Genomic DNA, 144,179 nt, shown 5'->3' with positions numbered 1-144,179 from the left:
CTCTTTCGAGTTTTGGGCCATGAACCAGCTTCCCGGTCTCTAGGTCCAGTCTTCCCCCATGAGCGAAAAACCAATTCTTCGCGCGTTTGGGCCAATTGAGTCGATTCTGGTGTGATACCCTTGGCCAGAATGTCCGCTTCCATTTTTTCCCACTTGGGAATGGCAGTCGCGTAGCCATTAGATCCCATGCCATGGTGGTATACCTTCTATTGGGCATTCTCTTGGTTCCTTCTGACCCGTTCCTCACCCTCTTTCGATGTCTTGTACTGTACAAAATCATTCCAGTAGGGCCTCAACTTCGCGAGCGGGCCACTAGTATTGAAATTGGGCGTTAGATTCTTCTTGACGTATTTCGTGTATAGGGATTTCTTCCAAGTCTGGAATTGTGTGGCCATCTTCTTCATAGCCCACTTTTGAACTAGCTCCTTCAATTCACGATCGTTGATATCATCATAATCATCCGCTTGCAACATGAAATGTTGAAGGATATCATCCCAAATTAAATTTTTATCAAGATCAGAGACAAAACTAACATGAGGCTCGTTGATCTTTTGCTTCCATTTACGGGCACTGATCGAAACTCTGTCCCTTATAAGGTACCCACAGTGTTGCACGAATTTCCTTGCATGTGGACCAAGTGGTTCGCCTATCTCGATATTGAATTCCGATATTATGTAGCGCCCCTCCAATGGCTTTTTCGGGCCTCGAATATTTTTGCTTTTCACCGTTGTGGTCATCGATCCAGAGGGCTACGTATAAAAAAGAATAAATAAATATCATATGTACACATAATAGATGATAGATATTCAAATATATATATACAATATTCAAATATATATATACCTCGCCAGTATTTTCTTGCACAATATTTTCTTGGTTTTCTTCAAGAGCCAGGTATTGACTCCCGTCATCTAGATCCTGCTGGTCACCATCGACAAATTGAGTGCCGGTGTTGATAATATTCATCATTTCTTCATCCATGTTGTCTCTCGGGGCAGCCATCTAGCTTTTATTTCACTAGATATATCTATAAAAAATAAAACATGTTTCAATAAATAACCATCCATACTAGTTGACCTTGCTTACGTGATCATCTCAGCGAGTATTTCTCCATCGGACGGCGCCGTACATGGCCAAGGAAGAGCTCCGATTCTGCGAGGAAGGGAACACAGGTCTTCCACGACCGTTGCCGCTCTCCCTCGTAGAATCAAAGCTCCTCTTGACGTCCGTTACCGCTCGGCAGAGAACATGCTCGCCGAGATGAACACGGTCCGTAAATTCAACTAGTACGGATTTTCTATAATTTTCTAACTATTTTCTAAGTTTTTCATTTCATGGAAAATTTAATTCTAAAAGATAAAAGGCATTATTTCTAAGTATTTCATTTCATGAAAAAAATAATTCTAAGTGACCTGCTCGATATCGGCGAGCTCATGGGCGTTTAGGTTGCCGAGGATAGTAACATTTGCAGATGACATTTATAGGTCAAAAGTTATCAAATATCCATCAAATTATAACTCAAAAACATGTTTCAATAAATAACCATCCGTACTAGTTGACCTTGCGGACGTGATCATCTCGGCGAGCATTTCTCCACCTGGACGGCACCTGTACTTGGCCAAGGAAGAGCTCCGATTCTACGAGGAAGGGAACACGGTCTTCCTACGACCGTTGCCGCTATCCCTCGTAGAATCAAAGCTCCTCCTTGACTGTCCATTATCGCTCGGTAGAGAACATGCTCGCCGAGATGAACACGGTCCGCAAATTCAACTAATACGAATTTTCTACTATTTTCTAACTATTTTCTAAGTTTTTCATTTCATGGAAAAATTAATTCTAAAAAATAAAAGGCATGATTTCTAAGTATTTCATTTCATGGAAAAATAAATTCTAAGTGACCTGCTCGATATCGGCGAGCTCGCGGGCGTTTAGGTTGCCGAGGATAGTAACATTTGTGACATTTGTAGGTCTAAAGTTATCAAATATCCATCAAATTATAGCTCAAAAACACATTTCAATAAATAACCATCCGTACTAGTTGACCTTGCTTATATGATCATCTCGGCGAGCATTTCTCCACCGGACGGCACCATACGTGGCCAAGGAAGAGCTCCGATTCTACGAGGAAGGGAGTACGGTCTTCCATGACCGTTGCCGCTCTCCCTCGTAGAATCAAAGCTCCTCCTTAATGTCTATTACCGCTCGGCAGAGAACATGCTCGCCGAGCTGATCACGGTCCGCAAGTTCAACTAGTACAGATTTTCTACAATTTTCTAACTATTTCCTAAGTTTTTCATTTCATAAAAAGTTAAAATAAAATGTTTAGTCGCGGAGTCCATAGAAACGACCATATTTTGACCTAGCAACGCATTGTCAATTGTCATTGCATTGCATTGCACCCTGGACCGCAGCAACGAAACGAAAACTGTCAGGCCGACTGTTCGGGCTCCGATTCTACGAACGAAGTGCATAAGACTAGCAACGCAACCGCAGTGGAGTCGAAAACCATGACCGGCAGCATGACGTGGAGTCGATAGAAACAAAAACCATGACCGGCAGAGCTTGAACGACGACGACTGACGCCTGCCTGGCGCTACCTGATGGAAACGAGCCACACCTGCTGGGCACCACAGCCGCGTGGAGTCGATTGGCAGCACGAGTTCTCCACTGTCCCTCACGTCGCGTTTTACAGAAACTCAAACACGCTCAAACATACAATGCTACAGGCAGACACATATAAGAGATCGAAACTAATTACATGGCTCGGACGGTGAGGCAGCGCGCTCGGAGAAGGCTCGGGCGAGCTTCGGTGTGGCAGCGCGGGGAAGACTCAGCCGCCCTCCGGTGAGGTAGCCGCGCGGGGAAGGCTCGGGCGAGCTCCGGTGAGGCAGCGCGGTGAAGGCTCGGCACGCTCTGGTGAGCACGAGTGAGGTTGGGGCCAAGGACAAGGACGGCGCGCGCTCCAGCGAGGATGAGCGAGGCACGCTGGCTGGCCAGAGAAGAAGCACGCTGGTCGGCCGGAGAAGAGGCGCGCTGACGAGGCGAGGGTAGGGTGGTCGCCTGGGAGCGGCGGCACTGCTGGATCGATCTGGTGGAGAAGATGAGGCGATGGCATGGCAGAGACAGAGAGGAAGAGAACTAGGGCGTGGGTTATAAAGGGATACCTTTAGTCCCAATTGGAGCTACCAACTGTGACTAAAGAATCTTTAGTCCCGGGCTATTATTACAACCGAGACTAAAGGTCTGAGCTTAGTCCCGGGTGTACCCACGATCCAGGAGTAAAGGGCATTTGGGCGGGCTGCGAAAACTGCAGCTCTACCTTTAGTCCTAGGGTGGTTGATCCACCCGGGAGTAAAGTAAGTTTTTCCCTTTTTATATATTTCTTTTATATAAATATGCATAGAGTTATTAATTGCCTAATAAATAAAATATTATCCAAAAAAATTATAAAAAATTCTTTGACTTGGTTTTGCATTATTATACGCAACAAAAATTTGTAAACTAAACTCTTTTGTTTTACTGTATAAATATTTGACATAGTGTAAATAATAATTACAATTTACACCATGCAAAAATATACTACTTAATTAAAATCATTAAAACTATTGTTTTTTGACAGGAAATTAGTTTTCACATCTTATTGTTGATGCAAAAGTGGATCTGCAAACATAAAGGGCTAATACCCGAATCGATATCCAAAGCGTGCCAGTCGATTTGACCTGTTAATCGACAAGGATGAAGATACGAGCACTTTGGTCCTGACAATAGCGATACGCCCGAAAGTCACGGCCAAGAGGTACTCACGCGGAACTCGAGAATCGCCGAAGGTTGCACTACGATGCAACTCGCCGAATCAATGAGAACTCATAAAAAGAAAAAATGTGCAAATTGACGAAGTCGCCGAAAAGTAAGTAGATGCAAATAGGAGTAAAAATTGGTTTTGATATTGATTGATATATATTTTACATTGCCCTTCAATCTATATTTATACCCTGATCTAAAGAGACATAACCAAACATAACTAGGACACCAAATCCATACCTAAGGAAATACGTGACTCTTACATGAATCATACTCTAATAAATACAGAAAAGGAAATCAACTCCTATCTATTTCCCTGTCCGCCTCAATTACGATGGAAATCTCACCGACCTCCTTTCCATTGGCATACTTCCTATTTCATTGGCAGTAGTCTTCAAGCCTTCCTTCATCGGCATCGACAATAACACCTCCAACCTCATCGGCAACGCCCGAGTCTAAATCAACCTTTCCATCGACCATCACTAGTCATCGGCAACCATCTTTACAAGCTGACTTTCATCGGCTGTTAGCGTATACAGTAACTTTCCTCCTGCCGATTAGTCCACTCCGATCATTTTAACACGTGCAAAAAACGGTGTCAACACATGCCCCCCAATTTCGGAGTATAAAACCATTAATGCTCCGAAATTTACTCTAGATAACGTTTGCCTTCGCCCGATTACCGTAACTCATCCTCCAAGCCAAAACCTGATCTGTTATCAAATCTAATCAAATCTAATCCTGATTCACGCACCTCAGTAAATATTGCACAATCGCCAACCACTCTTGCCTTGATTATGGTTAAGATACCGAAACAATAATCCATCGGCAAGATCCTAACATAATAATGCTGTCATTTTCAGAATTTAAATATCCTATACCGATATCTCTTCCAAGTCATGATTACTTGCCATCAACTCATCTGTACAATCCCCTAATTATTGTGCGAACAGTTACCATATCCATCTGAACCACCTCGACCTACATGTGTGCGGTACAGAGATAAGTCCAAAATACCCCTACTCCAAGCGGCTTATAAATAGATTCCTCCAGAACGCTCGTCTTCTACCCTCAGACTCCAATCTTTGACATTTTCTCTTTCCGGCGGCGACTCCGACGAACAACTGCGTGACCTCAACCAACAAGAACTCTTCTCCAGCGTTAACCTCAAGTCTCCGGCTCGTGCCCCCATCTTCCTCAAGATAATGGCAATCAACTTCGACGTCCCTGCGGTTCGTTCCACTTCCATTACCTTTTACCTCGATTCCCCTAGTTTTTGCAAGTTCATACAGTTGGTGATTTTTCTTTTCTTTTGTTCTCCGGACCCTTTAAACTTAGGAACTACGCAACAAATTAGTTATTCCAACCGATCAGCCGCATGTCCAATGCCTAGGACCAATGGGCAACCTAGATCCAACTGATCTGATTAATGCAGAGGTTAACATAATCCCCTTTAGAGCCCAAAATTTCTCTCTGAATTTATGGAAAGACACATTCCGATCTTGGCCCAAAACCACCAAAGGGTGGAAAGATTGGTACTTGAGGGTTAATAGATTGATGCAAGTATACTGGGCAGAACGGAAGCTAGACCAATGCATTAGGCTATCTATTGCCGATATGCAGAAGAATGAGTCAATGATGATTGCAGCTGCTTACTTCTGGTCAGACACAACAAACACTTTTATGTTTGGACATGGCCCAGCTACTCCCACACTTGCCGATGTATACATGCTCACTGGTTTGGATATTTCAACTGCCGATGAAGGCTCTATCTACGACAGAAAATCTAAATATAGGGTGAATACTCGCAACATCGGCGGTTGGACAGGATACATCCAAGAATGCCAGAAGACTGGGACAGTTAATCAGAGGGAACATGCCACATTCTTGAATATGTGGTTAGAAAAATTTATCTTCTGTGGTCGATCAGTAGGACCAACCAACGCTTTCCTCCCCGCTGCTGAACTCCTGGCCAATGGTGTAAGATTCCCTCTTGGCCGATACCTTCTGAGCTCCACTTATCATCTTCTTCATCAAGTGTCTCAGAAACTTCTGCTTGGCGAACCCATCGGCAACTTAGGAGGCCCGTGGTGGTTCATCAACATGTGGCTGAATACCCATATGCACAAACGGTTGCAATGGGACTTCTTTGCCCAACAATTCCCACAAGAAATTGCTGAAGACCATGTGCTTGGGGACGAGGAATCGGCAACACGCTCACCTCTCAATTTTGGTGAAGCCATAATTGTCCTCCCTGGAACAGAAGCCAATGAAGACTAGATCGGTAGATTCTTTCAAAGCTTCTACAATGGTCTTTCTCGTGATCATAGGGCCTGGGTGCCTTATATTGACGAAGAAAACATATTCCCCCTTCTTTTCAACTTTGCCGATGACACTCTGAATCAAGATAATGAGCTCATGATGGCTATCATTACTCCCAGGGCAATTCCAGTAAACACATTCGGTAGCGGGAAAAACACCAATATCACATATGAGTTTTACAACCCATCAGCAGTATCCCGTCAATTGGCTTTTGGGCAACTGCCAATCAAACTTTGTTTTGCCGATGTGATCAAACCCAGAGAAACAATCACCTGCGGAACAGATTGGAACAGGGTAGTGCAACTCTCCCCCGATGCCGATACTACAAATGTCGATATATCTGTCTGGACGCCAGTATCTTTCATCACCGAATCATATAAGCAATGGTGGCGAGAGTGGAGGGAACAACTATTTGCAACATCTGCTCACACATATCGGCACATGATCGACCCTGAATACGCCATTCCCGATGACGCAGTAAGTTCCTTTTAGCTCCCTTCTGCTTTTTCCTTTCATATATCGGTAACTAACTTTCTCGTGACAGGTTAACAACCCAGCACCAACTATGAGCAAAAGTGGGAAACCCTTCGATCTTCGGCCTGTTTCCCCGATATCACCGATCGGCTACAACACCCCCACCTTAGCTGCTTTGACTCACCAGAAGATCCGTACCAAGACCATCACCTCCAAGTCCAAATTGGCTACAGCTAGGGCCACTCCATCGGCTGCTGCTACAACCTTGGTCAAGGCATTCAAGGTAACAACCTTGTTTATTTCTACTTATGCCGATCACAGACTGTATTAACATTAATCATCAGAGGGTAAGAGCTGCTGCTGGATCGTCATCGGCAATTCCTCCGATATCAAGCACCACTTCTTCTAACAAACCTTCAGAGGTATCCCTTTGATTTCACATTTTATCTCTTAAATATCATACCTTACACTTGTTTTGCAGCAACAAATGGGTACATCGGCAAGCGTACCAGATGTCCAAGCTTCACAACCAACAAGTGCCGATGCCCCTAGCCAACCGTTGTCGATGCCCAAGCAAAGCGCAAAGCCTTAATAGATGTCAAGGCACAGCCAAAACGACAGAAGTCCGTGCCGATACCCACATCTGCCCTAATGTCATCGGTCATCATACCCCAAGAGCCAACCACCGATGAGATCGTAGAGGATATCCCATCGGCAAGCTCAGCCGATCCCCCACACGGCATACTCCAGGCTGCTTCCTCTAGTCAAGCACAGGAAATTGCCTTGAAACAGGTAAACCAATTGACCTAGTTGATTTACAATACTCATACTTATCCTTAACTGACCTCCTTTTCTTTTCCTCAGGAACAAGACTCCCCAAATAGCCTATTCTCCTTTGCCATTGATGTCTCTGACGATGATGGAGAGGAAACAAGTTCTTCCCTTGCACTGGGAACAATATCGGTAGAAACTAAGTCCAAGTTGGAAGCTCTCCTGAGCTTGTTACAGCAGGATACCGCCCAACTGGTAGATGACTCAGACCCTGCAAAGGCAATTTTCAAAACAATCCATGGCCAGGTCCCTGCCAACGTTGAAGAAGTACTCTTCCCAGCAGCCCATTTAGAAAGCCACCAACTGCAATATCAACGGGCTGCTCAACGTATTGCCGATAGAGCAGCTCAGGCTCAACTCAAAGAGGAGATGCTACAACTGAAACAAATTGCCGATGAGAAGCACAAGGGCATCGGCAACTTGCAGACTTCGGGCGCTGAACTTAAGCAGAAAATCTTAGATTTATCGGCAAAGAAGATGGCTCTATTGGCTGAATTGAAAGAAGTCGAGGCAGCCTTAACTCATGCTCAACAAGAAGAAAGCCAGCTACCCAATGCCATCAAGGCCCTTCAGCAAGAAAGAGACACCCAGGCTCGCAAAGCCTTGGCCATGAAGAAAAAACTCAAGCCTGTGGAAGGTGCTGCCGATGAAGACATCAAAGAAATGAAGGAAGCCGACCAAATTCGCCTGCGTGCGATATTAGCTATCCAATCCTTGTTAAATTTGTAAATCTTGTCTATTGCATCGGCACTTTACGAGACGTTGACATCCTTGTATAATTCTAGCCGATAGGACTGTTATCGGCACTTATACTTTTATGCATCCATCCAGATACTAGGGTAATATTTCTTTAAATATTTTCCATTTAACGCTCTGGGAAACACGACCCCTTCGAGGGTTTCTAGAATATATGCGTTACCAGGAACAGACCGATTTATCCGATATGGACCTTCCCAATTAGGAGACCACTTTCCAAACTTTGAACTTTTAGTCCCAATCGGTAAAATCAATTTCCAGACCAGATCTCCATCGGCAAACTCTTTTACCTTTACCTTCTTGTCATACCATCTGGCTACTCTTTTCTTATTTTCTTCAATGCTAACTAAAGCCCTTAACCGATGACCCGCCACATCTTCCAACTCATCCTTCATAAGAGTATCATAATCATCGGCTGTCAGCTGATTTTGAGAACGTATTCGTCTAGAGCCAATTTTAATTTCCCAAGGCAATACTGCGTCATGTCCATATACTAACTGATAAGGCGTTACTTTGGTTGCACCATGACATGACATCCGATATGACCACAAAGCTTCATTTAATACTGTATGCCACCTCCTAGGATTTTCTTCAATTTTACGCTTAATGAGTTTGATGATCCCTTTGTTAGAAGCCTCAGCCTGACCATTAGCTTGAGCATAATATGGAGAAGAATTTAAAACTTTAATTCCCATACCCACAGCAAACTCATCAAATTCCCCCGATGTAAACATAGTATCCTGATCGGTAGTGATAGTTTGAGGAATACCAAATCGGTAAACAATATGCTCTTTCACAAAATCGATCATGTTAGCCGATGTCACCTTTTTTAAAGGAATTGCCTCAACCCATTTTGTGAAATAATCGGTAGCAACCAGAATAAATTTATGTCTTTTGCTTGATGGTAGATAAATCTGACCGATGAGATCAATAGCCCACCCCCGGAACGGCCAAGGTTTAATTATAGGGTTCATAGCCGATGCAGGCGCTCTTTGAATATTACCAAACGTTTGACACCCCTGACATCCTTTAAAATATTTAAAACAATCTTCAAGAATAGTGGGCCAATAGTATCCATTCCTTCTGATCATCCACTTCATCTTGAAAGCCGATTGATGCGCTCCACACACTCCTTCATGAATTTCACCCATCAAACTTTTCGATTCATCACTGCTAACACATCTGAGTAAAACTCCATCTATAGTTCAATAATATAATTCATCATCGAGGAGCACATACTTGGTAGCTTGGAACCTTATACGCCTTTCAACCTTTTTACATGGGTCCTTTAAATAATCGACAATCTCCCTTCTCCTATCATCGGTATTGACTACCAATGTTAGCACTTCCTAAATAGGCTGATACCCTGAAGCATGCTGAGCTAGTCGATTAGCCTCCTCATTATGCAGTCGAGGAATGTGTTCAAGACGAAAATCTCTAAACCCTTTCAACAATTGCAAACATCTTTCATAATATGAAATTAAAACTTCACTTCGGCATTCATAAATCCCAGCCAATTGATTTATAACTAGCATAGAATCACCAAAGATTTCAACAGCATCGGCATGTATTTCCTTCAGCAATTCTAACCCTTTTATCAAGGCTTGGTATTCAGCCTGATTGTTTGTCGATGTAGCAACAATCGGCGATGAAAACTCATACTTCCTTCCTTGAGGTGAAATCAACACAATGTCGATACCTGCTCCTTCACCACATGTGGACCCATCGAAGAAAAGTGTCCAAGGAGCAACCTCCAGAGAGTCCACTGCATTACAATGCTGAGTGACAAAATCAGCCATAACCTGCCCTTTAACTGCCTTAGTCGATTCGTAACGTAGTTCAAATTCTGATAATGCTAAAATCCACTTGCCGATTCTACCACTTAATATCGGCATCGACAGCATATACTTGACCACGTCGTCTTTGCATATGACCGTACATTCGGCAGATAACAAATAATGTCTTAATTTGACACAAGAAAAGTATAAGCACAGACATAATTTTTCGATGGCCGAATACCTTGTTTCAGCATCCACTAATCTTCTGCTCAAATAATAAATAACACATTCTTTCCCTTCAAATTCTTGAATAAGAGCTGAACCGATAACGGTATCATCAGTTGACAAATACAACCTGAAAGGTTTCCCGTGTTGAGGTGGAACTAGCACCGGAGGATTTGTTAAATATTTCTTAATTTCATCTAGGGCTAACTGCTGCTCAGCTCCCCATACAAATTCCTGATCGGCTTTCAATTTAAGTAATGGACTGAAAGCCTTGATCTTACCCGACAGATTAGATATGAATCTTCTGATGAAATTAATCTTACCAATCAAAGATTGCAATTCAGTTTTATTGGCAGGAGCAACCACCTTGTTAATTGCATCAATAGACCTCCTACTGATTTCGATGCCCCGCTGATGCACCATAAAACTCAAGAATTGTCCTGCCGATACACCAAATGCACATTTATTAGGATTCATCTTCAATCCATGCTTCCTTGTGCACTCCAATATCTTTCGTAGATCGGCTAGATGTTTTGTGATATCTCTAGACTTAATCACTACGTCATTAATGTAGATCTCCACTAATGTGCCGATGTATTCATGAAAAATAAAGTTCATAGCTCTTTGATAAGTAGCACCGGCATTTTTCAAACCAAACGTCATGACTATCCACTCAAACAGCCCTACATGACCTGGACATCTAAAAGCAGTCTTAGGAATATCTTCTTCAGCCATGAATATTTGATTGTAGCCTGCATTACCATCCATGAAGCTGATAATTTAATGTCCGGCTGCAGCATCAATCAACAAATCAGCAATCGGCATTGGATAGCCATCCATCGGTGTGGCTTTGTTGAGATTCCTAAAATCAATACAAACACGAAGTTTTCCATTTTTCTTATAAACAGGAACCACATTAGAGATCCACTCTGCATATCGACACTGTCGAATAAACTTTGCCTCAATTAATTTAGTTATTTCGGCCTTAATGTCAGGAAGTATATTAGGATTGTATCGGCGCGCTGGCTGTTGATGTGGTCGAAATCCAGATTTGATAGGTAACCGATGTTCAACTATCGATCGGTCTAATCCAGGCATCTCAGTATAATCCCAAGCAAAACAATCTTTATACTCTTTTAACAAATCAGTCATTTGCTGCTTACACTTGGAATCTAACTTAGCACTAATAAAAGTAGGTCTTGGCCTATCGCCATCACCAATATCTACTTCTACTAAATCATCTGCCGATGTGAACCCTTGACCTAATTTTCCATCATCGGCAAACCTATCCATTAAAATTCTTCTTCAGAACCGACTGCTTAGATTGGTGGAATTTCATAGTCAGCAACTCTAAGGAACTCTCTTTCCCAAACTTCTCCTGATATACATCTGGTTCGCTCATAAGTATCTGATTCTGCCGATACGATGATATAAGAAGAATCACCAGGAACAACCTCAATCTTACCCCCAATCCACTGTACGAGGCATTGATGCATTGTAGAAGGAACACAACAATTATCATGAATCCAATCCCTCCCAAGAAGCAGATTATATGCACCCTTGCCATTAATAACAAAGAATGTCGTCGGCAAGGTTTTGCTGCCAATGGTCAATTCAACGCATACTGCCCCTTTAGCCGGTGACACATTGCCTTCAAAATCCTTCAGCATCATATCAGTTTTGGTCAAGTCTTGATCTCCCTTGCCAAGTTTCCGATACATCACATAAGGCATAATATTAATCGCAGCCCCTCCGTCAATGAGTATCTTAGATACAGGCTGCCCATCAACTCTGCCTTTCACAAACAAAGCTTTAAGATGCTGTCTCTCATCATTGGTAGGTTTCTCAAAAACAACCATCATTGGATCTAGTGTCAACTGAGCTATTTGATCAGAGAGAACAATTTCTTCCTCATTATCAGATAGTGCCAAACACTCCATTGGCAACATGAATACCATATTAACATCTGCCGATGGACCCTTATTTTTGTGTTTTACCTGCCACTGCTGATGACCAGACCTCTCATTGGAGGAATTTTCCTCTCGGTATAAATCCTCCTGATGCTCACGTTGTATCCTCCTTCTCTGTGTCTTTGTCAGACCCTCTGGGCACCATCGAGGAAACTTGGTTTTCCAAACCGGCTGATAACAAGTCCTAGTTGATTCTACACGGCGTATATTAGGGTCCCTGTAGAATATTTCCTCATCGGGAACTCTTGCGTTTGCCATCTCCTCAAGCTCCTCTTGATTCCTTGGAAAATATCCAGCGCGTTTACCAAGCCTCTCATGTACACTTAGTCTGCCCCCTAGCCAATCATGCACTGATGCTCTGCCTCTGATCGGCTCATTGATAGATAAACCCTGATTACCAGGTTGAAACCTCCTTTCTGACCGATTGACCCCATAATAACCATTGCACTCAGGGCAATTTTCAACAGTTGGCAATTTAATACCTTCTTCCCAGCAATGGATGAAAAACGGGCACCTCCAATGATCTTTATGCCGATGCCATTCTTCCGGACGTCTCTCTTCTTGTTGTTGTCGATATCGGTCATTTCGCTGACGCCAACTCTCCTGCTGCCTTCGATGAGTAATCACAATGCCAGGTCGAGGAGGATTTTTGGAACTACTGCTTTCCCCCAGCAAGCCCTTACTTTTTGCATCATCGGTAGTTATCCGATGTTGGGGATCCACTGACGCGTTTTTCTCAGCAGCCTCTGACGTCAATACCTTAGTCTTCCCTTTGGCCTCCAACATATTTGCTGGAAAAGGGTGTTGATCAATTTTCATCGGCTTCTGGGCCTTGGAAGTACCAAACTTAATCCTCCCAGATTCAATAGCCGATTGTAACTGTTGCCTAAACTCCTTGCACTCATTTGTACTGTGTGAAGTTGCATTGTGCCATTTGCAGTACAAGATCTTCTTTAACTCTTCTGCCGATGGGATCACATGATTAGGTGACAGCTTAATTTGGCCCTCTTGAAGTAGAAGATCAAATATTTTGTCGGCCTTGGTGATATCAAAGGTAAACTTTTCTGGCTCTTTTTAACCAAAGGGACAAGATATCGGCTTTTTATTCTTAACCCACTCAGCTAAGTCGATAACTGGTTCTTCATCAGAATCAGAATCTCCTACTTCTTCAACAAATGATACCTTTTTACTCCAATTCTTCTTAGGTTCAAAAACTCTAGTATCTTGATCAGATATCCTTTGCACAAGATGACTGAGGCTTTCAAACTCCTGAGAAGCATATCTGTCTTTAAGATGTGGCAATAACCCTTGGAAAGCTAGATCGGCAAGCTGCCGATCATCCAGCACCAGACTGTAGCACTTATTTTTTACATCTTGTAGCCTTTGCACAAAACTTGCTACCGATTCATCATTACGCTGTCTCAGTTTTACTAAATCGGTAAGCTTCTTTTCATGGATTCCAGCAAAGAAATACTTATGAAATTGTTTTTCTAGATCAACCCAAGTAATAATAGAATTCGGTGGTAATGAAATGAACCATGTAAATGCTGATCCAGACAAAGATGATGAAAATAATCGAACTCTTAATTCATCTCTGCTAGCTGCCTCTCCACATTAAATAATGAAGCGATTGACATGTTCCATTGTTGATGTGTCATCTTGCTCGGAGAATTTAGTGAAATCTGGTACCTTGTACCGATTTGGGAGAGGAATTAAATCATATGCAGGAGGATATGGAGTCTGATAAGAATAAGTATTGACCTTGGGCTTTATCCCAAACTGATCCTTCATAATTTCTGCTATCCTATCGGCCCAAAAAGCATCAGTCTCCTGATGACGAACTGGCTGAATTTCTACAGGAGGTGCCTGCTGATATCCCTCCACATATCTTTGTGGCCCACGATCTCCAGCAATCGGCATATTTGCCGTTACTTGTGGTCCATTAACCTGTTGGAAAGGATTCATCGGCTATGCTGCCGATGCTTGATTCTGGACACCAGCTTACATATGACCTTGTTGAATCCCTGCAACCTATTGATTTTGCTAAACTGTATGTTGAACAGGTAACTGTCCTGACCAACCATTACTAGAACTCATCGGTATAAAACTTACCGATGGCTGGTAATTTGCTAACATTGTTGGATAACTATAACCAACTTGAGGCATGAACTGAACCCCAGTTTGACTCATAACAGGGGCTTTCTGCTACATCGGCAGTAAGCTTGCCGATGCATTTGAACTGGGTGTTTGAACCAAAGGCATCTGGAAACCTCCTGGAGTTGGTTGCACAGTAGTTGCTGTGGCATATTGAGGCACTTGGGCCATCGGTGAAACAGCCGATGGTATAGGAGCTTTTCCTACTGCGTCAAATACTTGAGGTAACCCAGGATTGAAAGCAGATGACTCCGGAGGCATACCATATCCCCACCAATTAGCAGGAATCTGGCTATTCTGAGACACAGGGCCTGACATAGCTGATGCCGCTAGATCTGTATTAAGCTGAACTCGTCCTACCAGATCTGATCGTATCGGTGTAGATTGAATATTAGGTAAGCCTGTCGATACTGGAGGAGAAGTAACTTCTATACCCACAACGGCCGAGGGAGCCGATGGAGTATTAACAGATGCCGGCTCTGGTTGGTGATAGGCAGGCCCAATGTAATGCGGTGACGCTTGTCCTTCTTTGAAAGTTCGAACCACAGCATTATGAACAGTATTGGACAGTACATTGGAATGATTAATCAAAGCATGATTTATTGCAGAATTAACCATCTCTTGAAGTTTACCAGGATTGGAGTCAAAGGTAACCTGCCGAGGCAACGGCAAATCTTGCTTCTGGATGACTTGTCCACTCTTGTTCAGGCTAAATGATTTCAGACAAAGCTGCCTGTATTCTTCTACAGCTTTTTCCATAGCCTGCCTCTGCTCTTCCTTAAGATCTTCTTCTGATACCACGATAATGTTCTCTGAATTGATCTCAGAATTAAACATATTGACCGGATTGATTGGTCCCACCGGGCGTGCCAAAAGATGTGTTGATGCAAAAGTGGATCTGCAAACACAAAGGGCTAATACCCGAATCGATATCCAAAGCGTGCTAGTCGATTTGACCTATTAATCGACAAGGATGAAGATACGAGCACTTTGGTCCTGACAACAGCGATACGCCTGGAAGTCACGGCTAAGAGGTACTCACGTAGAACTCGAGAATCACCGAAGGTTGCACTGCGATGCAACTCGCCGAATCAATGAGAACTCATAAAAAGAAAAAATGTGCAAATTGACGAAGTCACCGAAAAGTAAGTAGATGCAAATAGGAGTAAAAATTGGTTTTGATATTGATTGATATATATTTTACATTGCCCTTCAATCTATATTTATACCCTGATCTAAAGAGACATAACCAAACATAACTAGGACACCAAATCCATACCTAATGAAATACGTGACTCTTACATGAATCATACTCTAATAAATACAGAAAAGGAAATCAACTCCTATCTATTTCCCTGTCCGCCTCAATTACGATGGAAATCTCACCGACCTCCTTTCCATCGGCATACTTCCTGTTTCATCGGCAGTAGTCTTCAAGCCTTCCTTCATCGGCATCGACAATAACACCTCCAACCTCATCGGCAACGCCCGAGTCTAAATCAACCTTTCCATTGACCATCACCAGTCATCGGCAACCATCTTTACAAGCTGACTTTCATCGGCTGTCAGCGTATACAGTAACTTTCCTCCTGCCGATTAGTCCACTCCGATCATTTTGACACGTGCAAAAAACGGTGTCAGCACTTATTAATGTTCATCATTTGTTTTTTCATCACACATTCTCCACGAGAAATCCATCGTCTAGCAGAAAATTCATTTGAACCGTAAAAAATATGAAAACACGACAATAAAATCTGAAGTCACAATTATTACATAATAGGTCTAATACATCACTATATATATCAAGCGGGAACAGTAGTGAACTTTTTCTTAACATATATCCCTTGGTTATGATTGCGCCGTAACCATGGAGTGTCCTCATCATTTAGCTGGATGCTTGGGTCTTTAGTCACTATGAAGGGTGGAATTCAATCATCATTTTCATAATCTTCTGATATGTCTGACTTGTCTTCAATTCCGACGATGTTTCTTCTCCCTAAAAGAATTATGTGGCGCTTTGGCTCATTGATTGGGTCATTGTTGTTTTTCCCTCTCTTCGGTTTTGTAGCCATGTCCTTGACATAGAACACCTGATTCACATCCTTGGCAAGGACGAACGGTTCGTCTTTGTACCCAATATTGTTGAGGTCCACGGTTGTCATTCCATACTAGTTGTCGACTGCTACCCCGCCTCCAGTCGCCTTTACCCATTGGCACTTGAACAAAGGTACCTTAAAAGTAGGTGCATAGTTTAGTTTCCATATCTCCTCTATGCGGCCATAATATGTTTGCTTATTTCCATTAGGGTCGGTGGCATCTATGTGGACACCACTATTTTGGTTGGTGCTTCTTTTATCTTGGGCTACTATGTAAAATGTATTCCCATTTATCTCGTACCCTTTGTATGTGAGGATATGCCACGATGGCTGCCTAGCCAACAAATAAAGTTGCTCATCAATACTCTCATCACCCTGACATTCTTTTTGCAACTAGTCACTGAAAGTTTCTATGTGCTGACGCGTAATCCAAGATTCAGACTTCCCTTGAAACTCGGATCGGAGCAACTCTTTATGTGTCTCGATATACGGATCCACCAAAGAGGAGTTTTGTAGAACTCTATAGTGTGCTTTATTAAAATAATTTTCCTGCATACCAATATATGGTTTCTTCCCTAGTGTCTCCTTTCCACTTAGTCTCCCCTCGTGTCACGATTCAGGAACACCAATCGGGTCAAGGTCGGGAATAAAGTCAACACAAAACTTAATGACCTCCTCTGTTCCATAGCCCTTGGCGATGCTTCCTTCTAGCCGAGCACGGTTGTGAACATATTTCTTTAGGACTCCTATGAACCTCTCAAAGGGGAACATGTTGTGCAGGAACACAGGATCAAGAATGCTAATCTCCTTGACCAGGTGAACTAGGAGGTGTGTCATGATATTAAAGAAGGAAGGAGGGAACACCAACTCAAAGCTGACAAGACATTGAACCACATCATTATGTAGTTTAGCTAGATCCATTGGATCGATTGCCTTCTGAGAAATTGCATTTAGGAATGCACATAGCTTCACGGTGGCTAGACGTACATTTGGAGGTAGAATTCCTCTTAATGCAACGGGAAGCAATTGTATCATGAGCACGTGGCAGTCATGGGACTTTAAGTTTAGGAATTTCTTCTCTGGCACATTTATTATACCCTTTATATTCGAGGAGAATCCATATGGTACCTTGATGCTTGCTAGGCATTCAAACATGCTTTCCTTCTCTTCTTTGCTAAGAGTGTAGCTGGTAGGACTTAAGTAATGGCGTCCATCATCTATCTTCTCTGTATGTAGGTTGTCTCATTCTTTCAAACACCGCAGGTCCTGTCGTGCTTCAAGTGTGTCCTTAGGCTTCCCATACACACCCATGAAGCCTAATAGGTTCACACAAAGATTCTTCGTCGGGTGCATTACGTCGATCGCGCTACGGACCTCTAGGACTTGCCAATAGGGTAGCTCCCAAAATATGGACTTCTTCTTCCACATGGGTGCGTGACCGTCGGCGTCATTCGAAACAGGTTCACTGCCATGTGCCTTTCCAAATACTACTTTCATATCCTTGACCATATTGAGTACATCCTCACCAGTTCGGTTGCCCGGCTTGGTCTGGTGGTCTGCCTTACCTTTAAAATGCTTGCCTTTCTTTCTTAGGGGGTGATTCATAGGAAGAAATCGACGATGGCCAATGTACATGACCTTTCGACATTTTTTCAAGAATATACCTTTAATGTCATCGAAACAGTGCATGCACGCATTATATCCCTTGTTTGATTGTCCTGAAAGATTACTTAGAGCAGGCCAATCATTGATTGTTACAAACAACAATGCTCGTAGGTCAAAGTGCTCCTGTTTGTGCTCAGCCCACACACATACACCTGGTCTGTTCTACAAAAGTAGAAGTTCTTTAACTAGTGGCCTCAGGTACACATCGATGTCGTTGTTAGGTTGCCTTGGGCCTTGGATGAGCACTAGTATCATATTAAACTTATGCTTCATGCATAACTAGGGAGAAAGGTTGTAGATACATAGAGTAACAGACCAAGTGCTATGACTACTGCTCTGCTCCCCGAAAGGATTCATAATATCCGTACTTAAAGCAAACCTTAAGTTTCTTGCGTCATTTGCAAACTCCGGGAATTCTCTATTGATTGCTCTCCACTGGGACCCATCAACAGGGTGTCTCAACATATTGTCTACCTTACGGTCTTCTTTGTGCCATCGTAACAACTTTGCATGGTCTTTGTTTCTAAACAGACGTTTCAAGCATGGTATTATAGGAGCATACCACATAATCTTGGCAGGGATTTTCTTCGTGGGATGTTCGCCCTCAACATCACTAGGGTCATCTCGCCTGATCTTATACCGCGATGCATGACATACCGGGCATGCATCTAACTTCTCATACTCCTCGCCATGGTAGAGGATGCAGTCATTAGGACATGCATGTATCTTCTGGATTTCTAATCCCAAAGGGCAGACTACCTGTTTTGCTTCGTACGTATTGGCAAGCAATTCGTTATCCTTCGGAAGCATCTTCTTTTGGATTTTCAGTAACTCCCCAAATCCCTTGTCAGATACACCATTCTTTGCATTCCATTGTAGCAATTCCAGTGTGGTACCCAACTTTTTCTGCCCCACATGACAAGTTGGGTATAGCAATTTCTTGTGATCCTCTAGCATGCACTCGAACTTGATCTTCTCCTTTTCACTTTCGCATTCTCTTTGTGCGTCACGAATGGCCTGACCAAGATTATCAGCGGGCTCATCTTCTGCCCCTACCTCTTCTTCAGCTTCCCCCATTGCAGTATCATTGAAGGCCCCATATTCAGCAATAATGTCATCATCGTCCCATTGTTCTTCTTCACCTTCTTCCATTACAACCCCGGTTTCTCCGTGCTTCGTCCAACAAATATAGTTTGGCATAAAACCAGACTTCAACAAGTGTGAATGAAGACTCCTTGAGCTAGCACATTCCTTTAAATTCTTACATATGACACATGGGCAGCACATGAAACCATCGTGTTTATTTGCCTCGGCCACACGTAAGAAAGAATGCACGCCCTCAATGAACTCTTGGGAGCGGTGATCAGCATTGTACATCCAATACCGTCTCATCTGCATTACATGACATACATACCATATTAAAACCTAGAACATAATTAGTTAATTATACGACATGCATGCCACCACACAAGGTATTAATTTATAAAAGTCTCGCTACAATGTAGACAATCCCAACTATCACTAAAAAAACTAAAGCTAAAATGCACTTCAGCAGCATAAGGATTTCGCGACCAATCCCAACTAAAACAGACAGATCATGCGTTTGTTCAACATCTATGGGCTTCTTTCGCAGGATCACTGCCTCATCAGCCGCCGTAACCGCCTATGCAAGAGAGTTTTGCACGTGTTCAACATACTCTTCCTCCCAGTACCAGTCTGAACATCCAGTGCCATCCCACTGAAATTAAAACAAAAAATTAGAACTTTAATCACAATCATCATAAAAATAAGTATAAATTAACCATAATCATCAAATGCGACAAAATAACTCACATTGCGATCCGGACACTTGTAGAAGATACGGCCCTTGTTGGGACACTCCTTCCTCACCTGGTACTCCATCACAATCTTCTCCTCACACTTGCCGCATGCAATGAGAGGGAGGTCCGGCCTCAGTCGCTTTGTAACCCGATGAGAGGCCGAGGACCCAGAAGCAGTTGCCATCTACTCTCTATACTCATTTTTAATATAATATAAATTTCTCATTTTATAAACAAATAAAATTAAAAAAAACTCTAAAATTCTCTATATCTCTAAAGCATGAAGTGGGCTATGCATGCTAAAAATGAAAGCTCAATACTAGTTTTGAATAACTACTTTAACCTTACTTCATCCAAATATGTAAACTTTAAAGTGATTTTGAGCTTAAATGGCTTACAAATAAAAAAAATCTACCATAAAAAAACCACATATATCTAGTCCACAAAATGAAATAAGCTACTGATAAAACATGAGAGTATAAAGTTGGTAACTTTAGAACCGAAAAATCGATGAAGGAATGGAAGAAATCTTGTGATCACCAGTGATGAGGAAGAAGAGAGGCCGGCGATGAAGCAAGAACTGTAGTCCCGGTTGTATACAGAAACCGGGACTAAATGTCCCTTTCTAGTTTCGGACGGAGCCTCCAGTCGGGAGTAGACTTTTACTCCCGGTTGGAAATACAAACCGGGAGTAAAAGTGAACCTTTAGTCCCAGTTGGTAGCTCCAACCGGGACTAAAGGTCCCCTGCAGCAAAAGCCTGCCGCAGTAGCCGTTGGGCAGGGACCTTTAGTCCCAGTTGGAGCTACAAACCGGGACTAAAGCCAAATTTTAAGGTGGGATCAAAGTCGTTTCTCTACTAGTGATACTAGGTCTCAAAATGCTGCTAACCATCAATTTATTTCAACCACGACCAAGGTGAAGAACATGTTCATGTTAATTAATATTGTAAAACAATGATACATTTTGATTCACATTAAGATAGACAATAAGGTGGGATGAATGATGCTCAAATTTTAACAGGCGCCCAAAAACAAGAAACAAGATTAAGCTAAGTTAATTTTCTAGAAATACTATTCTTTTTGTCAGTGAAAGTGACGTGGATTAAAATCCACGACTTTGATTGAGCTCAATATCTGATAGAGTAAGGGTGCGTTTGGGATGGTTCCTCCCCGTCCGTTCTATTGCCGGAGCCGGAGCCCTCGCGGCTTCGCGTCCGTACGAGGAAATGGCTCTCTCATCATGATTTGGCGGCTAGGAGCGCTCCTCCGCGTGAGGACGTCTGGTGCGGTTTCGTCCACCCAGCGTCGAAGCCTGTGCGAGAGTCGTGCCAAATAGATTAGATTTATGGAACTAGACATACATTCATGTAACTAAGTGGCGGAGGACAAATAGAAAGCAAGGTGTGGCACAGTAGAATCATCTGAGCTCCCTGCCTTGATTAATTGCATATATAGCCATTGAGAGATGACATGTAAACCAGTCAGGATAATGAAGAGCATGGCAGATTTCAGGTAGGGCAGCTGCCACACCTAGCCCTACCGAGAGCTCCGCCACTGTAACTAACCTAACAACAATCAACTAGTTAGATTTATGGATCAAATAAGTGGTTTTAGCTTGATCAAACCAAATGTAAACTTTTTTTTTGAGAATTACACGGTAAACGTAGACGCTCACCTCAACCCTTCCTTGTCGCTGGTCTCACGGTTAACCATGGGTGGAACCGTCCGGCTAGAGGGAGGATGGCCCTAGGTGGAGAACCAACCAGGGAGGCACGAGGACTATGCTATCGTGTCGATCGCTCCAATGCCACCTCATGCAAATCAGCTACGCCCGACGCTCAACCTCGTCTGCAACCATCTGGAACATGAATAGAGGGTTAGTATTGATGCTGCTCATCTCTCCCCTCTGGGACTCGGTTTGATCAAGCTCCGTAGTGCTGTTCAGCGTGATAAGTTAGTCCGAGAGTCTCTTTTCCAATTGGGACAGAATCATATTGTCACAGTAGTTAAGCATGATGAAGGAATTAATCATAGATCTTGTGCATACATTCGGGTCTGCTGGTTGATGTTTCTTGCATTCCCCCTGGATTTCCAAGAGGATCTATATATCAGAGCTGCTGTTGCACCATACGGCCGTCTGCTAGAGTGGTATAGAGATGACAATAAATCCAGAATTCTTGTGCAAGCACTCATACTAAGCCCTGACAGAGTGCCTAGAAGTTTGATTGTCTCCCGTGGTACGATGTTAGGAGGAACGGGCCGTTCGTGGTCAGTGCCTGTTTACATTCTTAACGGCAACTTTCCAGATGCTTTCCCAGCAGATGAGGATCCTTTTGATGGTGAACCTCATCCTGAGCATGCTCCTGTGGTTTTGGGGCACAATCCACAAGAGCCAAACTAGCAACATGAACACCAAGCTGCAGCAGCCAACCTGGGTTTCTTCGGTGCAAATCCTCATCCTAACCCTCAACAGCAGGCACAGCAAAATCATCATCAACAGGGTCAAGCAGGAAATGCAGGCAATGATGACATGGAGATTGATGATGCTGAAGATGACATGGAAGCAGATGCAGAACCTGAGGGTGAGGAACCATGGCCACAGTGGAACCCTGCGATATTTGTGGGGGGCAATGCTCAAGGCAATCAACAGGCCAACCAGATCCCTCAGCATCCAACTATCCCCCAAGACCTGCTCGATCTTGACTTATCAGGTTCCTCAATGAAATTTCTTTGGGGTGATGGGCCTGACATTGCCATCAATGATGTCATTCAGCCTGGGCAATCTGATGACAGCTCCTCATCCAGTGATGCCTCATCCATCCCCAATGAAGATAGAGCACTTTTCATAGTTGTCCAGAATCACTGTGCCACCATCAGCATATTTCATCGGAGGAATTTGCTAGGAAGCAGCCAAGCTGGACCATCCACCATTGCCATTCAGCCCATTCTCATTGACAGAGATCTGGTGATCCAACAGAATACAGACACTCAGACTGCACCCTCAACAGGCCTTGAAATTGTGCCATGGCGCCCAGTACTTGATGCTCTAGCTCTCCAACTCTGGCCTGATGTTATTACAGCTAGGCGTAGTGTTCCAGTGCAGACTTCATCGCCACCTTTGATTCTTGGGGAGGATGGTGTTGTGTGCAGCACACAATCTAGCCCAACAGAATTTGAAATTCAAGTTGACAAGTTTAGGGACAGCCCACCTATGACTAGGGGCCAGAATGACAGCCCAAAAAGATAGAAGAGAAAGAACATGTCACTGCCTGCAGTGGTATCAAATAGCGATGCTCGTACACCACTGGCTCAGAGAAGCGTGCGTCACAGTTCAAGACTCAGTGCTGGTAAGGAAGGATACTGCCGGTCATGATTGAAAAGGAGCCATCAAAGAGATGCAAGAACTGGCTAGTCCAAATTGATGAAGAAACGGGACAAACTGGCCCAATCTCCATCCCTGTTCTACAAGGCTGGGGAATCAAGTGCGGTGTTGATCCTAGCAATCTCACTAAAGACGCGCTGCTGCAAGCGCCAACTCCACATGTGCCCAATGACAGCCACACAGAGTAGACCCAACCAAGCAGCACCGAAGAGGCTACTCATCTTTTGCTTCGCTCCCACCAGTTATCCTGTCATCAGTTTACTATCTCCCTTTGTGTCATGTCATGTGAACTTTGTTTTGTATCTGAACCTTGTCATGTGTGGGCACCCTATCTTTCTGGTGTTACGTTTAAACTCTATGTCATCAAGTGCTTTATCCTCTAATACCCATCTGATGAATGCCACTACCTGTATTGCCAATCTGGTTGGTTCGTGTAACTTTCATCTGGTGATCCTAGTGACATCAGCTATCGCATCCTCTTATTTGCTCATCGATGAATTCACGTAATTGGCATATACTCTGTTGGACTATTCGTGGGATCAATGCCTCAGAGAAATAGGATGCAGTTCGAGATAAAATTGAAGAAAGTTCTTGTTCTGTAGTATGCCTATAGGAAACAAAGCGTGAACATTTTGATATCTCATATATTTGAAAGTTTGCACCAAGGAGTTTTGATAAGTTTGATTTTATCCCCTCTATTGGTGCGTCGGGCGGTATTCTTGTTATCTGGAACAGTGATATCTTCATGGGAGTTGTTCTGGATAAGCGACAGTTTGGCATCACGTTGAGTTTTTGCTCAGTGCATAACAATGAAACCTAGAAATTAACTACGGTCTATGGTCCTTGTGATGAACCGGCTCGCTCTGATTTCATCAGTTGGTTTAGAGGTCATGATGTTGAGGATGATGAGAATTGGATTTTCTTGGAAGATTTTAATTTCTATCGGTCACTAAGCAACCACAATAGGGCTGGAGGGAATCTAGGTGACACTTTCATTTTCAATGATGCAATTGTCCACCTAGGACTTGTTGAGTTACCTCTGAAGGGGAGAGCTTATACGTGGAGAAACATGCAGTCAGAGGCCATTACTTGAACAGTTAGATTGGTTTTTTACATCGCCCAACTGGATAATTGAGTACCCAAACACAGATGTGCTGCCAGTAGCAAAGATCACCTCAGACCATCTTCCTTGCCAGATAGTGATTAGTACCAGAATTCCAAAGGCAAACATCTTTCGTTTTGAGAATTTCTGGGCAGAAAGAAGTGATTTCAAGGATACAGTTCAGGACTGCTGGAGTTCTACACCTTCTTGACAGATGCAGCTTGTACCATCTCTGTCAAATTCAAAATGTTAAGATCGAGGCTCAAGAACTAGAGTAAGCACCTGTCCAATCTTCGCCTCCTCATTAACAATTGCAACAGTGTCATCAGTTTCCTAGATTCTTTAGAAGATCAGCGAGGGCTCTACAACCCAGAAGCCAATCTCAGGATAGCTGTCAAAAGGCAACTTCAGCTATGGCTCCACTACAAGAACATTTATTGGCGAAATAGATACACTATTAACAGAATCAAATTTGGGGATGAATGCACTAAGTTTTTCCATGGGATGGCTACAATTTCATACAGAAGGAATGCTATTTCACAATTGAAAAATGATCAAGGGGTATGGATCCAAGACCATGATGGCAAAGCTGGCCTTTTATGATCAGCCTTCAGACACCGAATGGGTATGTCTTCATCGCCCACCATGTTTTTTGACCTGTCAAGTTTGATCTCCCCAGTGGATGGCCGGGATAGTCTTGCTGCTCCTTTTCAAACAGATGAGATTGACTCTATTATCAAACGCATGCGGTCAGACAAGGCCCCTGGCCAGGATGGTTTCAACGGGCTGTTCATAAAGAAATGTTGGCAGTTTCTGAAAGGGGATTTCTATGCACTTTGCTCGGCTTTCTATCAGGGCCAAGCTAACTTGGAGTGTATCAATACCTCCTTCATCACCTTGGTGCCCAAGAAAGACAGTCCTGAGATAGTGAATGATTTTCGTCCGATTTCTCTGATGAACATCTCTTTCAAAAACATGGCACTTGACATGCTTTTTTCTTGAACACACGGCACCTGACAAGTTATAACATGCACAAAAATGGAACAGTTACGCTCCCGCGCTCCTCCGCCCCTGCCCCCGTACGCCGCCGCCCAGCCCAGATCCACCGCCGCCGGCCGCGGCCCCCTGTCGCCGTGCGCTTCAGCGGCGCTCTCCACCCCGCGGTCCTCCTCCTCATCCCACTCGCAAGGATTGCGGTGGCCCACAGCCACAGATCGAACCCGTCTCCCACCGCTTCTCACCCCGTGCCTCGCCTCCCCGCCGCCTAGTCCCCGAATCGGTCGCCGTGGGGCCGAGTTTCCGGCTCAGCGCGCCCGCTGCTGCTCACGGCGCGTCCCCAGTCCCCATCTCGGTCGCCATGGGACCAGAGCTCCGCCTCGGCGCAACCGCTGCTACTCCCGCTGCTGCTGCCGGTGGATCGGACAAGACATGAAGCTCATCGGCCAAGTGCGTCAAGTTCGCCTCCCCCCTCTACAACCAGCCGGTGAGATGTTACTACTCCAACGGCGCTACGCCAACCAAATCTTGCCTCAGATCCGCTGCAGTGAGGCATGGCGCTCGATCCACCGGGCATTCAACTCCCCCCTCCAGTCAGCGACGCCCTGCTTTGAAGGGGTTTTCCCTTCCCGAGGGGGGTGGCTCAGGGCTGTCACCGGGGCGTGGCAGCAGGCCGATGGGGCGCATTCACGCGCGCGCCTCGCGTCAGATGATGAAGACGGATGGTCAATGGTGCGCCCGAGACGCTGGTGGCGTCTCCCTGAGTTCAAAAGCACGGCGCATTCAACTCCCTCAACCACCTAGGTCAAATCGGCGCGCCACTACCACAGCGATGAACTGCAGCGGCGCATGAGAGGTAAATGCTTTCGATGTCTCTCCCCTGGCCACACCACGGCGGACTGCAGGGACCCGGTGCGGTGCTTCTCCTGTGGACGCTGGGGGCATAAAAGCAATGTGTGCAAAGGCGGACCTTCATCCTCCAGGCAGCTAACTCCCCCGCCCAAAACTGCTCCTCCACCACTCGACGACGCCAACTTCCCACCTCTGCGAACGGGCGCGATGGCCAGGCCCGAGGACCCCTCTGTCCGTCCTCTGGACACCTATGCCGTGGCCTTCTCCGTCGACAACATGGACCAAGAGCTCGACCGCCTCTCCATGCATGGCATGGTGGCCTGGCTGGGGGGAACCGGCCGGTGGTGGAGCCTGAGGTCATCAAGAGGGCCATCTGCCACCATTTTCCGGTTCGTCCGGAGGATGTCACCATCGTCAGGCACGCCCCCGAAGACTTCTTCATCGACTTCAAGCACCGGCACCACCACGACGAGGCTGTGGCACAGGGGACCTTCCCCTATAGCAACCTCGACATCCACACAAGGCTGTGGTAGCTGGTCACACATGGCGACATCTGCGACCTCAAGTACCGCATTCGCCTATGCCTGGAGGGCATCCCCCTTCATGCCTGGAACGAGAGCATCGCCAAGAGGGTAGTCGCCAGAGCTTGTGACCTTGACTACGTCGAGAAGTCTTCGCTGGAACATGCCGACACCAGGGCACTCTGTGTCTGGGCCTAGACGCACAACCCGTCTGACATTCCAAAGGTAACCTGGCTGACCTTGTCGTGTAGGAAGGTAGAGTTCCATAGTTCGCAGCCTGCTTGCGGCCGTCGAGGACTCACCTTCAAGGTGCTGGTGCACCTTGTCCTGGTGGAGGACCCACCAGGTAGAGACGGACGTGCTACTGCTCCCCGTGTATAATCGTGGGACTACGGGGTCGTTGATGGAGAAAGGACACCGCGCGACCGCCACGACCCTCCGCCTGCTGACATCCACAGCAGCCATCGCGATGACGACGATGACCGTCGCGGACGCCGTGAACGCCAGGGCGACAACTGGTACTTGCGGCTCACCCGCAGCCTTTCGCGGGGGCCCAAGGACCACGAGCGGGAGCGTTTGGAGTCGAGGCACGATGGTCGTCGACACCAGAGCCCCGAACACGGAGGTCGTCGATGCCATCTGCACGACGTCGCTGCTGGCCATGGCGCCCACCATCCTGCCCCTGGCAATGCTGCAGGTGCAAACATGAGGGCTCGGCAGCAGCTCGCCAAGCCCACTGACCCCGGTTGCCCGGTGGACGTCCATCATAGAACTAGGGGTCAGAGCAGGGAACGGACGCCCCACCGGAGGCCGCACAGGCACACGCGTTCGGAGCCGAGGACCACAACGGCACGCTCAAAGTCCCCGTCACCACGCCTGCGCTGCAAGTCACCTGATTTCAGCGGTGGCAATGGCAACAACCATCACCCATCACCAAGTCCTCCCAAGGTGCGTGCTAACCAAAATCAGTTCGATGATCTACCGCTCATCCCTTCGCTCTCGGTTTCTCCAACTGGAAGCTGAACGTCCCACCTGATGCCGCAGCGCTAAGCAAGGCCGCAGCAACGAGCAACTCTTCTTCAGAGCCGCTGACGGACACTGTATCTCTGTCTTGCCTGAATGATCTGCAGGTTCTCCCTGTCAATGACCACGACATCGCGACACGGCAGTGCTCACACCTCGCTGCAGAACGTCGCTTCCACACGGGCCGAGTCTACTCCAGGCGGCCATGTATTCCCCCCACACACCGGAAGCACGCCCAACCAGCAGGAAGCGCCCAGGTGGTGTGGTTCTGCCCTGGCCTCGTCTACTATAGACGCTGCGCCCGTGGAACGGCCAGCAACTGCTCTCGCCGTCAATGCATGCCAAATGGTCTCCAGCAGCAACAGCCGGAGCTAAACTGCGCCGCTCTAGAGGTAAACAACGCTGGACAAAGCACGCCTGTCACTGCAGCGGCGGTGGCAGAATTCCTTGAGGGGATCTCACAACCTCTGTCTCAACCCATCTTGCAGGTTCCTATGCGCTAGCCTAGCCCACCACAGTGACGCAAGAGACCCCTGGTCCCGGCATGCAGGAGCGTGCGCGTAGCAACCATGAACTAGCCAAGGGGTGATACTCAGGCGAAGGCTAGGCAAGTGCTTATGAAAAGGCTTGGCATCCTCGACATGGAAGGACTCAGCCATGATGACGCGTTGCTGTGCTACTTCAGCCTGTTCAAGGGACCACTCACCGACGACGCCGTGAAGGCTCTAATGGCATTGTGTGGCCTTGACGCTACGGCAGCACTGCCCACTACGCACGCCTAGATAGCTGCTGACGCACATGGGTAGATCAATGTACTAATGTTAGTAATCGATCACTGCTCTAGGAGCTCCAGGAGCTCCACATCTTTTGGGAGCGTCCAGTCATGGTGCTTGGGTGGGGCGATAGCCAGAGGCCTACAGTCGCCTCCCCACCACTCTGCAAGGAACCTTCATCTGGTAGTTTGCTGTAGCAAAAACTCTGTGAGCAAGAAACTCTTGCTTTGTATTGCTGCGCCGACAGTCGTTGGCTTTCAGATGCATCGGCGACTCCAATTTGCTGCTTTCATGATCATGTGCCTCTGTGTGTTTATCTTCGTGCTTATTGCCAGTACCACAGCCCCAGATGGCTTCCTGCTTGCCTCCCTCCACATATTAATCTTAAATAGGGGCCCATTGGTTTCCTTATGGCACAGCTGAATTGTCAATTACTTAACTGGAACGTTAGGGTTTTGAATGATGGCGCCCGACAAGACTTGGTGAGCAAATTAGTGAGAACCACTGGTGCCACCATCGTATGTCTACAAGAAACAAAGATGCAAGTTATGGATCATAATGTGGTGCGCCGAACAGTCGAAGCGAAATTTGTAAACTCCTATATTATGCTCCCGGCGGAACAGACTCGAGGAGGCGTCTTCCTTGCGGTGAATGAAGACTTCTTTGACCTCTCTGACATTGTACTTACCTCAAACGCTATAACCGCGTAGATCAACATGAGGACGGATGGAACAAGGTGGCAAATTACTATGGTATACGACCTGCAGGGAGAGGCAGCCAAACTTCAATTCCTCCAAGAATTGAAGAACATTCCACCACCGGAGCACAATAGATGGCTCATCCTGGGAGATTTCAATCTCATCTACCAGGCTGAAGACAAGAACAACTCCAATCTAAATCAGCGCCTCATGGGGGCATTTAGAGCGACGATCGATCATTTGAGGCTCAAAGAAATCAAGCTAAATGGACGCCGATTCACTTGGAGCAATCAACAGGACAACCCCATGCTCACTAGAATTGACAGACTACTATGTACCCCCGAGTGGGAGCTGTTCTTCCCTGCGTGTTTCTTACACTCCCTTCCATCGCTCATGTTGGACCATACCCCACTGCTCCTCTAGGGAGAGCTTGACCACCATCACAGCACGTCCTTCCGCTTCAAAAATTACTGGACTAAGATGGAAGGCTTTCAAGATCTTGTCCAAAACACTTGGAATAGCCTGGTCGCCTCCGCTCTTCCTATGAAACGCTTGCATATCAAAATGGCGCGTGTGGCAAAAGGAATCAAGCATTGGAAGAAAGACAAGATAGGGGATACGAGGATGTAGCTCGCCATAGTGAAAGAAGTATTGTTACAATTAGAAGCAGCCCAAGAGCATAGGTTGCTCGCTGACATGGAGCTTCACCTATGTCGCCGCCTCAAAGCCCGTAGCACGGGGCTCGCAGCCATTGAAAAGTCAATAACCAGACAAAGATCGAGGCTAACTTACATCCAGTGTGGAGATGCTAACACTAAATTTTTCCACAGTAGAGCCAATGCACGCCGAAGAAAGAATTACATTCATTGTCTACATACGGATGGAGGGATCGCGGTGGCTCATCAAGACAAAGAAAAGGTGATACGAGATTATTTTAAAAATCACATTGGCTCCACGGTTCCAAGACCTTCCACAGTCAATTGGCAATCCCTTGGCTACAACCAACATGATCTCTCCGATCTGGAGGTGCCTTTCTCCTAGGAAGAGATAAAAACACTATATATTCCATGCCTTCCGACAAAGCGCCAGGCCCGGATGGCTTCACGGGCGCCTTCTTCAAAGCTTGTTGGGAAATCATTAAAGATGATGTTATGGCAGCCATGAACAGCACATTCACATTGAATGCCCAGGGCTTCGAATGGCTGAACTCGGCTTGCATCATCCTTCTACCAAAAAACGGATGCAACAAGAGTTACGGATTTTAGACCCATCAGCCTCGTCCATAGCATTGCAAAGATCTTCTCCAAAGTGTTAGCTAACAGACTTGCCCCTCGACTGAACTCCCTCGTCTCCAACTGCTAGAGCATGTTTATAAAAAAGAGAAGCATCCATGATAATTTTCTTTATGTCCAGGGTGCGGTACAAAGGCTACACAAGCAGAAGATACCGGCTTTGTTCATGAAACTAGACATCCACAAAGCTTTTGATATGGTACATTGGGGGTACTTGCTTGAGATTTTGCAGGCTCTGGGCTTCGGACAGTGATGGCGTGAATGGATCTCTATCCTCTAACGTACATCCACTTCGACACCCTTGCTTAATGGCCGGCAGGGTGCCACTTTTACCCATGCTAGAGGCGTCTGGCAGGGAGATCCGCTTTCACCCATGCTATTCATCCTAGCTATGGACCCGCTTCAATGTTTGCTTGACCAAGCAACCCAACACGGGATACTCACCCCCTTACCAATCATGGCGGCAAAAATGGAGAACCTCTATGTATGCAGACGATGCGGCCATTTTCATCAGCCCGACAAGAGACGATGTAGAAGCCATCAAAATCATCTTGTAGGCTTTTGGCACATTCTCGGGACTCCATATTAATCTACAAAAGAGCTCAGTGCATCCAATCAGCTGTGCAAACGTCGACCTAGACCAAGTTCTGTCACCTTTCACTGGTACTAGAGGGGGCTTCCCATGCAAATATTTGGGGCTGCAACTCCACATCAGATCACTACAAAAGATCCATGTGCAACCTCTCATAGACCGTATTGGGCAAAGGTTACCCAAATGGAAAGGAAGATGGCTTAACAGAGCGGGACGCCTCACTCTAGTAACCTCTGTCCTCTCCTCCATGCCAACCTACCACCTGACAGTGTTTCCTCTAGCTGCATGGGCTAAGAAAAAGATCGACAAAATCAAGAGATCGTTCTTGTGGAAGGGGGAGGAGAATGCCAATGGCAGACACTGCCTAGTTAACTGGCAAATAGTTACCAGACCAAAAGACCTCGGTGGTTTAGGCATCCCTGACATCGATAGGTTTGGGAGAGCCCTCCGGTTGCGATGGCTTTAGCAAGAATGGGTGGACGATTCCAAGTCTTGGAGTGGCTCGGAGCTTCCATGTTCTGATGATGATTGTCTCCTCTTCAACTCCTCAATCATTATAACTTTGGGGAACGGTGCAAAGACTAAGTTTTGGCACCACAATTGGCTTGATGGACAAGCTCCTAAGTACCTAGCCCCGAACTTGTTTCGCCTAGTTTCAAGGAGAAACCGAACGGTGCAACAAGAGCTCTAGAACAACAATTGGATGCACAAGCTAGGAAGGAAAATCACCTCGGACTGTCCACATAGAGGAGTTTGTGTCCCTTTGGATACGAATACAGGATGTGCACCTACAACACGGCGTCTAGGACAACATCATCTGGCGATGGACCAAGGATGGGAATTACTCCACCCGCTCGGCCTACAGAATTCAATTCAAAGGCTCGCTCGTCCACTTCCTGTACGAATTTGATTTGGAAAGCGCACATGGAGAATAGATGCAAGATCTTCGCCTGGATCTTAGTGCAAGATAAAATTCTAACGGCGCAAAACCTACAAAGGAGAGGGTGGCCACACCAACAACAACGCGTGTTGTGCAACGGTCCATTAGAGACCGCCCTCCACCTATGCCTATATTGCCCTTTTGCAAAGGCGGTTTGGGATCAAATCCTCTCGTGAGAAAACTTCACTCAACTTCAGCAGCAACCACAGGTAGACCCCACCCATATCAGGTCATGGTGGGAAGAGGCGGACGAGGAAAGTGCCAAGATCTAAGCGTAGGCGGCTTAACGGGGTAGTAATCTACACCTTTTGGAATATTTGGAAAGAGAGAAATAGGATAATTTTCGACAACAAGATAGAAACGGTGCCGCAGGTAGCCGCAAGGATAAAGGAAGACATAGAGTAAAGGAAGAGAGCACTCGCTTATGTTTAGCTGTTGCCCCCCCCCCCTTTGGGCCGCGCGTGTCCCTTCTTTACATGCTTGTGGCGGTTTGAAACCATAATCTCGAGTGTCCTTGCTTGTACATAAACTCTATTTCCCTATCTTAATTGAAAGGCAGAGCTCCTGCCATTGCGTTAAAAAAAACATCTCTTTTAAGCTCCTAACCAAGATTTTGGCAGACCGGCTCCAGACTGTCATACTTAGTTTAGTGCACCAGAACCAATACGGCTATAAGATCTCGGACGATACAAGATTGTCTTGCATGGAGCTACGAATATATCCACCAATGCCATCAGTCAAAGAAGGAAGTAATTATACTCAAGCTTGATTTCGAGAAGGCGTTCGATGCTGTTGAGCATTCCACTATTATTCAGGTTATGACACATCTGGGTTTTCCAGATCGTTGGATACTATGGGTACATCTCATCTTGTCTTTAGGATCCTCAAAGATACTTCTAAATGGCGTGCATGGAAAATTCTTCAAATGCAGGAGAGGCAGTACGTCAAGGGGATCCTCTGTCCCCACTCCTCTTCGTTCCGGCAGCTGAACTCTTGCAAGTGCTTGTTAACAAGGCTGCGGCCATGAATATGCTGACACAGCCTCTTCCATAACCCACAGAAGATTTCCCTATTGTTCAGTACGCGGATGACACGTTCATGTTTCTTCAGGCAGATGCCAGACAGCTGGTCTTCACTACTACCAGAAACGTTTTTTGTGGCGGACGAATTTGCTTTCCCGCAGCGGGCAAACGCGTCCGCCACCGCGTAAAGGTCACGGTAAATCGTGGCCTTCCTACGGTGGGCCGCTTTGCCCGCTGCGGTTAATCGATTTACCGCGGCGGGCACATTAGGACGCCCGCCGCGGTAAATCATTAAAAAAAACAAAAAAAAAACCTAGGAGCCCGCCGGCGAGCCCATTCTCAAGCCCGCCAGCGAGCCCGTACGTTCCCAGCCCAACCCACCGACGCACCGGCTGGATCCGCCCACCACCGCGGCCAGGGAGCTCTTCCGCACCGGATCCGCCCACCACCGCGGCCAGGGAGATGAAGGAAGAGGGAGAGGGAGGGAAGTGTTGTACCTACCTCCACGCGCCACGCCGCCGTGGATCCCCGCCGGAGCAGGTGCCGCCGCCATGGATCTGGCCCCAGCCGTCGTGGATCTGGCCCCAGTCACCGTCGTCGTCGTGGACGCCCCAGCCGCCGCCGCCGCGAGGAGGGATCCGCGCCGTGTCGATCCACGCCATGGAGAGGGAGGGAGGAAGGCCGCCGCCGTGGTGAGGCCAGATCCGTCGGGGACGCCATGGTAGACGCCGCCGCCACCTTGCTGTGGCGGTCCTTGCCGCCGGGAGATGCAGGTCGCGCCTCCTCTAGAAGCAGCTCACCGGCTCGAGGGGAGGGGGCATCCCGCGGCCGCGCGTGGAGGTGCAGCTCGCCGTCAGCCTTCGTGGAGAGCTCATCGGTGCGGCCGGTGGGGGCCGTCGCGCCGGGGGTAGGGCCGGCCACCACGCTGGTGCTGGCCTTTGCGTCAGAGGCAGAGCCACAACGCCTAAGTATACCTATATATACGTGTAGACGAATATTGGGCCAGCTTGGGCCTGATGGGCCTAGTCCTTTTCCGCGGCGGGCTTTTAACGTTGTCCGCCACGGTAAATTTATTTACCGTGGCGGACACCTTACGATGTCCGCCACGGTAAATAGGGTATTTACCGTGGCGGACATCTTAATATGTCCGCCACGGTAAATACCCTATTTACCGTGGACCGTGGCGGACATATTAAGATGCCCGCCACGGTAAATCGATTTACCGTGGCGGGCAAAAGTGCCCGCTACGATAAATAAAAAATGCCCGCCGCGGTAAATCGTGGGATTTACCACAGCGGGCAAAAAAAGATGCCCGCCACGGAGTGCAAAAGTGCAACGCTGCGCATATTTGTTTGTGTAGTAGTGCTTCTTGAAAGCAATGCTACACAGCTTTGCGGGGTCAACAGGCTTACGTGTCAACTATAGAAAACTCACAGATGTACTCAGTCAATGTTCCGCAGAATAAAATGATCAGGCTAGCAAATACCTTTGGATGTGATATTGGATCCATGCCTTTCACATACCTGGGTTTGCCCATGGGCACCACTAAGCTGAAAACAGAGGACCTCTCGCCCATGATGGATAGAGTTGAACGTCGGCTGTCTGCCTGCTCCACCTGGTTGTCTTACACTGGTCGACTGCAAATGATCAACTCAGCAATCACGACATATGCAATGTGTACCATCAAGCTACCAAAAGGAGTTATTGAGAATATTGACTAGGGCAAGAAAACAATGTCTTTGGCGTGGAAATTCTGAGAAGAAGAAAGGTGGTAACCTTGTTGCTTGGCTAACTGTCATGATGTCCAAGGACAAAGGAGGACTAGGGATTATAAATCTTTGCCTGCAAAATGATGCTATGCTTATGAAACACTTGAGTAAGTTCTATAACAGGGCTGATGTCCCATGGGTACCACTGGTGCAGCAAGGCTTTTTGCTCCCGGTTGGGAAACCCTTTAGTCCCGGTTTCCCAACCGGGAGCACCAATCCGGGACTAAAGGTACCCTCCTTTAGTCCTGGCTTGACGCCCGAGACTAAAGGGGGACCTTTAGTCCCGGTTGGAAACACCAACCGGGAGTAAAGGGGGCCTCCAGGCCTGGCCAGGGACCGCCACGGGGCAGGACATTGAGTCCCGGTTGGTGTTACCAACCGGGACTAAATGTCTCTCTTTTTTTTTCCTTTTTCTGGTTTCTATTTTTGGTTTCTTTTTTCATTTAATGATTAGTTTTGATATTAAAATACATTTTCGAATACGTTGCTAATAGTAATATATATGTGTACTTCGCACGCGTAAGTTTTCGTTCGAACTTTGTACATAAATAACAAACGAATATACGCGTACATGCATATATATATGATGATCATATATGTACACACGTTATTTTATGTACATATAATATGTGCATATATATATATATATATATATATATATATATATATATATTACAAAGGTTTGATATATAAATTGTTTATGTCCTTAGCAATTCACTCCTCCAGATTTGGCATCCACGTTTCGTTCGGGTCATTGTAGAACTCGCCGTTGGGGTTGATGACCTGGTCATTTAGAAATCCTGCTATAGTCTCTCGAATTGCTTTAAGTTGGTCAAGTCGTATGACTCTTTCCCTCAACCATTCAGTCTTTAATAAAAGTTAAAGGAAAAAGTATTAATATATATATATATGTATGTGTATTGCTCATGTAATTACTTATACAAATGAGAGCAATAAAGAAATTGTAAATATACGATCGAAATAATATAAAGGAAAAAGTATTTATATACGTACTTTGAGTTGCTCTTCAGGAGTTCTCTTTGAGTACGCCATGATGAACTCGCAAACATAGTATCCGCAGTAGTTGTTACCCTGCTCCTGCCTTAGAACCCACTTTTACGACAAAAAAATCAATTAGGGTGAATTGAAATCATCATATGGTGTTAATTGAATATAAATGTGTAGTTATAGTACTTACTTTGTGTGCGATTACACCCAGTGGCGCTTTGCAATGTTTCATTTTTTGTTCCTCAATGAACCTTTTCCAAACCCTGCTCCCAATAAAATAAAAAAATAATTTAACCTTTAATAATTGTTGAGAGATCGGCGCCATTATATATATATATGTTGTTATAGAGAAACTAAATTAATTACCCTTGTATAATATCTATCATGTCTTGATACTCCGTTTGCGGTTTTCTCAACGAGTCTAAGATTTTCAATCTACTATTGGCCATATCGATGACCATCAATATCCAGTGATTGCTGCATAAACATATATATATATATATATATATATATATATATATATATATGTGTGTGTGTGTGAGAGAGAGAGAGGTAACTAGCTAGTAAGGAAATATTGATGTCCCATATATATGATCGACATTAATTACTTATAATAACACTAACTTGAAGTTGTAGGGGAAGAGTATCTCCTTCTTGTCGTGTTGGTTCACTAAGAAATTCATGAGATTTCTCTCAGGTTGAGGCTTATAATCCTTCGGGGGGTTAGGGTGTTTGTATACGACATACGGATCAACGAACCCAACATCATTATCCTTTCTCTTTCTAAGTTCTGTCATCTCATATCTGCATACATGAAAATTGTGAATATATATATTGTGAATATATAATAAAGAAATTGTGAATATAGTAGAAAATAATCACACTTACAGACAATAGCAGCTAATGAGACTTTTGTCGAGAAAGTCCAGGTGGCATAGTTGGTGTAATTCTGGAAGCTAGACATAGATAATGTCATTGCCACGGAAGTAATGGTGGTTTCTAATTCTGACAGAAAGATAGATTTGTCCCGCATCAGACGCCGACATGTACCACCCGTTTAGCAGGTACATTTGCATACCCAGTTCACCTAATTTCTCTGGGTTGTATAGACTCTGGCCTGGTACAAATTTCTTGTAAGGATCCACTTCCGGAGCAGATGGTCCTTCAACGAGCACTTCGGCAAGGTTCAAACCAGTGTCCTCATAAAACCGAAGAAACGACTCATAGCCGCCTACCTCCTCCACTAAGTTTAAGTTTGAATCATATTCGTTAGGAACGACAAGGGGGGGATTGATTGTTGCGATTGTTGTCCGAGTTGTGCAACACCTTTCCCTACTCTCTTCTTTTTTTGCGCCGCCTCATATGACTTGGTGAGAGAGCGGTCATAGTCCGATATCGGTTGTTTTCGCGGCGCTCTTAAGAGAATCCTGTTTTTTTTGTTCCAACTTCTTTCTTAGCTGATCTGGAGGTAGGAAGAAGTATGATGGCTTCGGGTTCTCCCTCGCTCGTCAGTGCCTGTTTTGCACCTTCAAAGAAATTTGTCACTTCTTTTTGTACTGCATCCTTTAATTCCTGTTCACTTTTCTCATAAGATAGTTTTTGGGGAATAACTAGATGAGTATTTGCTTTCTGCTTCTTTGCCGGCGGGCAGGGCAACGGCTTCATTTGTGGGGCGGACCTCTTAGGGGCTGGCTTCCTTGGAGGCGGGGGAGGCGTTGGAGACCGCCTTGGAGATAGTGCAGACTTTGGAGGCGGCGGAGGCGTTGGAGACCTCGGCGGAGGAGTTGTGGACTTCCTTGGAGGCGGCGGAGGAGTTGGAGATGGTAGGGGATGCAGCAGTGCCTTCGAAGGCGTCATCATTGCCCTGAGCACTATGATGGTCGGGAGAAGCAACAACTGGACTTTGGTTGGCGGAGGCCCTGCTTTGTGAGTACAAAAAATAATGAGATATAAGTAAATGCTTATTATTAGTCATGCCCATAGAAAATTATCAAAAAATTGTTTTGTTAACTTTTGTCCGCACCTAATGTCTGCTGGCGGTGGAGCAGATGCCCCAGGGATAATGATGTAGCGCTTGCGTCATAGTATATATGCCTTCTTTGCTTCTCCTAGAGTCTTCTCTCCATCACCTCCAGGAATGTCAAGAGCTAGATCCTCATAACCTTTGCTCACTTTATCCACCGTGACCCTAGCATATCCAGGTTGTATTGGTGCCCCATGGATTCTTGGTGTCTTGGTAGGGTCTGGAGGAGTAAAAACACCGACAACGACCTTGATTGTGTCATTCCCCCTTGGAACATGTAGCTCAATTGATGTCATTGGAGTAGTGACATCATCCACGGGGAAGCGCAGCGCTGCGTCATCTTGCTTTGGCAGCTCAGTGGAAGCGCAGCTGCTTTTCAACTGACCAGGGGGGCTAATATTAACATTCATTCCTGGCTCTGATGCCTGCCTCTGGGCACTCATTGCTATCTGTACTTGATTTCTGATTTCTTCCTGCATTCTTGCTTCCATTGCTTTTTCTCGCTCCTTTGCTTCAAGCACCATTTCCTCCAACATTGTCACCCGCGCTGCTTGCTCCTCCTTGCTTCTCTGGCGGCTTCGGTAGGTTTCCCGTCATTAGGGAAACCATGAACCCATGGAGTGTTGCATCCTAAGCCTCTGGTTCGGCCAGTGTGTTCAGCAGTCCCGATGGCATACGTCAGCTCATCCTTCTCTCTATTGGGCTTGAACACACCAATCTCTTTAGCTTCTATAGAAAAAGCCAATCGGCGTGCTGCTGTTTCGAGTTTTTGCCCATACACTGCCAGACTGGTCTGTGGGTCGAGTCTTCCCCCATGACCGAAAAACCAATTCTTCGAGCGTGGGGGCCACTTGGCTGATTCTAGTTCGATCCCCTTGGCAATAATAGTCCGCTTCCATTTTTTGCCACTTCGGAATGGCAGTATCGTAGCCACCTGATCCCATGTCATGGTGGTATACCTTTTTTCGGGCATTCTCTTGGTTCCTTCTCACCCGTGCCTCACCCTCTGCTGATGTCTTGTACTCTACGAAATCATTCCAATAGGGCCTCTGTTTCGAGATCGGGCCCGTAGCAGTATTGAAATTTGGCGTTTCGTTCTTCTTGATGTATGTGTTGTATAGGTGTTTCTTCCAAGTCTAGAATTGTGTGGCCATCTTCTTCATAGCCCACGATCGAACTAGCTCCTTCAATTCATCATCGTTGATATCATCATAATCATCCGCTTGCAACGTGAAATGGGCAAGGATATCATTCCAGAGCAAATTCTTGTCAACATCAGAGACAAAACTAACATCAGGCTCGTTGATCTTTTTCTTCCATTCACGGATACTGATCGGAATTATGTCCCTTACAAGGTACCCACAGTGTTCCACGAATTTCCTTTTATGTGGACCAAGTGGTTCGCCTGTCTCGATGTTGAATTCCGATATTATGTACCGGCCCTCCAGTGGTTTCTTCGGTCCTCGAACATTTTTGCTCTTCGCCGTTGTGGTCGCCGATCCAGAGGGCTACATATAAAAATAATAATAAATAAATATCTTTTGTACATAGAAATATATACAATATTCACATATAATATATATTTAGTATATATACCTCGCCTGTATTTTCTTGTAAAACATTTTCTTGCTCATTTTCAAGAGCTAGGTATTGACTTCGTCATCAACATCCTGCTCACCAGCATTGGCAATAATATTCATCATTTCTTCCTCCATGTTGTCTCCCAGGGCAGCCATATCTAACAAATTTAACAAAATTTAAGTCACATATATAAACAAGTCATATATATACAATAAGTCATATACAAATTTATCTAAGTCACATATATATAAACAAGTCATATATGTAAACAAGTCATATATGTACAATAAGTCATAAACAAAATAAATCTAAGTCACATATATAAACAAGTCATATATATAAACAATTCATATATGTAAACAAGTCATATATGTACAATAAGTCATATACAAAATAAATCTAAGTCACATATATAAACAAGTCATATAAACAAGTCATATACATAAACAATTCATATATGTAAACAATCATATATGTCAACAAGTCATATATGTAAACAAGTCATATATGTAAACAAGTCATATAAACAAGTCATATATATAAACAAGTCATATATGTAAACAAGTCATATAAACGACGAATTCGCCCTAGCGAGAACGACGATTCACCCTAGCGAGAACGACTAATTCGCTCTAGCGAGAACGACAGGGTGAATTCGTCGTTCTCGCTAGGGCGAATTCGTCGTTCTCGCTAGGCGAATTGTCGTTCTCGCTAGGGCGAATCGTCGTTCTCGCTAGGGTATACAACAACGGGGCGGCGTTGCTCCGCATATACAACAACGGGGCGGCGTTGCTCCTGCATATACAACAACGGGGCGATGTTGCTCCGCATACAACACAACGAGGCGGCGTTGCTCCACATACAACACAACGAGGCGGCATTGCTCCGCATACAACACAACGAGGCGGCGTTTCTCCGCATACAACACAACGAAGCGGCGTTGCTCCGCATACAACACAACGATGGCATTGCTCCGCATACAACACAATGAGGCGTTTCTCTGCATATATCACATACAAACACATATCGACGTACGTAGGGGTTGGCGGTGACGATCGACGTACGTAGGGGTTGGCGGTGATGGGCGTCCGGAGGCGGTGATGACGAGGGCGGTGTCGGTGGCTGGGCCAGGTGGCGTCGGTGGCGGCACGAGCGTCGTGGCCAGCCGGGCCAGGGTGGAGTCGTCAGGGCCGCGCGTGTGGCGTTAGTGGCGGCGTGGTGTCGGGCGCCAGTGGCGGCGTGGCGTCAGGCGTCAGGGGCGGCGTGCGTCAGGGGCGGCGTTAGGGGTGTGGCACGGCGTGGCGTCGGGCCGGGCCATAGTGTGGTGTCGGGGCCGAGTGTCGGGGCGGTGGGGCGTCGGGGCGCCGGGCCGGGGTGGTCGGGGGGCGGCGCGTTCGGCGAGCGCGCTTAGTCGGGGCGTGCGACGTCGGGGCGGTGGGGCGCCGGTGTGCGTGCAGGGCGCTCGCGAGGTGCGGCGTCGATCGGCGGATCGGACGAGCGACGTCGGGTCTGTTAGGGCTTGGCTCGGCAGTGGGGAGGAGGAAGAAGAGGGGCCGGGGCGGGCGCAGAGGCTATATAAGGGAGAGGACCTTTAGTCCTCGGGCGTCACCACTAGCCGGGACTAAAGGCCCTTTAGTCCCGGGCCCTGTTAACGCCCGGGACTAAAGGTCGCACCTTTAGTCCCGGCTGGTGGTGGCGCCCGAGGACTAAAGGTAACCTTTAGTCCCGGCTGGTGGTGGCGCCCGGGACTAAAGGTTTTTGGCGGGCAGCCAAACTGCAGTTTCGCTGCCCGCCAATTCATTAGGATTTTAATATATTTCTTTTTACACAAATGATAAAAGGATAGTTAATTGCACAGAAAATTAAATAAAAGACATAAAAATATTTAAAAAAAATATAGATTCTATTTTGCTTTATTGCACACAGGAAAATTATGTGACCTAAAGTTTTAATTTTTTTAACAAGTTTTAAAACACAATATAGTGTTTAAATTACTATTTCGATAATGCAAAAATATAGTGTTTAATTAAATTCAGAAAAACTCTTGTGTTTCGACTGGAAATTTGTTTTCACATCATTTGAACGTGACATAATCCCACCATCAAACATAAATTTGTTTTCACATCATTTCAACGTGACATAATCCCAACATCAAACATAAATTTGTTTTCACATCATTTCAACGTGACATAATTCAACATCAAACATAAATTCACAATTATTACATAATATCTCTAATACACACTATTGAACATCAATATATATATCAAGCGGGCACAGTAGTGAACTTCTTCTTGACGTATGTCCCTTGGTTATGATTGCGCCGTAACCATGGAGTGTCCTCATCGTTTAGCTGGATGCTAGGGTCTTTGTTCACTGTGAAGGGTGAAATTCGGTCATCCTTTTCATAATCTTCTGACATGTCTGACTTGTCTTCGATTCCGACGATGTTTCTTTTTCCTGAAAGAACTATGTGGCGCTTTGGCTCATCATTGATTGGGTGGTTGTCGTTTTTCCCTCTCTTCGGTTTTGTAGACATGTCCTTGACATAGAACACCTGAGTCACATCCTTCGCAAGGACAAACGGTTCGCCTTTGTACCCAATATTGTTGAGGTCCACTAGTTGTCATTCCATACTGGTTGTCGACTGCTACGCCGCCTCTAGTCGTCTTTACCCACTGGCACTTGAACAAAGGTACCTTAAAATGAGATGCATAGTCTAGTTCCCATATCTCCTCTATGCGGCCATAGTATGTTTGCTTGTTCCCACTAGGGTCGGTGGCATCTATGCGGACACCACTGTTCTGGTTGGTGCTCCTTTTATCTTGTGCTACTATGTAAAATGTATTCCCATTTATCTCGTACCCTTTGTATGTGAGGATATGCCACGATGGCTGCCTAGCCAACAAATACAGCTCCTCATCAATACTCTCATCACCCTGACATTCTTTTCGCAACCAGTCGCTGAAAGTTTCCATGTGCTGACGCGTAATCCATGCTTCAGACTTCCCTGAGAACTCAGATCGGAGGAGGTTCTTGTGTGTCTCGATATACGGATCTACCAAGGAGGAGTTCTGTAGAACTGTGTAGTGTGCTTTATTGAAATAATCATCACCCTTACCAATATATGTTTTCTTCCCTAGTGTCCCCTTTCCACTTAGTCTCCCCTCGTGTCGCGATTCAGGAACACCAATCGGGTTAATATCGGGAATGAAGTCAACACAGAACTCAATGACCTCCTCTGTTCCAGTAGCCCTTGGCGATGCTTCCTTCTGGCCAAGCACGGTTGTGAACATATTTCTTCAGGATTCCCATAAACCTCTCAAAGGGGAACATGTTGTGTAGGAACACAGGACCGAGAATAGTAATCTCCTTGACCAGATGAACTAGGAGGTGTGTCATGATATCAAAGAAGGAAGGAGGGAACACCAACTCAAAGCTGACAAGACATTGAACCACATCATTCTGTAGTTTCGCTAGATCCGTTGGATCGATTGCCTTCTGAGAAATTGCATTGAGGAATGCACATAGCTTCACGGTGGCTAGACGTACATTTGGCGGTAGAATTCCTCTTAATGCAACTGGAAGCAATTGAGTCATGAGCACGTGGCAGTCATGGGACTTTAAGTGTCCAAATTTCTTCTCTAGGCACATTTATTATACCCTTTATATTCGAGGAGAATCCAGACGGTACCTTAATGCTATCTAGGCATTCAAACAAGCTGTCCTTCTCTTCTTTGCTAAGAGTGTAGCTGGCAGGACTTAAGTACTGGCGTCCATCATCTGTCTTCTCTGGATGCAGGTTGTCTCGTTCTTTCAAACACCGCAGGTCCTGTCGTGCTTCAATTGTGTCCTTAGGCTTCCCATACACGCCCATGAAGCCTAGCAGGTTCACACAAAGATTCTTCGTCAGGTGCATCACGTTGATCGCGTTGCGGACCTCTAGGACTTGCCAATAGGGTAGCTCCCAAAATATGGACTTCTTCTTCCACATGGGTGCATGACCGTTGGCGTCCTTCGAAACAGGTTGGCTGCCAGGTCCCTTTCCAAATATTACTTTCACATCATTGACCATATCGAGGATGTCCTCACCAGTTCGGTTGCGAGGCTTGGTCTGGTGGTCTGCCTTACCTTTAAAATGCTTGCCTTTCTTTCTTACGGGGTGATTTGCAGGAAGAAATCGTCGATGCCCAAGGTACACGACCTTGCGACACTTTTTCAAGAATATACCTTTCATGTCACCGAAACAGTGCGTGCATGTATTATATCCCTTGTTTGATTGTCCTGAAAGATTACTTAGAGCTGGCCAATCATTGATTGTTACGAACAACAATGCTCGTAGGTCAAAGTGCTCCTGCTTGTGCTCATCCCACACGTGTACACTTGGCTTGTTCCACAAAAGTAGAAGTTCTTCAACTAGTGGCCTCAGGTACACATCGATGTCGTTGCCAGGTTGCTTTGGGCCTTGGATGAGCACCGGCATCATAATAAACTTACGCTTCATGCATAACCAGGGAGGAAGGTTGTAGATACATAGAGTAACAGGCCAAGTGCTGTGACTACTGCTCTGCTCCCCGAAAGGATTCATACCATCCGTACTTAAAGCAAACCTTAAGTTTCTTGCGTCACTTGCAAACTCGGGGAATTCTCTATCGATTGCTCTCCACTAGGACCCATCAGCAGGGTGTCTCAACATATTGTCTACCTTACGGTCTTCTTTGTGCCATCGCAACAACTTTGCATGGTCTCTGTTTCTAAAAAGACGTTTCAAGCGTGGTATTATAGGAGCATACCACATAACCTTGGTAGGGATTTTCTTCTTGGGACGTTCGCCCTCAACATCACCAGGGTCATCTCGCCTGATCTTATACCACGACGCGTGACATACAGGGCATGCATCCAACTTCTCATACTCCGTGCCACGGTAGAGGATGCAGTCATTAGGACATGCATGTATCTTCTGATTTCTAATCCTAAAGGGCAGACTACCTGTTTTGCTTCGTACGTAGTGCTAGGCAATTCGTTATCCTTCGGAAGCATTTTCTTTTGGATTTTTAGTAACTCCGCGAACCCCTTGTCAGATACACCATTCTTTGCCTTCTATTGCAGCAATTCCAATGTGGTACCTAACTTTTTCTGCCCCAGCATCACAAGTTGGGTATAGCAATTTCTTGTGATCCTCTAGCATGCGGTCGAACTTGATCTTCTCCTTTTCACTTTCGCATTCTCTTTGTGCGTCACGAATGGCCTGACCAAGATCGTCAGCGGGCTCCTCCTCTGCCCCTACCTCTTCTTCAGCGGGCTTCTCCTCTGCTCCCACCTCTTCTTCAATGGGCTTCTCCTTTGCCCCCACCTCTTCTTCAGCTTCCCCCATTGCAGTATCATTGAAGGCACCATATTCAGCAAAAATGTCATCATCGCCCCATTGTTCTTCTTCACCTTCTTCCATTACAACTCCGGTTTCTCCGTGCTTCGTCCAACAAATATAGTTTGGCATGAAACCCGACTTGAACAAGTGTGAATGAAGAGTCTTTGAGTTAGCATATTCCATCGTATTCTTACATACGGCACATGGGCAGCACATGAAACCATCGCGTTTGTTTGCCTCGGCCGCACGTAACAAAGAATGCACGCCGTCCATGAACTCTTGGGAGCGACGATCAGCATTGTACATCCAATGCCGACTCATCTGCATTACATGACATAAATACCGTATTAAAACCTAGAACATAATTAGTTAATTATACAACATGCATACCACCACAAAAGCTATAAATTTAAGAAAGCATCGCTACAATGTAGACAATCTCAACTACCACTAAAAACACTAAAGCTAAAATGCACTTCAGCAGCACAAGGATTTCGCGACCAATCCCAACTAAAACAGATAGATCCCCCGTTTGTTCAACATCTTTGGGCTTCTTTCGGCTGGATCACTGCCTCATTAGCCGCCATATCTGCCTGTTGTGCAAGATATTTTTGCACGAGTTCAACATACTCTTCCTCCCAGTAGAAGCCTGAACATCCAGTGCCATCCCACTGAAATTAAAACAGAAAATTAGAACTTTAATCACAACCATCATGAAAATAGGTATAAACTAACCATAGTCATTAAATACGATAAAATAACTCACATTGCGATCCGGACACTTGTAGAAAATGCGACCCTTGTTGGGACCCTCCTTCTTCACTCGGTACTCCATCACAATCTTCGTCTCATCACAACACTTGCCGCATGCAATGAGTGGGAGGCCCGGCCTAAGTCGCTTTGGAAACCCATGAGAGGCCAAGGACCCGGAAGCAGTTGCCAGCTACTCTCTATACTCATTTTTTAATACACTATAAATTTCTCATTTTATAAACAAATAAAATTAAAAAAACTCTAAAATTCTCTATATCTCTAAACAATGAAGTGTGCTATGCATGCTACAAATGAACGGTGAATACTAGTTTTTAATAGCTACTTTAACCTTCCTTCATGTAAATATGCAAGCTTGAAGTGATTTTGAGCTCAAATTGCTTACAAATGAAAAAAACCACAATAAAGAACCATATATATATAGTGAACAAAATGAGATAAGACAATGGTGAAACATGAGAGTATGAAGTTGGTAACCTTTAGAACCGAAGAATCGACGGAGGAATCGAAGAAATCGACGGAGGAATCGAAGAATGGATGGAGAAAGAGCAAGAACACTACTTAAATTTGAACTGAAGCTCTTGGGCGGGCTCGGGGAGGAAGAAGACGGCCAGCAGGATTTATAGGGGGGACCTTTAGTCCCGGTTGGTGAATCCAACCGAGGACTAAAGGTCACTTTCTAGTCCCGGGCCACGCCACTAGCCGGGACAAGAGCTTTACTCCCGGTTGGAGCCACCAACCGGGAGTAAAGGTCGACTTTTAGTCCTGGTTGGTGGCTCCAACCGGGACTAAAGGTCCCCTGCCACAACGGTCTAGCGCAGGAGCCGTTGGGCAGGGACCTTTAGTCCTGATTGGAGCCACCAACCCGGACTAAAGGTCTCTCTAGTCCCGAGCGCAATATTTCTCGGGACTAGAGCCTGGTTTGGCCCTTGGATCAAAGGTCTGTTCTCTGCTAGTGTTGTGCAACCACTACTGGAATCTCGATTTTTTCTGACGGTGCGAAAACCCACAGAAAAATTCGAATACTGTCAGAAAAATATTTTTCTAACGGTGTACTGTTAGAAAAATACCCACAGAAATATAATGACAGAAAAATCAACTTTTCTGTGGGTTCACCGTCAGAAACAATTTTTCTGTGGGTCTCACACGCTCAGAAAAATGGTTTTCGCCCAGATTAAAACTAATTTTTCTGTGTGTTAATCCACACAGAAAAAAGAAATAAACGCACAGAAAAAACATTTTTCTGTCGGTCTAGGTGAACTCACAGAAAAAATTCATTCCGTCTAGATTAAAAAAAATATTTCTGTGTAGCCAGCCTCACAGAAAAAAAGAGTTAAACGCACAAAAAAATTTATTTTAAAACAGTAGCAATAGCATATTAAAATATATATTTTCCATACAGTAATTTCTGTGCATGACAACAATGTTTCATTCAAATAATACACAAATACAGTACTCGAAGGGACCTTGATGGGTGACCAGACAACCGATCAGTATCAAGAGTACCAAAACAAGTATCACGCCTGATGTGGCTGGGCGACAAGCAAACTTCAAATGACTGACATCAAAGTTCTAAACCATCATGAGAGGACGACTAGGACACCATGATGAGCTTCACTACTGTGGCGGCGGTAGCTGCTCTTGCTGCTGCTGCTGCTAGTGCGGCGACGGAAAGGTGGCAGTGGTAGGCATGGTCGGCAACACTCCTGCAGCGACAAAGAAGCAAGTGTTAGGACTAAGTTCTCTAGGTTGGGACTAGGTAACTCATAAAATCCAGGAAGGCGAAGAAAAACCTAAGTCAATACCAATCGAAGCTGAGCCTAATGTAGTGTATCCCTGAGAGTGTGATGCTGGATAGGACGCCGGAGCTACACCTGCAAGAAAGGAGAGGTTTGAGTCAGAAAAGCGTAATAAGGAAATTTAAGGAGTGAAACGCGCAAGGGACACAACTTGAGCAATAAATAACAAAGGAATACCTAAGTCACCGGCTAGAAGATCTGGTAGAGGTGTGCAGCAAGGCTGACCTATGACATCTTTGTTTTGACTACTATTTTTCTTCATGTTTTTTTCTCTAAAACTGCTATGGACTACCTTCCCCTTGATACCGCAAAGGACATGACACATTCATTTGGAAAATAGAGATAGAGACAGGTATACATCTAATAGTTCGTGGTTCTTCTAATTGTCAAGGTCACACACCTCAACTAGTGAAGTGTCGACCCTAGGAACAATTAGGAAATTGTCATAACAACATGGAAGCAAATGAACAAAGTACAAATAAAAAACTTGCTGAAAACTCAGCTACACAGCAACCAAAGATTGACAACCAGCAAAGATTTTGGGAACACTGAATCAAACTGACAAATGACTGAGCAGCAGCTGTCTAAAGTTCGGTCACACCAAACAAGCTGCTGTCGGATGGGTCACTGCTGAAAAACTGCTGTTCGGTCTCTCCTAGCAGCAAGCACGAGAAAAAGATCACGAACGAGCAGAGATTTCAAGTAAAATTTGCCAACTAGGTGCTGCAATTACTGGACGGTGAAAAAATTCAGAGAAAGCACAGCTGAAGACTGAATATCAGACTCTGAAACTTGAAACAACAATTCACACGTAACAGTACTGAAACAGATTATGTGCTACTAGACAAACAAAAGCATGCAAGCCATAAATTAAATATTCAGAACTAAAAATTGAATACAGGCAGAGTAGTGAATGAGCAATCTCTGAACTTATTGTTCTCGCGTTCGCAGTAATATAAACATATTAGGAACATTGAGGCTAGTTGTACTCTATTCGCTTTACACAATTATAATAACCTTCAGTCATACTACTACACTAAAGAGTATCTCAATTCCAGGATCTAAGTAAGAAGGAACTTGGCAACATACCTCTACCTCTTCCTGGCTCATTCCCTCTTTCCATTCATGATCAAGAAGGGCATAAAGGTAACTGGAACCTGAACCTGCAATTCAGAGATAACATAAACAAGTGTCAGAAACAATATTTCTCAAGCAAAGCAAGTTTTTTTTCATAACAAGATTTAGAGTATGAACACTCAGAGATCATATACAACTCAAATAGTAAGTGATTTAATTACTAGATCACTAGCCATAGCACAAAAGGTATGTCACAGCAAAGAGAATAATGGAAGTAGCATTGAAATACTAACTTGGAAGAAGAGAACAAAATACTAGTGCTGCGAATGATTCTGGTGACTGGGGAGGCTGGGGTAGTGGAGTTGGAGCTGCTGCAAAGCCAGCAGATCAAGATAATTCATGGGAAGTGCATGCTAAGGTGCAGGACAATCTTACATGTCACTTTCATCTTCCTTAAGCATAACTGGGTATGTATGTTTTTTATCAACAATGGCATACAAAAAAAATAAGGACTAACATCAAGCCAAATAACCAATAGTAGTATATACATTAATAAACACAGGAAAAAAAGTATAATCGTATACATAAGAAATTTGGTTCACAATAGATGATTACCTAGGTTATCTTCAGTAATACAAAAAAATGACTTATACTTTGGCTGCTCACTCAATTCTTTATACCGGTATCACAATAAAACAGTCTAGACAAATGAGAGAAAAAAACTGAAACATGGAGGAAATGATATCTCAGTCATGATTCATCACTTATACCAACCTCATCATCACCCGATTCACCACCTTCTATTGCATGGTTTATATCAGCAATGCTTGTATCAGCACATCTATCATACACTAAGAAAAACACTAAAGACAGCTATGATACAAATCAGAGAGCATCCTATTGAAGTCAAATGTTGAGAGAATCACACTTTGAGGTGCTATGCCAATTAGCGATTTCACAAAAAAACATCCAATTTATTGCTAAGAAATAAGGGATTTCAGCAGGATAGGCATGTAGACACATAAGCATAGTAGTATTGTCAATCTAACATACTCTTGCAAGTGAATAAAATAAGTTTCTAAACAGGCCATTTGACATTGCTAACCACCTTGCAAGTGAATCATACATATTCAAATCAGATTGTTATATGGCAATAAAATAAGCTCATATTTATCAAGTGCAAGCAGTCGGTTCTTACTACTGATTTTACAGTTGGGGTCATCAAAAGTTGAGAAATCAAGTGCCAATCTCAGACTCTGAAAAGGTTGGAACAATGTCAGGCCAATTCAAAATCAGTAAGGTATGCATTACTCAAAGTTCCAGTACCTCAACACAAGCTCAAGGTTGGAACATTGGCCTCAGATATCAGTTGCTCCTCGGTTGACCTTGAGCTTGGAGCATAAGAAACAAACAGAGTAAGAAACAAAGTTCCAGTACCTCAACACAAGCTCAAGGTCATCAGTTCTTGGCATGCTTAATATGATATCATCATTGGCAAAGTAAGTGAGGCCTCAGCTTAACGATATGTTGGTACAATTTCCATATACTCAATCATAGGTGGCTGCCAAGGCAAAAAAAAAACAGATAGAAGAAAACTAAGATCATGTCCCATGGTTTGCTGACAGTCATGAGAATCATATAGAATGCACAAAAAACAAATTGCAGCCACCTCAGAGTTTATTTTTCATGTTGCATCATTGGCCAAATAGATATCAAGAGTTTGAACATCACAGTCATATCAAGAGATTGAACATTAGTGTCATAAATTTTAGATGCTTAGCACAAAGAACCCTCACTAGAATCAGAGCTATGGACTTAAGCAAGACGCGGCTGCCACACCATAGGGTGCTCCTCCAGCGCCTAGGGTTAAGTAAACATCATCGACCAAGACAACGATTTGAACTAACAATAGAGGAGAAGAACATTCTTCTAGAAGTTGAACCCATAATATTCCGTGTGAGAAGTTGAACCCATAATATTCCTATGTTACAACAAAAGCACCATCTAAAGGACCCAGCTTTTACAAATATATTGAATTAAGCATTGCCTTCAACAAATAATTAGCACGAGAAGGCTCGAGAAAGTAAGGCAGTGCAAAGGGACAGATCAGTTATATACTAGCACAGAGTAGTGATGATATCTCAAAATAATAATAAGAAGAAAAAAATCAGGTCACGAGCGCTGAACAAAACATGATGACATGCGCAGGTATTAACAGTTCTACTAGAGTTAGGACCCACTTATAGTACTCAAAGTCTCAATCTTAAACAGTCAGCGTAGATTAGCACGCAAAACCAGTGACCTGTGCATGGCATGTAGCCCAGGTACACAAAATACCAATAATAAGATGGTGATCAAATGATGTAGTATTCAACACATTGGCCTCAGATATCAGTTGCTCCTCGGTTGACCTTGAGCTTGGAGCATAAGAAACAAAGAGTAAGAAACAAAGTTCCAGTACCTCAACACAAGCTCAAGGTCATCAGTTCTTGGCATGCTTAATATGATATCATCATTGGCAAAGTAAGTGAGGCCTCAGCTTAACGATATGTTATTACAATTTCCATATACTCAATCATAGGTGGTTGCCAAGGCAAAAAAAATAGATAGAAGAAAACTAAGATCATGTCCCATGGTTTGATGACAGTCATGAGAATCATACAGAATGCACAAAAACTAAATTGTAGCCACCTCAGAGTTTATTTTTCATGTTGCATCATTGGCCAAATAGATATCAAGAGTTTGAACATCACAATCATATCAAGAGATTGAACATCAGTGTCATAAATTCTAGATGCTTCAGCACAAAGAACCCTCACTAGAATCAGAGCTATGGACTTAAGCAAGACGCGGCTGCCACACCATAGGGTGCTCCTCCAGCGCCTAGGGTTAAGTAAACATCATCGACCAAGGCACTTTGCTTAGTTTGTAAATCGGACTAGGCATCATCATGTGCAAAATCTAGGCGACAACACATGTGTACAACAAATAAGAGGTGCACATCACACAGATCTGAGGGCGGAACAAGATGAAAGCAAATGTAAACATGTAGATCAACAAAAATGTCGCCCAGATCTAAGTATCTAAGAACATGAACCCTAATATCAAGTGGACGACAAACAAAATCCACAAATGATTCAACATAAATCACCGCACAGAGAGGGGCAGGAGATGGGGGCAGGTGAGATATACTGTCGGAGCACTGGAGGACCAACACGAATCCGCCGGTGGAGGTTGACCGTATAGGTCAAGCGAGCTCGATGGGGAGAAAGAGGAGAGAGCGCACCAAACTAGAGGAGGAAGGAGAGGCGCGAAATGGGGACAGTAACCCTAGCCCAGTCCCTAGGACGACAAGATCTCCCGCGCAAGATCTAGGGGCAGCGGTGGCCGCCGCGACGGTGGAAGAGAGGAGGGGGAGGCAGATCTGGGGGCGGCGGGGGAGAAGAATGGGGAGGGTGCGGATCTGCTCGGTCGTCGGCAGCGGCGACGGATCCGGATGCGCTGCTCGGGTGAAGGGTGAAGAGGGAGATGGATCCGGCGTCGGGGGTGAAGGAGAGGGGCCACGCCCACCGGGTCGATGAAGAGGGAGAGGGAGGAGGGGAGGAGCGGCGGCGCTGCTCGAGGAGGGGAGGAGCCCCGCGCTGAGTCGCAGAGGGAGGGGCGCGGCGCTGAAAGGAGAGAGTGAGGGAGGGGGCGCGGTCTACTGCGCGCGTGAGAGGGTGTTTGGGGGGCGCGGCGGCCGGATTAGGGTTTGGATTTTTCTGTGCGTGCACATTTTTTTCCGTGCGTTTTTAAAGAACCGACACAATAAATTGTATTTTTCTGTGAGTGATGATTTTTTCTGTGTGTATATTGTCACGCACAGAAAAATCATATAATTTTTCTGTGGGTTTTCATATTTTTCTGTCGGTATATTTTGGAACCGACAGAAAAATCATAATTTTTCTGTGCGTGTCGAGAAAAACGCACAGAAAAATTCATCACCCACAGAAAAAAGCGAGATTCCAGTAGTGAACGGTCCATTAGAGACCTGCCCTTCCACCTATGCCTATGTTGCCCTTTTGCAAAGGCGGTTTGGGATCAAATCCTCTCGTGAGAAAACTTCACTCAACTTCAGCAGCAACCACAGGTAGACCCCACCCATATCAGGTCATGGTGGGAAGAGGCGGCGAGGAAAGTGCCAAGATCTGAGCGTAGGCGGCTTAACGGGGTAGTAATCCTACACCTTTTGGAATATTTGGAAAGAGAGAAATAGGATAATTTTCGACAACAAGATAGAAACGGTGCCGCAGGTAGCCGCAAGGATAAAGGAAGACATAGAGCAAAGGAAAAGAGTAATCGCTTATGTTTAGCTGTTGCCCCCCCCCCCCCCTTTTGGGCCGCGCGTGTCCCTTCTTTACATGCCTGTGGGGGTTTGAAACCATAATCTCGAGTGTCCTTGCTTGTACATAAACTCTATTTCCCTATCTTAATTGAAAGGCAGAGCTCCTGCCATTGCGTAAAAAAAAACATCTCTTTCAAGCTCCTAACCAAGATTTTGGCAGACCGGCTCCAGACTGTCATACTTAGTTTAGTGCACCAGAACCAATACGGCTATAAGATCTCGGACGATACAAGATTGTGTTGCATGGAGCTACGAATATATCATCTCTTTCAAGCTCCTAACCAAGATTTTGGCAGACCGGCTCCAGACTGTCATACTTAGTTTAGTGCACCAGAACCAATACGGCTATAAGATCTCGGACGATACAAGATTGTCTTGCATGGAGCTACGAATATATCCACCAATGCCATCAGTCAAAGAAGGAAGTAATTATACTCAAGCTTGATTTCGAGAAGGCGTTCGATGCCGTTGAGCATTCCACTATTATTCAGGTTATGACACATCTGGGTTTTCCAGATCGTTGGATACTATGGGTACATCTCATCTTGTCTTTAGGATCCTCAAAGATACTTCTAAATGGCGTGCATGGAAAATTCTTCAAATGCAGGAGAGGAGTACGTCAAGGGGATCCTCTGTCCCCACTCCTCTTCGTTCCGGCAGCTGAACTCTTGCAAGTGCTTGTTAACAAGGCTGCGGCCATGAATATGCTGACACGGCCTCTTCCACAACCCACAGAAGATTTCCCTATTGTTCAGTACGCGGATGACACGTTGATGTTTCTTCAGGCAGATGCCAGGCAGCTGGTCTTCTTGAAAGCAATGCTGCACAGCTTTGCGGAGTCAACAGGCTTACGTGTCAACTATAGAAAATCACAGATGTACTCAATCAATGTTCCGCAGGATAAAATGATCAGGCTAGCAAATACCTTTGGATGTGATATTGGATCCATGCCTTTTACATACCTGGGTTTGCCCATGGGCACCACTAAGCTGAAAATAGAGGACCTCTCGCCCATGATGGATAGAGTTGAACGTCGGCTGTCTGCCTGCTCCACCTGGTTGTCTTACACTGGTCGACTGCAAATGATCAACTCAGCAATCACGACATATGCAATGTGTACCATCAAGCTACCAAAAGGAGTTATTGAGAATATTGACAGGGCAAGAAAACAATGTCGATCTTTGGCGTGGAAATTCTGAGAAGAAGAAAGGTGGTAACCTTGTTGCTTGGCCAACTGTCATGATGTCCAAGGACAAAGGAGGACTAGGGATTATAAATCTTCGCCTGCAAAATGATGCTATGCTTATGAAACACTTGAGTAAGTTCTATAACAGGGCTGATGTCCCATGGGTACGTCTAATCTGGAGCAAATACTACACTAATCGGGTACCTCATGCAACAAGAGAGATGGGGTCATTCTGGTGGAAGGATGTCCTCCGGCTCAACGTGCTTTTCAGAGGGATAGCCACCTGTGACCTAGAAAATGGTGCCTCAGTTTGCTTCTGGGATGATCTTTGGTTGGATGGTGTTCTTTCACATAAATATCCCAGACTAGCTTCGATCACATGCAAAAAGTGATGGCATCTCAATTCTCCAAGTCATGCAGGCAGAAGATTTGGACACTTTATTCATGTTGCCATTATCTGAGCAAGCTCTCGACAAACTTGAAGCACTGCAGGAACAATTGCAAGAGGTACAATATGACCAAGAGGAGACTGACAGTTGGACGCCAATTTGGGGTAACACGTATGCATCTCGTCGTTACTATTCTCACGTCTTCAGTGGCATTGCCCAATTTTCAAGGTGGTATGGAAATCACGGTGTACTCTGCGTGTCAAGTTCTTTGCTTGGTTAATTCTGGTGGGCCGTTTGAATACAAAGGAAATGTTGCAGAGAAGACATCTTAATATACAAGAGAGTGCAGTTTGCATCATGTGCAGCACAGGAGAGTTAGAGACAATAGAACACCTCTTCTTTGATTGCCCCTTCGCATAAGAGTGCTGGGCAAGGATTGGGGTCACCTGGGATGAAACTTTGCAGCTGCGGATAGACTAACACAAGCACGATTGACACATGCTATTCCTTTCTTCACTGAAGCAGCACTTATAGCGGCTTGGGAGCTTTGGAAACTGCAGAATGACAAGGCTTTTCAGAGGCGTGATCCAAGTCCAAGTCTTTGGATGTCGAATTTCAAGAACCAACGCCTTCTCCAATCTGTTAGGTTTAAAGATGATCTACGGTCATCTTTTTCTGTATGGCTGGATGCTTTTAGTTAATCACTATATGTATAAACTCTGTACCCTCCTCCATATGAAAATTGATTAACACTGTGGGGACCTCCCCCACACTCTTTTGCGTAAAAAAAACATAGACGCTCACGATATACAAACACTCACCCCTTTAAATACACGCAAACCTAACTTTTTCGTAGCAAATCCTCAAGATTAACGAAGTCACCACAATCGCCTCGCTATCGACAAGAACGTCGCCTAGCACTAATGCACATCGCCGTTAAATCCTTGAAAACAAGACCAATATACACAAATGCTTTTTATATTTGCCTTCATTTTTTTTTTCAAGAACGGTACAGCTAGAAAACCGTTTCTAACCACGAGGATCACTGTTGCTTACAGACTGCTTCGGGACATAGAGATACTGGGATTTTCGAGGGCAGCTCCTGCGGACCCACATGTCAGCCTGTCGAGATAATCCGAACCCTCCCCTGAATCCGTGGCTCCCTTTCCCTGGCGCGCGAGTGACGAGCGTGCCCAGGAGCCAGCCAAGCGATGCCGCTCCTCTTCCCCGCCACGCCGCCGCTGCCGCTGTGCCGCGCCGCGCGCGCCTCACGCCGCGCCACGGCTGCCGTGGCGTCCGCGGCCAGGAGCTCCTCCTCGTCCTCGGCCTCGTTCGACGCGGCCGCCTTCGAGGCCGAGCGGCTCCGCCTGGACGCCGCGGCGCGGGCCGGGATGGAGTCCACCGCCGCGGCGGCGGAGGCGGACCCGCGGGCCTGGAAGTGGGCGATACGGAAGCGGGTGTGGGACGCGCTCGAGGCTGAGGGCGTTGCGCGGGACCCGCGCCCCGTCCACCACCGCATCCCCAACTTCGACGGTGCCCCCGCCGCCGCAGACGCGGTACGGCGGCCCACCTTTCCTGTGGTGTGAAATTATGCCGAGTGCAGATATGCAGATTAGGTTGTTAGTGGTAACCTTATGCGAAATTATGTCATTGCAAATTGTGTTTCAGTTAGAGCGTAATGTGGAACCCTGCATAGCATTTGATCAAGCCGTTTGCTTTGTTTTCAATGCGATGTAACTAGACAAGGCACCTAAAATGTTTTGGTTTCTCTGATCCAAATCGGGGGCTCAAAAAATTGCTCTGTTATCATCTGTAGGAGCAAGAGATTATAATTGTGTGATTATAAGCTATCGCATGTGCTGCACTTATTGATCTTTCATTACATAATTTGTACACATACAACTCTTTGGCTCTATTCCTGTTGCTTTGTAAATTGATTTCTGTGCTCATCATTAACGCTTGCAATGTTTCAAACTGTCACCAGTTGGGGAGGCTTGACATATTTCAGAATTCCCAGTGTGTAAAGGTCAATCCTGACACACCTCAGAAGCAAGTTCGGTTCTTAACACTGTCAGGTCAGTACTTATCAGTGCTACAACTTATGATGGCCTAATCGTGTCTACGTATTATTTGTGGCAGCAGCATATTAGCATGTGCATAAACTATGTCGGCACATATAAAAAAATTAAAACTGTAGTGCATCTGGCTCTTAGATTGGCTAAAACAAGTAGCTGTCTCAACCTTTCTTGAAGATAGCCTGTTTATTTCTTCTCCTCAAATGCGCAGGAGAGTTGCGAGTCATTTATTGAACAGGAAAGAGTACCCAAGTGTACAACACCACTCACACAAGACAGTAGGTCCTAGAAAAGGTTTCAAATGTCCCTAGCCCTGGCTGCACACCGTAAGGCTCCTTCCTCCTGTACTGTTCACACCAGCAAGCTTGCGCCCAGAGAAAAAAAACTACCAAAGAGTTGAGTCTTTCTCTATGCTGTTTGCCAACCATCTTGATTGCATGGCATCACCATCGAGGGAAGCTAGCAGTGTCATTATATCATTCTGTTTCTTGATTAACCTCATAAGTTGATACCACTTGATCTCTCAATGAATTTTGTGCTGCAAACCAAATCATATACTGGTTGCATTAGGGCTTCAGGTTTTCTTTACATTTTCCAGCTTTTGATCAGATGCTCTTTTTTAACTACCACTCTGTGTGAATTATGTTTCACATGTACCCAATCAATCAAGGACAGTCACTGCAATCATGTTAAACTTCTTGCCCGAGTATTTGAAAATGAATTGTCTGCTTCTCCATTTTTATTATGTGCTACTTTTTGTCATTCAGGTGATAAAAAGCTGTTGACTCCTCAGCCTCGGCTAAGGACAGGATTTTTCTCAGTTATGGACTCTCAAATGATACCCGTTGGGTGCATTTCTGAAGCATGCACTTCTGTTGGTGCAGCTAAATATGGGAGGCCAATAGGTTTAGATGAAAGCCTTAAGGTGGATTTGATTGTGATTGGATCAGTAGCAGTTGATCCAAGTTCAGGAGCACGGTTAGGGAAGGGAGAGGTAACTATTCTCCTGATGTGTATACAGTTCAAAATTGAAATCAAGTTGATATTGCTGTTACTTTCTACATCTGAACAGCAATAGTTAGTGGACCGCACCAAAGAAGTTTCCACAGTTTCACCTCCTTTTTTACCATCAACAGAAAATAAACTAAATCAAATTGATGGCCTTTTTCTCGAATAAAATTGATGGACTTTTTGTTGGGTCAACACTGCCTTAAAATGAAAAACTATGCTTAACAAAATTAAAGTCTTCCTGTTCCTCGTCCATAAATGTTTGTGAACTTCAACTTCAGGGATTTGCAGAGCTGGAATATGGAATGCTTCGCTATATGGGAGCTATAGATGATTCAACCATGATAGTAACTACTGGTGAGTTCTCTTTATTGATTTTGCTAGTTGCATGTTTTGTACATGGGTCAGATTTGTTCAGTGATTCTGTAAGATTGATACACAGAATCTATTCCTACCTTACTGTTCTTGAGCTCGAGTAACAGTTATATTAGCCTGTATCTAACAGGGCTTAACTTTGCTATTCTGATTCTAGCAAAGATTGAAATAAGTGAATTTAATCTATGCGTGCATGAGCTGTGGCCCAGGTGGCCATGGGCTGAGCCAGCCCACAGGCGATGGCAGCAGCTACAGCGACGGCTTCTGCTGCCATTCCTGCCTTGGGCCTTGTGGGCACAGCAGGAGGCACCCTAGGGCGGCAGCCGGCATCATTACCTACTATCAATCTGATGATGATCCTTGACTTGAGGTGGAAGGGTAAGCTGCCTCCCTAGAGTGTGCCTCATGATGGCATGGCAGCACCTGCTGCCACCCTAGCTGCTGCCACCTCTTCTTTTTCTGAATTGGAAAACTGTTAGTGCATTTTATGTTCTTTGATGGATTTGGAATTGCTTGTTGCATATTTAGTTCGTGGGTAGTCACTTTCAAAAATGCCAACTATTTCTGCGCTTACAGTGCATGACAAGCAGTTAGTGGACGACATTCCAGTGGAGAAGCTGCTAGTTCATGATGTGCCAGTTGACATTATCTGCACCCCAACTCAGGTCATCTTCACAAAGACTACAATCCCAAAGCCACAAGGTTTGGCCATTTCCTATCAGTTATTTACTCTTTTTTTCTTGAAAAAACAGGAGAGCTGCACTTCATTATATTAAGAAGAAAATGGGACAAGAACCTAGTTACAACACACCACAAACGCCACATTACTCTGTGAATTAGTCTCATATGACCAAATTTTGGAGAATTTTGTATGCAGGGATTTACTGGGAAAAGTTATCTCCAGAAAAATTGGGCCAAATCCAAATTCTAAGAGAGCTGAAGCAACGCATAGAGCAAGAGACAGGAGCTATACTTCCTTGTGGGCCTTCAGAGAAGCTACCGCCAACAGCTCAGAGAAGGCAGAGGTGGCGGCGGCGACGATGAGACTTTTGTATGCTTCTCTAGTTCTCTTAACTGTTTCTTTTACTGAACACAGAGCTCTGTGCACCCTTTTCTTTCTTTGCGCAAATCAAGATATTCTTCACTGTTCAAAACTACCAAAACATTTTGATATCAGATGTAACAGAAATGCCAAAAAAAAATCTTCGTTTGCACTTAAGAGGCAACGAGGATAGATTGTATAGCTCTTTCCACACCTATTTAATTTCTTCGCAAGTATGAAGTTCCATTTGGCATTACAATGAGTACTTAAATTTTGTATCTTTGAATGTAGCAGTTAGTTGAAATTCGAAAACATATTATATGGAGTTGTAACAGTAAAATACTGCTATGGAAATGATTTGGGGAACTACTGGATTCTATATGGACAGCATAGCAACCAACCTTAGGAAGTCTGGCATGCCAAGATACAGGATCTTTTGAACGAATCGCATAATTGTGTTACTACTACCATAGGTTTGTAGATTTTTTTTTTCTAATTGGCCGCACAGAGTAGGAGCTCTCTGCACTGGGTACGCCCTTTTTATATCGTTGGAACAAATAAATTCCTCATATATATTGATTGACCTTTTTTATTGAGTTTGTAAACCCTAGACTGCAAAAGTACACATATGACTATATGAGCTATGGTCACATGGTCAGACTATGTAGACGAAGTTACTAGTCTGCATGTCTTGTGCACTTGAGCCAAACTGTTCATGAGTACATGGCATAAAAATCTAGTAGAGGTGTCAGCCACCAGGCGGCTTGGATGATTAGTTTATTTGTCTGTTGTTTAACTTGGTTAGTTGCTGTCTTTTAGAATGCCAGCCATTGTTGAGTACCAACTATTTTTCGCCCTTTACGTCAATGTGGTAGGTATCCAATAGCAGTTGGTTTCCTTTTTTTCTTTTCTGTTCTAAAGAAGGTAGAGTAATCCCCAGTGATATTTTGTGACATGTTACTTTTGGGGCTTTGAGCCTCCTCAATCTGAAGTCTGAACAGACATGTACCAGGGTAGAATTAATTATCGCAGCGTTATCTCACATCCACTGACAATTCTTAAATCGAATTTTGCAATCACTCTTGATTGGCTTAATTAATTTCAGCTCATACTACCGTAGTGATAGCAATTAATCCAGTACTAAACAACTTCGTTCTTGTTCTTGGTTGATGTCAACATTTCTCATAGCTATGGGCCGGAGTTAGCACATACTAATGAGTCTCCTGAAATCTCTTCTTTCATTGTTTTATGAAAGAATCAGTTAGAGGTCCTGGGTTCGAGTCGCGGTCTCCTCGCATTGCACAGGCGAGGGTAAGGCTTGCCACTGACACCTTTGCCCAGACCCGCACATAGCGGGAGCTCTCTGCACTGGGTACGCCCTTTTAGCTTCAAAAGGCTAGCTACTAAACTTTTACCTAGCACAATGAAATAAGTTCACAGCATAGTAATTCTGGCTCCAACTTAGTGTCTATACAGTGAGGTCCCGGATTAATGTATTCATGGTTCCGACCAGATCAGCCCTTGATGTCTGATAACTGGTCATAGCTGCCTGCTCTTTTTCCTTTCCATTTAATTCGGCATGTGCCGGTATATATATGCTGATATGCATGTTGTTGCCTTATGGCTAACATGCAAAACGAATGAACCATCACTGTCTTTGACCTTCCTACATTTTTGTATCATTTGGTATAGCTGCCCATCAGCCCATGGCTTTACCGTGAAGAAGGTGCTGAACGTCACGTGGTAGGAGCAAGCATCACCTAAAAGTTTAAATGAGGGAGCAAAATATTCCAAACCACTCCAATCCTGTGTTCAAAACACTTTGTCCGAATTTCACATGCATTCTTCAGCATGAAGCCAACGTTCTTTGGAATTGGAAGTTCAAACTGCGTCCCAGTCACACTGCCTTTGGAAGTTCTTAGAAAATCAATGCAGCTCGTGTGCAAAGAGGACAGGCAGGTCATCAGGCATGTATTTTTGACCTGCCATTGTAACTTGCAGGAGAGTCGAATACATGACAGTGTAGTTGAAACTTGAAAGTGTAAGTTGGCCATCATCTGTAAACAAACAGAAGGAACTGTTGTACACTTGGGATACCTTAGTCCCACTTTATCTTTTTGATAATCTGCACTGGGTATGCCCTTTAATGTTGTCAAAGTTTGAATTCGAAACTGTCATCATAATCAATGTTGATTTATACTTCCTCAGTCTCAACGATATAGCGTACTTTGATAATACAAAACTGCAAAAGTCATTTGCTAAAGAATCAATATCATATCGGACGCACTTCGAGTATAAATCTAATGCAATTTTGATGTTCTAAACTTGTAGATAATTTCACAATTTGTTGGTCAAAGTTTGTAAATTTTGACTTTTCGTATTATCTAGCCTTACGGTTTAGATTTGTGACTGCATTTTAGTACTACGGAGTTGTCGTGAACTCTCAACAACTATTTCTTTTATATTTCTAATTACACTTAGGAGAACGTGGATGAAGACGGCGGCGCATGGTCTCCATAAACAATGAAACTCGTCACCAATATATATATTAGATTAGATGATGAAGTCGTCGAAATGTAGGTACACAAGGACCTACTGCAAGGTGCATCTCTTTCTTTTTCATTTCTTTTTTTCTTTTTTCTTTTTTTGCAAAAGCAAGGTGTGCATTTCTCGTGCTATATATATAGGTGTGAGTGTGTGACGTAACAGTGTATCTAAGCAAGCATGTTAACATAATAAGAGGCAATTTTGGCCACATGACCGTAACGCAGCCGCCCTCGTGTCATTTGTCAACCGTATCGTGAGGACTAGCCTTGGCTGTCCCATCTGCGCTTCTCGCAGTCAGAATGAACCTGGACGGTCCGGATGAATTGATCACAACAGCAGCCACAGTGGTGTGCATCGGCTCCTCTTCCACGCGCAGCTGAGCATCCTGCAATGTACAAATCGACGCTCCAACCTTTTTTTTCTTCTCTCTTTTCAGCATCGATCTCTACCCACACTATGGGTAGTCTTATGACAGATCCAATCATGGTCAACACATGACCACATGCTTGTGAGATTTATATTTCCCTTCAGTTAGCGCGCGAGCACATTGTAAGGCATGCAAGAATCGAGATCGAGCCATTTCCATCTGAACTTTGTGCACCCGGATGCGTCAAAGGATGGAGCGACTGCTTGTTGATCAACAAATTACCAAATATAAACTCGATCCTTTTTCGTGTTTCAGAAACCAAAGAATTTGCAAGTTTTATGAATCCCAAGCCTCACGATTCGTCCCAAAATATAAAGGCTTCCGAGAATTTTAGAACAAATAATCATCAACTAGATGTATGCATGTGCGTTGCACATGGTAACGAATTTGTATCCATGCACGTGTTTTATGGTTTAGACGAACATATTAACAAATTTTTATCTATATCTATAGCGATGCACATGGCTTGTGGTTTCGACGAACATATTAAGAAATATACAAATATAATTACATAAAGCATATTTTATGATCTTTACGACTATCCTGTAGATTTGGTTTATAGAAACCTAATAAAATTGGTTTTGTTTTTAAATTATGTTTTATTATTTTACATTTTTAAAAATTAATAAAAATCTAATAAATACTTTTGTATTTGGGCCCTAAACTATTTCTAAATTCTCAAGGTTTTTCTTCTTCTATGTGGACGTGGTGGACCCTGAACTATTTCTAAATGGGTCACGTTGTTACGTGCGGGCATCAAGCGAATCACCACGCAATGGACTCATCTGTTACGTGCGACCAGGAGGTCCGTCCGTTCGTCCCACGGCATGCCATTCCTTCGTTCCTGCTCTCGCAGGAGGGCGAGCGGGGTGTAGACGCGCGGCCACACGTGCACGAGGTGAGCGGGGGCGCAGACGTGCGGGCACACGCGCACGGGCATGCGCTGACGGGCGAGCGGGGCGAGCGTTTGTAGGTGCCCGCCGCCGTCGGCACAGGCTGGAGCTAGGGCGCGCACGCGCGGGCGAAGCGGAGCACACGGCGAGCACATCATAGAGCGCGACGAGTGCCGCCGCCGCCAGCACATACTAGCATCGCATCGCCCGCGTCCATGGCGAGACGCGCGCGTGCTCTCGCGTACGCCACCGCCGGCACAGGTTGGAGCTAGGGCGCTCGTGGGGGCGTGATCTGTTTGCAGGGAGGTGGGGCTCAACGCAGACCCACGCGGGTGGGGTGACACGGACCCGCGTGCAGGGTTCACGTACCAGACTCGACATTAAGCGGGGGCGGAGCGAATAATATTTGGCATCCGGGCGACGCAGACTGTCGGACAGGGACCCACGCGGGCGGGGTGACGTGGGAGCCACAAATTAAGTTGGGCGAAGTGAATTATCTTGGCGTCCGATGATGACATTAGGATTTCGTAGATTGCTTTTTTTCCGTATAAGGGTGGGGGCGGAGGACTTTTCCGTATAGGATTGGAAACGGTGGTGGTTTGTTTTTATGTATTTTTTTGCTGTATATGTTTATATTTTTCGGAAAAATATTCCGGAAACGTTTTTTTTGCCTTGAGTTTTTTTTTACCGTATAAAATAAAGGGCAGGGGCGGGGGATGCAGACGGTGGTCTTCGTTATTTTTTAAGGTGGTAGTAGATAATAAAGGGCAGGGGCGGGGGACACAGACGATGCTCTATGTTATTTTTTAGGTGGCAGTAGATTATATCTATACACCAGTTGATTTTATGATGGTATTACAGCCTAAGTTTTATAGGAAAATTTGTATAATCTACATTTAACAAAAAAAATATATAATTAAATATGGACCGACGATTTCAATGATCATGCATGTAATGGTCTAAACTGAGATAAAAAAATCCATAACAAATGCGACAAGATATCAATATCAATTTAGAACTAAAAATAAATGCTAGGCCGTTCGTGCTAATTAATAATTATAGATTAGTGCTTCTATGTACTGTATTTCTTAGGTTCCAAGATTCAATATACATGGGCACAGTAAGGTAAATTGTCCCGACACTATGTAACATGTATGGTTCCAACTCTAATGTTCTCGGTCACAGGACCTTCTTCCGACGCGATTTTCGCTAAAAACTCACGTTTCACAACGCAGGAGTATTACCGTACAAGAGACAATTTAGCCTACAGAAATTTTTTGTGCACGATTCAGGAACCGTTTTGAAATATTTTTGTGCACGATTCAACGTTCCATTCAATTTATAATTGTTTTCACTATACAATCTTGATATTTGTGACGATTAGCAAAGCCTTTGTTGTGAATTATTGTCGATGATTAACAAAGCAGATCCTGACACATGCATGGTGGCCGGACGTGTTAGCATCAGGCGAGCCCGGACAGTGGCCTAGAGTGGCCGGGCCTTGTTCTGCCACTAGAATAATGCATCATGGTTGGCTGCTTTGCATACCTAAATGAATATGACTTCACCTGATATTGGCTCCGTTCGGCTTACCTTATAATCCGTACTATTCACCTTGTTTTTTTAGTCGGAACAGTGTTTTTCTCTCACAATAATTCAGCCAGAACAGTGTTTTTCAGCCAATTCAGCCAAGTTTCAGCAAGCCGAACGGGGCCATTTTGTAGCAATTTGGTTGCATAATAAATATTGTAAGCAAAGCTACTAGTTATATTGTAAATATCAAGATCATGATGCTGGATTTGCTTTCGGTTTGCAATAATGCTAATGTAGCCTATAATTCTTGTTTTGTTCTTGTTTTGTTTATTTAGTTCATAATTCATTTGTGCTAAATATTTTAGGAAAACTACAATGACGAGCCCCGTTGCACAATTAAATTTCTGCTAAAAGTTTGTATTAATTTTTTAAAAAAATCTAAACAACTTTAGATAGAAAAACTCAAGCACTGGTTGTAGATCACATAGAGAGCTACAACTTTCATACAAAAGTATCTTTATCAACACCATACGAAAAATATATGATTTTTTGACAAGTTATGGCACGTGATTAATATGCATCTTAACGACCTCAAATGATAAAACTCAAAACTAGAAATTTGTAGAACTCAACAAGGGTTACAATTTTCATGTACAAAATATCTTTATTTGAAAATATATAGTAAATAATAATTTTTCTAAGGCAGCAAGTTCTAGTACGCCATTAATACGCTACTAAAACTTTGTTTTATTTTTTAGCATCCTAACTATCTCAAATGAAGAACATAGAACTAGAAAGTTATAAATATTATTGGTGGCTACAATTTTCGTATGGAAATCATCTCCATCCGATGTTGTATGAAAAATATATGATTTATCTAAGGTAAAATCTTGTGGTTCCAGCCCTGATGGCGCGGCCAAACTATATTGCCACGCCAACGAAAGTGGCGTGCAATACTTTCCACATAAAAATTATTGTCTAGTGTGGCAAATCATGCTACACTGATGCATATGACGCAACAACGTGATTTTGCTGCACCAAAAGCGTTGTGGCGGCTAAAAATCTCTACACCTAAAAATGCTCTAAAATAATCATCTAACCGATGATAAAAAAAACATATGCTACCAAATACGTGTAAAGAGTCCGTGTCGAAGCCGATTCCGCCGCACGCCGTCCTGCCCCTTCCCCACCCCTGCTGACCTGCTCCCTCCGTCCGATCTTGTACGCACGGCCCCACCGCACCCTCTCCCACGTTGAGGACGGCCTGATCGAGGGGATCTGGCACGATCAGAACGCTGACCACCGGGACACGGGTTCCCCCACTTGCTTGCCTCTGCCGCCGCCGCCACCACCGAGGATGTGCTCCCGTCGTTCCCCTCAGCGGCGTCGGCCTAGATTTGGTCGATCTGGCAGCTGGGGTCGTGATTTGGCCAAAGAAACCTCGATTCGGTTGAGTAATCTGGGCGGAATTTGATTTGTGCAGAGAAGAAAGTGAAAGGGAGAGGAGGGGATGGAATCTGCCGTGCGCCCGTGCGGGAGGCGGAGCGGAGATGCGAGGATGTCGTACCAGGCTGTAGGATGTCGTTCGCATTGCTAGGAGCCGCCGCTCGCCTCACATGCAAGCAGCAAGCATAGGTGGCCGGCCCTGCTGCTTCACTCTGAGTCGAGATTTTTGGGAAGGACGAAGCAGTGCAGCTCGCCGATGCGTGGATGATAACATGCGGCGGACTGTTTCTACTTTTCCTTTTTAATTTGCAAGATGCTTTTGGAATCATAATTGAATTAATTATTAAATGATTACCACATTTTAGGTGTGTACTGCAGGAATAAACTGTAAGCGAAATTATTATTGGTTTTTTTCAGGTTTGTGGAGAAGCTATGTAATGCTTGGATTCACATAGAACACTGAAGATGCCATGACAGATGATGGTTCTTTTGATTTTTAAGAAAAGTAAATGATAAAGATTATTAACAGGGCTTCATACTTGATTTATAGGTTAATATGTTCAACTAAACCCCATCACATGAGTCGGCATAGACGTAGACAAACATTCATAACCCTCGGTCAACGCACGAGCATAATCCAAGTAAAAATAAAAAACATGTGAAGTTATTTTTAAAATAAAATTTGAAAAAAAGATTATAAAAATAAATATAATTCCTCGTTGCACGCGTGCACGCCCTCGTCACCCGCAGACCCGGTGCACTCCTGCCCCGTGCCGCCGTGCGCGTCCCCTGCCCCCTGCATCCACGCGGCGCTGCCCTGCCCTAGGGATGAAAACGGATTGGATACGGACGGATATCACCGATATTATATTTGTTTTTATATTTTTGTCCGGATTCGGATTCGAATACGGATAGTGTCAACTATGTCGGATAGGATACGGTTGGATATCGATATCATAAATATGCGATTTGAGTATTCGGATACGGATACAATATCGGATGTTGGATATCCGGACTCGGATACGGACAGATCTCAACCCCTCTAAACGGATTCGGTTTTGAATACGGTCGGAAAATATCCGTACCGTTTTTATCCCTGCCCTGCCCTACCCTGCTCCGTGCCGCCGCTGCCCCTTGCAGCCGGCGTGTTGCCCTGCCCCGTCCGTGATGTGCAGTCTGTGGCGTCCATGAAGGCCCGGGGGTCCGCGCTTGTCACCGACTGCGAGGGCCTCTTCTTCTCCAACGGCCTTGACATCGGGTCGGCAGGCACCTACCGCGGGCACCTCAGAGAGTTCATCAACGCGCCGCCACGAGCCATTGCAAGCGAGGGGATGTCGGCTCCATGCGAGTCTGAGTAGTGCTCCTCTTGTGGTTTCATTTTGGCTGTAAAATTTTAGACTCATCACGAGAGAGTGCATTATTAAGCCTCTTTTTCCCAACTTTCAGACTATCGACAATTTGTGGTACTACTTACCCAGCACCATTTCCCAGTTGATGAGCATGCAAATAGTCCATCTGAATAGGCAATAGCTAAGCTACAGTCATTGACATTTGCTAACTTTGCAGGTACAAATCTATCATTGTCGGGATCAGTGCTCTTTGTTAGACCTAGAACAGGATCTATAGGCATAGAACTAGTATGTCTACTTGCTGTTGAATAGAATCATAAACCCTAAAACATCTACTAGTGTAACGAGAGAGACAGAGAGGGGTGGAGTAGAAGATCGTGTCGAACCTGACACCGCCGAGGAGGATCCGCTCGCGTCCACCATGGAATCGGTGTCTGCGCTAGGGCAGCGACGGTCGGTGAAGACGGTGTCGGTGATGCGCGGTGGCGACCGGCGGTGAAGGCAGTGGAGTCCGGTGACGCAGTCCGGAGGCGGCACAGTGCTGTGGTGGAGGTGCTTCCCATCACTGGCTACGCCCCTCACTAGATCGGGTTTAGGGCACTGTTCACCTAAACGGCCGTTTAGCCCGTTTACACACCGTTTAAACGCTACACGGTGGTACACCGTTTCCGTTTAATCGGTTGTTTTGACCGTTTAAATGGTCGTTTTCCCATTTAAACACCCGTTTTGCCCGAATAATGGGCTAAACGGCAGAGGACCGACTGTTTATCGTTTAGCGTTTAGGATAACACTGTTTAGGGTTTGTCGGTGGAGAGCTCGGCTCAGGCGAACCTCATGACTTGAGCCGCCGGCCCCCACCTCTATTTATTGCGCAGTGTGACAAGGGCCCTCCAACCATAGTGGGCTGGGCACCCCGATCAGGGCGCGGATCAAAGACCCAACTGGGCCGTTGGGACCAGTTTAAGATTAGAGATCAATCTAACAATCTCCCCCGTGATCTTCTACCATCTTTCAATTTCATATCATTTACTTTTGTTCATTCCATTCCAGATTAGCGCATAGAGCATGTTTCATCGTCACAGTCAATTGCCGATAGATTTAACAGCTACAACACACCACTCGGTTCTGAAATAGATACTTATCTTTAGGCCTTCTTTTGTCCAGGAATTATAGGCTTTCCCTTAAACCCATGCCGACTATATGTTCTCTGAACACGTTAGGTGGTAAGCCTTTTGTAAGCGGATCCGCAAGCATCTTTTCGGTACTTATATGCTCAAGACTTATGGCATGATCCCAGACTTTATCTTTCACAACATAATACTTTATGTCAATATGTTTGGCAGCACCACTTGACTTATTATTGTGAGCATACTGTACTGCCGGATTGTTATCGCAGTATAACTTAAGTGGTCTATAGATGTTGTCAACTACCTTCAAACCGGGTATGAACTTCTTTAGCCAGTTCACCTGCCCCGTTGCCTCATAACATGCTACAAACTCAGCATACATTGTGGACGATGTTGTGATAGTTTGCTTTGAGCTTTTCCATGAAATAGCCTCCCCTGCGAGAGCGAATACATATCCAGATGTGGATTTTCTATCATCTCCCGCATAATCAGAATCTGAATATCCCACTATATAGAGTGAATCAGATCTTCTATACATCATCATGAGGCCTTTCGTTCCTTGCAAATAACGTAAGACTTTCTTTACAATTTTTCAGTGTTCTGTTCTAGGATTGCTCTGGACTCTGCCAAGTAATCCGGTAACAAATGCCAAGTCAGGCCGCGTACTTACTTGAGCATATTGCAAGCTTTCAACAGCCGAAGCATATGAAACCATTTTCGTTTGATCGATCTCATATTGGTTCCTGGGGCATTGAAAATCCCCATATCTGTCGCCCTTGACTATAGGAGCAAGTGAGGGACTACATTTGTGCATACTGAATTTCTTTAAGATCTTTTCTATGTATGCCTTTTGTGATAGTCCTAATACCCCTTTACTTCTATCTCGGTGAATCTCGATCCCTAGAACGAACGAGGCTTCACCAAGATCTTTCATATCAAATTTCGAGGACAAAAACTTCTTTGTCTCCAGTAGTAGACTGACATCACTACTAGCAAGTAAGATATCATCCACATATTGGACAAGGAAGATAAACTTCCCATTCTTAAACTTTGCATAGACATAATTGTCCTCTACATTCTCTTTAAACCCAAAATTCCTTATTGTCTGATCAAACTTCAAGTACAGCTGTCTTGAAGCTTGTTTTAATCCATAAATGAATTTCTTTAGGCGGCATCCCATTCGTTCTTTTCCTTCCATGACAAAACCTTTTGGTTGTGCCATATAAATATTTTCCTTCAAGTCCCCGTTGAGAAATGCCATCTTTACATCCATCTGATGTAATTCTAAATTGTAATGTGCCACTAATGCCATTATGATTCTGAAGGAATCCTTACATGAGACTGGAGAAAATGTCTCATTGTAATCAATCCCTTCTCTTTGCGTAAAGCCTTTTGCCACAAGTCGTGCTTTATATCTCTCTATATTCCCTTGAGAGTCAAGTTTTATTTTGTAGACCCATTTACAACCTACTGTTTTGGCTCCTTTAGGAATTATTTCCAAGTCCCAAACTTTATTGGCATTCATAGATTTCATTTCATCTTCCATGGCCTCAAGCCACTTTAATGAATGATCACTTCTCATGGCTTCTTCAAATGAGGTGGGATCATCCTCCATTTGAAATTTCTCAGTGTTGTATACTTCATAGTCAGCAGGAATAACTGATTTTCTAACTCTTTGAGACCTTCTAGGGGCCTCCACATTTGGCACATCTTCTATTTGAGGCTGTTGTTGCTCCCCCTCATGTGTGGTAATAGGTTCTACAGGATCCTGAAGAACAGGTTCCTCATCGTCATTCATTGTTGCCATAGGCGGAGTAACAACAGGTGCTGGCACCACAGTATCTTGCACTGTCGGTGTAGCGATAGCAGGTAGTGAGAAAAATGGCTCATGAATCATCGGAGTGGGTGCATACACCCACTTCTCTTCAAGGTCAATTTCTCGAGCTACCATGCTCTCCCTCATCATTTCATCCTCTAGGAAGACTACGTGTCTCGTTTCCACAAACTTTGTATGTCTATCTAGACAGTAGAAACAAAAACCTTTTGACTTTTCTGGGTAGCCAATGAAATGGCAACTTACTGTTTTGGGATCTAGCTTCCCAATGTTTGGGTTAAATACTTTTGCCTCAGCAGGACTCAGTGAGGGTACTCTTCCAGTCCACAACTCATACGGTGTTTTGGGCACCGACTTACTTAGTACTCTATTGAGAATATGAATGGCGGTTTTTAACGCCTCCATCCACAGGCTCAACGGTAAGGTGGAGTAACTTATCATACTGCGCACCATATCCATCAGGGTACGATTGCGTCTTTCAGCTACTCCATTCTGCTGAGGTTCGTCCAGTGTAGAATACTGGGCTACTATGCCATTCTCCTATAAGAACCTTGCAAAAGGTCCAGGAACTTGGCCATATGGGGTATGCCGACCGTAGTACTCCCCCCACGGCCGGACCTGACTATCTTAATCTTTAAATTGTGTTGGTTTTCAACTTTTGCCTTAAATATCTTAAATTTATCCAATGCTTCTGTTCTTTCTTTGATTGGATAAATGTAGCCATAACGGAAGTAATCATCTGTGAATGTTATGAACGAATCATAACCATCCACACTCTTTACAGGAAACAGACCATAGATGTCTGTGTGAATAATCTATAAAATTCCTACGCTTCGTTTGACATCTTTCTTAATTTTCTTTACAGACTTTCCTTTTATGCATTCTCTGCATTGTTCTAAATCTAAGAACTCTAATGGAGGAAGAATATAATTCTTAACTAGTCTTTCTATTCTCCCCCTCGAAATATGGCCTAAACGACAGTGCCATAATTTCGACAACGCATCGTGAGCTCTCTTTCATTTTCTGTTTACATCCGCAGACGAGGATACATTCTTATTATCGCACGCAATGTTCCCATCATCGCATACAACATTCACATCATCACGTTGTGATAACAAATAAAGCTCATTTTGTAAGATAGCAACACCAACACATGCATTATTAAATGTTGTCTTACATTTGCCATTTCCAAAATGGCAATCATATCCATCATTGTCCAAGCATGAAACACTAATCAAGTTTCTCTGTAAAGAGGGAACATAAAGAACATCTCTAAGTAAAAGTGTGAAACCATCAGCAAGCTCTAGAGAAAGATCGCCAATGGCTTCAACATCTGCTCGGACTCCATTTGCAACTTTAACGTGTCTTTCTCTTCTTTGCGTAGTCCTCATCGAATGGAATCTCTGTAAAGAATTAGCAACATGAACAGTTGCACCTGAGTCAATCCACCAAGTAGATTTTGAATACTGTACATACAGAGATTCATTTATGAACGTAATAATATTCTCACCTTTCTTTGCCATGACCATCTTTAAGTAATCGGGACAATCTTTCTTATAATATCCCGTCTTCTTACAATAGAGACACTGGTCTTTCTCTACTATGAACTTATTCTGCTGAGGCTGATGCAGCATGGGACCCTTTCCCTTTGGCTTTGAGGAGGAGTTAACATTATTATTCTTTTTCTTGTTGTCTTTTATATAATTAATAGTGCCACCATTGGCAGCTTTCATTCTCTCCTCCTCTTGCACACACATAGCCATGAGCCTCTCTAAGTCCTATTTCTCGGGCTGTATGTTGTAATTGACAACAAAAGTGTCAAATTCCTTTGGCAAGGAAGCAAAAATCAGATGGATAAGGAACTCTTCCTTGAGAGCCAGATCCATTGGTTTTAGCTTGGATGCCAAATTGCTTATCCTTAGTATGTGCTCTCTTATGCCACCATTTCCAGAAGTACCTCTCTATCACCAGCTGCTTTATCAGCTGGGTAGCATATGTCTTTGAAGAGCCAGTGAACTAACTCTTTATTCAATCGAGGTACTCGGTGACGATGTCACACTCTGGGATTGAGCCCACAATTGCAGGTTCAATCGTGTTCTTTATCACAGCCATACATTTCTTGTTGGCAGTGACCTATTTCCTATACTCAAGGTCATAGGACATCTTTGGGATGCAAAATCCCTCTCTCTGGTTGCCCAAGCAGCATCAACCTCATTTGTCTCCCTCACCGGTGCCATAGGCTTAGTGGGACACGATGAGGTGACTACCCAATCCACCTCAGCCAAGATGAAGGCTAGGTCAATCTTTTTCTTTCACTCCGTGTAGTTATCACCTTTGGGAGTGGGGATCTCTTTGATACAACCCATTAAGTTGTATCCGCCTGAAAACACAATTCATATAGAGTAAGAACATAAATAATAACAATAATAATTGCATGCCTTAGTTCCAATGTTAGTCAAAATTAAAACATACAATTGTCCTCTACACTAATTCTACATCACCGTTGGGCAGAAATAGAATTAATGCATGACAAAACTCATAAATAACATCATAATATTGTCATTAATCAACGTTGATCAGAATAATAATAATATTATAATCAACTAAAAACATATCTATTTTTCAAAATTAAATTCTCCCATTGGTTCGAATTTAATAATGAAAATAACAACTTTAAATACGCAGCGGAAAAATAATCTCAATTTTGTGAATTTTACCCACAGGAAAATTCGCTTTTATATTTTCTTTAAGTCATTTATCCATTTTCCAGGAAATAAACATTTACTAGAAAAAGAAAAAACAAAAACTGATTCAAAATGAACACTGTTTTTTAGCCCAGCCCGCAAAACGGCCCGGCCCTCCCTGCTCGCGCGCACACTGTGCTTCCTAGGCCGCAACCTGGGCCTGGGCCGCCAAAGCCGCGTGGCCATGCGCGCACGCCTAGGCCGATCGCTGGCCTGATCAATTTGCACCATTCATCTTAATCTGACGGCCACGCGCGCGTTTCGCTCGAAATAAAAGCTGACGCCGCATCGCCCCCGGGGAAACCCTAATTCATTATATGCTAGCCTTTCTCTCTCTACGCCTCGCTCCGTTCTCTCCTCAGCACAGCAGCATCGAGCAGCCGAGCGAAGAGCAGGCAACGATGAGAGCGAGCAGGGCCTCGATGCCGTCGCCGACCCCCTCGCCGGCGTGCGCGCTCCCCAGCAGTTGAGCGCGCCGCCGTCGAGCGGCCTGGCCATGGCGCCTCCTTGGCTAGGGCCTAGTGAGCCACACTTCGGTGGTGTTAGCAGCGGTCGAGACAGGCCTCCCCTTCCCCTTCTTCCCCTTCTGATTTGTGTTCTTTCTTTTGTTCTTCTTGGATTCAACTGATTGGGGATCTAGGGTTAGGGTTTCTTTTCCCGATTCGATTCGTTCGATTCGGTTCATCTCTTTTATTTGATTTCTTTTCTTTTCTATTTGTACCCATACCGAGATCTACTCAATAGAATCTGGCTAGTTATTCCCCTTTCCCGTCGCAAGTTAGGGTTAGGGTTTGACTCACTGGAGTCACTATTCATCTTCCCCGATGGGTTAGGGTATTGTTCTTGTTCCCCGACGGGTTAGGGTTCGGATGAACATCTGTTCTTTTCTTAGATCCAAATTGATGAGGACATGACCTCTATACATATGACCATGCTTGGAGAACCATATGGAGACCAAGGAGATCAGCGAGGGTGTCCTAAGCAAGAAGGAGGTCCAAGGCTAATTAGTCCACGTCATCTTATTTGTTACACTTGTCTTCACTATTTCCATCAAATCCTTGTTGCCGTGACCAATTTTGCGCACATTGTTCCCATTTTGTCCTCTAATTCGGAGTCCGTTCTTAAAACTGGTCTAGTTTTTGCATATGAACTCAGATTTCGACGTTCCATATATCAAAATTGATCAGAAAAAAATTTTGGATCCATCAATCCCCCGCACTGACAAGGTCGGAGATTTTTATTTAGGTCAAAAAGTGGTCACAAGATCCTCTTTTCATGGTCACAAGGTCTTTATCGATTTCGAGCACGTCTTCTGAAAATTCCACAGGCCACGTCTTTCACTTGTTTAAGCTCATATTTTCTGTGGTTACTTCTTTTGTGCTCCTAAGTGAAGAAAAAATATCAAAAAAATAAAAAGAAAAAGTCAAAGAATCCCAAAAAAACAACAACATCCCAAAAATAGAGAAAAAAGAGAGGGGCCAAAGTAGAACAATATCTAGAGGAGCACATAGAGAGCGCCATTTGAGCTGTGTTTGCGTGTGCTGATTTCTACCTTATTCCTAATCATATTCTTGCTGTTCACATCACTTGATACATCTGGTACTTAGAACGTGAGTAGGCCAGCAACTAAGACAAGTACTTGGGATACTTATTCAGCTTTGCTATTTAGTTGTGAATTTTGCTATTTCTTGCTACTATATTGTGCCTGTCCAAGCTTCACTTTCTTCTAACCAAGTACAGGTTTGCCTTGCAACTGTTACACTCAAGCTAGAACGATATCACAGTCACCGATCGATTGCACCGCCTGTTGCTTTGGTAAGAACACTTGTAAGACCGTGGTAAGATGCTTGAGAGTTGAGTGCCTTATTTTTCCTTGTCCACAACCTAAGTAGTTGGTAGGGATAATACTTTTGTGTTATCTTTTGCTGTCTTCTAACAATAACAGGTTGTTCGTATCCACCGACTTATGATGGTATAGGTGCTGATGAGTACATGGAGTGGGAAATTGCCATCGATAACATATTTGCTACTCGCTTTATGTGTCCAAGGAGGAAGGTAAAAATGCAGTTACTATTTTACGACATTCTACTTTATCTTGGTGGGAGTCTTTAGATCCTTCTGATAAGCCTCAAATTTGGAATGATATGAAACTTCTTATGCGAGAAACCTTTGTTAATCCACCTCCTGTTTTGACTTCATATGATGAGATGCACCATTTAGAGGAAGAGTCTGTTGTTATTCCTCCTGCTATGCCTAACCTTTTACAGGACAATGTAGAAAAGAGCGAGGATGATGTGATAGAAAATGAGAAGCTCACAGCGTCATGTGAAAATTCAGAACCATCAACTATTACCCCTGCTGAACATGAGAGCAAAGGTAATGCCCATGATGCTAAACTCACAGAAGGTGAGAGTTCTCTTCATGTGCTGAATATTTCCACCAATCATGATATGATAGAGCAAATTTTAGTGGAGTATTTGCTTGATTTACCTTTGTCACAAGATGATTTGCTTGATGTTTCTTGTGATGAAGATGACTTGCATGATGATATTTTTGTTATACCCATGCAATCATTGAAGAATGATCACGCTATATGTGTGCTGAAAATGAGCACTTGTGCTGAAAATAGACTTGTTATTCATAATGCTAGTGAAGTTGATGAGCTAAAATTGTTGTCTTCTTTAAATACTTTGGGTTACATTGAATTTGATGTTCCATGTAATCTTAGTTCTTTAGAGGAGAAACTTTATGCATATGCTGATTTGCCATGGTTCTCTAGACATACATATCATGTTTTTGGTAAATATAACAACCAAGGGCAATATTTGATACAACGAGTTTACATTTGTACAAATCCAAATTCTCCTTTAGTTGTGCAAATTAATGATCAACTAGAGGACAGTAAAATCAACATTGTTGTTATGTCATATTCCTCTAGTTTTGCTTTTCGAACACAAGTGGAATCCAAAGAAAGGGAGCATATATTTCATGTTAGTACTAATCTTTTGTAGGATAGTATTGACAAAGATCATGTGTATTTCAATCGAGCAGACTATATGTCTGTAGGACAAGACATGCTACAAACCTGGATATATGGTCATATTCTTTCTCACAACATTGTCCATTCTCATTATTTTGGAAACCTCGTTTGTCCTCATGTTGTGCAGGATCGACTTCAAACAAAATCGACGCCGAGGATGGCTTTTCGTCAAGAAAGGGAGGATGATGAGGACATGACCTCTATACATATGACCATGCTTGGAGAACTATATGGAGACCAAGGAGATCAGCGAGGGTGTCCTAAGCAAGAAGGAGGTCCGAGGCTAATTCGGTTCGAGTCCCCGAGGTGGAGACCCAAAGCAACTCAAGTTCGAGTCTGTCTCGGGTTTTAGGACCAGTCTACCTTAAACTGGTCACCTAGGACGCATCTGGACTCCATTTTCGACGATCCACATATGGTTGGAAAGCTAATTTAATAAGGAAGCCAACCCAATTGGTCTCACGTCAAAAACCCTTCGGAATCAACGGGAATCGTCGAAACAAGTCAGCATCCAGAATCTGTCAGGTGCTGCGACACCGTCTTTTGGTCCGTTGGACCGTGTATCGTGTTTGAACCCATTAGGGGGCGCGTCCAGGGGGGGTGACGCCCAAGACTCTATAAATACCAGCCGTCGCTCTCCTTAGGGTTTGAGTTTTGTTTAGTTCTTGATTTCCTCGTGAAACAGACATCGTTTTGCTGCAACTGTCGCCGCCAAGGCCGCTTGCTGTGAACCAGGGCCCCAGTTCTTGATCTTGTTCGCCTGTGGCGATTAGTCCTTTTGAATAAAGACTTGAACTTCTTCTCGTTATCATAAGCCTCATATTTATTTTCAATTTCAGATTGCGTTCATCCCGTTCTTGCTTGTGTTCTCGATTCACTTGCAGGAAAGCCTTCTCGGCGAGGTCAATCGCGTTCGCGTGGTTGATAACTAACGGAGCTGTGGTGTAACGGTTGCGGGGGTCCGAATCAGTCTTGGTTCGAAGCCTAGATCGTGAACGTCGAGTCTCCACCAATCGACGCTATCATACCTTTCGGAAGATCGGGCCTAGTCTACATCACAAATGGACCTTGTCTGTTAGGCTAGATCTATACCTAGTTGGCTCTGGTACCATTGTTAGACCTAGAACAGGATCTATAGGCACATGTCTACTTGCTGTTGAATAGAATCATGAACCCTAGAACATCTACTAGTGTAACGAGAGAGACAGAGAGGGGTGGAGTAGAAGATCGTGTCGAACCTGACACCGCAGAGGAGGATCCGCTCGCGTCCGCCGTGGAATCGGTGTCTGCGCGAGGGCAGCGACGGTTGGTGAAGACAGTGTCGGTGATGCATGGTGGCGACCGGCGGTGAAGGCAGTGGAGTCCGGTGACGCAGTCCGGAGGCGGCGCAGTACTGTGGTGGAGGTGCTTCCCGTCACTGGCTACGCCCCTCACTAGATTGGGTTTAGGGTTTGTCGGTGGGGAGCTCGGCTCAGGCGAACCTCATGACTTGAGCTGCCGCCCCCCACCTCTATTTATTGCGCAGTGTGACAGGGGCCCTCTAGCCATAGTGGGCTGGGCGCCCCCCAATCAGGACGCGGATCAAAGGCCCAACTGGGCCGTTGGGCCCAGTTTAGGATTAGAGATCAATCTAACACTCTTCTCTCGAGAGCGTTTGAGTATCACCTGACCTGAGCACATTTTCTAACCCAAGAAATTGGTGTGGGGACTTATGAACATTTCTTGGGACTGTCATTTTGATCTTCATCAGGAGACAGGTGGACACCATTGTCTTTCAGGTTTTCCAGACCACCATTCAGATTTGATATTTTTCCCCAAGCGTAAATTTGTGTTTGCATATATATGCGTTTGAAGTTTTCTGAATGAATAACTGCACGATCGAACATGACCCATATAGAATCCCTACTACTTCCACCCTCTGGCTGCATGGACCAGGGATTTATGGTGCAGCGCATGTGCAATTAATTGGATATGCTTCTTATAAATTGTTTTAAACATTCTAGCGGAATTGGTTACAATGAATATCTGAATGAAATATAGGACAAACAAACTGTCACCCTATTAAGATAGGTAAATGTTTCGTATCTGAAGCATAGGTCCAAGCGAATAAGTAATTGACTTCTTTTTCCTGTTGGCATTATATATTTATATGGGATTTGGAGAGTAGAAGAGATTAGGTCGAAGCATGTGCAAATGGACAGAAACATTAAAGATGATACAGATTTTTTTTTTCAAAACTTCAAAATAACAGGCTTGCTAGAATTGCTGATAGGTTTATTTCCTGAAACCTGACAAATTTTGTTAAAGGGAGGTTTATCCTAGAATTAGAAATTGGCATGTTCCAGCCAATGCATGTATCAAGGTGCACTGGATGGGTGTTTCTTTTTGTTGAGTTTAGATTTAGATATATTTGCTCCTTATAATGGTACACTAAGGGTTTATATATATGTGTCTGACAACCATCTTCCTTTTTATATGCAATAATAAGTGGCAACAAGTCACGAACAATTGATAAGAAGCTCGATGTCTGGTTTATATAAGATAGGTTTATATAATGTGCCGACTTAATTTCCACAAGCTAAAGCCCATGCCATCGTGGAAGTACAGGTATGGCAGATTTTAGTTTTTAGGTATTAACTTTTGCATTGATAAATCTGCTATAGTCCCAAAAACTGAATGAATCGTGTCACCTACGTGGCTGCACTCAGCACTTCCTCGTCTCTACCTCTAGGTTTGACTACCAACCAACCTCAAACGGTTCCATATGTTTCTTGATTACCATAGCTTGTACAAATTACTCCCACCCAACCCCGCCCCAAGCGTGCATGCCTCCGAAGCCTGAACCTTCATACTGCAATTGGGTTCTACACTTACAACTCCGTAATATCTGAGATGCATTGGGTCATTAGATGGCATGAACTTTATGTTAACTAATCTACTGCTCCCTTCTGTGAACGCACAATAGGGGAAGATGGCGCCGAAAAGGTTCTCTGCAGTGACACTGTAGCCACTGTAGGGGCAGACGCCGAACGGCTCACCTGCCACACTGTAGCCACAGTAGGATTAGGCACCAGAGTCAGCCCTGCTGTCTCATTTAGTCACTGTAGCAGCATGGCAGCTTTACTAGGACTAGATGGATAGAGTTGTATATATAGTTTGCCACTGCAACTCAGTAAAGAGAGAGTTCAGATTTACCATCTCCTATACAGAACTCCGGCCAACGCTGGTGTCTCTGCTGTGTGTGTATGCTCTATTCTCCCTCAATTCTTCTACCTCTAGCCATAGTGTGTGGTCGGACAACGTTAGTCGTGGTCGACAAGACTGGTGACTGGTCGACTCACTTAAGCCGGTGATTCTGTGGGCCAACAAGTGGTATTAGAGCCGTACAAGCGTCATCACCGGACTAACCGCTGGCGATGACGGACGGTTTAGAGATGGGCGACAGCAGTGGCACTGCTGTGGCTACCCAGCCATGACAGGAGGTCGTTGTTCGTACGGTGCGGGAGGTCAGCGGCACCAGTTGGCCGACGCTGACTCACACCAACTATGGAGAGTGGTCGGTGACCATGAAGGTTAAGCTCAGAGCCCGATGGCTCTGGAATGCTATTGACAAGAGCACCGACAATGAAGAAGATGACATGTCAGCGTTGGAGGCTATCCTCGCTGCTGTACCAGCGGAGTACAGGTAGCCGTTGGGGGCGAAAAGCTCTGCTAAGGAGCCATGGAGGCTACTGCGGCGATACGCGTCGGTTCTGACCGCGCAAAGAAGGCGACGGCCTAGCTTTTGAAACAGGAGTATGCCAACCTCAAGTTCAAGGATGGTGAATCGGTGGAGGATTTCTCTCTCCGCCTGTAGATGCTCATCAGCAACCTGAAGAGCCACGTCGTCACCATCGATGAAGAGGAGGTGGTCTCTAAGTACCTCCACTCCGTGTCGACAAAGTACATCCAGATCGCTCTCTCCATAGAGACGATGCTGGACTTGTCCACCCTCACCATTAAGGATGTGACAGGCCATCTATGGGTGGTGGACGAGCACCTAGAGCGGGCGACAGTAACGAAGGACAGCGGCAAACTGCTGCTGAAAGAGGAGTGGGCTGCTCGGAGGAAATCCGGGTAGCCTCCTCCAGCCGTGGTGGCGATGGCAAGCGCCGCGGTAAGGCTTCTTCGGAGAAGAAGAAGCAGGTCGACCCCAACGCCTACCGGCGTTACGGGAAGACGGGCCATTGGGCAAGGGAGTGCCCAAATCGCAAGCAGGAGAAGAAGGCTGAGGCTCATCTAGCGCAAGCTGACGATGATGATGAGGCCACTATCCTGATGGCGACGTTCTGTGCACTCACGACGTTGAGGCTGAGGACAAGGGAGAGGTGATGACGGTGAAAGGGTCTAGGAAGACCCTGAAGGCTGTCAACCTTGATGAACCCCACATCCATGTCCATCTTGGACATGTGGGCGGCGAGCAGGAGAAGCAGTGGTATCTGGACTCTAGTGCCAGCAACCACATGATGAGCTCCAAGGCAGCCTTCTTCGAGCTCAACGACGATGTTACCGGTACGGTGAAGTTTGGTGACGGCTCAAGGGTAGGAATCCAAGGGCGCGTCACCATCATCTTCAGGTGCCAGAACGGTGAGCACCATGCGCTAACGGATGTATATTACATCCCGCAGCTACGTTCAAGCATCATCAGCATTGGCCAGCTGGATGAGTGTGGTAGCGAGGTACTGATCAAGGACGGAGTCCTTGGGATCAGGGACCGGGAACAATGACTTCTTGCCAAGGTGAAGAGGTCCTAGAACCGGTTGTACCTGCTCGACCTGAAGGTAGAGCAGTTGGTGTGCCTAGCGGCAAGGCACACCGAGGAACCATGGCTGTGGCATACCCGGTTTGGACATCTCAGCTTCGACACGCTTGGTCGGCTAGAGAAGATGGTTCGAGGGCTACCCCACATCGAGCACGGAGGTGACCTGTGTGATAGTTGCCTAGCCGGGAAGTAGAGGAGGCTGTCGTTCCCAAAGACGGCCAAGTATCGCTCGGCGGACGCTCTCGAGCTCGTCCATGGCGATCTCTGCGGGCCAATCACGCTAGCCACAAACAGTGGTTGGCAGTACTTCCTCCTACTCATGGATGATTGCAGCCACTACATGTGGCTACAACTCCTGACGAGCAAGGACAAAGCGGTGGCGATGATCAAGAAGTTCAAGATGCGCGCGGAGGCCGAGAGCGGCAAAAAGCTCCGTGTGCTGAGAACTGATCGCGGTGGCGAATTCACTTCGGTGGAGTTCGCTGCGTACTGCATGGATTAGGGTGTGATGTGACACCACACCGCGCCGTACTCACCACAGTAGAATGGCATGGTGGAGCGATGGAACCAGACGGTGGTCGGCATTGCTCGATCCATGATGAAGGCCAAGGGCATGCCGACAAGGTTCTAGGGTGAGGCGGTGACCACGGCAGTGTTCATCCTCAACCGCGTTCCCACCAAGGCCCTGAAGGGCAAGATGTCATTCGAGGCTTGGCATGGACGCAAGCCAAGCATGTCCTTCCTCCGGACATTCGGCTGCATCGGCCACGTCAGGAAGACGAAGCCGGTCCTGACCAAGCTGGAGGACAGGAGCACACCGATGGTGTTCCTAGGCTACATGAAGGGTACCAAGGCATACTAGCTCTACGACCCACGTGGAGATAAGGTGCTTGTCTCATGCGACGTCATGTTTGACAAGAAGGCGGCCTGGGATTGGAACAATCTGAGCACGGGGGAAGCTAGTGGCTTCACCAGCACCTTCGTCGTCGAGCACTTGGTCATCCACGATGGTGGAGACACTGGGGAAGAGTGTCGAGCACTCCGGGAGGGGTGCCGAGCACTCCAGGAATGGAGCCGGGAGGTCCTGCAGTGGTGGTGACCACTCTAGGACGGTGCCAAACACTCCTGTAGCGGAGCCGAGGGGTCTTTTATTGGTGCCGACCACTGCAAGACGGGTGTAGAGCACTCTGGGAGGGGTGCAGACCACTCTAGGAGTGGTGACAAGCGGTCCAGGAGTAGTGCCAAGCACTGCATCTAGGGTGCCAAGCACTCCAGGTGCTGTGCCGAGCACTTCGGCGGAACAGGGAACTCCATCAACACTGATCGAGTTCGCCTCACCTCCAAGTGACATCACTGAGTTCGTGGATGCCTTCCACAATGGTGAGAGGTGCGGTTCCGCAGGCTGGACGACATCGTCGGCAGCATAGGGCCCTTAGGCCTAGCGGGTCGGCTGCTCAATGACCCAGAGCTATTGCTCATTAGTGTAGAGGAACCACCCCACGTTCGCGCTAGGCGAGCGTGATGTAAACTGGCGACGGGCGATGCTAGAGGAGATGAAGGCGATCAAGAAAAACGAGACTTGGGAGCTCGTCGATCCACCTCCAGGATGCCGTCCAATCGGCCTGAAGTGGGTGTACAAGGTCAAGCGGGACGAGCACGACACCATTGTCAAGCACAAGGTGCGACTCATTGTCTGAGGCTTTGTCCAGCGCAAGGGCATCGACTTTGAGGAAGTCTTTATGCTAGTAGCGCGCATGGAGTCTATTAGTTTGCTACTAGCCTTGGCAGCAGCGAAGGACTGGCGCGTCCATCATTTGGACATAAAATCGGCCTTCCTCAACGGCGAGCTAGTGGAGACAGTCTTCGTCAGACAACCTTCGGGTTTCGCCATCAAGGGAGCGGAGCACAGGGTGCTCTGACTGCGCAAGGCGCTCTACGGGCTACGGTAGGCCCCACGAGTGTGGAATGCCAAGCTTGACGCCATGCTGGGCGAGCTTGGGTTCACGAGGTGCGCAACCGAGCACGCGCTCTACACGCGGCGATGGGGGAAGGAGGAGCTCATCATCGACGTGTATGTGGACGACTTGATCATCACCGGTGCGCTTGCGGAGGACATCGACAACTTCAAGCGTGAGATGGCGGCTTGTTTTCGAATAAGTGATCTCGGGGCGCTCTCCTACTATCTCGGCATCGAGGTGAGACAGGGGAAGGAGGCACTCACGCTCGGTCAGAGCGCGTATGCCTTGAAGCTGTTAGAGCGGAGCGGCATGGCGGAGTGCAAGCCATGCGTGACTCTGATGGAGGAGCGGCTGAAGCTGACGAAGGCCAGTACCGCGGTGAAGGTGGATGCAACACTCTACTGGAGCATCGTCGGCGGTCTGCGCTACCTAGTCCACACGAGGCCAGACATTGCGTTCGCCGTGGGCTACGTCAGCCCCTTCATGGAGGATCCCAGAGAGGATCACTGGGCTACGGTGAAGCGGCTACTATACTACATCAAGGGGACGGTAGATCAGGGGATCGTCTTTCCTAAGACCGGCGAAAGTAGGTTGCAGCTCACTATGTTCAGCGACGCAGACATGGTGGGGGACATCGACGGACGGCGGAGTACCTATGGCGTGCTCGTCTTCCTCGGGTCGGCTCCGATCACATGGCTATCGCTAAAACAGAAGGTGGTTGCGCTATCTACGTGTGAGGCAGAGTACGTAGTGGCAGCCATAGTGGCGTGCCAAGTTGTGTGGTTGCGCCAGCTGCTGGGCGAGCTGACCGGTGTGGAAGCTCACCCACCAGCACTGATGGTGGACAATCAGCCCGCCATCGCCCTCGCGAAGAATCCGGTTCTCCATGACCGGAGGAAGCACATCGATGTGAAGTTCCACTTCCTCAGGGACTGTGTCGATGGAGGGCAGATCGTCATCGAGTTCGTCAAAACTGGTCGACAACTCGCGGATGTCCTCATCAAGCCGCTCGGCCGTCTTCGACTCATGGAGCTGAAGAAGATGATCGATATGGAGGGGGTTCAAGGGTTAGCAGCAGGATTAGGGGAAGAATTGTTAATTAATCTACTGCTCCCTTGTGTGAACGCATAGCAGGGGAAGGCGGCGCCGAAAAGGCTCCCTGCTGTGACACTGTAGCCGCTGCAGGGGTAGGCGTCGAATGGCTCACCAGCCACACTGAAGCCACAGCAGGAGCAGGCGCCAGAGTCAGCCCTGTTGTCTCGTCTAGTCACTGTAGCAACATGGCAGCTTTACTATGACTAGATGGATATAGTTGTATATATAGTTTGCCACTGTAACTCAGTAAAGAGAGAGTTCAGATTTGTCATCTCCTATACAGAGCTCCGGCCAACGCTGGTGTCTCTGCTGTGTGTGTATGCTTTGTTCTCCCTCACTTCTTCTACCTCTAGCCATATTGTGTGGTCGGACAACGTTAGTCATGGTCGGCAAGACTGGTGAGTGGTCGACTCACCTAAGTCGGTGATCCTGTGGGCCAACACTTTATTGGATATATGAGTATAGTGTACCATTATCAATATTTGCAGTAGTAAGGTCTAAGATGTGTGTGTGCCAAATTTGAGATTAAAGAGCACTTTATTACCTCTTTCCATGGAATATAAGAAGTCGTTAAGTATTAGTGACAATAAATAAAATCATTAACTAGCAATAAGTAGTAAAACATTAAGTTTCATTAAGTTGTTGTGTTGAAGGAAACAAGTCTTGTCTAGTACTCTATATAGTAGTAGTACGGCATCCTGTACAATTCTCCTATTTAAGAGATGCAGGCAGATAACAAACTTGCTACTCAGTCTCTCTCCCTCCACCTTACATAGCTTCTGAGATCCCCATGGATTTCAGCTGCTTTCAGCTCCACACAGGGATTTGTAGTTACCTGCCATTTGATTCGTACATGCAGCAAAATGGACGCTATGAGCTCCATCCTATTGATCATCATCCATTTGAGGTTATTGGGGACTATACATCTGCAGCCTTCAACAACCTTGGACACCAGTTCTTTGCAGAAGGAGAAATCAAGAAGCCCATATTCGACCATGCTTCATCGATCGGTCATAGAGTTGGATCTCAACTGCTTACTCCCAAAACTGAGGTTTCTCATCTCATCAACAGTGGCCTTGGATCATATAAGCCATATGAGATGAATGGCAGGTTTCTGCCAAGAAAGAAGACCTCTTTGAAGAAAGCCAATGTTGTGAAAGGGCAGTGGACACCAGTGGAAGATAGGTAAAAGTTAAAATCCATCGATACTTGCTTATTTCTTACTCCTATAAAGTAAAAAATCTCTACTGTTTAGTGGAAGTCATGACTAGTTTCCTCTTATCTATCAGTGAGCTCATTCTTGGAAAATTTAACAGGAAGCTGGTAAAATTAGTGGAACAATTTGGACTGAGGAAGTGGTCTTACATAGCACAACTGCTACTAGGAAGAGTGGGAAAGCAATGCAGAGAAAGATGGCACAACCACTTGAGGCCAAACATCAAGGTAAACTTCTTCCTTCATCAGTTCAATGTTTTTCATTATGAGCACATCCTTTGGTTCAATGTTGATGACACATAACCAATACTGTTCTGTTGCTTCTTAATCTGTAGCAAAATATGCGTCCTTATCAGTTATACTACTCTGTTTCTTTTTATAAGGTGCATTAAAATTTGGAGAAGTCCTTAGAAGTGTAATATATCATCAATTGCTAAATCAATCTGTATTTAAAAGATGTTAAGGATGATGTGAATCTACCGATGCAAATTTTATCTACAAAGCATGCATATATTTTAAATACTTGTTGGTCAAACTTTACAAAGCATGACTCATTGAATCCTAATACGGCATATATTTGGAAACGAAGAGTAGTATTTACCGTATTGTAGCGCTGGACATTTCTTTATTTTGTTTCTCCGGTTCTCCGAACTATTAATCTTAGCACATTTAGTAATATTTGGAATGGTCATTGACCAAACATGCATTATGGCACATCAAATTATAGGAGTTACTAGTCAGACTTAGTAATTTTTGTAGGAGTTACTAGTCAGACTTAGTAATTTTTTGTTGCGTATTAGATGCATCGAGTGCCTAGAGATAAACCAGAAAGATAGGAACACAAGAGAGATTTTTTTTTGCAAACATATAGTATTATATATATGCAGTCACGTGTTACTATATTTTTGGTCTGTACACACTCAAATCATTATTCACCTTAAAATACATTATTATTTTGGAGTATTGGTTACATCTATTTTTATTTTCAAGTAGTAAAATATAAGAAGGGAACTGTTTTTAGCTTGACATTATGTAACAAGTTAACAAATTGAATGATACAGAGTCACAACAATGAGGAAAACCTTAAAATACATTATTATTTTGGAGTATTGGTTACATCTATTTTTATTTTCAAGTAGTAAAATATAAGAAGGGAACTGTTTTTAGCTTGACTTTATGTAACAAGTTAACAAATTGAATGATACAGAGTCACAACAATGAGGAAAACCCTCCCCCCTCCCTTTCATAAAAACTATCGGGTTAGTCAATCACCATAAGTAATTGGGAAATCCTTTATAAAATAAAATAAAATATGGGGAAACACAAGAAATTAAAAGCCTGAAAATGGGCATTCAAGTTTCTACAATTTTAGAGATATTTTACGATATAAAAAAGTTCATGACATCATTGATAATATCTGGATAGTACAATTCATTCATCCATTAACCACCTTTTTTTTATGGAACCTCATATGCATGCAGAAAGACATTTGGGACGACGAGGAAGACATGGTTCTGATACAAGCACACAAGGAAGTGGGCAACAAATGGGCAGAGATAGCTAAGCGGCTACCCGGCAGGACAGAGAACTCCATAAAGAACCATTGGAACGCAACAAAGCGAAGGCAGTTTGCACGAAGGCGGAGCCGCAGTAGCTCCAAGGGTCCCAAATCAGGCACCCTTCTGCAGAACTACATCAAAGGCCTTGGTATTGGCGCAAGCAACAAGAGCGTCGCCGCGCCTCTTCCTGAACCTACACCGCCATCGCCATCTTCACCTGAAACTCCCGGAGCGAAGCCAGCAAAGACTGATGAAATAAAGCTGGAAAACACACTGGATTCCCAGGACATTCTTCTTCCCAGCATGGACGAGTACATTTGCAGTGAGTCTCAGTCTTGCGAGGACCTTCTTCTTGCCCCTATCTGTGATGGCTTTTCATCAGTTGAAATGTGTGACGGCCTGTTCGACGTGATCGAGGGCGCCTTCCAAGTGTGCACCGTGGACGACGACGACGACATCGACATGAACTACATCTTCAACCATATCGACCACGCGATCAAGGTCGACCCTGAGATAGACATGGAGATGATGATGATGTGGTATGATGAGGACGCCCTTGGATGCGCTGAGCCTGCTGGACCTGCAGCTCATGTCGAAGCTGTGCATGTGAAGGAGATGGACCTGATTGAGATGGTGGCAGCCACGCAGAACTGCGGCGAGGCAGAAAATCACTAGATAATAAGTAACTATATATGTGGTATTTTATAGAATAGATAAGCTCACGACCTAAAGATGCATGTTAACTATATATATACGACAGCATAAGGTATCCGTATAGAACTGCACGAGTCCCTTCCTGGTGGGGATCACGACAATCAGTAAATAAATAAAGCTAACTAAAGTGAAGCATACTTAAATGGTTTCGCATTGTACGTATGATGTGTCTTGTGTATATACATACTGTAATTTGCAGCTCTTCCTGGTGGAGTGGTGGTGTGATAGGCGGTTTGTTATTTGAAACGTGCTTAACTTATGCGGTAATGCTGGGAGGTAGACGTCCGTTTGTGCCAGACGTCCCTTGTGGTGGACCCGACGTTTCCTATTCGCTCTCTCCACTCCCCTCCCGTCATCGCAGATTAAAAAACACGCATCTGACCCACGACTGGCTCCGCCATGGCTCCCGCACACCTCCCTCTCTACAGTGCCTCCCGTCGGCCTTCCTCTCCACCGCCACCGCGCCGTGATCCGCGCGAAGCCGCACCACTCAGCTACTGCTGTCGCCTCCACCGTGGGCACAACGTGCACCCTATCGTCGAGGGCCACACAGCCGCCCGTCCGCTGTCATCCTCCACCGCGACCGCATGGCTGGGATCCCGCTGTGCCATGCTCCACCTGCCTGACTGCCATGTTTTACTGAAAGCGCATATTACAAGTGTGTGTTTCGAGTGTTTCAAATGTTTCAGTGATATCTTACAAGTATTTCAGATGGACGTTGCAAAAGTAGATTAGGATGTTGCGTATGTTGCAATAGTTGTACATGTATGTTGCAAATTTTTATCAATGTTTCATCTATGTTTTCCCGACACATGTTGCAAGCTTGTTTATCTAGATGTTGCATATATTTCACACATACGTTGCATTTGTTTTATCTGGATGTTGCGTAAGGTTGCAATGGTTTTCAAGTATTTTTAGGTGTTTTTTCAAGTGTTTTAGAAGCATGTTTCAAATGTTTCATATGCCTTTACGTATGTTATAACTGTTGTATTTGGATGTTTTAAAAGCAGATCGGGTGGTGCACCTCTCCTCGTCGCCTTCTGCTGTATCGTCTCGGTGTGTCCTCCTTCCGGCGCTGGCAGGGCACCCATACGACACCGTGGCCAGGTCCTTCCGAATCGGAGGCGCCGCCCCCTTCCCCTCTTGTCGCGTAGGCAGCACTGGCCCCACGTGGAGCGTGTGAAACGGAGTGCAGCACATGGGTGTCCATCCGAATGTCCGGATGCTAGCACTGCCGTAACTTATGTCTCGTTGTAGTCGTATTGCTGTTATTATATATATATTTTTTTGGTTAGTTGTCTTTGTATCTCTATATGATCAGGAACAAAAGTGAGGATCGTCCTCGTCAAAAAATGGTGAGGATCAGAGTCCATGCTGTATCTGTGTCTATATGTTTCCTAACGGCGGTCGCGTCGACATTATGCGTATCATGCCGCACGTGTAGAAGGTCTCTAATCTGTATAGAAATGGGACTTTGTGAAGAAATAAATAAAAGGTCTCTAAATTATCATATCATTCGCACAACAATGTATAAAGTTCTATATAAATTTGAAGAAACATAAAAATATATGTCTACATCAGTTAATCCTTTACTCATGAATTCTTGTTAAAAATAGTACATGAAAAAAAAATGATAGGAAAAAAAAAGATGCTGCATTGGTCTCTAGATCAATATGACAAAAAATCTACAATTAAATGACAAAACAAAAATACTCAAATATAATTATGTTCAAGTAAAAAAACATAAATTGTTTTTATTAAAAAGCTAGTTAATTGCTCAGTGCTATTTGTGTGGGTAACTTTGCTAGTTAAGTACTATAGAAAATTAAAAGTTGTATCATAGTTCTCATTAAACAGCATACATCATTCCTGATTGGCTTAATCGTTAACCAGTCGTTGACCTAATCCTATTTGGACAACTACTGATTGGTGGCTTATTTTTTCAAGATGAAGTCGATATGGTTTTAGCCTTTGGCCGTACGTTGGACATGGGTCGTCTATATTGCGAGTCAAGGAGCGGCGTATTGTGTTTTATCATTGTTGCTTTAGCTATCTTGTTACTTATTATATTTTCTTATTAGCTGTATCGGTGTATATATATGTAGTTATATACAGATCCAATCAAAGTGGCACCGTTCTTTTTTCGTGAAAACAATGTTGAATTCCTAATGGCTCGTTTGGATTCTTTCCAGGGACTGATTCCTCAAAGCTAGTAGGTTCGAGCAAGCCTAAAGATTCGCTGCCATCAACAACTGAATTCAAGCAGTCCCATCTATAGCGCTGGTAATTGGTTCGGTTTGTCTTTTTCCTTAGTTTATGGCGATCAATATACTCTTCTTTCATGTCCAACTTAGAAATGTCATGCTCTTAACAAAAGAAATATATGCTTTCCAATAAAGATTCCCAGCCATCATCTCTAGTTTGCTGAAATTTTTGCTTGGTTGGCTTTACCTCTGACATGGCCTCCAATATATCCTGATCTTTCCTTTGCAAACAAAGTGATAGAGAATTTGCATGTCCCAAGATCATCAACATCAAGTGTAAATAAAACACAAAATCAAAATCCTTGAGATAATCTAGGAGCCCACGAGCTTGACATTTCTTCTTATCATTTGGGCCATCTTTTTCAACATGCTGTAGAACTTCAATAACAGAAGGGAACAAGCTGTTAAGACTCTGAAGGGTCTTATAATGAGAGCACCACCTAGTGTCGCCAGGTCTTTGAAGAGATTGTACCTGGTTCAATCCTATTTTGCTAGAAATCTGTTCATTACCTATTGCTTCCTTTACTCTCTCTTGTTGACTATGTCGTATCATATCTTTTCTCTTGCAAGAAGCTCCGGCAACATTAAGAAGATATATCATATCAAATAAATCGCTAATGTCATCATTCTTTTTAGCAACTGCCACTATGACTAACTGAAGCTGGAGGGTAAAGCAATGGACATAATATGCCGACCTATTCTCTCTCATAATCAAAGCTCTTAGTCCATTGAACTCACCTCTCATGTTGCTTGGTCCATCATAACCTTGGCCTCTCACTTTTTTCCAACTCAATTTGTACTTTGTAAACATGTGTGCCCCGAGATCAGTTGCACACATAAGTTGATAAATTACATAGTATCATCATAGTGCTTATTACATCATCGCGTACAATAATCTATTACATTAATATCAAATCTCTCATAAAAGCGGAAGTACTATGTAACTACTCTCTATAAAAGCCTCTAACTCCACAGGGACGTCGATCGGTGAAGCACAAGTCTAGAAATCCTCGGGATAGTCCTCATATGCACCTCCATCTGTTACCCATCCGGGATTTTTATCCAAAGATTGAAAATTAAACAAGCGTAAGTACATCTCATAATCAACAAGCATAACATGCGTTATGAAGGTGTGCTTAAGCCCCAATTAACCACATGATCAATAATATGAATATACCATCATTATAATCAACATCATTAACACCATCATTACCAACTGAACAACTATTCCATCAGTTTTTCGGGCGACTCGTGTCCATGAGCACGGCTGTTATAACAGTTTTTAATTACTCTGCAGAGTTTGTACATCTTTACCTGAGAGCCTTGATTTACCCTATTGCCCGAGGCAGCTAATCTCTTAACCCCCTACCTAGGGAGGTCGACAGGGTTCACTATGAAACCTTTCAAAGGTTTCCCTAACAAATTAGTAGCCGCTTGGTTTCCCCAGCAAGGGAATATAGAGCCCCCCTTCCGAATGGCACATTCGCGCAGGCTATACACATAGGGACATTGGCCGCACTATACTCAGCTTGGCAGGCCCCATTTGTGTTCTTTCGGGTACCTACTAACAAGCTAGAAAAGGTCCCGCTACTGAGCTAAAGCCAGAGCCATATGGCACCCCGGGGTGTACTGTATGTCCTAGCTTTTGCCAACAGATAAGTCCTTAGGGAGGGTCAAGACCATCTCGGACAAAAACCAATTGCTCTCTCGCCCTATCATCCAGTTGCTAAGAGCATATTTTTACCAATTGTTCCATAGAACCTTTTTTACTCATCATTTAGATCATGTTTAGGTATCTTGAGCGCTAGCAACTACCCAAATGCAAGTATAACCCACGGGTAAACAAGGTACAAGGTAATAAGACTAGGAGATCCTTACGGGTATCAAATTAGACACATGCACATGACTACATATTTAAATAGTGAATAGGACAAGGAAATTCCATGCTATAATTGCCTTGTTCAAAGTTCCCTTGCTGGTCCTGATCGTCCAAGTAATACTCCTGATCACCCGAGAACTGGTCACTGTCTATACTCGATCACCACATCATCATACAAGCATCCATGAGCAATCATGCATAGCAAACAAAGACTATAGATTAAAATAGTACACCAACAGAGATAAAACAATGTTAAAATGTTTATAAAATAAATATACATCTCGCTCCGAACACACAGAAGCGAAGATCACGAAATTCAGAGCTAAAACGTGAAAGTTATGAGTTAAACCTGATTTCCTAGAGTAATTTAATGAATTAAATCTAATCATAATTTAAAAAAGTGAAAAACAGGATTAACAGTACCATAAACATGTAGATTACGTAAATACGATCCTAACACAACTTGAACGGGTCAATTTGGATCTAAAATGAGTGAAATATGATGAAAATAGTACTGGATGGCATTTCTGTAAATACTGTAAACTAATTTTGCATTAAAAATAAATCAAAACTCAATTTTAAATCAAATCGAGGACCGCGGGTTTAATTCTCCGAAATGGGGGGGGCACTTTATGCAATCGGCTTCCAGCCGAGGACCGCGGGCACAAAAAGAGAAAAGCCGAGGGGCTCTTAATGAAAAATGCCCCATGAAGGGGTACGGGACGCTCTAGGCCGCTAGATCAAAATTAGATGGCCCAGATCAGATGTTGGGAAAGGGAGAGGGTGAGCCACCGGCCTGAACAGTGATGCATGCTCGGTAGGGTGACGGTTGCGTGTAGATGAGAAGGGAGAGCGAAGGGGGAGGCGGCAACTTATATAGGGCGCCCAAGCGCATGTGTGGGAGGCCAACGACACTGATAAACTCAGGCATGGCGGCGGGATAAGCCAACTACCCGAGAGGTGTGGCAGAACCACCTAATTTAATGCCTCACAGGAGTGCTTGTCTTCCATTAGACACTAAGCACTCGAAGGAGAACACTAAATTACTCGGTTCCATCGGGCACACCCTAGGGGAGAACCCGAAAATCCACATTTTTGCCATCAGGATCACAAATGAGCGAATAAAGCTTACATCATTCTTAACCATTTCTTATATCACTTTTGATACAACATTAGAGTATAATATTTATTAATATAACAGCGGAATGAAATCATATTATCAGAGTTATAAACAATTTAATTGAACAGCGGAATAGAAACATGTGAACAGAGTTACAGTGAAAATAAACATCTATTAGTGACATGATGAAGTATTGATATATAGACTATGACAACAGATTATCAATTTTCATTTATAAAAACATTTAGTGAGAGTTATAAATAAAGACTACGATCGTAGCGTAAAGGAAATCCTCTCTGAGCCCATCAGGAGAAATCCACACACAAAGATTAGCTCAAGTCTCCACCTATTATCTGCAACAGGGGGAATAAAACCCTGAGTACTCAATTGTACTCAGCAAGACTTACCCGACAGGAGAAAAGAAAAGACTCCAAGGATATGCAAGGCTATCTGGCTTGTGGGTTTATTGCCTTTGCAGGAAGCATTACTAAGCGTGTGTCCTTATATTCAATTTTTATTAAAGCCGCATTCGTTCATTAACTAACCATTCTATGTAAGCACCTATGCTACTTTCAAGCAGGTGATAAGCAATCAGGTTTCCTTTGTCCATCTTCCATCTTTCATCTTTCAGTTCTTACTACGATGCTAAACCGTAGACAAGTCGTACCAGATAGCCCGGCGATTCGCGAATCAATGCCCCCAGCTGGGTACCCCGAAAAACACATGCCCCGCTTGTACCCCGGGCACAAGCAAGACCAACCCATCACTCTCCTATCCCGGGTGTCCAGGTCCCCGTCCAAACTGGGACTCCAAGCCCCCGCCCCTGAGTCCCGGACTCAGCGCGGTGCAAGGACCTCCTCCACCAAAAACAAACCCTAACAGTCGGTCTGGAAAGAGCCGGATCCGCGACAAGAGAGCAACAAGTCTTCCAAGCGCCCATACACAAGTATGTGCTCGGGATAATAAGTCTGTGACCTACCTAGAGTCATATGCAATGATCGGTCCTTAACCGACCAGACAGGGAAAAGCGGTGTAACCAAGCTATGACCCGCCTCCACGGCGACACAACTTCTTACACCCACCAATACCCAAACCATATCCCTGCCCGGTCACCATTTTAAATATTCTAGGTGATAATCATATAGTAACATGTTTCCTATCTTTCGCGAGTGACAGGCAATCCCTCGACTTCTACCGGAGTCCTGTAGCATAGCATTCTACACGATCCTGTCATACTAGTAAGACTCATAGGAATAAAGATATATATGCAAGTGGGTTTCATTCAACTCCTTAAAACTTAATGCACAATTATAATTTAAACTGCAGAAAGTAGGGGTTATGCACCGGGGCTTGCCTGGGTAAAATATAATCAGAAGTTAGCTTTCTATCATGGTGACATGATCTCCAAAAGCACCATTTCTCCAGCAACTCCCGATGACTCCGTGATCCATCGACGTCCCTATCATGATATGCAATGTAATAAATTGCAAGGGTATGATCAACTGACTGCAATCGTGACTCGTATAAATACGCTCTATGTCTCTCAAGTGAACGAGCTAGTTCTAACGACGACCGTACTTAGGCTACATATCCATGTTGTCGCATAAGACGTTATTTCTCAACAATTCTTTTAGTTATATAAACCAATGGTGTTTCTTTATTTTATTCTATAGATTTAATCAGTATTCAAAATAAGACATCATTATCTATTTAGCAACTGATTATTCTGGAGCTACAAAAATTACGGTGAGTAACTACTACTGCTAGGAGTCTACTATACAAATTTCAGATTCAACAATATTACCAATTTACCATACTAATTCCTACAAGTTTACCTTTTCGTAATATTAATTATCTCTAATTAATTATATAGCTTCCTAAGAATATTACCCACTATGTGAACAAATCATATGAGTAGGTAGATCACGATTTTAGGAGACTAACAAAACTAGTTTCATAATTTTTGGATTCCTATACCATTTTATATTGATTTTACAAGTTTACTTTATAATCTATTTTAGAAATTACCTCAAACAAAAAAAAGGGCCGTTGGACCTAAACCGGCCCAGCAAGGCAGACCGGCCAAAGGCCCAGGCGGACACGTTGCCCGCGGCCCAACGCGCGGCCAGGCCAGCAGCGCGGAAGCGGGCCGGCCAGGCGGCCCATGGCGCGGTGCGCGGCCAGCGGCCCAGCGGACAGGCACACGCGTGGCCAAGGCGCGTGGCACCAGACGGCCCAGGCAGGCGTATAGCGAGCGCGCGGCCCAGTATCACCCGGCCGAAATGGACTGGGCGCACGGCCGACGGCCTTGGCCATGGCCTGCGGCGCGGTGAGCCCAGACGCAGTGCTCGAACGGCCCACCAGCCAGCCCATGCGGCCAAGGCGGCTGGCCCAACACGGATAGGGGCACGTCACCCTTCTTCTACCCATACCATGAGCAGAGCAGAGGGATGAGTGTCGAGCCTCACCGACGGCCGGTTCAGCAGGGAAAAACGCCATGACGACGACCGGCTCCAGCACGGGTCTTGCGCGCTCACGCCCATGCGGTGGCATCCGAAGTGGCCACGGCGGCACGACGATGGCGGGAGAGCGGCTCGATCCGCAGCAGGGCACGGGCGGCCATGCCCAAGGCTCGTCCACCATGGACAGCTACTGAAGCTCGTGGGAAGCTCGGCTCTGGAAGAGAGAGAGAGAGAGAGAGAGAGAGAGAGAGAGAGAGAGAGCCGTGAGTTGGGGAAGACAGAGGGTGGTGAGGGGATTTGGTTTCCACGCTTCATGGCATGAGCGAGGGGGGGAAAGGAAAGGGCGTTGAGGACCACGGGAGCCGCCATTGATGACCACTGGAGCTTGGAAGCGGCTCGACACCGGCAAGGAGAGGAAAAAGGCGTGGCTTGGAGAAGGTGTAGGAGGACCTGGAGGTGCTCACCGCCAAGCCAATCGGACTGCAACGGCCGGACGCGGGAGATCGACGGTGGTGGTCGTCACTGCGCACGACGGAGGTGGCGCACAACCGAGTAGGGAACGGAGCGGCAACGTGGGCTCGGGCGCGGACGGCGCTCCAAGATGGCGAAGCTGTGCACGGGACGGGCTCGCTCACGGGGAGACCGCGGGGCACGGGCGCGTCCGTGCGCGCGGTGGCCAGGCAGCGGCGTCGGTGGTGCACCAGGACGCCGTGGCAATTGCGAGCGGGGAAAAGGAGAGGGGACATGCGGGCACTCGCGCGAGGCAGGAACCGAGGAGGGGAAAAGCATTGGTGCGGACGGCTCCAGCTGCTGTCCTGGTAGAAGAAAAAGGAAACAGAGCCGGCCAGAGGCAGCCGAGCCCGTCAGAGACACTGATTGCCCTGCTGGAAAAGACACCACAGAGCAGGCACATACAGCCACAGACAAGCGAGGATAGACTGAGACAAGCCGCAGCAGACGGACACGCGCTGAGCCAGGCAAGGCAAGCATGCACTGAGACATTTATGACACCGCAGAGTGAAAAGATGGAACGGGCAGTCAAACGAACGGTGACGGTAAAAAAAATACCAATTAACGAGTAGGGTGTACGTCAGAAAAATAACGAAGCTGCTGCTCACACTCTCATCCATTCGTGCTTTTCAAAATAAACTTATGAGTATGTGTGTATATATATATATATATATCTATATATATATATATATCCCATTCTATTTATTAATGGCTTTTATTCTACTTATAATCTTAAAGAATAAATCGTTCGATAGCATCGTTATCGGACGGTCCTGAATATCCCTACGTACGGCGTAATTAAACTTGAGCGTGCATTTGAGTCCACGAGACTAAGTCACACAGGATTCGCTTATCGCCTCGAGTACGTTTTAAATTAAAATCCGAGAAACTCGATTCAAAAATTTTTCATGGCCTAAATCGCGGCGCTAAATAGGATCGTAACACCGGGGTGTTACAACCAACCCTCCTTAAAAAGAATCACGTCCCGAGATTCGAAACTGGAAGCAGAAAAGGGGAAACGCAATTACATTCCGTAGACCAGGGACTACACAAAAGATTACACGACTTCGAATACTAAACCACACGGGGATCTAGGGATACATGGTTAAGAGCAACTTGGTACAACTAAGACTTAATCCAGAAGTCGAGATAGACGAGGACAATGGAGAAACAACAAGATAATGATTATTCAAAACATGGCGTAGCACCAATAGATCTAGAAACAGTCGACTGAGAAGTAAAACATCATGACCCTAAGACCAAACTTAACCAAGAGAACTTGAACTTCTTCGCCGCAACAGATCCTTCCTTCTTCTCAGATCACACTATTACCTCAGACTGCCGACTAGCTTCACAACGATAACTGGATTTCGTAGCTCTGCTGTGAATGTGAGAGGAATGGGGATGAAGAAGAAGGGCAAGGACCAAGGATATTTATAGCGGCGAACGGAGAGGGGAAACCACACACCAGAGGCGGATGCGGCGGGGATGGGATACACAAACGGTGCATGTGGTGGAGATAAGGTCGGAAACATGGTGTGCTCCCTGCGCGAGTGGCGGAGGGGGAAATAAAGGAGATAAGAGGAGGGTCCGCTCGACGAGGCAGGCATGCAGGCGATCCTGTCACCAAAAGAAGAAAGAAGGGGAAGGGGAAATGGGGGGGGTCCGGTACAGGAACGAGGCGCGAGAGTCGGGAGCCGACCGAATGCTGGAAAAAAGAGCAACGCACAGTGCACAAAGACGGTGAGCACTGCACGATGCCACGGCCACGCGAAAACGGGGAGCTAAAGACCCGATACAGACAACGTTCGTAGGGCACGCAGCGAAATGACCCAGCATGCGAAGCACGGTCAACTAAAAACAGGGTTGGGACATGATGTCCACTCTGACTTTTCTATTACTCCCGGCTATCCACTGTTAACCTTCCTTACTACTCTTCTTTTTCTTTCCTTTACTCGACCACATCCGTCTTTCAAGTGGACTGGGACCATGTCATACTTTCTTCCTCCAAAACCATCTCCTCTTGGTTACTAGAGAGAACACTTCTGCATCAACCCGTTGTGGATTTCCCGTTTGAACACCTGAACATTTCCAAGGAGAAAATTTTTAAAACAAATGGTACGGTGGTGTAACTCGGCAAAGGTACTTGGTCAACAACCTCAATACCAGCGCATGCCGAGCAGCATCACCATGTGGCAGCTGTTCCATAGGGAGGCCTCGGTTTCATCATGGCACCGTAAGCTATTAACCAGGCAACTACTACCAACTTACACGCCATGAAGGCAGTGCGGTCATAGACCACAGAGTAAGGGGGTATCGCAAGGGAAAAATTCAACAACAAAGGTTTCCCTCCACAACAAGGGACAAGGAATTCAAATCCAACGGCGGATTTGTTTTAAAGAGATTCACGTGTTCTGCTGGGATATCCACAGTTAGCCAATATAGTGTCCTATATTATCCAATCACGGCTGATCTGCTGGCATTCGAATGTCAACTTCTCTTGTAACCTGCTAAATATCCCCCTAGAAAACTTTAAGCACGGCTAACGAAACTAAAGTAGATGAACGCAATAAACACAACGAACTAAATAAAATGCATGTTCCAACGATCTTATACGGGTACCACGTACAGACACTCAGGCTCCCATTCACGACACAACATTCACCTATGGTCGGACGATCTCAACAACTACGGATGAAAGACAACGGCAAGAATACAATACCGGAGGACAGCAATGAAAAACACTACTACTATGGGTACAACATCCCAAGGCAAGTAGTCTACATCCTCTCGGGACAATGGCTGAGTGAGAGGAATCAATGGTTCTTCTCCGGACACTTCCGAGGGTGGAGGTGCGGGCGGTGCTGCAACACTTGTTCTTCTTCTTTCTAGCGGGTGGATAGGGATCCCTTCCAAAATCGGGGCATCCTGCCTTTCAGCAGCCAGCGTCCTCCGCTCGGCCCTGGTGACAAGATAGGCCACGCGCAGCTGATGGACATGCCAATCTTCGGCCTCCTTTAGAGTTTCCTCCATGGTAGCCTCTCGGCTCTCAGCAGCTGCAGCGCTGGCATGCGCTTCGGCGAGCTGCACTTGGAGCATCCGGTTGAAGATCTCGACTTCCTCGGTGCGCCGAAGGCACGCCCTCAGCTCCAAGGCTTGACGGTCGTACTGTTCATCCAGAGCGAGTAGGTATGTGGTCAAGTGCACCATGGTGGGACTATCCTCTTGCACATCTCGTCCTTGCAAAGCCTCCATGCGGGCCCTCCATGCCCGCCGATTCTTGTCCAAAGGAGGAAAGAACCGCATGGGGGTACGGGCAATGGGCTCCTCATAGATCTGGCAGAGGTACCGCAAGGCTTTGTGGGCCACAACCTGGTAGGTGTCGACAAAGCGAAATCCGGTTGCGGTCACACTCCAGGCTTCAGTGAGGTCGGGGAACTCCTCACTCTTCCTGATGTAGACGGTAACCTCACACCGCTCAGTGCCATGCTCCTCATACTCATGGCCCTCATACTCGGGGCGATCATTAACTCCGAGCTTTTGCAGGGTGGCATGTAGGATTCTGGGAAAACCCTCAATGTTCATGCAGTAGGTACTAACCCAGGCTCCTGCCATCTTTGGCGGTGGTTGCAAGGAAGGTTGAGCGAAAAGCTAGCTCAAAGGAAAAGCTAAGCGAGCTAAAGTGCACCGAGTGATGGTACCAATGGCTAAGCTAGGCTCTACTTATAAAGGCAGAGCGTTCAGTGGTCCTGGCGTGGTTCACTAGGGTCCCCGCGTGAGATCACTATGGCGGATCAACCAAATTCCACGAGTTCAAGGCGAGCGATGTGTGATGCCATTACTGACTAGTATGACTATAGGGCAAGGGTCCGACAAGAGCGCAGAAAGGGGTACGGGGAGACGTGGGTCACGACCGGCGCGAACCACGGGCGAACGCGAAACACGAAGCCATAGTGCAGACCTACTCTAGAATAGGAACGAGTCATTCGTGCACAATACGACATGCGTGACACCTATGGATAGCGTACCTACCAGCAATACGAGTACTACAATGCATAGGCAGGATATGCATGAATGCACGTCCTATACGTCCTTTCACTGTTGCCACATATAGGGCAATCGTTCTCAGAATTTTGGCACATCGTTCTCCCTGTAACTAGTCGATACTATCAAACTATGCTTGAGTCAGTGTACCTGCAGAAAACTTGATCAAGCCTATCTAAGTCAGCAGAGTGCCATCGATCCTGGATACATAACCATAGTAATAGGGCTACTTATATAACTTCGCATATAAACGTCCTAACTTTTTGCAACAATGGGTTGTCACATTTTAGTTTAGAAAAGGTTTTTGAAGCTTTATTTCCTCATTTGCGCTCTGATACCACCTGTGGCAGAACCGCCTAATTTAATGCCACACAGGAGTGCTTGTCTTCCATTAGACACTAAGCACTCGAAGGAGAACACTAAATTACTCGGTTCCGTCGGGCACACCCTAGGGGAGAACCCGAAAATCCACATTTTTGCCATCAGGATCACAAATGAGCGAATAAAGCTTACATCATTCTTAACCATTTCTTACATCACTTTTGATACAACATCAGATTATAATATTTATTAATATAAAAGCGGAATGAAATCATATTATCAGAGTTATAAACAATTTAATTGAACAGCGGAATAGAAACATGTGAACAGAGTTACAGCGAAAATAAACATCTATTAGTGACATGATGAAGTATTGATATATATAGACTATGACAACATATTATCAATTTTCATTTATAAAAACATTTAGTGAGAGTTATAAATAAAGACTACGATCGCAGCGTAAAGGAAATCCTCTCTGAGCCCACCAGGAGAAATCCACACACAAAGATCAGCTCAAGTCTCCACCTATTACCTGCAACAGGGGGAATAAAACCTTGAGTACTCAATTGTACTCAGCAAGACTTACCCGATAGGAGAAAAGAAAAGACTCCAAGGATATGCAAGGCTATCTGGCTTGTAGGTTTATTGCCTTTGCAGGAAGCATTACTAAGCGTGCGTCCTTATATTTGATTTTTATTAAAGCCGCATTGGTTCATTAACTAACCATTCTATGTAAGCACCTGTGCTACTTTCAAGCAGGTGATAAGCAATCAGGTTTTCTTTGTCCATCTTCCATCTTTCATCTTTCAGTTCTTACTACGATGCTAAACCATAGACAAGCCGTACCGGATAGTCCGGCGATTCGCGAATCAATGCCCCTAGCTAGGTACCCCGAAAAACACACGCCCCGCTTGTACCCCGGGCACAAGAAAGACCAACCCATCACTCTCCTGTCCCGGGTGTCCAGGTCCCCGTCCAAACTGGGACTCTAAGCCCCCGCCCCTGAGTCCCGGACTCAGCGTGGTGCAAGGACCTCCTCCACCAAAAACAAACCCTAACAGTCGGTCCGGAAAGAGCCAGATCTGCGACAAGAGAGCAACAAGTCTTCCAAGCGCCCATACACAAGTATGTGCTCGGGATAATAAGTCTGTGACCTGCCTAGAGTCATATGCAACGATCGGTCCTTAACCGACCAGACAGGGAAAAGCGGTGTAACCAAGCTATGACCCACCTCCGCGGCGACACAACTTCTTACACCCACCAATACCCAAACCATATCCCTGCCCGGTCACCATTTTATATATTCCAGGTGATAATCATATAGTAACATGTTTCCTATCTTTCGCGAGTGACAGGCAATCCCTCGACTTCTACCGGAGTCCTGTAGCATAGCATTCTACACGATCCTGTCATACTAGTAAGACTCATAGGAATAAAGATATATATGCAAGTGGGTTTCATTCAACTCCTTAAAACTTAATGCACAATTATAATTTAAACTGCAGAAAGTAGGGGTTATGCACCGGGGCTTGCCTGGGTAAAATATAATCAGAAGTTAGCTTTTCATCATGGCGACATGATCTCCAAAAGCACCATTTCTCCAGCAACTCCCGATGACTCCGTGATCCATCGACGTCCCTTTCATGATATGCAATGTAATAAATTGCAATGGTATGATCAACTGACTGCAATCGTGACTCATATAAATACACTCTATGTCTCTCAAGTGAACGAGCTAGTTCTAACGACGACCGTACTTAGGCTACATATCCATGTTGTCACATAAGACGTTATTTCTCAACAATTCTTTTAGTTATATAAACCAACGGTGTTTCTTTATTTTATTCTATAGATTTAATCAGTATTCAAAATAAGACATCATTATCTATTTAGCAACTGATTATTCTGGAGCTACAAAAATTACGGTGAGTAACTACTTCTGCTAGGAGTCTACTATACAAATTTCAGATTCAACAATATTACCAATTTACCATACCAATTCCTACAAGTTTACCTTTTCGTAATATTAATTATCTCTAATTAATTATATAGCTTCCTAAGAATATTACCCACTATGTGAACAAATCATACGAGTAGGTAGATCACGATTTTAGGAGACTAACAAAATTAGTTTCATAATTTTTGGATTCATATACCATTTTATATTGATTTTACAAGTTTACTTTATAATCTATTTTAGAAATTTCCTCAAACAAAAAAAAGGGCCGTTGGACCTAAACCGGCCCAGCAAGGCAGACCGGCCAAAGGCCCTGGCAGACATGTTGCCCGCAGCCCAGCGCGTGGCCAGGCCAGCAGCGCGGAAGCGGGCCGGCCAGGCGGCCCATGGCGCGGTGCGCGGCCAGCGGCCCAGCGGACGGGCACACGCGTGGCCAAGGCACGTGGCACCAGATGGCCTAGGCAGGCGTATAGCGAGCGCGCGGCCCAGTATCACCTGGCCGAAACCCCCGCCCACCAGAATCTTCTGATGATCGCATTGATTTTTTCCACAAAAGCCTTAGAAAAGAGGACATTGGACATGTAGTAGGCAGGAATGTAGGAAAGAACAGATTTGATATAGGATAGCCTCCCAGCGTGGTTGAGCTTGTTCGCTTTGACCGTAGTAAGCTTGGCATTGAACTTATTGATGATGAATTCGTAAGCTTTATTCCTATCATTGTGGTTAAAGATGATGGGGTGACCAAGGTGCAAGGTATTAGGGAGATCACGGATAGGGAAGATGTCTCTAATCTGAGCTTTGGTGTGGCTGTCAATGTTCTTACTGAAGAGGATGGAAGACTTCTAGATATTAGGAGTCTTACCAGAATAGTTACATAATTCTCAAATGATACGACGAATAGTAGAGGCCTTGTGCATCATAGCAGCATCACAGAGGATGAGATCAGCAGCAAAAAAGAAGGGGTGGATGGGTGGACAGTCAGGCCCCAACATGATGCCCATCAAGTTAGAATGGTGAAGTTCGTTCTGAAGGCGAATGGAGAGCTCATTAATGGCCACAACAAAAAGGTAGGGAGAGAGGGGGCAGCCTTGGCGGATTCCCCTCTGGGAGGAGAAAGAAGTGGTCGGCTCACCATTAACAAGGATGGAGAATGTCGGAGTAGAAATGCAGGTGTGGATGAGTCGACTGAAATTAGCAGGGATCCCCATTCTATTGAGCGCAGCAGCGATGAAATCCCAGTTGAGGCGGTCGAAGGCCTTAGCAAGGTCGAGTTTAAGAAGGAAACAGTTGTGTTTCCAACTCCTAAGGTTGAAGGAGTGGATGATTTCCTGAGTGATGACAATATTAGAAGAAATATGCCTATTCTTAATGAAAGCCGCTTGGGAGTGGTCAATGAAGTTGGGGAGATGAGGTTTAAGTCTATCCGCTAGAGATTTAGCAATGACTTTATATATAACGTTACACAATCCTGAGGGATCATAGGCTGCATTTTCTTGGGGATAAGAGCTATGAAGGTCTGGTTCAGATCACTGTGAAGGAAAGTAGAAGTATAGAATTCACGTACCACAGTGTAGACATCATCAGCAATCCAAGGCCACACCGATTTATAGAATGCCGCATTAAGTCCATCTGGCCCAGGGGAGGTGTTGCTGCGCATGTTCTTGATGATGGAGTGGAGCTCATACTTGTCTGGGATGGAACTGATATGCTGGTAATTTTGGAGACTCATCACCTGTTGTCCTACATTGTGCTGGTTAAGTGCATAAATAGAGACATTAGAAGCTAGGGTGATATGGTTAGAGAAAATATTCTAGAAGTAGGCTCTAAGGGTAATGGCAATCTATTCAGGAGTGGTGGAATCAGAGCCATCAACGTTCTGAAGATAGGTAATTCTATTCTTTCTGGTTCTTTTGATGATAGATTGATGGAAGAAGGATGTGTTATGGTCACCATAAAGGGCCTAGTTTTTTTGGCACACTAGAGATGGAATTCTTCATCTTTGGCTAGAAGATCATGGTGCTGCTAAGTGAGGTGATGTTGGAGATCAAAGTCTTGTTAATGGTGGTGGTGGTGGGGGGGGGCTTGGTTTGTTGTTGGAGTATCTGGTCTGAAAGGATCAAGATGTCAGAGGGGGGTGAATTGGTCTAATTCTAAATTTCTTATGAGAATTAATCCTTACACTTAGTCCATTTCACCCCTAGTGCCTAGTAGCGTGTCTATGTGATCTACAGGAGAAAGGTTTAACAACCTAGGTTCCAATCCTACTCTAACATGACAATTCTATGAATGTAAAGACATGTAATGAATTGCTTGAATGCAAATGCTCAAAGTAAAAGGAAAGGAGCACGACGATGTTTTCCCAAGGTATCGGAGAGTCGCCACTCCCCACTAGTCCTCGTTGGAGCACCCGCGCAAGGGTGTAGCTCCCCCTTGACCCGCGTGAGGACCAAGTGCTCTCTATGGGCTGATTCTTCGACACTCCGTCACGATGAATCGCCCACAACCGCTCACAAGACGACTTGGGTTATCCACAAGCTCCGTCGGATGATCACCAAGCTTCCAATCACCACCGAGCCATCTAGGTGATGGCGATCACCAAGAGTAACAAGCATGAACTCTCACTTGACCCAACCAAGCCTAATAAGATGAGTGGATGCACACTTGCTACTCCCTATGCACTAATGAGGTCCTTAATCTTGGATTTGCAAATCCCTAGGACCCTCACTAGGCTCTTGCACTTCCTTGCACTCCAAAGGTGTTTTCTTAGCTAAATAAATGAGCAAGAGACCTCCCATGAATGAATAGAGGAAGTATTTATACCTCCTCAAACAAATGAAGCCGTTGGGAGGCAGAGTCAACATTCTACGGGCTGACCAAAAGCTCCGGTCAACTTGACCGGACACTCTGGTCAATTCAACTTCACACTCTGTCAGAAAGAACCGTTAAATGGTGACCAGACTCAGGCCAGCGTCCGGTCAACACCTACCGGACACAACCGGTCACGAAAATATCTTTCTGGTTCCTCTTTGTTACCGACCAGATGCATACCCTTAGCGTCCGATGCTCTCTGACTCAGCGTCTCGTCAGTACCAGATTGCTGCCTCAGGTAAAATGAACTGACCAGGTGCATGCCCTAGCGTTCGGTCACTGCGTGACCAGCGTTCGATCAATCATTTGACCCTCTATTCACTTCTAAATCAAAATCCTATGTGAATGAAGTTTCTTTCAATTGATTTAAGGACTTCACCTGAGCTACCTAGTGCTAAGTTTGGCAAGTGTGCACCACACCTAACTCATTAGACTCACCTAGGTCAAGCTACTAGTCCATACCCCCCTTAATAATATGGCCAAAAGAAAAATAAAGTCCTAAACTACTCTAAGTGCCTATCCAACTCCAATTGGCACTTAGAACTAGTCTGTCCTTAACCTTGTCGTCCACCCTTTGAAAACCGAATCGAATTCCATCGACGGGGGCATGAAAACTATATTGCCCCATCAATTGCTATTACCATGACTTAACTTATAATGCCTCTGCAAAACACACATTAGTCATAGTAATCTCATGTCGTCATTAATCACCAAAACCCAACTAGGTGCCTAGATGCTTTCAATCTCCCCCTTTTTGGTGATTGATGACAACACTACCTCGAGTATGTGCAAGTTAGAAGTGAGGTTTTCAACATGCTTGGCTCATACAAGCATAAGACAATAAGAGCAAAAGGGGTTAGGCAAGCTTATATGATCCAAGCCAACATGATGTTCTCATAAGATATGAAGTAAGCACAAGTACATAAGTAAAGCTCATTTGAGTTGGAGTTAGTTGCGGAAGCATAAGCAAATGAGCATAACCAAGTGACATGACATTAAGATAATGAAGTAGAGAGCACACATGTCATGTACGTCTCACATAATATTAAGCATTAAGACGTAGTTCTCACAAGCACACAAGTACGAAAGTAACTAAGTGCATGAAAATAAACATGAATGGATGAAGTAGCACCATAAGAACGAATCCCTCTCACATGCTCCCCCTAAGTCTAACATACTCGCTCCCTCTCCCCTTTTGGCATCAAGCACAAAAACTAAGGGTCGGTAGGCAGGACGGAAGCAGACGAGTCAGGCGCCGAGGTGCGGTCAGAGACCTAGAACTGAGCTCCATCATCATCTAACTCTAAGGTCTGAGCTGCCTGACCCTCTGTAGCTAGAACTATAGGAGAAGTGGTCCGGGTCTGCTCTATCGGTGGCTGTACACTAGTAGTAGCTGTCGCTGTCGCTGAGACCTCAAGTGTGGAAGTAGTAGTCCAAGGAGGCTCTAACGAAGCGACTGAGGAAGGTAGAGTCTCTATAGTGCCAGTGACTGGTGCAGCTATAGAAGGAACAAGTGGAGCTCTGAGCTCTAGAGGAGTGGGCTACCCTGTAAGCTCGCTGAAAGTGGCACCAAGACTCCGAGACACTAGTGTCTTTGTCACTAACACCAAAGACGTTTGTCTTGGGGTGAACCTGGTGTGTAGTGGTGAGAATTGTGGAAGTTGAGCTGTCAGAGGAGTCATGAACCACTGAGACACCTAAGTAGTAGGTGAAGTAAACTGAGTGCTCATAGGTTGTCCCTGACTCTGAAGCCCGCCGATCTATAACGCTAGAGTCAAAGTGGTGGTCGGTGCCTGCTGGTGAAGCTAAAAAGCTAGCTGCTGAGACTGAAGAAGTGGAAGTGCCTAGAATACAGTCTGCATGAGTCCAAAGAGCTGCTGCTGAATCTAAAGCTGCTACTGCTGCATCTCCTGCTGCTCCTGCTAAAATTGGTCCTGATGGACCTATACCTGTGCAAGTGCGGTAGCTATGTCATGTGCCTCATGAGTCGGATCCTACCTCATCTGCTGAAGAACGGCAAGAAGTGTTGGGTCTATCTATGGTGCAGCTAGAGGTGGAGCAGAAGCTGAGCCGCTAGCCTCTCTATCATGTGGCTGTGGTGGCATGTGAGGAACCAGCTGGTAGTCATCATCAGAGCTATCACTGGGGTTAGTCTCAAGCTCAACGTCTAGCTCTGCCTCTAACTAGGCCTCCTCTAACTCTGTAATTGAAACAACCCCAATTTCCGCGAAGGGAAATCCACAGAGTTGGAGTGTAATAAGACCATAGTAGATCATATTACCCAAATCCTAGTTGAATATCACATCCATACAACGAAAATACCAGAGCACAAATGGTGCGGAATTACATAAATTATTACATCGCCGCATTGGTGGAATCAAAAGTAGCATTCATTTAGAACAGCTTGAAGATAAGATCGCCAAACTCAAGCGTAGGCACGAACCCCTCACCCGTCAAACTCCTCGGAGCTATACTCCTCAGCAGAACCTGTATGCCAAAATTTATCAGTACGATTTGTACTGGCCACTCCCGACCCTATGAGCATTGCTTTGTGAAAATTGGATGCAAGTTGGATATATGCAAAAGGAACCTATAAGGCTGGGGTTTCCTATGTATTTTAGCATATAAGTATATAACAGTATAGTCAAGTTTTAACTCCATCCCCACTCCTATTCCACCCATTCCCATTCTAGAGCTAGGTTTCGATCCTGGGATCGATATACCACCATCTCCACACCATCACCATACCATCACTCAGTTGATAGGCCAACTCCCTCTCGGCACTGTCTCAAGGCCCGTAACCCCATGGCTACGACCGAACACTCACTTCTAGGGGGAAGAAAAGATTGACTCATCTCATTATCTAGTTTAAGCGAAACCCAGGAAAGGTCCATAGCCGACAAGTCGGCACATGTATCGATCGATCAACCATACACTCTACAGAGGTTTTACATAACCACAAGATCCGCCTTCCTCGCTGACCGTCGTCAACTAGGCTGATTCCGGCCGCTTGCTAGCCTAGGATAATGCCACCCTATCATTCAGCCCTGGTACACCCCAAGTCTAGTCTGGGGTGGCTGAAACTGTGAGTCATGAGCCGGGTCCATAAGGTCTCCATGAAGTCTCGGAAGGGTGTGGGGGAAATCCTCCGCACCCCGTACCTCCCTCGCACTGTCTGCTATCAACCTAGCAGTAGTGGCAATATCCTACCAAGTAGTCCTGGCCGTCCCGCACCATATAGGGCGAGTGGTATGTAAGGCTTCCCGGTGAATCTGAGTACTAGTAAGTCCTTAGGGGTGACCAAGCCAGAATGTCTTCATCAGGGTTCCATTTATCGTGCCACCACAGCACCTCTATCCCGGGCTCCTCCCATCACAGGTTCACACCCAGGACCACCTCATATACCACTTTACCCACCACAGGTATCCATTCCTAGGGGTGCCCAGGTAGCACCACACGGCATGACTTGCCCCAGGCTCATCATATACTCCAACTTGGTCGACACAACCCTCACCCTCCACACACCCAAGTCACACACGCAGCACTCTCCTCGTAGTCCAGAATACACCACGCATTAATGTAGTATAAGCGTAGTAGAAGTACAAGCAATTTAAAATATAGCAGTAAGCGTGTGTCTAACCTAATAGTAGGGTATGTAGGGGTAAGGTTGCGTCAAGGTAAAGGCCATCAAGAAAGCATACTACCATGCAAGTCCTATCATAGTATGATTATAACAGTAAAGTAAAGCAATAGCAGTTCTACATTAGCCATGCGTAATAGGTGCTACGAGATTGGGTGGGATGTGGCACCTTCAAGTGTAGTCGTCTCCGTACTCCTCACGGTACTCACGATCCTCAGTCGGTCTGGTGCTCCTCCGAGTCTGCAAACGATCGTATTATAGTCACGTTAGCGACGTCTATAGAATAGCACAAAGGAGCAATGAAAATTCAAAAGAGGTAAATGCACTCAAGCATGGGTTCATTGCGTAGGGCTCGATTTTAGATGAATTTTGGTCCAGGTTTCGTATTTTTCTGAGGTCATATGAATTAGTTACGAATTTCCAAAGTTTAAATCTATTTCTGAAAATGGAAAAAGGTTGGATTAATCCTGGGCTGACACGTGTCATGCTGTGGTTGGTCCACATGGCTTGCTGACATCAGCATCATGGTTCCGAGCTGACAGGTGGGGTCCCACTGACGTCAGCATGACGTCAGCATGACATCATCAACGTCATCCACTCCGACAGGTGGGGCCAAAGGCTATTGGGTCACTGACAGGTGGGTCCGGTCAAAGTCGACGTCGGTCAACGGCGAGTCAACGATCAATGGTCAAGGTCAATAGTCAGGGTCACTGACATGTGGGGCCAGGTCAACGGTCAATGTTGACCAGTCAACGGTCAACATGGCCGGGTCTCAAACGGGCTTCGGGTTGGGCCGGTCTGGGCCGGGCCGGGCCAGGACACGTGGCACGCTGTGACGCTGCCACATCACGGCCGTGGGCTCTTATTGGGCTTCGTCCACAGTGCGGCTCACACCGTGTGGCTCACTGGTGGAGCCAGCGCTCATGGTCCATGGACTTACGGCAGGGCGCATGGTGGACCAAGTCCACCATCTCTTCTCCTTGGCTCGGCTCACGTGCACTCGAGCTCACGCATGGGTGGCCTGGTGAGGGGGTGTTCCCCTGTTTTTCTTCCGCGGTGGTGCTCCTGCCAGGGCGAGCTGGCTGTGAGCCTTCATGGCGGTGCTGGTGCCCAATTGGGGAGGGGAAAGGCTTCCCCAGGCTACGGCGACTGCAATGGTGGGGTCTAGGTGGCGGCCGAGGGCTCACCATGGCACTGGCCATGGCGATGGCGGCTCGGCAGTGCTCGCCGGTGGCTGAGGTCGCATTTGCAGGCTCTCGGTGGTGAGGTCGCATTTATAGGCTGGGGCGACTAGGTAGACAGGGGCTTCAGCAGATCCGTGGGTGCATGGCGAAGGCGTCCAGGGCTCAAGGCGGGGCTTCGGCTTCAAGGTGGCCATTAGGGGTGTCCTAGCGGCCACGGCGACATAGTGACAACGGTGAGGCACGCGGGTGAACCATGGGGCTCCAGCGGGGTGGTCACGGCATGCATGTGAGTTACCCGTGGCTTCAGCGAACGGGACAGGCGAGTCAAGGAGGCGCCAGGCGCTCCCAACAGTACTGGCCACGGTGGTCGGTGCTCTGACCGGTGGTCGGGTGCTCAGACCGGTGGTTGGGTGCTCGGCACGGTGGTCTGGTGCTCGGACCGGTGGTCGGGTGCTCGGACCGGTGGTCTAGTGCTCGGCACGGTGGTCTGGTGCTCGGAGGTGGTGGCTGCGCCATGGTGGCGGCGTCGTGAGCGTAGCATGCGTGCTTGGCTACGGCGTCCGGGGAACTTGGAGAGGTCTACAGCATCCAAGGGCTCGGGGATGGTCACGGTCAAGGTGAGCGTGCTGTGCTAGTGTGCCTAGAGGCCGGGGATGGCCTTGGCCTACGCGCTCATGGTATGGAGCGCCATGGCCGAAGTAGCAAGATCTGGCGGCGAGCAGGGGAAAATCGGGGGCTCGCCGTGGGTGCTGTGGAAGAAAGGATGGCGGTGCAGTGACGAGTTGCGGCCGTGTAGCTCCGGAAGCAGTGCCGTGCAGCGCCGACCCGTGACCGTGATGACGATGACGGCGTCGCCCTTGGCTCCGGCGACTTTGGCAGTGCGCGGGGGCTCCGATCCTCCTCTCACGATCCCTTCACGGCCCTCTTCTCTCGGTGTGGTGCGGCTGCTGGGCCACCAAGCGGCGGTGGAGGCTGAGGGAGAAACTAGGGCGCCGGGCGTGAGCAGCGTGCGGGCTGGCTTTATAGCCGAGCGCCATGCCTCCCATGGCGGATGGCATCGTGCGGTGGAGGCGTGTGCATCGCATCAGACTGTGGTGCGAGGTTGCATGGGCGCGGTGCAAGGGGACAGGGTCATGCCCTAGGCGTGACCCCCTGGCCCACCCCTGCCACAGCTGTTGGGCGCTGGTCGAGTAGGCGGTTGAGGCATGGGTGAGGAAGACGACACTGTAGACGGGGGTGGCTGACATGCGGGGTCCAGCGGGCAGTGGCTGCGAGCGAGGCAGATGGGTGCGCGGGCATGGGCGACGCGCTGGGCTGGCTCGTGGGCCACGTACGTGCGCACGCCGGTGCAAGGTGGACGCGGTTGGGCTGGCTGGGCCACGAAGCCGAGTAGCCTGGGCTGCGAGGCCTTCTTCCTCATTTCCTTTTTCTGTTTCCTTTTTCTTCTTCCTTGATTTGAATTCAAATTTGGTTCTAAAATTTGAATTCCAATTTGGTGCACCTAATTTATTGGAGTTGTTAAGCATATCATAACTCAAATAGAAATCCAAATCACATTTTGAATAATCAATGTATGCAACACTTTATTTGTTAGAATTTAAATAAACACAATTGTCTAGTGACATGCCATGCTTATGTATTAACTTGGGTTGGGGTTAGACCTAATGCATCTTTAGGTTGGGTTACTATACATGACACTCATCATCACATGGGTGTTCTAAGAAAAATTTTGTAGTTGGTATTTTTTTAGTGTGTGGATTTTTGGGTTGTTACAGTCCTACCCCCTTAACAGAATCTCGTCCCCGAGATTAAAGCGTAACGTACTCTTCGAAGAGGTAAGGATATCATAGCCGGAGGTCAGACTCTTTCTCCCATGTTGCTTCTCTCTCTGTGTGATTGCTCCATTGGATCTTGCACATAGGAATAGTCTTGCTTCGGGTCTCTTTGGTATCTCTGTCCAGAATTATGATAGGGATGTTCTTTATACTCGAGTGTGTCTTGAATGTCAAGTGTATCAGTTGGAACTACTTCATCGGGCACTCTCAAACACTTGTGTAGCTGTGAGACATGGAATACGGAGTGTACACCCATCAATTCCTCGGGTAGCTCGAGTTCGTAGGCGAGCTTTCCAATCCTCTTGCAAATCTTGTATGAGCCAACAAATCTAGGGGCAAGCTTTCCTTTCACATGGAATCTGATAGTCCCACGTAGCGGGGATACCTTGAGATAGATGAAGTCCCCCACATTAACTTCAAGTTCTCTTCTCCTTTTGTCAGCATAGCTCTTGTATCGACTTTGAGCAATTCTTAAATTCTCTCTTACTTGAGCAACTCCTTCTTCTGCATCTTGAATCTTAGCGGAGTCAAAGAACGATCTTTCTCCTGGTTGGGACCACATCAAAGGTGTCTTACAAGGTCTGCCATACAGAGCTTCAAACAGGCGACATCTTGATACTGGCTTGGTAGCTATTGTTGTAAGAGAACTCTGCATAGGATAGGCATCTCTCCCAATCAGAGCCATAATTCAGTACACTAGCGCGAAGCATGTCTTCTAAGATCTAATTTACTCGTTCAGTCTGTCCATCTGTCTGTGGATGATAAGCGGTACTGAAGTCAAGTTTGGTTCCAATGGACTTGTGTAGGGCTTCCCAAAATCGAGACACAAACTGAGGGCCACGATCAGATACAATACTAGAGGGAGCTCCATGCAGTCTGAGAATATGTTCAACGTATAGATCTGCTAGTTTTTTGGCATTGGTCTTGGTCTTTACTGGTACAAAGTGAGCAATCTTGGTCAAGCGATCAACAATCACCCAGATGGAATCATTGCCTTTCTGTGAACGGGGCAATCCCACTATGAAATCCATGGATATGCTCTCCCACTTCCACTCGGGGACGTCGAGAGGCTTTAGCAAACCTGTAGGCCTTTGATGTTCAGCCTTGACTCTATTATAGGTGTCACATCGTGCCACATGTCCTGCAATGTCTGTCTTCATACCTTTCCACCAAAAGTGTTTCTTCAAATCTTGATATATTTTTGAACCTCCAGGGTGGAATACAGTACTTAGAATCGTGAGCTTCTGACAGAATTTCCTATCGTAGCACTGGGTCAGATGGAACACAGATTCTGTTCTTGAACCAGATGGTTCCTTGTTCATCTTCATGGTGGTTGGTCTTATAGCCTAGTTTCATCAGACCACGGAGATATTCAATTTCTTCACAATCTTTCTGAGCTTGATGGATGTGTTCTGTGAGATCATACTGTATGCGGAGCTCATTCAACAAGCCGTGCAGTAGTATCTCAAGTTGGAAATCATCAATATCTTCCTTGATCTCAGGTAGGTACGGATTCAGTGATCAAAGTGTGACAGTAGCTCTTGCGACTGAGAGCATCTGTGACTACTATTAGCTTTTCCTGGATGATAGTGAATTTCCAGGTCATAGTCCTTGATCAACTCTAGCCATCGGCGTTAGCCTCATATTCAGATCTTCTTGAGTGAAAAAGTACTTCAAGCTTTTGTGATCGGTGTAGATATCGCACTTGTTGCCTATCAAGTAGTGCCTCTAGATTTTCAAGGCATGTACAACTGCTGCTAACTCAAGATCATGAGTAGGGTAATGGTTCTCGTGTTCTTTCAACTGTCGAGAAGCATAAGCTATCACTCTTCCATCTTGCATCAATACACAACCAAGTCCTTGACGGGATGCATCACAATAGACCATGAATTCTTTGCTGATATCAGGCAATGCTAACACAGGAGTTGTGGTAAGCTTCTATTTCAATTCCTGGAAGCTTTGTTCGCACTCGGGCGTCCATTCAAACTCCTTGGTCTTCTTTAGAAGATTGGTCATTGGACGGGCTATCTTGGAGAAATTCTCAATGAATCAGGCGATAATATCCAGCCAATCCTAAGAAACTTCTGACTTCTGTCACATTACGGGGTTGATCCCACTCTTTCACTAGCTTCAATCTTGGCTGGGTCAACCGCGACACCTTCAGCTGATAGTACATGGCCTAGGAAGGCAACTTCCTATAGCCAAAACTCACATTTGCTGAACTTTGCGTAGAGCTGATGTTGGGCTAATTTCTCGAGCACAGTTCTCATATGATATTCATGTTCTTCAGCGGTGGGTGAATAGACAAGGATGTCATCAATGAATACCACCACGAACTTATCCAGTTCATCCATGAAAACCTTATTCATCATGTTCATGAAGTATGCAGGAGCATTCGTGAGTCCAAAGGACACCATAGTGAACTCAAACTGCCCATACCTAGTCACAAAAGCTGTCTTTGAGATATCACTTTCTCGAATCTTCATCTGATGATAGCCAGATCTGAGATCAATCTTGGAGAAATACTTGGCACCTCGAAGTTGATCAAGCAGATCATCAATTCTTGGCAAGGGGTACTTGTTCTTGATGGTGACTGCGTTCAAGTTCTGGTAATCAATGCACATTCTCATTGAGCCATCCTTCTTCTTGACAAACAGAATAGGGGATCCCCAGGGTGAAGCACTGGGTCTGATATATCCCTTTGAGATGAGCTCATCAAGCTGTTTCTTGAGCTCCGCCAGTTCATCAACTGACATGCGATAGGGTCTCTTAGCAATGGGTCCCGTTCCTGGCAATAGATCAATGATGAACTCTACATCACGGTCTGGTGGCATACCCGGTAATTCTTTAGGGAATACATCGAGATAGTCTCTGACTACTGACACATCATGAACTGTCTTCTCCTCTTTTTGTGATTCTAAACTTGCTTTAAGGGCACATAGGATAGAGGTGGACTTTCCAGACTGGGGTTCACATCTAATGACTTGGCCTGATGGGTGGGTCACTTGGACATATCTAGGTGAACATGATATGATACCTTGGTGAATGGTTAACCAATCCATACCTAGGATGATATCTAGGCTAGTGGAAGGTAAAAGGGTTAGGTCGGTTTTAAAGACAAGACCCTCAATGGTAAGACTCACTCCCTTGCAGATGTGGGTGCATTTTAGGTCTCCTAACGGTGAACTGGTGATGATAGGCTTTTCATGTGGGGTTACAGGCAGGTCATGCTCTCGTGCAAACTTGGATGATATGTATGAACAAGTTGCTCAAGAGTCAAATAGAACTGATGCAGGTGTTGCCATTAACTAAAAACATACCGTACACCACGTCAGGGGTAGCTTGTGCTTCCTCGGTGTCCAGATGGTTGAGACGTCCATGAGTAGCAGATCCCTTGAGCTGAGACTTCTGAGCAGCTGAGTTCTAAGGGCACTCAGCAGCTTTGTGACCTGGTTGGCCACAAGCAAAGCAGGTGAAAGGCGTACCGCCTATAGGGGTTGGCGCGGTTGCCTTCCAGTTTCCAGTGCTTGGTGCGGAGCGGTTCTATGCTGGGCGTTCATTCGCTGAGCAGGGACGGTTGAAACGGTCTTGAGTGTTGCGATCCTGAGCATAACGGTCCCGGATGTAACGATCCTAAGCAGGGCGGGAGTATTTGGCGGTGTAGCCTCCACTTCCCCTACTCGATCTAGGGTTGTCATCCCTGTTGTGGCGAGAGCGTTCCCTAGATGGTGCATCTCTGCGGAACCTCCTACGATCACGACCACGGAGAGACTCCTCAGGCTTACGCTTCCTCTCCCTGTACTCTTCTCCAGCTTTAGCACGGTCCTTCTCAATCTGGATGCAGCGATCCACCAGAGCACGCAATGTGTTGCTCTCAATACCGCCAAACTTCGCTTGATGTGCGGGTTAAGTCCCTTGCGGTAGTAGTACAGCTTCTCCTTCTCAGAGTTCACAACATAGGAAGGGGTATAGCGAAGAAGATTGGTGAAATGAGTAGTGTACTCAGTCACCCTGTCCTTTCCCATCTTGATGTTGTGGAACTCCTCAGCTTTGGCCTCCATGATACCCTTGGGAATGTGGTACTCAGTGAATGCTTCAGCGAACTCATCCCACGAGATGTGGGCAGGGTCCTCATGGGAATCACTAAAACTATCCCACTAGGCGCGTGCTGCACCTGTGAGCTGGTGTGTGGCAGCTCCAACACACTCATCGTCAGTGAAAGTAGTGAGGTCAAGCTTCTTCTCCATCTCCTTGAGCCAGTCATCGGCTATAAGCGGGTCAGGGTCGGTGCCATCATAGGTAGGTGGCCTTAGCTTTAGGAATCCCTCCAGCTTCCTTTGGAAGTCATTCTGCTGACCTCCCTGGCAATGGTTTGCTCCTTCAACAAGAGCTGCAAGAAGCTAGGTCTGCTGTGCCATCACTTCTGCTAGGTTTGGTGGTGGTGGTGGAGGAATGTTCTCCTCAGGCGGCGGAGTATTCTCCAGGTGGAAGGGTATCCCTCCATGTCCACGGCCATGGCCACGGTTGTTGCCACCACGTCCCCCATTTGGTTCAACTGGTTCAGGGGTGGGCGCACGTCCACGGTTCATTAGGCGATTAGATCGGCGGTTCGGCATCTGCAACACGGATCATAGAGAATTTAGTGCTTGTGCCAAAAGTGCTTATAATTCAATATGATTACATGATTTTTGACGATTTAAAGAAAAACATTTACACTATCCAACACTCATTACAAAGAAGCAATAAGATCCATAAGATGCAATAAGATCCAAAACATTCATTACATGGGTTTTCATTACATAGCATCATCTCCAGTAGCTACACTTAAAGACATGCGAGAATCGTACTATGCATAATGTCTCATAATACATCTCATAAGGGGTACATCATGGGGTACAACTTACGGAAGCTACTGACATGACTCATGACCACGCAGGGTCATTCTACTCTAACTCGTATACCGCAGCTAGGATACGACTGTTCTCGATCTCGATCTCGATCTCCTCATCATACTTGTGAAGTCAGGACACGTACTTCAAGGCCTCGGCGTGCTCCTCAGTAGGCTTGGCTCCAGGTAGGGTAGGACAGGCGTCTAGGTTGAGGCGAGTCGGGGCTAACTCAAACTCCTCTATCCTAGGCTTCGTCTTGCTGCGAACCTCCTTGGGTAGCTGATCCCACATACCCTTCATCTCCCTGAGGCGCTTCCTATCGGACTTCTGTCAGGTCTATCGAGTCCTCTCACACTTGTCTTGTAGGTACTCGTTCTGCCTGAGTGCCTCGATCAGGTGACCCTGATTGCAAATGGCCTTCTTTCTGAACTCTTCTAGATCTTGAGTCATGGTCTTGTTTCGAGACTAGATCTTCAGCATGTCAATCCCCTTGGATCTCTCTCTGTCTCCTCTAGTGGTTGAACTTGGCCTTCTTGTCGTCCAACTCTCTCTGCAACTCCAAGACCTTACTGTCGAGGTAGCAGTTCCTATTGCCTAGGTTGGCGGCTTTATCCTGTAAGTCATCGACCTCAGCTCTGTGGACTTCTTCACGGCGGTTGAGCTTGTCCTATAGCTTGGCAACTGTCTCAAGTAGACAAGCTCGTTCCTGTGCTCTCTGTGAGTCTCGCTCCTAGTACTCCTACTGAAGGGCCTGGTCCTGACGTCTCCTCTGCTCCAGCTGGGTCACGTACCTGTCCTGCTCTAGTAGGTGAATAGCTGAGACACGAAGGCATCTATCCTCCTCGGCAAGGATAACTCTGCCTGCTGCGAAACTCTGCTCACTAGGGGTAAGGCTGAGGTCGAGGGCCTGGGGAAGTAGACAGAACTCTATCGTCTTTAGGTGCTCATAGTGGTCCCTCATCACTCTGCGAAGTGCCTTGTGCGAGGTAGCTCGTAGTCCCTCCTCGACGGTGTCCTCTATAGTCAACTCGGTGGAAGCTGGGACAGAAGGTAAGGTAGTGCTAGCTGGGAACTCGACTGAGGTGACAATCGGTCCTTCGATTCCTCCTTCCTGAGCTGGCTTTCCGGTGCAGGTGACCTTGACAAGCTCGTCGGGGACACCTAACATGACGAGAACTTGGCAGAGGGTCTGTGCAAAACCCCCGAGCTCACGTAGGTCAAAGGTAAGCTTGGCGTGGTCTAGAGGTAGCGGTCCTAGAGGCGGCCAGTCGTCGTTCGTTGCCATCTGCATATTTCAAGGGGACAGGTGTTAGCAGGTCAATAAATAGATAAGCCTTGCATAAAAGTAAATGCAGGGTCGGTATATAACTGAAAGAAGGGTTGTCCACGTCCTATTCTATCGTCCATTTCTGAGGGTTTCGTCCTATGGTCAAGTATGGCTCTGATACCAACTGAAACAACCCCAATTTCCGCGAAGGGAAATCCATAGAGTTGGAGTGTAATAAGACCGTAGTAGATCATATTACCCAAATCCCAGTCGAATATCACATCCATACAACGAATAATATCAGAGTACAAATAGGTGCGGAATTACATAAATTATTACATCGCCGCATTGGCGGAATCAAAAGTAGCATTCATTTAGAACAGCTTGAAGATAAGATCGCCAAACTCGAGCATAGGCACGAACCCCTCACCCGTCAAACTCCTCGGAGCTATACTCCTCAGCAGAACCTGTATGCCAAAATTTATCAGTACGATTTGTACTGGCCACTCCCGACCCTATGAGCATTGCTTTGTGAAATTGGATGCAAGTTGGATATATGCAAAAGGAACCTATAAGGCTGGGGTTTCCTATGTATTTTAGCATATCAAGTATATAATAGTATAGTCAAGTTTTAACATCCATCCCCACTCCTATTCCACCCATTCCCATTACCAGAGCCAGGTTTCGATCCTGGGATCGATATACCACCATCTCCACACCATCACCATACCATACCATCGCTCAGTCGACAGGCCAACTCCCTCTCGGCACTGTCTCAAGGCCCGTAGCCCCTGGCTACGACCGAACACTCACTTCCAGGGGGAAGAAAAGAATGGACTCATCTCATTATCTAGTTTAAGCGAAACCCAGGAAAGGTCCATAGCCGACAAGTCAGCACATGTATCGATCGATCAACCATACACTCTTGCAGAGGTTTTACATAACCACAAGATCCGCCTTCCTCGCTGACCTGTCGTCAACTGGGCTGATTCCGGCCGCTTGCTAGCCTAGGATAATGCCACCCTACCATTCAGCCCTGGTACACCCCAAGTCTAGTCTGGGGTGGCTGAAACTGTGAGTCATGAGCCGGGTCCACAAGGTCTCCATGAAGTCTTGGAAGGGTGTGGGGGAAATCCTCCGCACCCCATACCTCCCTCGCACTGTCTGCTATCAACCTAGCAGTAGTGGCAATATCCTACCAAGTAGTCCGGCCGTCCTGCACCATATAGGGCGAGTGGTACGTAAGGCTTCCTGGTGAATCTGAGTACTAGTAAGTCCTTAGGGGTGACCAAGCCAGAATGTCTTCATCAGGGTTCCATATATCGTGCCACCACAGCACCTCTATCCCGGGCTCCTCCCATCACAGGTTCACACCCAGGACCACCTCATATACCACTTTACCCACCACAGGTATCCATTCTAGGGTGCCCAGGTAGCACCACACGACATGACTTGCCCTAGGCTCGTCGTATACTCCAACTTGGTCGACACAACCCTCACCCTCCACACACCCAAGTCACACACGCAGCACTCTCCCCGTAGTCCAGAATACACCACGCATTAATGTAGTATAAGCGTAGTAGAAGTACAAGCAATTTAAAATATAGCAGTAAGCGTGTGTCTAACCTAATAGCAGGGTATGCAGGGGTAAGGTTGCGTCGAGGTAAAGGCCATTAAGAAAGCATACTACCATGCAACTCCTATCATAGTATGATTATAACAGTAAAGTAAAGCAATAGCAGTTCTACATTAGCCATGCGCAATAGGTGCTACGAGATTGGGTGGGATGTGGCACCTTCAATGTAGTCGTCTCCGTACTCCTCACGGTACTCACGATCCTCGTCGGTCTGGTGCTCCTCCGAGTCTGCAAACGATCGCGTTATAGTCGTGTTAGCGACGTCTATAGAATAGCACAAAGGAGCAATGAAAATTCAAAAGAGCCAAATGCACTCAAGCATGGGTTCATTGCGTAGGGCTCGATTTTAGATGAATTTTGGTCCTGGTTTCCTATTTTTCTGAGGTCATATGAATTAGTTACGAATTTCCAAAGTTTAAATCTATTTCTAAAAATGGAAAAAGGCTGGATTAATCCTGGGCTGACATGTGTCATGCTGTGGTTGGTCCACGTGGCTTGCTGACGTCAGCATGATGTCAACATCACGGTTCCGAGCTGACAGGTGGGGTCCCACTGACGTCAACATGACGTCATCAACGTCATCCACTCCGACAGGTGGGGCCAAAGGCTATTAGGTCACTGACAGGTGGGTCCGGTCAAAGGCGACATCGGTCAACGGTGAGTCAACGGTCAACGGTCAACAGTCAGGGTCACTGACATGTGGGGCTAGGTCAACGGTCAACGTTGACCAGTCAACGGTCAACATGGCCGGGTCTCAAACGGGCTTCGGGTTGGGCCGGTCTAGGCCAGGCCGGGCCAGACACGTGGCACGCTATGACACTGCCACATCACGGCCGTGGGCTCTTATTGTGCTTCGTCCATAGCGCGGCTCACACCGTGTGGCTCACGGTGGACCAGCGCTCATGGTCCATGACTTACGGCAGGGCGCATGGTGGACCAAGTCCACCATCTCTTCTCCTTAGCTCGGCTCACGTGCACCGAGCTCATGCATGGGTGGCCGGTGAGGGGGTGTTCCCCTGTTTTTCTTCCGCGGTGGTGCTCCTGCCGGCGGCGAGCTGGCTGTGAGCCTTCATGGCGGTGCTGGTGCCCAATTGGGGAGGGGAAAGGCTTCCCTAGGCTACGGCGACTGCGATGGTGGGGTCTAGGTGGCGGCCGGGGCTCACCATGGCGCTGGCCATGGCGATCGGTGGCTCGGCAGTGCTCACCGGTGGCAAGGTCGCATTTGCAGGCTCTCCAGTGGCTCGATTGGGCAGATAGGGGCTTCAGCGGATCCGTGGGTGCATGGCGAAGGCGTCCAGGGCTCAAGGCGGGGCTTCGGCTTCAAGGTGGCCGTTAGGGGTGTCCCGGCGGCCACGGCGACGTAGTGACGATGGTGAGGCACGCGGATGAACCACGGGGCTCTAGCGGGCTGGTCATGGCGTGTGTGTGAGTTACCCGTGGCTTCAGCGAATGGGACGGGCGAGTCAAGGAGGCGCCAGATGCTCCCAGCAGTACTGGCCACGGTGGTCGGTGCTCTGACCGGTGGTCGGGTGCTCGGACTGGTGGTCGGGTGCTCGGCACGGTGGTCTGGTGCTCGGACCGATGGTCGGGTGCTCGGACCGGTGGTCTGGTGCTCGGCATAGTGGTCTAGTGCTCGGAGGTGGTGGCTACGCCATGGTGGCGGCGTCGTGAGCGTAGCATGTGTGCTCGGCTACGGCGTCTGGGGAACTTGGAGAGGTCTACAGCATCCAAGGGCTCGGGGATGGTCACGGTCAACGTGAGCGTGCTGTGCTGGTGTGCCTAGAGGCCGGGGATGGCCTTGGCCTACGCACTCATGGTATGGAGTGCCATGGTCGGAGTAGCAAGATCCGGCGGTGAGCAGGGGAAAAATCGGGGGCTCACCGTGGGTGCTGTGGAAGAAAGGATGGCGGTGCAGTGACGAGTTGCGGCCGTGTAGCTCCGGAAGCAGTGCCGTGCAGCGCCGACCCACGACCGTGATGACGACGACGGCGTCGCCCTCGGCTCCGGCGACTTTGGCAGCGCGCGGGGGCTCCGATCCTCCTCTCATGATCCCTTCACGGTCCTCTTCTCTCGATGTGGTGCGGCTGCTGGGCCACCAAGCGGCGGCGGAGGCTGAGGGAGAAACTAGGGCACCGGGCGTGAGCGGCGTGCGGGCTGGCTTTATAGCCGAGCGCCATACCTCCCTTGGCGGATGGCATCATGCGGTGGAGGCATGTGCATCGCATAAGACGGTGGTGCGAGGTTGCGTGGGCGCGGCGCAAGGGGACAGGGTCATGCCCCTAGCCTGCCCCTGCCACAGCTGTCAGGCGCCGGTCGCGTAGGCGGTTGAGGCATGGGTGAGGAAGACGACACTGTAGATGGGGGTGGCTGACATGCGGGGTCCAGCGGGCAGTGGCTGCGAGTGAGGCAGATGGGTGCGTGGGCGTGGGCGATGTGCTGGGCCGGCTTGTGGGCCGTGTATGTGCACGCGCCGGTGCAAGGTGGACGCGGTTGGGCTGGCTGGGCTGTGAAGCCGAGTAGCCTGGGCTGAGAGGCCTTCTTCCTCATTTCCTTTTTCTGTTTCCTTTTTCTTCTTCCTTGATTTGAATTCAAATTTGGTTCTAAAATTTGAATTCCAATTTGGTGCACCTAATTTATTGGAGTTGTTAAGCATATCATAACTCAAATGGAAATCCAAATCACATTTTGAATAATCAATGTATGCAACACTTTATTTGTTAGAATTTAAATAAACACAATTATCTAGTGACATGCCATGCTTATGTATTAACTTGGGTTGGGGTTAGACCTAATGCATCTCTTAGGTTGGGTTACTATACATGACACTCATCATCACATGGGTGTTCTAAGAAAAATTTTGTAGTTGGTATTTTTTTAGTGTGTGGATTTTTGGGTTGTTATAGTAATGCCTCTAATAATCTCATCCTGCTCTGCTGCTATCTTAGGAACCTCTGGACGGTGAGTGCGTGGATGAGGTGCCCTTGGCTGAGCATGATGCACAAGCTATGACAGGTCATAGGCTAGAAACTCGGTAGTAGCACTTCTCAGCTCCTGTAGGATCTCTGATGCCATGCCTCGAAGTGCCTGACGGATAATGAATGTGATCCAATGGGCATACGGCAACTGACTGTGTCCTCTGAATCCCTCTGCTAGGGTATCCTTCATCTCTAAAAGCATCATGTCCTAGACATCGAACTCAAGCTGGGAGACAAGGTAGTAAGTGAGCCATAGCTGAATACGAGTCAAGCCCTTGCGGTACCCCATGCTCGGTAAGAGAGTATGCCTCATGACCGCATCAAGAATCTGGGTTGTCGAATTAAGAGTCTTGGGAGTCTGACTCGACCCCTCTCCAAATGGCTCAGTGAAACAGGGCCTAACAAGCTCTATGGGTGGCACCTGCCCGCGGTGAGGGTGTTGGGGTGGATCTGTCTCACCATAGCAAACATGTTGTATCTTGATAGGTGACTATAAGTCGAAGTATCTCCCTAACCCTACTGCTCTAGAGCCAGTAGTCATGGCCTCTGAATGTAAAGTGTATAAACCTGTGGCCTGGGTCAATCTACAGTGAGGCGTAAAACTCATGCACCCACGAAGGCACATAGATGCCTGTCCGCCCAAGGAGGTCTGACATACCTAGCAAGTAGGTGAGGTGTGGACGAAGCGACTCTCCAGCAACTGCAACAAGAGCCTCTAAGGAATAGACCCTTCGTGACCTGAAGGCTATACCGCTGTTGACATAAGCATTATAGAAGTCCTCCTGAACAATGGTGTAGAACTGCTCTGAAGCACGCTCATCTCTGACAGGTGGAAACTACTCCTTAAACTGCACAAACCTTAGCTCCTACACCTGCTTGGCCATGGTGGCCCTCAAGTCTAGGTGACTCACCGGAGGCGGGCCCTGTGGCCTAGGAGGTGGGCGAGCACACTGCCTCTATGTTGGTGGCCTTGGTGGCACCTGAGTGTGTGACCAGGTAGAGCAGCGTAGCTATGGCTATGAAGGGGGTGACTGTGCTGCCTCTGCCTCCTAAGGGTCCTCTACCTGAGTCTGCTGGGCTGTCTCCCCCTGACTAGCTGCCCCCTCTGTAGTAGCTATGCCTATGGCTATGGTCGTGTCCTCTAGAGAGACACGTCGACCACCAAGCATGATAGTCCCAGGTGCACTACCGTGGCGTGCCTCAGCCCTCTCAAGTGCTCTCCTCTGAGCTAAAGTCAAAGTATAGCCAATCCAAAGAGCACCACTGTGGCCACCTGTCTCAGCCCTCTCTGTTGCCTCTACCACTGCTATAGCTCTCTTTGTATCTACATCATAGCACTTGCACTTCTTCTTTGTCATGGTTTTCAGTGGCCCCTTGTCCTTCTCTGTTGCTGATAAGCGAGGCGAACAACGGGGATCCTCGTCACCCGGACCACCCCCAACATTCTTGCACTGAACCATTTGTGCCTCTAACAAGAACCAACTGCCCAACTGACACTCAAGAGGCTTGGCCTCTGTTCCGTACTCACGGGCTTGGCCCTGAGTTCACTGACAACTGCCAAATGAACCACGAAACCATGACTCACTGCATGATAGAATAGATAGTATATATAAGCAACACTATGTAATCTAGAGATAAGAAGCCCTATTCGGAAGCATGCAATAGACAAGAAAGATAGGTGATGGCTTGCTACCTGACGAAAACCCAACAAAACCGATGATCGACGAACCAACGAAGAGGAAAGATGATCGTGGGGGCACCACACGGACTCGTCGATGACATGCTGCAATGATGTGACAGAAGAGTGTAAGCACGAAGGCAGTGAAACCCTAAATCTACTTAAAAAGGAATCGAGAACAGTTAGGGCTTTTCTTCGAGCACCTTGCGAGCAACGAGAATTCAATCCCTAAGGTTAGGGTTTGCTGGTGAGATGGCTTGAGGATCCCTAGCGCAAGAAGGATGGATAGCACAGCTCCCTCGATGGCGGCGCAGGGAGAGGAAGCTTCGCCTGGTGGCGTAGGACGGCGGTGGATTGGCGGCACTGGTGGTGCAGAGCTAGGCAGGGCGCATGGTGAGCAGAGCGTGGGCACGCGGACAGTGAGTAGGGCACATGCACGGCGAGGAGAGTCGGTGGCGTGGCTAGCACTTACGACGGCATGGGGAACGACGGTGAGATCGACGGTGAGGAGCTAGGGCATGAGCCGTGGCGGTTTGCAAAGAAGGGAACATGTACGGCGCGGCGCGATATATATGAGGTGGCCCCCACGACCAGAGAAAAGAATAGGAGATCCAGAATCATGCAGACTCTACTGACCGGATGCTCCTGTGGCAACGACCGGATGCTACCACCTAGAATCCGGTCGCTAACAGAGAGGTCCAAAACCTCCCAAATCATGACCGGACGCATCCGGTTCCCCTCGATCGAACATAGGTCCGAGTCCGGTCCTTCACTAGTCTTCTTCTCCATCTAACCAGACACTGGGGGCCTTCACACTGGATGCTGAGAAAATATTGCTCAGCGTCCGGTCACTCTTGCACTATAGTTCACCGCTTGTGAACTGACTGGACGCTAGAGCAGAGTTCGGTGTAGCGTCCGGTGCAGCATCCAGTCATCCATTTTTAGTAGATTTTCAAAGTTATTCGTGTTGCCCAGTTCCCAATCGAGTCCCAAATCAAATAAGACACAAATAAACACCAATTGGGACCTGATATGTGTGACCTCTCTCAAACCCTCAAGTTTTTCAAATTATTTTGCCTTAGGCTATAATTCTTTTTAAGAAAATAAGCAACAAAAGGGCAAGGAGTGACATGTGACTACACAAAAAGATTCATGACCAAATAGGAGCGTCAAATGCTCTCTCTTTTTATGGATAAACATAGTGGTTGCTCAAAAGATAACCGAAAAGAACTGACAAAGAAACACACATGCATATGCAATGCAATACTTGAAAGGTAAAACTAGTTGCTTGTCAAGTTTGATCCAAGGTTAAGCTTTTTCACACGCTTTTTGGCGGTTATATTAACCATGTTAGACAAGCCCTAAGTGCATTACTAAAAATTAAACATGTTTTATATTACAATGCAATCCAAGGGACAACACAAGCTCATTTTTAGTGAAGTTACTCAGATCAAGCACATTTTGCTCATTTCTCAACCGACAAAATGTTGCGTCATCTAGTGGTTTAGTAAAGATATCCGTCAATTGATCCTTGGTCCTCACACCTTCTAGTGAAATATTATTTTTAGCAACATGATCTCTAAGAAAGTGGTGATGGATATTTATGTGCTTGGTGCAAGAGTGTTGAACCGGGTTATTAGCAAGTTTTACGGCGCTCTCATTATCACACAAGAGAGGTACCTTCTCTAGAACCACACCATAGTCTAGCAAGGTTTGCTTCATGTAAAGTATTTATGCACAACAAGCCCCCGCGACAATGTATTCTGCCTCGGCGGTGGACAAAGCCACACTATTTTGTTTCTTAGATAACCAAGATACTAGAGATCTACCAAGCAAATGGCACCCTCTGAATGTGTTTTTTCTATCAACTTTACAACCGGCATAATCCGAATTGGAATAGCCAACTAGTTCAAATCTAGCTCCTTTGTGATACCAAAGACCAATGCTTGGTGTGTGCTTAGGATTAGCTTAAAACCTTGCACACATACACACACTAAACATGATGTCGGACCTAGATGCGGTTAAGTATAACAAGCTACCAATCATAGAACGGTAGAGAGTTTGATTAACCGGGTTACCTCCCTTATCTAGGTCGAGATGTCCATTAGATGTCATAGGAGTCTTGATTGGCTTACATTCATCCATCTTGAACATCTTGAGAAGATCCTTGGTGTACTTCTCTTGAGAGATGAAAATCCCTTTTCTCATTTGCTTGACTTAAAAACCAAGAAAGAATGTAAGCTCTCCAATCATGGACATCTCAAACTCCTTCGACATCAATTTACCAAACTCTTTGCAATAATCTTCATTTGATGAGCCAAATATGATATCATCAACATAGACTTGGCAAATGAAGATCTCTTCATCAAGCTTCTTGGTGAATAGTGTGGTGTCAACCTTCCCAATGGTGAAGCCCTTCTCAATAAGGAAGTCCCGAAGGCGCTCATACCATGCTCTTGGGGCTTGTTTAAGTCCATATAATGTCTTGGACAACCTATAAACATGATTAGGATATCTAGGTTCTTCAAACCTGAGAGGTTGATCAATATAGACTAGTTCATTTATGAAGCCATTTAAAAATACACTTTTTCACATAAATTTGATATAATTTCATTTCATGATGTGATGCATATGCAAGGAGGATACGAATGGCTTCAAGTCTTGCAACCGATGCAAAGGTCTCTTCAAAATCCAAGCCTTCAATTTGAGAGAACCCCTTTGCTACTAGTCTTGCCTTGTTTCTCACCACAATGCCTTGATCATCTTGCTTGTTGCGGAACACCCACTTTGTTCCAATGACTCTTGCACTTTGTGGTCGCTCTTCAAGTGTCCAAACTTCATTACGGGTGAAGTTGTTCAACTCTTCGTGCATGGCATTTATCCAATCAGGATCTTGAAGAGCTTCATCTACATTCTTAGGCTCAATGTAAGAAACAAAGGAGTGATATTCAATAAATGAAGCAAGTTTTTGAGAGCGAGTCAATACACCCTTTGAAGGACTCCCTATGATGAGATCTTGTGGATATGCTTGTAGTAGGGGAGAATTTCTTCTATCAATCACTTGAGGGGGCGGTTGTGGAGCATCAACATCTCTAGCTTGTGCCACCGTTTGATCATGAGACATGAGTATCTTCATTTTCAACTCTCTCATCTTTGTCATCATCTTGTAGCACATTTGATGAAGAAGGTGGATTAATCACTTGTACATCATCTTTAGGCTTGATGTCTCCAACCAAAATATTCTTCATGGCATCCCACAATGGTTCATCACCTACATCATCAAGATTCTCATGTGCTCCTTGGGAGTCGTTAGATTCATCAAAATTCACATCATATGCTTCTTCAACCAAACTGGTGGCATGATTAAATACTCTATATGCTTTTGACTTTGATGAGTAACCAACAAGAAAACCAATATCACAACATCTTTGGAACTTCCCTAGGTGTTGCCTCTTCTTGTAGATGTAGCATTTGCCACCAAAGACCCAAAAGAATGAGACGTCCGGCTTCTTCCCATTGAGCAACTCATAAGGGGTCTTGCCAAGAAACTTTTGGAGGAATAGGCGGTTGGATGCATAGCATGCAGTGTTGATAGCTTCCGCCCATAGAGTTTCATGTGTATTGTACTCATCAAGCATTATTCTTGCAAGGGTGATAAGAGTCCGATTCTTTCTCTCTACTACACCATTTTGTTGAGGAGTGTATGTTGAGGAGACCTCATGTTTGATCCCAACTTCATCACAATATGCTTCAATGTGTGTGTTGTCAAATTCTCTTCCATTGTCACTTCTTATCTTCTTGAGCTTCACTTTAAATTCATTTTGTGCTCTCTTGGCAAACTTCTTAAAGCATGATGCCACTTCGGTCTTGTCATGAAGGAAGAACACCCATGTATATCTAGAGTAGTCATCAACTATCACAAGACAATAGAGATTCCCACCTAAGCTCTTGTATGTTGTTGGTCCAAATAGATTCATGTGTAGAAGTTCTAGCACTCTTGTTGTTGACATGTAAGCTTTGGTTGGATGAGTGTTTGCAACTTGCTTGCTGGCTTGACATGCACTACAAAGCTTGTCCTTCTTAAATTTTGTATCCTTCAATCCTCTCACCAAGTCATTCTTCATTAGCTTCTTGAGTGATCTCATTCTAACATGTGTAAGTCTTCTATGCCATAGCCACCCAAGTGTTGTTTTGGTGAATAAGCATGTCTTCAAGTTAGCATCTTCGGAGGTGAAATCCACTAGATATAGGTTGTTGTATCTAAAGCCCTTGAATATGACTTGATCATCATCTACCCTTGACACAACCACTTCCTTCTCAGTGAACAAACATTGAAAGCCAAGATCACACAATTGTTCAACGGATAGCAAATTGAAACTCAATGAAGCAACATAGAGCACATTTGATATTGAATGATCATTTGATATTACAACTTTGCCCAATCCTTAAACTCTGCCCTTTGAGTTATCACCAAATGTAATTCTTTCTTATTTATCTACATCTTCATCTAGTGAGGTGAACATACGAGGATCACCGGTCATATGTTGAGTGCGACCACTATCTATAATCTAATGACTTCCACTGGTCTTGTAGTTCACCTACACACAAGAGATCAAGCTTGTTGTTTAGGGACCCAAACTTGATGAGGGCCCTTCACTTTCTCAACTAGTGACTTAGCAACCCAAATTTGCTTAGGCCTATTCTTGTTTGGTGGACCTAAGAACATGACTTTCATCTTTCCACTAGAATCTTTTCTTAGCATGTAGTGAGCATTAAAGGCAAAGTGTCTAGTATGCTTGGGCAAGGATTCTGGTGGAGGAGTTTGACATTCATGAGCAAAGTGACCTTCTTGTCCACACTCAAAGCATCTCTTTGGCTTGGGCTTTGACTTTTGTTGTTGATGTTGAGCTTGAGCCTTCTTCTCTTGATGTGCCAAGTAACCAATACCACTTCTATTCATCTTTATCACAGTGTTCATGAGTAGCTCACTTTGTAGATATTGGCCTCTTGTGAACTTGCTCAAACCGGTCTTGAGATATTCCTTTTCTAGCTTGAGCTTCTTGTTCTACTCTCTAAGCTCATCATGATTCTTCTCCATTTTGAGCCTCTTGTTCTCTTCTCTAAACTTCTCATTCTCATTCTTGAGCTTGACATAGTCATCATAGTTGTTGGCCTCAACCACTTGCTTGCCTTTTCTACTAGAACCTTGCACAATGCTCTCAACAATCAAATCATCATATGATGTAGCTATATCAATCTTGACAATATGGTTAGTAGCATCATGTGGCTCATTGGATAAAAACTCATGAGAAAGAACAAATTATCATGATTGATCTTGAGATTGGTGTACTCATCTTTTATCAAGTTGTAGCTAGTGGTGAGCTCATTGTGCACTTTCTCAAGTTTATCATGTTTTCTTTAAGCTCTCTCTTAGAAGTTTTGAGCTCCTTGAGTTTAGATGACACAATTTTGTTTTCTTCTCTAAGCTCATCACTAGCCTTTTCGGCTATGTCATACTTGGCTAAGAGTGATTTCTTCTCAAGTTCATGCTTTTCATTTTTAGCTCTTGCCTTTCTAATGATTTTAGTGTATTGGTTTAGCAACTTGACAAGATCAACATAGGAAGGTGATTCAAATTCTTCATCACTATCACTACCACTATTATCATGGTTAGCATTTTCATCATCACTACTATCATGATCTTTTTGTACCTTTCTTTCACCCTTGGCCATGAAGCATAGGTGTGTAGAGAATGATGGTGGTGGTGTAGATGAAGGTGATGAAGAGTCAATCACAATAACGGCCACCTTCTCCTTCTCATCATCACTATCATTATCGGAGGAGCCACTTGATAATTCAATGTCCGTGAGCCAATCACCAACAATGTATGCCTTGCCATTCTTCTTCTTCTTGTGGAACTCTCCCTTCTTGCCATCTTTATTCTTGTATGGCTTGTTTTTATTCTTGTCATCCTCATCATCATTTGAGTCACCTTTGTTGCCCTTGTACTTCTTGAACTTGTCTTTCTTGGGCTTGTGGCATTAATGAGCTAGATGACCAATGAAAGGACCTAGGATGCCACCTAGAGGGGGGTGAATAGGCGTTTCTGAAAATTAACACCTTTAAATGCGGAAACAATTAGAAAAGGGGTTTCCAAAATGGAAACTCCAAATTAAGAGTAATATCGCCCCTCACAAGTTAGCCACAGAGTAAACAAGGTATAAAGAATATATCTAGAAGCTACAACCCTGCAACACAAAGTTAGAACAGAGAATAAATATTTTTAGCACAAGTAGGAAATACCGGACGTGTCTGGTATACATGATTTCTGCAGAGCAGCCCCAAACTTGCTCCTTTCGATTTCTATCTTCAAGCCAAACTGTAGGTATCTACTGGAGATGACAATATACATAGAGAACCTGCACAAGAGCTAGAGCAACACAAATATCGAATGAAATGGGAATTAAGACACGGTATTTGTTTTACCGAAGTTCGGACTCATTCGAGTCATACTCTCCATTGAGGGGGCTGCGGGCGACCCAGCGAAGGTCAGCCCTAGAGGGTACCACGAAGGTCACTCTAGCCAGAGTCTTTTCCAACGCCTTTTCCTCCTTCCACTAGTTGATTCTGAGGTGGCAGAATCGACCATTACAAACTTTTCAAGGCACACCACAATCTCTCGGTGCTCTCCGGCGATGCCTAGCCATCTAGGACTGAAGAATCCAAGAGTAACAAATGCAAATCATGAGATTGATAATATGCACAAGTGCTTAAGTGGTTGGATTGCTCTCTTTTTGAATTTCTCTCAACCCACTAATTGATTTGGCAATTTAGATCACACACTCACTAAGAGAGGGTTTGGGAGAGTTGGCAAGGCTCAAAAACATGTATGTGTATCAGTAGAATCAATAGGCTCCAAAGGTGGAGGCTTGGGGGTATTTATAGCCCCCTTGGAAAAACTAGCCGTTTTATAGCCGTTGCCATACCGGATAGCATACCGGACACGTTTGGTATGACTTACACTGTGCCAACAGTAACTGAGTTACAGTGGTGTTGTGAGGCGTCGGAACTCCCGACCATCGGAACTCCTGACTCACGTTGGAACTCCTGACCCTCAGCATATTTGAAGAATAAGTAACTGAGTTGAAGTTTGTGAGGTGTCAGAACTCCTGACGCATGCCAGAATTTCTGACCCTCAAGGCATTTGAAAACTAGCCGTTGGCCTCTGGTCGTCCATACCGGACACATCTAGTATTAATATCGAACACGTCTGTTATGACCAGGACAGTGAACCATCTAAGTCAGTTAAGCACGAGACATCGGAACTCCCGACCATTGTCGGAACTCCTGACCGTCGGAACTTCTGACTCACGTCAGAACTCTCGATGAACCAACCCAAGAACAATAAGAATTTTATCGTGGCTGGGCACATACCGGACATGTCCGGTATGAGTATTGCCAGATCAGCAAAACACAGGTTAGCTCTTTTGTCTCTGAAACACTCAAAACTCACATGGGTTGGCTTGAGCACTTATGAAACATTATCTACCAACATGATGCATCCCTCTTTTATCTCGCAAGCTGTCTCTGAAAGTTGTGATCACTCATCATCATCTTCATCTCTACCAACATCCTCATCATCTGAGCATGTAGCACCGGTTGGATGAGAACCACCCGCACCAGACGGGTCATAGAAACTACCCATAAGGTCACTCCACTAGTCTGAAGCATACTCGTCTGCAGCACTGGGATGTGGCTGAGAGTGAGTAGGCACCCGAGCCTATAGTGGTAAAGTGTTAGGGTGCTCTGGTGCCTGCTGCTATTGCTGAAGGAACTCAGCAAACTCTATGTTGTACCTGCCCTGTTGCTGCTCCTTAATCTCAGGCTCACTAGCTGCCTCATCTGATAGTGGATACCAAGGAGGATCAAGCTCAAGTCTAGAAGCAATCTGCTTCAAAGTCCAAGTATCCTTCCTCCTAGCCTCCCTCTCCTTCTGCTCACAGGTCTGTATGTCCTTGCACATCCCAAAGATAGCACTGAACATCTTGCGAATAGGAGAAGGAGGACTACGGCGACGTGAAGAAGAACATGAAGGAGCATGTGGTAGAGGGGAAGCTCATCTTACTGCTACACCACCTACAAGTGCATCTACCTCTGGTGCTGCTGCTCCTCCTCCTGGTCTTGCTGGAGGTACTCCAACCTCAGGCAAGTCTACAACAATCTTTAGGGCCTTATGTACCTTGTCATACTCAAAAGTATGCCATGTGACCTACTCAATAATGTGCATGATGTAGGGAGCAAAACCATAGCCCTTGAGGGGCCTTTCACCAATGCTCCTGATCTCGCACCATATGAAGTCAAAGACACTAAAGGGGCGTGCATTAGGTGCCATCCTATGGAGCAAGTTCCTAGAATAATCTACAATGTTTCCCTTATCTCCACCCTTGCAATCAATGGTCTTCCTGAACATCCTGTCCAGGTATCTGTAAGTAGGGTGAAGACCTTGAACCTTCCCCACTGCTCCTCTCTCACCCCTGGTGGGTACATATAGGCAAGCTACTCTGGAGGCAACACCTGCTCTATGTGGATCCTATCTTTCTGAAGATCATCATCTGAGAAGCCAAGTAGAGCTACAAAAGCATCATAATCAACACTGTACCACTAGCCCTCAAGCATCTAGTGCATATGCCTCTCATCCTCCTCAACATACAGGGTGGCGTAGAACTGAGCTACCACCTCTGTGTTCCAGTCATGCTAGAACTCCATAATCTCATAAACCCATGTATGCTCACAAATGGCAATAGTGTGATTAATGAAGGCCTTCTGCAAATCCCTGATGTACTGCCAGTCAATCCACTAAGACCTGGCAATCACTAGGTTTCTAGTGAGGATCATACTGGTGTAGAAGTCCGTATGAAAGGTTGTCTGAAATTGACGATCAAATTGAATCCTAGACAAGCCCCTTGGATCAATTCTTCTCTCATCTCTGGCTCTTCTGGTCATGCCTTTCCCTCGATAGTCAACTCTGGAAACATAAGAGGGTACACTTGGTGGATGTGGCTCAAGTAAACCATAGTGCATACCCTGACCTGGCTAGTGCTGAGCTAGAGATACTGCCTACTCCTCCTCAATCTCTTGCTCATCATCTGAGCTGCTACCATCTGAACCTCTGTCAGTGCTCTTCCTCTTTTTGGTACTGGGCTCCACTCTATACTCCTATGTATCTATGTTAGAGGAAGAACTGTTGTCTCCCTCTTTGTACTATGGAGCACCCCTAGTAGCCCTAGAGAGTGCTCTGCTGCTACCCTGCTCCTGTTGACTGTATCTGGGATGCATTTTCTATCTTGCCTTCTTGTATTTCTACAAAGCTAGATCATGCCTATGCTTGGACCTAGCCTACTGTCTTCCACTCATAGCTACTGTCCTATATCTAAAGATTTGCAAGGAATTTTAGATACATGCCCAAACGATAGCTTATTTTAATTGAAATATAGAAATAAGAATAATTATCCTATGCTTTGTAATCACCTCAACCAAACTAGGTCAAAAGGTTCACAAAACACAATAGACAATTAAACTTAATCCTAAGAATCAACCACTAAGAAAATTGAAACAAGGGAGGACACGTTCGATATGCATACCGGACATGTCAGGTATGAGCGGACAGCAACCCTAACCAGGGTCCTTGGCTCAATCTTCAACCAATCCAATCCAAACTCTAGGCATTGCTTCTAGATAGGTAATGTAGCATCTCTACTGAAGGGATTTCAAAATCATGCCCTAACCACTTAGATCGGATGAGGTTCGAGATTAGGGTACCTTGAGAGAGTGAAAGAAGATGCGATTGGAAATCCAAGTCCCAGAGCCTTCGATCTTGATGCAAATATCCTCCAATCCAATCTCCTTCTCTTCTTTTTCTCAGTGGAATCACGAAATCGCCAATGAAGGTCGAGGAGAGGCGGCTGGGTTGGCTGGAAGGAGGAAAAACTAACTTGGCCGAAGGGGTACCGACCATTTTATAACCCTACTCATACCGGAAACGTCTGGTATTTGCGGGCTGACTGTTCTTTTTCCAAATTTCATTCACTTAATTCCAATCCCCTTCTCTACCATTTCTTGATCCAAAAACATGTATGTCCTTGATCCAAATAAGGTGTAAATACTTTTCTTATCTATATGCCATGAGTATCATTTCTCTTTTTCAAATATTTGGCATATATAGATTTTGATTACTTGAGAGAGATATTATGAGACATAGTAGATTGTGGACTTAAAAAAGCCATGGCATGTGTAATTAGCCAATCAAGCAATCAAGGAGAGCTATAACTATCACATGACAAGGCAAGGTCACAAAGACCAAGATTCAAATAGTTTTTCAAATTCACACCACCTACACATGCTAGTTATGGGTTTTGAAAAACATCTCTCCTATGTCACACAAATGCACATTCTAACATATAAAGGGTCTTAGATGCACTTACAATGCATGTATGTAAATACATACCTTTGCCTTGAGCCCACAAGAATACCACTAAGAAGATACATAGCATAATAATCTTTATGTTGACCTTAATTGCCAAATAATCATGCTAGATATGAAATCAATCTTTCATCCAAAGGACTTTAAAGAATGCTAGGTAAATTTGTTAGTCCACAAGCTGCAAAATAGAAACTAAGCTCCCCCTAAATAAGTGCTTTAAGTAATTTGAATGACTTTTAACTAGCACTTTATCCTATTAAGAATTTGGGAGTCAATTTTCTATTTTGAACCACAACCAAATAATTTGCCATATTTAAATTTGAGTTTAAGAGATGCTCACAATCCACTTAGATTTGATAAACCACAAACTTCTGAGTAAAATAAGGATATATGAAAATATATGGATCAAAGACTCAGTTGTAATCCAATTAGTGTTCTGGTTCCTGCAATACCAGACACGTCCGGTAGGTATACCAGACACGTCCAGAATACGCAGAATAGAAACACTTTCTTTCTGTCCCTGGTCATACCGGACACGTCCGATAGGTGCAGGACAGAACCAATTAATTCGCTGCTTGTGATTCTTCATTTAGCTCTATTATTTATTATATATCTTCATCTCAACAAATGAATTGCTCTACTAGCGAGCTATTAAAAGCATTAGATGGCAAACATGATAATTATCAAGTAAAACTAATTAGCCACTTTCAATTTTTCACAAAAAATGCCTATTTGTGAGTCATTGAGCACAAAATAAACAAAGTGGCTATCCTATAACGGTTTAAGTACGTGTTACCATTGGTGAAGATGAAGTAAATGATATATTCATTAAATTATCTTTGGGTCAATCATATAGGAGATTATGATGAGAATTGATTAATAGATTGAGTGAATATTTTCAATTTACTTGCTCAACCACCCTGAAAGCCTTCATCTCATCACCAAGTACCTACATCATTAACCTAAGCACACTTTGGTACCCAACTCTTGTTGGGGTCCTTTTGAGTTAGTCAATAAGTGCTTAGGCATCCAAATGGCTTTAGCACTAGTTTGTGGTGAACACATCACCTTACTAGTGCTAACTCCATTTGTGGTCTTCCTAAGCATATCATTATAAACAAATGTGTTCGGCTTAGGTGTGTTACCATTTGGGCATTCATAGCTTAAATGCCCCTTTCTTCTACAAGCATAGCATATGCGGCCTTTGTTTGCTCTATGCTTGCTTTGCTTGTATGGACATTTATGAACCTTGTGGCCCATCTCATTGCATCCATAGCATCTTCTTGTTGCAACTTGGGTTTCCTTTCTTGCCTCTTTGTACATTGGGCATTTTCTTGGTAGGATGCCCCAATTTCTTGCTCATGAGACAAGCGCTTTGTCCATCACTTTTCTTTTGGTTGGCCAACTTGTTTGAGGCCTTTTGTTCGGCCACTTCACACTTGTTGGCCCAACTCTTATGTGGACACATGGCCCACTCATGTCCATATAATCCACAACCATAGCATAACCTTTTTCCATGTTTCTTGCTCTTGGTTGTGTTGGCCTTACTTGAAATGTGATTCTTTTGTTGGGTTTTGGAGGAAGCAAGGTCTGAACCCTTCTCAAGCTTCTTCACCATGTTATCATGGTTATCTTGAGAAGGTTGTGCTTTCTCCTTACCCTTCAGCTGAATCACATCTTTCTTTAATCTTTTCACCTCTTCTTTGAGCTCTATGTTTTCTATGAGATTTAGCTCAATCAAAGATTGGCTTGCTTGAGGAGCACACCCATTAGTACAAGAAATATTTAATTGAGATGGTGTACTAGTGAGAGAATGTGTAAGAGGTTGAGAAAATTTTACCGATGTGATCACAACCTCATGAGCTACCTCAAGCATGATGCTTGATTCTACTACTTCCTCATGAGAGCACTTTAGATGAACATAGTTTGCTTGTAGCACATTATACTTGCTTGATAGTTCATCTAGCCTTGCCTTTAGCTCAAGGTTTTCCTTCTCTAGTTGTGAAACACTAGAAGAGGAGTTAGTAACTAAAGCATGCTCAATTGACAAATTTTCATACCTTTCACTTAGAGCCTTTAGTTCTTCCATCTTGGAGATGAGAAAAAATTCTTGCTTTTAAAGTGATTACTCTTACTTCTCAATCTCTTCTTCAAGCTCATCATTCTTTTCAACTATCTTCATGATGATGAACTTATCCTTGCGGTTGAGATGATCAAGGTTGTAGTTGTCTTCAACTTCAACGTCACTCTTATCTTGATCATCCACTTATGCTTTTCCCTTTTCTTGATCTTTCTTGTTACTCTTGTTCTTGCTTTTCTTGGCCATGAGACACAAGTGATGAGTATCATGAGATACTAAGATTGACTCATCACTTGGTCGCCACCGGGCTTGAGCATTATTGCAAACAGCTGCTTGCTGCTCTGCTGCCTCGGCTATACCAGACACGTCCGGTATGTGCAGGCAGACAGTAGGTCATGCGCTGCTTGCACTTCTTGCTCTGGCTCGGCGCTCTTGAGGTCTTGTGAGGCTTCTTCGCTATATGAAGACATAATGGACATACTTTCCATTGATTCGATCTCAAGTGCATCATCACATTTGGATTTTCCATATAAATCAAAAAGTCTAGTCCAAATGAGATGAGCACTCTCTGGAGGTGGTTGTCCACTGAAGATTGCCTCATCTTAAACCTCTGCACTCAATGTACTCAACATGACATTAATAGCTTGAGCATTGAGTTGCATGCATATCTCTTTCTCTTTTGACAAATTTTTGTAGTTGCTCCAATCAACTATAGGAAGAGGTATGCTTGCATCCACAATATGCTCAACAAGAGGACTAATATCCCTAAAAGCATTGAGTACATGAATTGATCAAGGTAGAAAGTTTGAACCATCATTTTGGAGAAGCACTGGCTCTAACTCGATAGGTGTCGACATCCTTTTCTCACGGCGGTGAAGCTTTAGATGAGAACCTCGCTCTGATACCAATTGAAAGGACCTAGGATGCCGCCTAGAGGGGGGGTGAATAGGCGTTTCTAAAAATTAATACTTTTAAATGCGGAAACAATTAGAAAATGGAGTTTCCAAAATGAAAAGTCCAAATTAAAAGTAATACCACCCCTCACAAGTTACCCACAGAGTAAACAAGGTATAAAGAATATATCTAGAAGCTATAACCTTGCAACACAAAGTTAGAACAGAGAATAAATATTTTCAGCACAAGTAGGAAATACCGGATGTGTCTGGTATGAATACCGGACGTGTTCGGTATACACGATTTCTGTAGAGCAGACCCAAACTTGCTCCTTTCGATTTCTATCTTCAAGCCAAACTGCAGGTATCTACTGGAGATGACAATATACACAGAGAATCTGCACAAGAGCTAGAGCAACACAAATATCGAATGAAATGGGAATTAAGACACGATATTTGTTTTATCGAAGTTCGGACTCGTTCGAGTCCTACTCTCCATTGAGGGGGCTACGGGTGACCCAGCGAAGGTCAGCCCTAGAGGGTACCACGAAGGTCACTCTAGCTAGAGTCTTTTCCAATGCCTTTTCCTCCTTCCACTAGTTGATTCCAAGGCGGCGGAATCGACCGTTACAAACTTTTCGAGGCACACCACAATCTCTCGGGTGCTCTCCGGCGACGCCTAGCCATCTAAGACCGAAGAATCCAAGAGTAACAAATGTAAATCATGAGATTGATAATATGCACAAGTGCTCAAGTGGTTGGATTGCTCTCTTTTCGAATTTCTCTCAACCCACTAATTGATTTGGCAATTTGGATCACACACTCACTAAGAGAGGGTTTGAGAGAGTTGGCAAGGCTCAAAAACATGTATGTGTACCAGCAGAATGAGCAGCCTCCAAAGGTGGAGGCTTGGGGGTATTTATAGCCCCTTGGAAAAACTAGTCATTGCCATACCGGACACGTCCGGTATGACTTACACTGCGCCAATGGTAACTGAGTTACAATGGTGTTGTGAGGCATTGGAACTCCCGATGAATGCCGGAACTCCTGACCCTCAGTATATTTGAAGACTAAGTAACTGAGTTGAAGTTTATGAGGTGTTAGAACTCCCGACACATGCTGGAATTTACGACCCTCAAGGCATTTGAAAACTAGCCGTTGACCTCTAGTCGTCTATACCGGACACGTCTGGTATTAATACCGGACACATCCATTATGACCAGGATAGTGAACCATCTAAGTTAGTTAAGCGCGAGACGTCAAAACTCCCGACCACTGCCGGAACTCCTGACCGTCGGAACTCCCGACGAACCAACCCGAGAACAATAAGAATTTTATCGTGGCTGGGCACATACCGGACACGTCTAGTATCGGTATTGCCAGATCAACAAAATACAGGTTAGTTCTTTTGTCTCTCAAACACTCAAAACTCACATGGGTTGGCTTGAGCACTTATGAAACATTATCTACCAACATGATGCATCCCTCTTAATAGTATGACATTCCTATTAACTCAAATTTAAAAGTATAACGAATTTAAACCTTTTGAGTTGATCTCTTTCAACCGAAGTTGTGTATTCCAATCTTCATCAAGTGAGGGTGCCAACATGTTGATATTGATCTTTTCACTTGAGCATAGCCATCTTGAGCATGTGACTTAATTCTATTCATCAAATTTGAATAATCCCAAATGTATCAAGTCACTTCCATCAAACACTCCAATAGTGATTTGATCCTCCACATTAACATGACCATCATAGCTTGATTAGTACCTCAACTAAATGCAAGTACTTCCTTCTTCACCCTAGCTAGGTTCTTTGGCTGCCAAGCCGTCGCTTGCCCTTCACCCTTACTTAGTACCTCGAAGCCTTTCCTTGCTATCTTCACCATCTCAAGCCATCAAGTCACATCTTGTGTTGAATCATCAATTCATTTATATTGTTATCTTTTTCATTTCAATTTAGCAAACTTCAGATATGAGACCATTCCATATGCAATCCCTCATGTCTCATTAATTAATTCTTACGAGCTTGCTTTCACATAGTATATGGTAATCCCACAACAAATAAGCCTTTGTATGAATTACATTTGCATTGTTGTCTTGTGCTTGAACTAGATTGTTTATACAACAACACATCATTTTGGCTTTCATAAAGTACCTGTGAGAAAACCTATTACACATCCACACTTAGCAAACGGGTTAGACCTTTAATCATGTTGTCATTGAATCATCCAAAATCCACTAAAGGGCTAGATGCACTTTCAACCAAGCTCTCCAAAATTGTAGCAATCCATTTCGGAGATGGGCTTCCTTCTACTACTTGTAAAGAATTTCTTCTTCTTGGCATCAAACTTGATGCCATTCTTGTTGAGCTTCTTAAGCATCTTAGCGGTCTTCCTCACCATGAGAAAAAGTCTTGCATCATCAATGTCATCATCACTTGAACTATCATGATGAACCTTTGCTTTGCCCTTCTTGTCATGACTAGCCTTGAATGCCAAGTCTTTCTTCTTGGTAGAGGAGGAGTCATCTTGAGAAGTGATGTGCACGTACATCTCGTGCGCATTGATCTTTCCCAATATTTGTGTTGGTATAGCGGTGGAAAGATTACCTTGATGAAGCACCGTCACAATGTGCCCATATTTGTCAATAGGGAGCACACTCAAGACCTTTCTCACAACATCAGATGACTTCAATTTTGTGAGACCAAGACCATTGACTTCCTCTACAAGAACATTCAAGCATGAGTATATTTTATTAGCACTTTCCTTAGGATGCATCTCAAAGGAATTAAGCTTTTTCATGACAAGATGATAGTGTTTCTCACGCTCACTCTTGGTTCCCTCATGAAGCGCACAAATGTCCGACCATAGTGAATGGGCATCCTTGTGGTTCCTCACGTGATTGAACACGTCCTTGCAAAGGCCTCTAAAGAGGGTGTTTCTAGCCTTTGCGTTCCACTTCTCATAGTGCACTTCATCACCTTAGAGGTGATCGATATCATTAGTTTTGGGAAAACCTTGAGTGGCAGCTCTAAACACTCCAACATCTATAGCCTCTAGGTACGCCTCCATGTGAATTTTCCAATAAGGAAACTCATCTCCCTCAAAGACAGGAGGAGGTCCATCCATGTGGGACATCTTGCTTTAGACGGTTAAACCTAATTATAGGAGCACGAGGCTTCGATACCAATTGAAAGGATCAAGATACCCAAGAGGGGGGGTGAATTGGGCTAATTCTAAATTTCATGCGAGAATTAAACCCTATACTTAGCCCATTTCACCCCTAGTGCCTAGTAGTGTGTCTATGTGATCTATTAGAGAAAGGTTTAACAACCTAAGTTCCAATCCTACTCTAACATGGTAATTCTAGGAATGTAAAGACATGTAATGAATTGCTTGAATGTAAATGCTCAAAGTAAAAAGAAAGGAACATGGCGATGTTTCCCGAGGTATCGGAGAGTCGCCACTCCCCACTAGTCCTCGTTGAGGCACCCACGCAAGGGTGTAGCTCTCCCTTGATCCACGTGAGGACCAAGTGCTCCCTATGCGCTGATTCTTCGACACTCCGTCACGATAAATCGCCCACAACCGCTCATAAGATGACTTGGGTCATCCACAAGCTCCGTCGAATGATCACCAAGCTTCCAATCACCATCGAGCCATCTAGGTGATGGCGATCACCAAGAGTAACAAGCACGAACTCTCACTTGACCCAACCAAGCCTAATGAGATGAGTGGATGCACATTTGCTACTCCCTATGCACTAATGAGGTCCTTAATCTTGGATTTGAAATCCCTAGGACCCTCACTAGGCTCTTGCACTTCCTTGCACTCCAAGGGCGTTTTCTTAGCTGAATAAATGAGCAAGAGACCTTCCATGGATGAATAGAGAAAGTATTTATACCCCCTCAAACAAATGAAGCCGTTGGGAGGCGGAGTCAGCATTCTGTGGGCTGACTGGACGCTCCGATCAACTTTACCGGATGCTTTGGTCAGTTCAACTTCACACTCTATCAGAAAGAACCGATAAGTGGTGACCAGACTCTGGGCAGCATCTGGTCAACACCTACCGGACGCATCCGGTCATGAAAATATCTTTCTGGTGCCTCTCTATTACCGACCAGACACATACCCTCAGCGTCTGATGCTCTCTAACTCAGCGTTTGGTCAGTACCAGATTGCTGCCTTAGGTCAAATGAACTGACCGAGCTCACGCCCCAGCGTCCGGTCACTACGTGACCAGCATCCGATCAATCATTTGACCCTACATTCACTTCCAAATCGAAATCCTATGTGAATGAAGTTTCTTCCAATTGATTTAAGGACCTCACCTGAGCTACCTAGTGCTAAGTTTGGCAAGTGTGCACCACACCTAACTCATTAGACTCACCTAGGTCAAGCTAATAGTCCATACCCCCTTAATAGTATGGCCAAAAGAAAAACAAAGTCCTAAACTACTCTAAGTGCCTATCCAACTCCAATTAGCACTTAGAACAAGTCCGTCCTTAACCTTGTCGTCCACCCTTTGAAAACCGAATCGAATTTCATTGATGGGGGCATGAAAACTATATTGCCCAATCAATTGCCATTACCATGACTTAACTTATAATGCCTCTCCAAATCACACGTTAATCATAGTAATCTCGTGTCATCATTAATCACCGAAACCCAACTAGGTGCCTAGATGCTTTCAATCTTCCCTTTTTAAGTGATTGATGACAACACTACCTCGAGTATGTGCAAGTTAGAAGTGAGGTTTTCAACATGCTTGGCTCATATAAGCATAAGACAATAAGGGCAAAATGGGTTAGGCAAGCTTAAATGATCCAAGCCAACATGATGTTCTCATAAGATATGAAGTAAGCACAAGTACATAAGTAAAGCTCATTTGAGTTGGAGTTAGTCGTGGAAGCATAACCAAGTGACATGACATTAAGATAATGAAGTAGAGAGCACACACGTAGGTCTCGCATAATATTAAGCATTAAGACAGTTCTCACAAGCACACAAGTACAAAAGTAACTAAGTGCATAAAAATAAACATGAATGGATGAAGTAGCACCAAAACAATGAATCCCTCTCGCACGCCCCCCTAAGTCTAACATACTCGCTCCCTCTCCCCCTTTGGCATCAAGCACAAAAACTAAGGGTCGGTAGGCGGGATGGAAGCAGACGAGTCGGGTGCCGAGGTGTAGTGAGAGACCTAGAACTGAGCTCCATCATCATCTGACTCTGAGGTCTGAACTGTCTGACCCTCTGTAGCTAGAACTATAGGAGAAGTGGTCTGGGTCTGCTCTATCAGTGGTTGGACACTAGTAGTAGCTATCGTTGTCGCTGAGACCTCAAGTGTGGGAGTAGTAGTCTGAGGAGGCTCTTTTGAAGCGACTGAGGAAGGTAGAGTCTCTGTAGTGCCAGTGATTGGTGTAGCTATAGAAGGAACAAGTGGAGCTCTAAGCTCTAGAGGAGTGGGCTGTCCTGTAAGCTCGCTAAAAGTGGCTATCCTAGGGTGAACCCGGTGTGTAGTGGCGAGAACTGTGGAAGCTGAGCTGTTAGAGGAGTCATGAACCACTAAGACACATGAGCAGTAGGTGAAGTAAACTGAGTGCTCATAGGTTGTCCCTGACTCTAAAGCCCACTAGGCTATAACGCTAGAGTCAAAAGTGGTGGTCGATGCCTGCTAGTGAAGTTGAAAAGCTAGCTGCTGAGACTGAAGAAGTGGAAGTGCTTGGAATACAGTCTGCATGAGTCCAAGGAGCTGCTGCTGCATCTGAAGCTGCTGCTGCTGAAATTGGTCCTGATAGACCTATACCTGTGCAAGTGCGGCAGCTGTGTCCTGTGCCTCACGAGCCTGATCCAACCTCATCTACTGAAGAATGGCAAGAAGTGTCGGGTCTATCTATGGTGCAGCTGGAGGTAGAGCAGAAGCTAAGCCGCTAGTGTCTCTATCATGTGGCTATGGTGGTAGGTGAGGAACCGGCTAGTAGTCATCATCAGAGTTGTCACTAGGATTAGTCTCAAGCTCAATGTCTGGCTCTGCCTCTAACTAGGCCTCCTGTGACTCTACAACGCCTCTAATAATCTCGTCCTGCTCTGCTGCTGTCTTAGGAACCTCTAGACAGTGAGTGCATGGGTGAGGTGCCCTTGGCTGAGCATGACACACAAGCTGCGATAGGTCATAGGCTGAAAACTCAGTAGTAGCACCACTCAGCTCCTGTAGGGTCTCTAGTGCCATGCCCCGAACTGCCTGACGGATAATGAATGTGATCCAATGGGCATACGACAACTAACATTGTCCTCTCAATCCCTCTGCTAGGGTATCCTCCATCTCTGAAAGCATCACATCCCAGACATCGAGCTCAAGCTAGGAGATAAGGTAGTAAGCGAGTGTCGACAAAAGATGCTCGGCAGTCCACCGAGGGGTATCCCACGATGGTAGATTTGTCGGTGGGGATGCGCGTAATCAGGAACCAGATGGTGACACAAGGCGCAGAGACAATGATTTAGATAGGTTCGGGCCGTCTGATCGACGTAATACCCTACGTCCTGTGTCTTTGGTGTATTGTATTGAATACATGATGTTGAGTAGAGGACCCCTGCCTCTCCTTATATACTCTAGAGGGGTAGGGTTACAAGCAAAGTAGCTTATTTGGTACTATACAATGTCTTGCGGTGCATGCCGAGCAGCGCCGTGCATGTCTTTATCTTGTGGGTCGGGCCACCTCCGATGGTGCGGCCCATGTCTTGGGGGCCATACCCCCACAGCTAGTCTCCGAGCCTGACAGTAGGTGACACAGTCATGTGGTGCCAGGGTCATAAAGTAGAAGACCAGCCGAGCAGGCAGCTAGTCCCCGGGCGTAGCCTCGAGATGAAAACAAGCACATTCACACATTCACCGCAAGGTGAAGTGTGCCCACTTAGTCCTCGAGCCTGCTGGAAGATGAAGAATGAATCTTGTAGCAGGGTCAAAGA

General features: G+C 45.5%; 4 protein-coding genes and 1 pseudogene across 5 annotated transcripts; 4 read left to right on the top strand and 1 right to left on the bottom strand.

Annotated features, from left to right (window-relative positions):
- Positions 1 to 53,563: 53,563 nt before the first annotated feature.
- On the top strand, positions 53,564 to 54,064 carry LOC136503203 (uncharacterized). Its single transcript, XM_066498355.1, has one exon. The coding sequence runs from the start codon at positions 53,564 to 53,566 to the stop codon at positions 54,062 to 54,064; it is 501 nt and encodes a 166-aa protein (XP_066354452.1).
- Positions 54,065 to 55,595: 1,531 nt separating this feature from the next.
- On the top strand, positions 55,596 to 61,109 carry LOC136504485 (5-formyltetrahydrofolate cyclo-ligase-like protein COG0212). Of its 2 annotated transcripts, XM_066499425.1 has the most exons (7): positions 55,598 to 55,996; positions 56,425 to 56,515; positions 57,283 to 57,509; positions 57,805 to 57,880; positions 58,475 to 58,600; positions 58,776 to 58,949; positions 60,633 to 61,109. In XM_066499425.1, the coding sequence occupies exons 1-6, from the start codon at positions 55,652 to 55,654 to the stop codon at positions 58,940 to 58,942; spliced, it is 1,032 nt and encodes a 343-aa protein (XP_066355522.1). In that variant the 5' UTR covers positions 55,598 to 55,651; the 3' UTR covers positions 58,943 to 58,949; positions 60,633 to 61,109. The 2 variants fall into 2 exon arrangements, 1 of the variants encoding a protein (XP_066355522.1); XR_010770892.1 differs by lacking the exons at positions 58,776 to 58,949; positions 60,633 to 61,109 and adding an exon at positions 58,108 to 58,372 and having other exon boundaries at positions 55,596 to 55,996; positions 58,475 to 58,601.
- Positions 61,110 to 80,250: 19,141 nt separating this feature from the next.
- On the top strand, positions 80,251 to 81,183 carry LOC136503202 (uncharacterized). Its single transcript, XM_066498354.1, has 2 exons — positions 80,251 to 80,495; positions 81,015 to 81,183. The coding sequence occupies exons 1-2, from the start codon at positions 80,251 to 80,253 to the stop codon at positions 81,181 to 81,183; spliced, it is 414 nt and encodes a 137-aa protein (XP_066354451.1).
- Positions 81,184 to 84,456: 3,273 nt separating this feature from the next.
- On the top strand, positions 84,457 to 87,183 carry LOC136502742 (uncharacterized; annotated as a pseudogene).
- A 41,931-nt stretch (positions 87,184 to 129,114) lies between these two features.
- Positions 129,115 to 131,798, bottom strand: LOC136503201 (protein PXR1-like). The gene is made up of 3 exons (XM_066498353.1): positions 131,611 to 131,798; positions 131,385 to 131,451; positions 129,115 to 129,786 (listed from the first exon to the last, which is right to left on the bottom strand). Exons 1-3 carry the CDS (start codon positions 131,796 to 131,798, stop codon positions 129,115 to 129,117), a joined length of 927 nt encoding a protein of 308 aa, XP_066354450.1.
- Between the last annotated feature and the right edge of the window lie 12,381 nt (positions 131,799 to 144,179).

The sequence above is a fragment of the Miscanthus floridulus genome, chromosome 14 (assembly GCF_019320115.1).
Source record: "Miscanthus floridulus cultivar M001 chromosome 14, ASM1932011v1, whole genome shotgun sequence".
Taxonomy (NCBI): domain Eukaryota; kingdom Viridiplantae; phylum Streptophyta; class Magnoliopsida; order Poales; family Poaceae; genus Miscanthus; species Miscanthus floridulus.
Note: the sequence above shows the minus strand (reverse complement) of the source record. Positions and strands in the feature narration are given on the sequence as shown.

Bases quoted from the DNA above. Each gene is read 5' to 3' on its own strand.
- LOC136503202 (XM_066498354.1), top strand. From the start codon at position 80,251: ATGACGGTGAAAGGGTCTAGGAAGACCCTGAAGGCTGTCAACCTTGAT. The intron at 80,496-81,014 runs GTGCCAGAACGG...GGATGATTGCAG, and splicing joins CGCGTCACCATCATCTTCAG to CCACTACATGTGGCTACAAC.
- LOC136503203 (XM_066498355.1), top strand. From the start codon at position 53,564: ATGAATATGCTGACACGGCCTCTTCCACAACCCACAGAAGATTTCCCT.
- LOC136503201 (XM_066498353.1), bottom strand. From the start codon at position 131,798: ATGTTCAGTGCTATCTTTGGGATGTGCAAGGACATACAGACCTGTGAG. The intron at 131,452-131,610 runs GTACAACATAGA...CCTTATGGGTAG, and splicing joins AAGGAGCAGCAACAGGGCAG to TTTCTATGACCCGTCTGGTG. The intron at 129,787-131,384 runs GTTGGTAGAGAT...TAATGCCACAAG, and splicing joins CATGCTCAGATGATGAGGAT to CCCAAGAAAGACAAGTTCAA.
- LOC136504485 (XM_066499425.1), top strand. From the start codon at position 55,652: ATGCCGCTCCTCTTCCCCGCCACGCCGCCGCTGCCGCTGTGCCGCGCC. The intron at 57,881-58,474 runs GTGAGTTCTCTT...CTGCGCTTACAG, and splicing joins AACCATGATAGTAACTACTG to TGCATGACAAGCAGTTAGTG. The intron at 58,601-58,775 runs GTTTGGCCATTT...TTTTGTATGCAG, and splicing joins TACAATCCCAAAGCCACAAG to GGATTTACTGGGAAAAGTTA.